Consider the following 143,279-nt stretch of genomic DNA (forward strand, 5'->3'; position numbering starts at 1 on the left):
TAATCATAAATTTAGTTAAAGTTATACGAGGTTGTAAAATCCTTATTATTGTAAAATAAGATTGTTTCGGGTATAGGGTTCAAGATCTCTACAAGATACTTCTTTACATTTTTCTCCAAGTCAGCTTATGTAACTCTCTTAACCTAAGTCATTCTTAGTTCACATCCCAAATCGTCCAAGTGGACCTGTCAAAAATACTCTGACGCTTAAGTTAGTAATTAATCTGATTAGGGATCACAATAAAATCATTAACTCACAATAAATGCAATCACCTACCTTTGTACCTTCGACATTGTTTCCAAATGAGTTTGTGATTAGTGAAATCCTAATCACAACTCATTTCCCACTAAATAATTATTACTAGTAATCTTGATTAGAAGTTCTATTGGTGGGACCCGACCGACTTATCTGTCTTCTATTTTGATGACCGTGCGATCGATTTGAGTTGATCGCCCTTTCTCGTGGTTGTATCCGGTCGGTCTCTCAACAATACGTATAACTATACAGTACGAGAATAATTAATGAATCAGTATATGAAAACAGAAAATGATTGTAGATCTTATCTATGTTCTTAACTTAATAAAAACTTATTTTATTGAATTTACAAATAACAATAACTCAATAAAAAGGTTAAAATATGACTTTTATAACTAGAGTTAATGAATATGGAAAAGAGTAAACTTTTAATTTACAAGTTTAATAGCGCAATAAAATGAAGTGTTAAGTTTAATATCAATAATATCTATTTTATATATAATTTTTTTCTCAATTCAGAAATACCAAAATTATTGTAGAAAAAATTATAATAATTAAAATGCATAATTTTTGAAAATATACAGTCTAAAAGTCTCATTTTCCTTTTTCTTTTTACTCAATGAATCTTGCCAACTTGTGAAGAATATCTGAGACTTTGCGATTAACATATTGTATGTGCATATACATTAGCTTCTGATTTGAGTCATTTACATGTAGAATAATAAGATCCGATTGCAGTACGTAAAATATAATTCACATACCTCCATATTATCCCATGCTTAAGTGGTAACGAAATGAACTACAACATCAGCAAACTATCAGAAGCTTTGGTCCTAAGAACAACTAAACATAACATCAGATATATGTCCACTTTGTGAATTGTAAAACGATTTGTATATAATTATTTGAGGTAAAATTACTGTGGCGTGAGTAAATAGAGTAGTGCAATTCCACTTCTTGGGTGCGGAAACTGGTGTGTGGTCATTTAACTGAATCATCTCAAGACACGTCTTCATGCGGCAACCAGACACTGAACATAAATCTTCAATTCGTCAAATAAGCATCACTTTCTTTGTCCCTTCTCAATTTTCTACATGCGTTAACCAAATTAATGCTAGATAAGGCGCACTTTCAAATGGGGGATGGGATTAGATCACACACTCAAATGGAGTCAATTCCTATTGTCAAATCAATATATATACACCAGAGTTTTACCTCTTAATCACCATGCAGATCAAAGGATGCATCATCAAGAAATGAAGGAAAGTCATATTACACCACATCCATGTTTGCCACCCAACAATTACATCGGAAAAACATGATTTAAACTAATATGGTTTTTGTGTTAAGAATCTAAGTGTGAGTCCAAGTTTCATATTGGATATAGAGTTGGTAAAACGGGTAACTCGACTCGACCCGGCCCGCCCATCACAGGTGGTTACTTAGTGAGTCAATCCTATCTGGCTCACTTATTAGTGAGCTAAAAAAATTCAAACCCGACCTGAGTCACCACGGGTTGGTGGACTAAACGGATTGGGTCACTAACTCACTTAATTATAAGTTTTTTTTAAATAAAAAAAATTATAATTTTTTTAATTCAAATCTGAATAAATTTCACTCTAAAATGATGTTAAACTCTAAAGACAATTCAAAATACAAAAACAATATCGTACAATCTAAGCCTAATCCAAAAACAAGCACAAAAAGACGAATAAATAAGTTTTTAATATTGATAATTTTTGTATCACTTGTCTATTTATAATATTAGAGTCTTGAATAGATAAATATATAATATTTTTCTTTCTTGAAACATTTTTTTTATCCTCATCTACAATATAATAAAAAAATGCTAACTAATAAAAAAGTTACATTTTTTTCAAACCTAACTCGACTCAAACCTGTGGTGGGTCGGATTGGCTGGCAAATTACAACCCCTTTTGACAGCACTATAGAATAGAAATGAAAAAACAAAACACTATATAAAGGTGAAAGATTCATCAATTCATTACCTTAAAATTTTTGATAAAAAGATGTGGAACTTAACCTACAATTTTGTATTAAATGAAGCAAGAAAATAAACTTCCGTTAACTTTAGACTAATAATTGCGTGGATATGTTGAGATTGATGATTGTTTTATATTTGACTGCATTTGCTGAGATTTATTGGTTGCTGATATTTTTTTTTTCTCTCTATCTCTTTGCATTACATTTTCCCTATTTCATTCATGGTTATAGAAAAAAAACATAAAGAAAAATGTAAAAACTAAAGTCTTGATTTGGCATTATGAGTTGGTACTTAAGCACTGTATAAGATAACACATTTAGAAATAAAATAGTATTAATGTCTCTTTTATTTGTTGTCCGATACGAGAAAAGACATAGGAGCAATCTAAGACGTACGTGGGACAAACTGTTCACCAGGATCTGCATTGACCACTTTCTGGGAAATCAGATAAGCCTTCTCCCTCACCCATTTCCATTAACATTTTCTTTTACAATATTCATTTTGCAGTCAATTTTACCCGTTTTTTTCTGTTATATTCGAATAAGGTCATAGTATATGCAACCTTCTCACTTTATATATGAAACGTATGGAGACATTTTTCAACCAAAAAACAAATAGAAAGTAAAATATATATATATATAGTGAATTGGGAAGTAAAATCCGAAAAGAAAGTAAAAAAATAACGGATTGGATATTTTTTATTTAAATTATAAGTTGTATTAAAAAAATAAGGAAAACCCTCAAATAAGTAGAAAAGTAATAGTTATAAATAATAAATAAAAATTAGGCTAGAGTACTCATATTATAACTCACTTAAATTTTAGTTTAATTGTATTAAACCAAAATCACTTTGACTTAGCTTATTTAAACTTAAATCAATTTATATAAGAGTTGAATATGTTTTTGGTGTTTAAATTATGATGTGAAAATGAATTTTGTTATGGTTTTAAATTTTAATACAATTTAATTCATAAATTTTAAAAATAAACAAATATAATTCTTATTATTTAATGATAAAAAAAATTATGTGATAAATGACATTTAATATAATATTTATGAGTATTTAAAAAAAATTGTTCGTGGAGATTGCTTCCGACCTTTTTTTCCTCAAATTTCTCCTCTTCAATCTGCCATCATCATCCACCTAGACAACTCCAAAAGCACTCTTTACACTTAAACACCCCTTCAACCTTTATTTCTTCCTTATTCTCTGCACTTCACACAAACCAAATTTCAATATCTCTTTCATCTCCCCTTTATTGCCTCCATCACTAACACCGGAGCTTAAATGTTAGATAGAGGGGCTATATGACCCCCAAATTTTTTCACATAAACAAAACTTAGTATGTAAATAAAAGATTTTTTTTATAATTTTATTAATTTTTGGTCCTTCAAATTTTGTATATATTTATGAAAGGAAGTCTAGACACTCTCAATATATTTGCTCAAAATCTACCACTGACTAACATAACACAACACACACTCAATTTCTCCTTCCCTATCTGTGCCTGTCTTCAAACTTTGGAGATGAGAAATTTAAGGAAATGGAAGAAGGATGGAAGCAACATGTCTAAAGAAAGATGTTTAAAGTCACGTATAAATAATATCCAACGTGATTTTTGTTATGTCAAAAATATTTTAATTTTATTATGTTTATTTATTTTTAAAATTTAAAAATTGAATTGAATTAAAATTTAAAAAATTATAAAATCTAATTTCATATCATAATTTATAATTAGAAACTTATTTAACATTTTTATAAATTATATAGGATTGCATATTGTGTTCGACTTATTTTCTTTAACAAAGTTAATGGGAATGTTAGCATAAAAGCTAATGGAGCTGTTGCAATGTTTCTCTGATGTCCATTATGTTATATTGGAGTGTTTTCTGAGCACCAAAATAACATTCTCAATTATTAAATTTTATTTTTAATGTATTGTATTGTATTGCAGACAAATCTCAAAGTTCAAAAAACTTAGGTCCCACCGAGATTTGAACTCGGGCTACTGGATTCAGAGTCCAATGTCCTAACCACTAGACTATGGGACCATTGATGTTTATATCTTCGAACTTCAAAATAAAATAGTTTCTTACCTATATAATACCACTTTAACCATTTTAGTTACAAATTAAAAATTAATTTTTATACTGTGATGTGCCAAAACATCGAATAGAGTACACATTATATCCTGTATATCATTTCCAAACTTATGACTAAAGTCCTCTTTACAAATGTTTGCATTCTAATTCCTTAAAAAACATAATCATACACGCCAGACATTGAATAATATTGCTAGAAAACAAAATTACATAACTAGGATTACAGTGAAACTTGTGTTGTATGCAATGGATACTTCGAAGCTGTTATTGCTTTATATTTCAGGACAGAGTTTATTTTTTTTGTCTTCAGTTTTTCACCGTAAAGTTAAATAATTGTATTTTTTTTTTACATTTTTTGTGAGACTTTTTTTAGTGTTACTAAGTGTAAAAACTTGTCATGTATGTTACCTTTGCTAATATTTATTAGTGATTGATTAGCCCAGTTCTATATTTTCTTCTCCAAAAAACCATAATCAAAAATTGTTTTAAACAATACAACCTAAAATGTCGCTCTTAACCTCCCTCCTTCGTAGAAAGTACCCCTTTTATCTTGTTGCCAAACCAAAAACAGGGGAAAGTTGTTTGCAGGAAAGGATTTCTTCCTTTTATTTTTGCTGTTAAGGTTATTTAGTTGGAAAAGGGATTCAGTAAGATACTGGTTGGGGAGAGGGAATGGGTTTAGCAATTACAGGCAGACGGAGAATAGGTTGGGCGGGTAGAAAAATAAGTACATTTGAGAGGAGAGAGAGAAAGGAGAGGAATGGGGAACATGGATGGAGGTTAATTTTAAAAGTATGAAGAGCTAAATAAATTATTTTCAGAAGATAAAAGAGTAAACAGATATATAAAACGCAAAAGGATAAAGGATATCTGTATAATATAGCCTAAAAATAATTAAAAAAGTAAACGACTAAACCAAATGTAAAAAGATGTTAACTATCTATCTATCTATACTATTTACAATGAGCACAACAATTTCTATGTTTCTGTCTATGCTACTAACTCTCAACAACCTATACAAATGTTAACGACTAAACCAAAATTTCAAGGTAAACAATTGAATCATCTCTCCAACTATAAAGACAATTCATATAAATTTTTCTTGTAAAGTGTCAACAGAGGCCATGTTAGAAAAATTTCAGCACCCTGTTTCTTCTGCTGCCACCAAAAACCAACCCACTGACGCCTGCTCCTATGAAAACAAATCACCAGCCCAAAAAATTAAAATTATATCTGTATGTATATATGTCTAATCACATCATGAACAAGTATTTTAGATCATCCACTGTAAGGCGACTTTGACGACCACCAGTTCCATCCTCTCCAAAGGCAGACGCAACCATTTTTCGCTTTTTTTGCTGCAAGTGTATATAGAAGAAAGCAAAGGTTTTCTAGCATGAGCAACCGTGATACAACATGTATAAATATTTCTAACATCACAATAGAACAAAAAGATGAGGAAATTTTTCCATGTTACATCTTCCAATTTTTCAACACCTTTCTAACACTTCATAAATAAAAAATAATAACATTGATTCATTCTAAATCCTTTTAAACTTTAAAATAAGAGGTGTAATTTTATTACTGTTGTCTGAATGTTAAGTAGAAAAGGGGGTGATTGTATATCATCTCCAAAAAGATAATGGAAATATCTTGAAGTACGTTATTAAAAGGTAAATACTAGTGACGCACATGCTTTTTAAAGTAACACGTATGATTATCTGTAAACAAACTATATTTTGTTCAGAAATACTGTAATTTTTTAATATATATATATATATATATATATATATATATATATATATATATATATATATAAACTTGAAAAAATTTCATTACAAAAAATGGCAAATTCCGGACCAGAACATACAACGTATATAAATGCATCCATCAATAGCATCAGCTACATAACTAATCTAGCCTTTATAACCATACCATAATGCAGCAAGTAAGATTATTGCTTTGAGTATTCTTTCTCGTATACTTTAATAATTGTATATTAACACTAAATTGTGTGCTATATAAAAAATTGTCACATTAAAAGTTCCCATCTAAAAGAATGAGTTATACACACACATGCATACTAGTGTACAATGAATATTCAGCAAACACAACCCAAAAACAAAGGGAATCAGAAAAGGGCTAAACAGAAATACTTCAAGTAGTTTAAAGAAAAAATCACCAACCCACTTATCCAACTTAATTATTAATGAAGTATAGTGATATGTGTGCAATTGTCCATCGAGAGTTCAGTAGCATTCCAAACTAATTCCAAGAATTTCTTTTTATTAAATTCTCCCTCAAAAGAATTGTTTTTAAGTTCATAAACCAACCAGACCAACATGGCAAAATTTACCCTTTTACAAAAGCGCATGTTTACAAGGCAGCCAAAAGAAAATACCTGCAGAGCTAAAATACGGTCTTCAACTGTATCTCTAACAGTTAACCGTAAGACTGTGACAGGACGGGTCTGTCCAATACGATGCGCTCTGTCTATAGCCTGATCTTCAGTTGTAGGATTCCACCAAAGATCTAGCATAAGAACATGGCAAGCAGCAACCATATTCAGACCAAGACTAGCAGCCTTCAAAGACATAATCATGACTGAAACCTGAAAAGGACAGATACATCACACTGAACATTACATTGAAGTCAGAAAAATAGTCAAATAATACATCTCACAAATAATATTAAATAAAGTAATCAAAACCATTTCCCCACTAGATGGGCTTGACTATATTACAGACCTCAGGGAGAGTGTTAAAATCTTTAACAGCTTTATCCCTTGCCGAGACAGACATTGTTCCGTCAAGTCTTCTATACTGGATTGAAGAATTCTTAAGACATGCTTCAAGTAAATCTAGCATCCTAGTCCACTGAGAAAACACTATAGCTTTCTCACCACCAACTGAATCATTAGAGCTTCTCTCTAACACATTTTGCTTCTCAGGACATTCATTTGAGGATTTCATTCGGTCAGAAGATGAGCTGCCGAGGCCACCAGTAGTATCCTCCGGAATGCTATGCACAGAATTGCTTTGGGGAGCACAGCATTGTGGTCTAGACAAAGACTGCAACACCTCAAGTGCAGCCCTAATTTTTGAAGAATTATATGGCTGACTCTCAGAATAAAACTCAGATTCATCCACTTCACAACCAGAGTAACCAGGCAAATTATCACAAGCCTGATCAGAAAAAGAACTATTCAATGTGACTTTGGAGAACACTGAAGACATGCTTAATCGAATTTTGCAGTTTGTAGCAGGGCACTGATTGTCATCACTAGTAAGATGTTCGCAAATGCACTGGTTACAAAAAACATGACCACAAACTGAAACAACAGCATCTTCAGGAGGATCCTGCATAGAAACCAAGAAAGGAGATATTAGAGCCATGTCAGAATGGGAAATAACATAATTTACTAAAAGCATGGTCAGTCGTGATATGGTAAATTGGTGTTTCTAAAAAAGTACAGTTCAACCCGTGTATATCTCAACTCCGATCAAGCAAGAGAGTTTAAGAAAATAAATCTCAATCATTCTTTCTACCTATCATTAAATGCAACAAGTAGTGAAAGCAAGTCTCTCTTACTGTCACTGTCTTACTTTTCTCGATCACGACTCCCCTGCCCATCAACATCAACATAATATATAGAAAATAAAAAATTGGAATAAACAGAAGTACGGGATCATTTTAAGCGTTGATTTCTGAGTAATTACTAGAATAATGTGTTCTCTCATATGAATAAGAGTCGTACTAATCCATGTAACATTCATTTACAAATAAAAAGGTACAGTCAAGACATACATTACAGATACCGCAGAGGGCCAAACAAGCTTCCAAACAATTTAAAAGAGATAATCGCTTTTCCTGAGTAAGCTTCTTTGCCATCTCAACTGAAGATTTCCAGAGAGAGTTAGAATTGTAACGCTTGACAAGCAGGGGATGATCGCATGCTTGTCTAAGGCGCAAAAGCATCAATAAAATGTTAACATAATTTTGCTTCACAGTTCCAGCATCAGCATATTCCTATGACATGACAAGAGGAATTTAATAAGGTTCGCCATTAAAATATACCACCAGGAACATCCCCCTTCATTTGGGATATAGAATAAAAGCACAACAATTAAAAAAAATGTTTTCATTATTTGAATCTTGCAAGACTGTTCTAAGAATAAGAAGGCGACCTGAAACTGTGCTCGGGAATCAGCCTCTAGTCTAGAATAGAAATCACGTTCCTCCTGTGAAAATTCCACTTTTTTCAACTCTACAGATTTAGGTGGCAAGGAAATGATAGGCTCCCCATCAAGAAGTGTGCCTACAGCAAATTATGACCATAGCATGGTTATATACAAATTATACTTGAGGGATAGACAATTATTTAATACAATGAATGTATGTGTATGACAAAGTTGCTGACATTGCAACAAATATGTAATTAACTATGACTCAAATTATTTCTAACTTGATTTTTATCACACAGATGGAGAACAGAACAGTAAATTGAAAGTTAAACATAATAGGAAACAATAAGGATAATACTCTAGAATAGAAAAGACAAAAGATATCCAACAACCTCCTTAAGTGATGATGTCAATTTCTTGCATGCAAGTTTACCTTTTGTTCGACGTAACATGATTGTTTTTAAGACAGCTTGTAGCTTTCTATATCCTTTCGATGGACTTTTGCTGATTGGGATCTTAATTGTGGAACAGAATGATGTGTACACAGCATAAGGATCATATCTTAAAAATCTGAAGTAGCTATAGAGATCATCAATTGCATTCTGGATAGGAGTCCCTGATAAGCACCATCTCCGCTTTGCCCTAAGACCCCAACAAGCCCTTGCAACTTGAGTTCTGTGGTTCTTGATACTCTGGGCCTCATCCAGGACAACTCTAAACCAAGCCACTTTTGCAAGAGGACGAGCAACAGAGTCAAGCATCGCAGAGTCCAATCCCTTCTTGCTACTTTTAGAACTAGAAGGACATTTCCTTTTCTTGCTTGATACTGCAGGATCATCATAAGCTCCTTTTTCTTCATCATCTTTGTCAACTAGAGGCTGCTTAGGGACCTCCATGCTGACAATTGAATAAGTCGTCAGAACAACATCATGCTTGGCAAGCTCATAAGGATCTTTTGTTCGATTGCTACCATGGTACACTAGGACAGAAAGATTTGCTTTGCCAGTTACCTTACTGTGCAACTCTTCATCCCATTGCCGCAAGACACTAGTTGGACAAACAACAAGGGTTCCAGCAGACGGCCTTCCTTTTACATGCACTAACAAATTCATGTTTTTGTTTGGATTTATACAAGACAAATCCTGAACCACATTAGATTCATTATTCACTAGGCCAGTCTCAGGAAGCTGATCATCATCTGCATCCAGGTTCAAAGTTTCTAATTCACTTTTCTTTGCAATGTTGCATTTATTCACCAATGCAGGTCTTTCCTTTAATATTAAAGCAATGGTCGACACTGTTTTTCCAAGACCCTACAAGAGAATAAAGTGTAAATTTCTTGCAAGGAATTCATATAATTTATTGATAGTCAACTTATCATCTTAGATTACGAGTGCAAATTACGAGTGCAATGCACTGACCTGATCATCTGCAAGAATTCCTCCAGAACAGTACAAACTAGAAGTTTCCTTCTGAATCATCCATGATAAAGCAATTCTCTGAAAAAAACAACCATTTTAGTTGGGTGACTCAAACAGACAGAGTACACAAGTTATCAGGGCATCAAAACAAAAATTGGGTTGAAGCTAATAAACGCAAAGGATCATAAAAGACTCGGAATAACCAAAAACGTCGAACCACTACCCAAGAGATTGTGTACAGTTAACCAACAAAAAATATATAATTGATTATTAGGCCTCATACAGTTATTTGTTTACTAAGGCCGATGAAGTGACTAAAGTTGAAAATGGGTAATTCAATTTTAAACCGCATTATACCCCATAAAACCTGCCGGGGAGGCAAAGAGAGGGAAGCTATAGTGATTCAATAAAGAATCAAGGCCTTATGGAAGATCTTAGAAATATTGAAGCACTACAATATTTTCATATTCTGCTCTTGTTTTGTGAGTGTGGAAATGAAGAATACTATACACTAATTTTAGGATTTATCCATATTTTTTGTAAAATAAATACCCAGTTTCTATCACCGATGCAAATTTGCAAAATAAATCATAAAAATAATGTTTTTTTGTTTTTTACTAGCAATTACAGATCCAGATATTCATTTTAGTTTTGAAGACGCTGGCCCAACAGACTTAAAAACACCTACATAATAGTACTTTTAAAGGAGAGACACAACACAAAAGATTCAAGAATATAACCTGATGTCGTAAAAGAGGAACTGCCAACAGTCCATCCGGTGGACTGACCTCTGATTTTGGTTGGGAAAGATCCTGTGTTATCAACAGAAGTTAGTTTACTTGAGTTTGAGAAAACCTAGACATTAAGATATTATGATAATATGTCATGCAAGCCATGGAAAAATTTGAAAATAGCAATAACCAGGGATGGTACAGGGGCAATATCACGCTGATCAAAAGCTTTCAAACCACACCCAAGAGAAAAGGTCGCAGATCCTTTACAGATGCCATAAAATAACCAATTATTTCCCAAATATAACATTCTAAATTATAGATGCATTACCATCTCCACCAAATCGCATCAATTCACATACCTCCAATAACTATCAGAAAACATGTATGATATGATTTGAAATCATGCCTGACAGAAAGGGGGTCAATTAATGTGCATGACTGCACGTGCTAAGAATACCCTCCAAACTGCCAAGGGCTACAGAGGATAAAGTGTCAACCTGCAATGCAACTCGTAATATGTACTGCTCATCACGTGCCTTAGGTCTCATAACTCCCACCATAGAAGACTGAGTATAAACACCTCTAGAAGATTGTAATGTGTTGAGGGAATTCCCAAGCTCTGCTGATCGACTTACAGGTGCAGGGTGACTGATGTCTTCAATAATGCAAACATCAGATTCATCCTCCATATTGGATCTGTCGGTACTTCCTTTTGAAAGCTGAGAATCAATACTTTTATGTTCAATTGATTTTCCCTCTCCTTCAGTCATAACACAATTATACACCTTCCCACTGGCAATTGACGTCTGGAGATTATACAAAGATTTGTCAAATGGTTTTAAATTTAAATCTCTCATAATTCCTGGAAAGTAATTGACAGCTCCACCAATAGCGTCTTGATAATATTTGGCTTTCCCAGTCGTTGTGAATGTAACACTATCCTCACACTTCAGTAAATCATTACCCTGAGATCCAACAGCAGGAAAAGTTCCAGGTTGTTGTTTCATCTCTTGAACTACATTGAACTCAACACCATCACTGTGAGCAGGATTTTGGTAAGGTATAATCAGTCCATCTCTATCAGTTTTGACATTAAGTGATTGACCTGTACTTGAAATATATGAAGCACAAGTTGAGTGTTGCACTGGTGCACTGTCTTCAAAGAGAACATTACCAGGAAAACACGATGCATATTTACTATCTTGGAACGTATATTGATTATCTTGAAAAGATATCCCTCCACTGAGAATGGAGCGCATTCCATCACTTGTATCAGTAAATAACTCCATCTTATTAACCTTCGTGTTTGGCGTCATTTTTTCATTTTCCCACACATGAGGATAAGCACCATTAAACAAACAATCAGAAGCGTTGGCAACAGTAGGTCTATCATCCATACCTTGGTAAATATTAAAAGAAGGATAATAGTTACTAAAATCATTGGGAACATTGGAACCTTGACAAATAGAGGAATCAGTTGAAGTTGCAACATAAGACGATCTATCGGCATCAACAAACGATCTTTCAAACGATGTACATGAGTCATTTTCCTGTTTACCAGAGGGTCCAGTGATCTCTTGCGTATAGGTTTCATAATCATCAAATTTTACATCAATATTCTCAATGATAGAGCCATGTGAAGCAGCTGCATGCATAAAATTTAATCAGCCACTGCCCAAGCATTAAAAATTTAAGTATAACAATTAACAAGTTGCCAATGTCTTAGACTAATCATAAACTAGTGAAGATTATACATACGTTCAGAGTCTGCACCATATCCTACATGCTTGATTGGGTTATCATTTTCACACTTCCACATATTCAGTTTCAAACTATCTCCACATACAGCTACATTGGTTGAATTCACCTCAGGATCAGGGAACCTTGTGCCTATGTAAGCGGGCATCTCACAATTGGAAACTCCTGTCCTTTCCGTGAAGTCAAAATCATCACCTTCATGGTCCATGTAACCGCCAGCAAGAGCATTTGGGGAAGAGAAAGTCTGTGGTGAAGGTCCCTGGTTTTCATGTTCACATTCAAGCACAGAATTCCCTGCAGAATCACAAACTGGTTAAGCCCTTGGTCTAAAAATCTAACCCATCTGATCAGAACTGAGAAAAACCTGTAACTGAAACCACTAAAGTCAAATCTAAGAAATGGGGCCACTTGAGACACTAGTGAGTAGGCAAGGGAAACAGTCTAGAGTCAAATGTAAAATGTTAGCAAATACACTACATATAAAATCCAATATCAGAGTTAAAGAATGTCCTTCTAAAGTTCAACCGACTAATTACAATCAATAAGAAGCGGAAATAACTAAAAAAGGCCACACAAGTCGACATACCGTTTTGAAGTAGAAAATTATCATGGATGCCAGATTCACCAGGTGATATATTTTTCAATGAAAAATCCTCGGGACTACTCTGCAGCATGATATCCAGAAGATTAGAATAGATGATAATATCACATATGAATGCTAGGTATTCAATAGAGGCATAAAGGATTTGGTTTGAATGTAAGCAATCATTTTAATGATGTTCTCGAACATAGCTAATTGAAAAGACCAAGAGGAAAATGTAGTAACAGAAGTTATGACTTCTCGATATCCTTGTAATTATTAAGTAGCACCTCCTTTTGGAATGATAATCAAGACTAAACTCATTAAGCATCACGTAAATTTAATTAAAAACAAATGAGTGAAACAGCACAAACTAGTCATAAAATATCATTCGTCCTTCAACCTAACAAGAAAGAATTGAAAATGAAACGCGCAGAAAAACAGCATGACAATATTCTTTTTTCATAAACGGCGTAAAAACAGATTTGCAAACCATACATGATCCGACAGAGATCTTCTGAATGAAAAAGTCACTGGCAACGAAAGATCATTCTAGGAATGAGATATTCAACACGTCATTCTCATTTTTCAATGAACATAACTTTTAAAAGACATAAGTACACAAGAAAATTACACAGATTAACTAAAGATTACTTTAAAGAAAGTGGGATTTATGTTCTCCTAAAAACACTACTTCAAAGCTGCGTGCTCAGTATACATACACATTGGTGTCAACTAATAATGCTACTGAAATCTTCACACGCTGCACTACAGACGAAATTTTACAAAACCAACAGGGAACCTAAGCGACATTGGAGAAAAATACTGCATTCATCGAAAATTGACAGTGCAAGAAGTTCCACATCTTATATAATCAAACAAGAAAACTATACAAAAGGCGTTGAAGCATGAATATAAAACAGTTGGTAAAGTGGAACACTTGAATTCCAGTTTTTCACACTATCCGATCGGAATTCACAATAATTTTCCCTACAGCATTGAAAAATTGGGAGAAATCTTTGGGGCGCGCTCACACTCTCGTTGCAAGCACAATACTGTACCTCAGAGGGATCGGTATCCTCGTCGAGAACGCTCATAACGGTTTCCAGATCGATGCAAAACTTGTCGTCATCGGCGGCGTTACCGTCACCGTCCAAGAAGCACGCGTAGCCGAATCCCTCATCCGCCATCATCGCCGAGAACCTAACGAGATCGATCGCATCAAAACCCTAACAAGCTTTTTTAGAAGCCGCGGCCACAAAAGCAAAACCTCCGGTGGCGAATTTCGGAATCGAAGAGCGAGGATGATCTCAATCCCATTCTAAAAGGGAGAGAAAGAGAGAGAAAGGCGTGACGCGCGGGTTCGTGAAGAATCAACGGAGGTTTCTGAGAAGGTTCGTGATTCGATTTTTCTTCGTCACGTCGTGCTGTGGTGGGAGGAGAGAGAGAAAGTTAGAGAGAGAAATTACAAAGTCGTTCGCGAATCGTGGACGTAGGTTTAAATACGGTTTGGGGTGGCAAAGGGTAAGGGTGCGCAGGTTAAGAAAGCCTGCTCGCCTTATGATTGGGTTGTTATTTAAGTTACAGTGCGCGCGGACATGGAGAATCTTCACACGTCACGTCTCTTGTACGACGCCGTATTCATTTTTCCACACAATCCCTTCGGCTTCCACACACTCGTACCAGTAGTTGGAAGAAATTTGAAAAAATCGGTATTACTTTTTGTTTAGTTTTAAAATTATTGCAAACATCAATATCATCAATTATTTTGTTATTAAAGTGAAAAACAACAAATTGCAGTGTCGCGAGTTACTATATATGGGTGAGAGAAAAGATGGAGATGAGAGATACATGAATTAGATAAGTTATGAAGATAGATCAGGGTTAGGTGGATGTAATCATTTGACCCTAATAATATTAAGTGGGTTTAAATTAATTGCAAACTGAATAACATGCACATGCTCCTAGACTCTAACGAAGTATACACTTTAAAGTAGACAATACCTCAAATGAAGAGTGATTAACATGTTAGATAAACTTAAGATCGAAAACAAATATTTAAAACATAAATTGAATTAACTTGCAACCCAAATAACCTGCAAAATTTTGACTAGTTCTTTATCTATCTATGTTTAATACACTTTTACGACCGTGTTTCCTCTTACGACATTTTGATATCCAAAGCTTGGTTTCAACTCATTAATTTCTCCAACAACAATTTCAATATAAGAAATACTTGGCTTCCTGGAAATATAGCAAAATATGTATTATCTATAGTTGGACTACAATCGCACTCGAGAAACCATACCTTTGCTATTGTGAATTATTCCTCTTATGCATGTGAGCAAAAGGATAACATTCTCACAAAAACTATAATCCTTTGTTCAGTTGAATGGATTTGGGGGAGAATGATTGAGTAGATTTGAAGATAAATTTGTTTCTTGTTTATTTGAGTTAATTTGAAGGTAAGTGAGAGTGAATTTAGAAACAACGTTTGTGAGAATTAACGTAATATTTGATTGATGTGACAAATTAAAAAAATTTACTTCCAAATCTACTCTCACCTACCTCCAAATTAACTCAAATAAACAACAAAAAAATTTATTTTCAAATTTTCTCAAATCCATTCGATCACTCTCTCCAAAGTCATTCAAATGAACAGAGTATAAGGGCTTTTATTTATCGTACCAACTTTCCAAATATATCTTTTGAATGTGATAACATTTTGAAGATTTTGAATGTTAAATATGATTGTATTATTCACTTACGATTTCTCTCGTGGTTGACGCAATGTCATCGAAGGCCTCTATTATCTATAAAATCTTCCTTATTGTGGTTATTTATTGATGGAAAGGTGTTTGGAAATTTTCGATAAATATAAATTACAAACAATATTAAAAATGGGTTGACGTTAGATTATTAAATTATATAATTATATACGGTGAAAACTAAACAAAGTGATCAGATAATATAATTGTCACATTATCACTTAATAATATCACATAATCATTTAATTAATATAAAATCCTAAGAGTAAAAATTTAATTGAACAATTTTAAATTTTTTAAGATTGAGTAAATGATAAGTATAATTACTTATTTTTCATATTTATTATAATATATTTTATGTATTATTGTAAAAATATATAGGATTTTGATATATTTTTTAAAATATATATAATTCATTTTTTGTTTGATCAGTAGAAAATTGAAAATTTGGAAAATAATAAGAATTGGTTTTAGGACACTCTCGCCTAATCACTATTAGATTCGCCCAGCAAGTATGCCAAACGCCACAATGATAAATATTACACTTTTAAAAAAATAAAATAAAATTCTAAATAAATAAACATATCTTTTATTCATTTCTTTATATACACACCGACAAATTGATATCCTCTAAATTTTAGGATATATTAATCTTGATTTTGTGTTTTTTACTTTCAGTATTACAAAAGAATACGATTTTACTTAGACAAATAGAGATAAAAAAATTAAAATTAAAATTAAAATAACAATAATTCATCATGAACATAATTGATTTCAATATCTTTTACAAAATATATGCGAGTAATTCTAAAAAATCATATAACAATTCATTATTATTGATAAATATAACTTTATTTTTCAGCTAAAAATGGTTCGTTATGAATTTAATGATACAATTAAACTTTCATCTTATAAAAATGTAAAAGTTAAAATAATAATTACAAAAATTGAAAAACTAAATAGTATATACGAAGTTATTAATTGGGCCTTCCTATGAGACCGGTTATAAAAAGAACCGGATCCGAACCCAAAAGCAAATATCTGTATATGACGTTGAAAGACAAGTCTAGAACCCTGCATTACGATTCAGCTTCAAAGAAAGGGATCGCCGGCGGCACCTTCCGAATGCGGAGATACACCTTCCTCAACCACTTTCTCGGGGAATAAAGTCCGAGCACAATTCATTGGAAAATTAATTTTTCGGTGAATTCACTTCCTGCTCTTAATTTTTCCACCCCTCGCTTGTGGATATTGTTTACCCTTCCGTCTATAGGGTTTTGATGACTTAGTTTTGTTTTTAAAGTCATTGATTGGTAGGGTGTGGAAACTAGAAATGTGACTGTTTTCGATATTTGAATTGTTGGTGCTGATCTACGACCTGCAGTTTCGGTGCCTTTGTTCGGATTTTCAGGTGACGGAGCTCGCGTGTCGTTTGGGGTTAAAAATGGGGTTTAACTTGGTGCACTGATGTCATTGTTCTGGCTTGTGATTCGTCAACTAGCAGAAATCGAGGCAATGGTATTTGACTTTCTTTCTCTCTCTCTCTCCCTCGCCTTTTCTCTCTGCGAATAGTGGATACATATTTAATTAGTTTAATTTTAATGTCAGTGGTGCAAAGGATCTAAATTTGTGCTCATTTAAGAATTTTAGAACCCATTGATGCTTTATTCTGCTTTCCATTTCCATGTGACTATAAAGAGTCTCAGAACTATTGTTCATATTTATTCTCTTTTTTTGGATTAGTATATCCTACATTTTTGCAAGTACTTCATATAAACAGAAGTAGTGCTTCGTGTTATACTGAACTACCAAGGGTCTATTGGATTATTAGTTTCTTGAAATGCTGTGGAAGGAGATTCATTTAGCAAGCAAGTTCGGTGTTTTCTCATATATTCCTGCGTTACACAGCAAACAAGTAGAGGGAAATGTATTAATGGAGACAATTTTAGTCTTATTTCGGGAATTATTTCTTTTTATGGACAATTGTGCATGGTGCATGGAAGTGAACTAACTCAAATATATGTCATGATGATAATTGATTTTTATCACTGGAAACTATTTTGTGAAGGCTGCGAATAAGAAAGTCATAACAAGAGAAGAATGGGAGAAAAAGCTTAATGATGTGAAGATTAGAAAGGAAGACATGAATAAATTGGTAATGAATTTCCTCGTTACAGAAGGCTACGTTGAAGCTGCTGAGAAATTTCGAATGGAGTCTGGAACTGAACGTATCCTCTTTTGATTTATTTATTTGTTTCTTTTTGCGTCCGTGAGTTGAAGAGATCGTGTTCTTTATGAAGATATGTCTGTCCTTATTGATCTACAGCAGATATAGATCTTGCAACAATAACGGATCGCATGGCTGTTAAGAAGGCAGTACAAAGTGGTAACGTCGAGGATGCAATTGAGAAAGTGAATGATTTAAATCCAGAGGTAGGTTTTCCTTCATTTATTTATTTTATAATAACTTTCAATTCCTATGCATCATAGGCTCCCTTTATTTGTAGTGTATATATGATACACATGATGCATGCATGATTCAAATTCTTATGTGCCGAATAACTAGAAACACTCTTGCTGGACTGTATTCTCCGTGTAGCAATGACAATGGCAGATTTATTTGTCTTTGTTGAAAGTTCTTTTATGCTGCATTTTTTATTAAAATGGCTTGATGGGAGTTATGCAAATTTAAACAGGACATGATACAGCCTCTTTTAGTTGGTCTTCTTGCAATCTCATACCCAACTATGCTCACTTGCTTAAAATCAAGAATTGTAATTTGAACCAAGCTAGCAATTGTGACAAGTTGCACATGCCTTTGTATCACGAGATACATGAATGAATTGTGCAATTCAACCAATTCCGTATCATGAGTACCAATCACACGATTTAGTGTTACTTTCCCCCATCTTCAATATTTTTTACCACCAGTTCTCATCAAAGAAATCCAAAAGTAAAGTTAGCTTAAATCCTTAAATGAAAGGTTTAAAGTATTCTGTTGCACTTATTGGACTCTTTCCTTATTCAGTTTTCATTTGTCTAATAATGGGGATTCACACTTCACACATTCAATTGATTTATGAGTTGAATTTGTTTCCTGACACTTACTGTCAGGATGTTTTTGTCAAAAATGGCCATGAACCTGACCTATCTTCAAAACCTAAAATATGAGTTTAGCCCTTTACTCGATATATGCCAATAGAAACCTTTTAAGGGTCTACCGTCTACCTTGGCATTTTCTAATTGTCTGAGCTAGACTGAAAACTCATTTAAAAGCCAACTCCATAGTTAAGTTTTCGAAAGATGTAAAGAAACTCCACTAAATAGTTTTTTGGGTCCCAATGTATACCTGGCTTAGAAAGTTTTTTTTTTAATGATAGGTTAGTAAGTTTAAACAGAGAAACAATGTAATATCAAAACGTGGTAGTTGAAATGTAGTATCATACCGACACTATTCTTGTTGTTCTGTAGTAACTTAAGTACAGTGACTTGTTTGGCCTAAATGGCTTTTTGACTGACTGAAATCATTTTATTTTTTTACTTAAATGAGGCATTTAAAAGAGCACCGGTATGACTTGACCTAAGCATAACATAACATGTATAGGTCATAGGTTCCTAACGATTAACTTGGCCTCTTCCACTCCTAAGGATTATGCATAATTTATATGTCATATTTAAGTTAATTTTCAGTGTTTTGAATCTTACAATTTGACACATGATAAGAAGAATACGCTTTTCATCTTATGATTAAGAACACTATCTGATAATCTGAACAAAGATGATGTTATTTGCATAAAAATGGTGTTATTACGTTCAATTTATATATCCTTTACTCCTAAGTTTTTATTTTAGTTTCATCACGCATCTATATTTTTTATTTTTGCTTATTCCTTGCGTTGTTTCTACTTTTTTTTTTTTTCAGTTTTTTTAGTTTTGAAGACCAGTTTGGTAATCCTTAAGATTTTTTTTTTATGAAAAAATTACTTAGGAGAATGTTATTACTATTATTCTGACCTCAAATAAAATACACAAACAATTTTGTACACCTAAGAGCTATCTTTTGTTAATGCCTTTTCCATTTTGTAAATCCTGTCTGCAGATACTGGACACAAATCCCCAATTATTTTTCCATCTTCAACAGCAGCGATTGATAGAACTGATTCGGAATGGAAAAGTAGAAGAGGCACTAGAGTTTGCTCAAGAGGAGCTTGCACCAAGGGGAGAGGAAAATGTAAATCTCATGGAATAAGTTTTTGTATCTCTATTTTTCACATGAAATCTTGAAGAATAAGTAAATTGGTATCCTGATATTTGCGTCTTATGCAATTTGGTCTCTGAAAAAAATGTATGACTCATTCCCACGCCACTTTTAAAACTTGAGCAAATAGTCTTTGATAGCAACAATTTGCGACCAATAAAATCTTTATTATGAAGAATTTATGGCCTTTTCATTAATGGTTATTTGTTTGTGTTGGGAATTTGCTTTAGTTGCTTATAGTTGAGGAAAATACAAAAAATGGGAAACTAAATTGTTATTGTGCAAAATTTGATGTAACTGGATTCAGAGACTTGGTGCTAACACTTGCCTGTTGGATTTCAGCAAAGCTTTTTGGAAGAGTTGGAGAGGACTGTTGCACTGTTGGCATTTGAAGATGTTTCTAACTGTCCTGTTGGGGACTTGCTTGACATATCACAGCGTTTAAAGACAGCAAGTGAGGTCAATGCAGCCATACTTACTAGTCAAAGTCACGAAAAAGGTTTGTGTTTGCTGCAAAAGTCTGTCTTTTTGTGTTTATAACTTTGGTTTGCAAGTCTGGTTCTAAATCTAGTTTGCACACAATTTTCTCGTGGATGTGTTACTTTCGTACATGTCGTACAAGTTTTTCGTTATTGTGATTGGGATATAGGGTTTGTTGAATCAGCAATTGTGAAATTTGGGAGCATAATAGAAGCTTCTTTTTGCCATATTGGAACCACTGTTCCGTGAGAGTGCGTAAACTAAATTCTGATGACTTTCTTTATGCTTGAACGATGGATTCAAACTTCTGGAGTTTGGAAGTGAGTATCCAAAATATTCATATGCTTTGACAAATCTAAATCCAAAAGATTATTGGGAGGACTTTCTCTGTTCATCTACCTGTACCAATTATTTGCTAGCTTGTTTCTTTGCTTTACCTGCCATTGGCGATGTCAAAATTATGTTTGAATATGCTCTATTGCTTCCCTCTATGCACTTCCTGGAAAGCTATAATTTACAGAGAATTATTATGGAGTTCAACTTCTGCATTTAAATTGTGATTGGAATCCACTGAATGTGAAGGCAGGAGGATATTTTCTTATTGTGATTATTATTGCTGTCATTTATTTTTTTAACATTTCAAAATATCAATTTAATTGAAAATTATAAAAACCGTTTCGTTTATGCTTAACATATGGATAATATAGTGCGCGATGACAATGATTTCCCCCCGGCTATAGTGTTTGCTAGCTGGCTCTCTTCTGCACTTATTTATATTGCTATCATGTTCCAGTTTTCTATTAAGATGCTTCAACTTTACTCTTTCGTTATCTGAATTTCTCAAATAATGCTATGCCCTGTAATTTGGTTACATTGATCGATTTTTTTATGGCAGACCCAAAACTTCCGAGCTTGCTGAAGATGCTGCAATGGGCCCAAAACCAACTGGATGAGAAAGCTGCATATCCACGTATAAATGATTTATCCACCGCCATATTAGAAGATTCTGCTGTTTGAATACTTGTAACATTTCAATTTCAAATTGGGGATTTAGGGTCTAGATGAAGATATTGCGGCCATTGGCATTAAAAATTGTGTATGTACTTTAATCGAAAGATATTTGTTGAATTCGATATCCATTTCCTCATAGATAGTTCTTCCGGTGATTTTATACTCTCCTGTACAAAAAGATTGTCAATACAGTCAACAATTCTTTTCTTAAATGACAGATTGTTAAGGTTTTGTTGTTGCATTATAAGTTTGATGATGGTATACAAGTTAGCCCTACTCTGAGCCTATCATATTATTCTCGGTTAACGCAAACCGTTACAGCAATATTCACATTGCTGCTCTGTTTCATTAATGAGGAAAACAATTCTCTGCCAAAAGGTGAAAGCGCGTGACTGTTTTCTCCCCATAGCAACTTAAAGTGGTTTCAGAATAGTATGCTATTTATTCAGATTCAGGACTTGCTGGTGCGGTGGTAAATTTTTTAATGTAGATATAGATTTTAAAAGTAAAATGTGTGATTAAAATTGATTTATATGATTTTTAATTCAATTTCAAACTAATTTTTAATGTAGTAATTGTAATGCAAAAGATTACGTAAATGTAATGCAGTAATTGTGACATTAATTATTAATGCTCACTATTTGCCTCTGCTATAACCCCTACATAGTAACAAACGCCGACTTCATTGTCACTACGATCACCTAGACCATCATAATTGCCGCTACCGTTGTGCTCCTTGTTAAACCACCATAAATTCCATTTCCGCAGCTCCCACTGCGGCTGCACCAACTTTTCGATCTCAGCACCACCAGAAACTTGAATTGAGAAACTGGAAGAACTAAAAAGTGATACTTAAGTAGGTGTAATTGAATATTTAGTTTTAAATTTAATGATTGAATTAAAAATGATTCAGCCGACAGATACTGTTTACTATCGTGTTGTAGTTTTTTTTTATTTGGTGCCAACGGGTCGTGTTCTAGAAGATCAAAACATTGGTGAATAATTTAGACGAACGAGTATTGTAGCTAACGACAGAGGTCAAGAATATAAAGTACACCAAACAAAGGGAAGAGAAGAAGTTCCTTCAAAATTTAATCCTACAATACTGTCCTCTTATCTACGAAAGAAACCATGAACATTAAAAGAAGAGAACCATAAATATGAGACAGAAAGAAAATGAAGAGGAGAAAAATGAAGAAGATGGGCCGGGTTCAGTTGGTTTTGACCCAAAGCACATAAACCAGGGTGGTGGTGTTGTTGTTGATGTCGGTGAGCTCCATGAGTCGTGCATCTCCAATGAATTTCTTGGCAGCGCAAAAGCCATCATCAAAGTTGAGCGCATAACTGGAAGGATCATATTGGAACTTGAGGCGCTGCTTGCCCCCATTCTTGAGAGCCTTCTTGAGCGCAGCCCGCAGCCTCCAAAACAAGCTCCTGCAACGCTTCTTGCTATAAGCATTCACCCATTCGAAGCGCTCCAACAAACCCATCTCCTCAAGATACAAGCTTTAGGCAATTCAGTTCAGTTGGTCCGAGACAAGAAGATGGGTGGATGTCTAGAATAAAAATGGGAGAGAGTGGAGAGAGAGGGGGGCTATCACGGTCTTTTCAAAAGCTTCTGAGAAGAGCAGCAATGTATTTGTGGTGTGTATGTATGTATGTGTTTATCGTGTACTGTAGGGGCTGAGGGGGAATTGGTGAAAAAGGGTAAGAGGGCGATAGAGTGATGGGGTTGGAGAAGAGGAAACACGGAAATGGAAAGAGGGTAAATGTTTTTGGTGTTCCAAAGAAGGTGTGCAGTTATGTATAGTTGTTTAGGTTAGGGTGTGGCGTTGGGATGCGAAAATTCCATCTTGCACAATGGTGGGGTTGCAACTTGCAGTGGGCAGAGAGCCTCAAAGTCTAACAAGCTCATTTCTCTATCACAATTCAGAATGTTGTTGCCACTGCCACACTTTAACGAATTTTACTTCTATAATTTATTCAATGCTCTCTCTTTCTCTTTCTCTTTCTCTCTCTCTCTCTCCTCCCATTCTTTCTTAACCAAACCACCATCCATCCTCTTCCATTCTCACATTCTCATTCTCATTGTGTTTCCATCATCAACTTTCAAATTCTGGATCAGTTGAGATTGAACATTTATTAACCAACTTTTACAGAAATATTCGTATTTGAAATAGTTATAAGATTGTAAGAGTTATAAAATTATACCACTAAAAAGTAAGAACAAAAATCACAATGAATTAGAGTGTAAGAAAATTAAAATTTCTGCTCCAAAAGGTACAATAAATTGCATTACTGTCCCTAGCAGTGAGGTCCAGCCAAATAATGGAAGTTAGCTTAGTGGCACATCTAGGTTGTGATGTAATGGTGGGTAAGGTATTGTTTTATGATCTTTACTTTTATTTGCATTTGTAACATTGATTTTATTTTTGCACATCCCTGGATCATTTGTCGATTTTCCGTAACAACAGCAGTCAAAGCAGGTTCCACTGGACTGAGGGGTTTCTTCTTCTCTAGTTGCGAAGTAGAGAAATAACGGACCAAGAAATAGAAAAGAAAGGGACATGGCAAGAAAGAGTAAAATTATCAAGTGTGCAAAGAAGGTCCATGGTGATCAATCAAATCAAAGTTGCCTTTTTGCTCCTAACTGCTTTGTCTCCCGCACAAGCCAAACCACAAACCATGTGGCTTTCTCTGTTTACCTTCTGCCACCAATCTGATTCTCTCACTTTTTGTCTTCTTCTCTAAAGTCTTTTTTGACTTTTGCTTTATATGAACCACACCACATATCCTGATTAAATTCTCTCTTGTCTCATTCTGCAGCTCTTATCCTCCTGTCCCTGCTTCTTCTCACTGCCTACTGCCCCCCCTTTTGATGACTTGTCATTCTACCCAACTCACCACCATCTCTTCCATTCCAACCCTATGCAAACTCCTTATCCATTCTCATCTTCTTTATTACACACATATTCACCTACATCTTAATTTGCTCACAAATCATACCCTCATTTTTTCAGTTTCATTCTACCTAGGTCATGCTGTAAAATACACATGTTATGTTATCTATTCAATTGAATTAATTAACCATTTGTCATGCCATGCTCCTGCACATGTGTGTCCCCACCTTTTTGTACTCTTTTGTCTAACATCACAGGCTGCAAAGAGAGAAGATGTGTAAATGTTCACATTGAATCCACAGGCAGGACCAATTACTTACGTTCATAAAATAGGGAAACACTCGCAACTGTCACAACCCTTCCTATTCATTAACCTTCCCATCCCTATCAATCTTAGCTGGACTTCTACGTTAGGTGTGATTTGATTTCCCATTTGCCTCTTGGTGATCATGTGCCCACTCAATACCCTTCAAGCTAAAAATCAAACCCACAAAACAATCGGTTTATTTTCTTATGCGTGCCCTTCCAAAATGTTATAGTTATGTTCATGACTATTGGTTTTGCAATCTTTAAATGGGAAATAAAGTGTTTTTTTTTCTGTCACTATGTCTTTGTCACCCTTGTTGCTTTGAACGATTCTCGATTCTTGACTGTGTTCTGTTCAGAACAAGCAATCAGTCGTCATCGTGCGTACTGGGAGCAAGTTCCCAAAAATTGAGCAAACGAGGGGTTTCCACCGTATGATATCAACCATACAATGCAGGTATTGTTGCTTTCCTTGTTACCTCTTTTGGTCAAATACTTATTTCAGACTGCAGCTGCATATAGTTACTTACAATCACCGATTGATACGGATCAATAATGGGCCATGGGCTTGGAAGTGGAGCAGAAGAGGAACCCATTATTAAGCCAGCCACCATGAATGCCCAAATTAACAGAACCGATAAATGTGAATCACACAACATGTTATGCTTCGAGTAGCAAAAAAGTAAAAAAGAAATCAACTTTGTCGTGCACATTGCTCGGATATAAATGTCAAGGGGCAATCTTTTTTCACTCTCGAAGTTGCATGCATGCTCTGTTTTGTTTTGTTTATTAGTTTACTAATCACATGCCATGACTTTTTGTTGGCTGTGTTGACATTAAAAAAATCTAAATAATGTCACACCAAATCTTCAAAGGTGAAAAGCAGATAAAGCAGCGAGATTGCAAAAGCACGCAGCAGTATTAAACCAAAGCACTAGTATATCATAGAAAAAACCAAAGTAAGATTTTTTTGATTAGCACACCTATGCCTATAGCCGAACTAGTGTTTGCTTAGTGAGAAAAAAGTGTCACTGATCCCACATTTCATGTATCATGCAGTGATACACTGGTATCTCATTTGGATTTGCTTTCAAGCTACAATCTTTTTAGATGCTTTCCCAGCGTGTTCCCCTTGGATTTACCTCTCTCTCTTGTCTCTTTGTGTTTGTCACGTTGCCCACTACTATGTACTGTTATTTCTTTTTTATTTCTCTACCCCCTCTTTCTCCCTTTTGATTGAACCAAGACGCAATTATTTCAGTACAACATTACTTTTTTCCCCTCAATAAATGGCAACTTTAGACTTCAAAAGCGACTCTACTCTTACCCTATAAGTCATTCCTAAATTATAGTACAACTAAACCATAAAATTATCTTATGCCTAAACATCTCATCTAATCATGGCTATCATCATTTCAATTCACATTTATCGTAAGAGAGAGACCCCAGCAGCAGCACTGTTGGAAAATAAACACAGTTGCTTCGAATTGAAATCATACAGCACTGTTTAGCTACATTTCTCCGTGTCTCTTTCTCTCATTCCTTAACTCTTATTGCCGTGCTGCTGCTTCCAAAATAGAGAACACATCCCATCCAAAGAAGCTCTAACCTAAATATCCACGCCAGAAAGAGATTAATTTAACAATATTTTTGTTCAAACCATTTTTAAAACCAAGAAACCTTGGAAAGTCCGGAAAATAGCAATCCTTGTCCCATTCGCTAAACAGAAAAGACATGACCATGTACAATAACCACGAAATGTTTCATCTGTTATCACAAGAAAATTCATTGATTTCAGCACCACGTGTTCTTCCCAATCGATGATCACAAGCCAACTCTATCGTTTTCTCCGCCACCTTCCTCTATATCTCTGCCTCACCTTTATATTATTACATTTCCCACTTGCCATCTACACCCAAAAACTTTGGAAAATATCACCAGTAACAACACAATCTCCCCAAAAACTCCAATGGGTTCACTCCCTTCCCCACCAAGACCAACAGCCCTACCATCCCCAGAAAATCTTCTCTCCAATCATGTTGTGGTTGCTGTGTTTTGCCCTAGAGAACCAACCCCTGGTGTGAGCCTCCCTAATTCAATCGAGCTCTATTACCCCTCGATGAACACATGGACATGTGTCGGCCCTATTCCTGGCCTAATTGACGACCAAATATTAAAGGGGTTCGCCATAGTCTCCTTAGGGGACTCTATCTACATAATCGGTGGCCAAATCTGTCACAAAGAAATGGTTCATGTATCTGATGACTGTGCTGACTACGTTGACGATGGCATCAAAGTAGTGCCAAATGTTCTCCGTTACAACATCAAAACCAACCAATGGTTCATTTGTGCACCACTGGGAGTGGCAAGATATGATTTTGCGTGCACGGTTTGTGACAACAAAATCTACGTGGCAGGGGGGAAGTCCACGGTGGGATGTGCACGGGGGATCTCATCGGCCGAGGTGTACGACCCGGATGGTGACACGTGGAGCCCTCTGCCAAATTTGCATATTTTAAGGAACAAGTGCATTGGCGTGACGTGGCAGGGGAAGGTTTACATAGTGGGGGGTTTTGCCGAGAGGGAGGACTCGGACAAGACAATGCCTAGCATAGTGGAAAGAAGTTCAGCTGAGGTGTATGACACGGAAGCAGGGAGGTGGGAGCTGATAGCGGGGATGTGGCAATTGGATGTGCCACCTAATCAGATTGTGGCAGTGAATGGTACCCTTTTCAGTTCAGGGGATTGTTTGAATTCATGGAAGGGACACATTGAAGCCTATGATGGAAAACTATGGAATGAGGTTGATGGATCACACAAGAGAAACCTCTGCACATTACAGGACAATTACGACAATTTCCCTTCTAATGATCAAAGATTGTACCTAACTATGGCACCCATCGGAAGTTGTTTGTTCTTTTTGACAGGTTACAGAACAGGTGGCGAAGTACCAAGAACCATGTCTCTTGTGCACATCTTTGACACTTCAGCTCACAGCCATGCTTGGAGGAGCTTTGAACCCATGGAATTGGAGGGCCAGAAAGAGCTCTGTGGCCATTGCTGTGTTGTGCAACTCTCTTGATTATTCAGACTTCAAAAGAAAAAAAAAAAAAAAATATATATATATATATATATATATATATATATATATATATATATATATATATATATATATACCTATAGAATTATTTATGTTTCATTCATAACTATGTATATGTAGAATATATGTTCTAATCATTGCATAACATTCTGGCTGATTCACTGTGCATCGAAGAACAGTGTTTTAGATTAAGTATACTGGTATGTTAGCTTCATAAAAAAAAAAAAAAAAAAAATCTGCATGTATTAATTTTATTCGAAGGAGGTAGTGACTTGATAAAAGCAAAAAGGGAAAGCTAGTTATCATTTATAATAAATATTCACTCCACTCCACGAGTTGGATCTGCTGAAGTTCCCTTTTGAACTGCGCCAGGTGAATTTTGAAGCAATGGTCTTTCCTAACAGAGCATGATTATTGATAACTTGTATAAAATAAAGTTAATATTTTAAAATCCAAGAAACCTGAATTCATGCACTATGTATCTGCTCTGCGGAAAGTTTTGGGAACAATGATTGTTTTGTTTCGCCCAAATTAGCAATAAAAAGGTGTTCCTAAGAACTGATTATCATTCCCTAGGCTTGTTCAAATTATACACGCTTCCTACAAATTTAATTATTTTCATTATAAAATTAGGGTTGAAGATATTTTTCAATTAATTAACTTCATAAATGTGAATCATGTTTGTGGATAACTAAACTACTCCTGAAGTCCATTTAGAGGCCAGGCCAGGCCCAAACTTATAGAAAGCCCAATCTCAATTAAAACGAAAGGATTTTGCTCTCCTTTTGCAAGTGGTCAACGAGAGCACTCAAAAGCTTTGACCAGCATGAAAAGAAGAGAAAGGGTGCATCATTCACGTGACCATTGCATGAGCCACCCACGCTCTCTTCCTTGACCCTGACCCTTCTGATTCTCTCTGACCACACACTGTGCGTTACGCAAACACATTCGCACGTGTCAGCTGCACCGTGCACGCGTGAGGGTTCACATCACGGTACACTCCTTTTCTTTTTTTGGTACAGCAATCTCTGCTTTCACCAACAGGATTTGGTTGTGAAGCCATCTGAGCCGTTGATCCTGGCGACAATCAGAGGGCCACATGTTGGGTTTGGGCCTGAAAGGTCGACATACATGATAGTTCAGATTCTCGAGTATCACACGAAAAATAAAGGCTATGAATTTATCCTATGATAAATATTATTTAATTTTATTTGTAGAGTAAGGTCAATTTTTGAAAAAATCTAAAAAAAATATGGTGAGTGGTATTGTGGTAGCATATGTTGAGGGAGACAGAATGCATATATTAATATTGTGTTGCATGTGCTTTTGATTTTGTTTTGTTCATTTGTTAAACTAAACCCTATTCCTATGTGTGTACATTTGCATGTTGTAGCTCTACCTGAAGGCTTAATTGTGCACGTACACCTACACTGATCTTTTCAGTTATCATGGATATCCTATCATCTTTTTTAGATATTGTTTACTTGAAAGAATTTAAAAAAAAATAATTAAAAAAATTTGAAAGAATTTGAAAATAATTTTTGTTGTTGTTTATTTAAATGAATTTGGAAGTAAGTTATTTAGAAGTAAATTTTTATTTAAAAAGTATTATATTTAAAAAGTATTTTCTAAAACAAAAATATTATTTACTCTCTTATTCATATTTCTCCTCTACACGGATAAGTATTCCTGTACACTTACTCAATAGATTTACATGTTGAGATATATTATTTTCTCTTCCAAATTTTCAAAAACATATTCTAAAAAAACATGATGAAACTTTATACTTCAAAATAAATAATATTTAAATATGGTAATTGAATTTAATGATGCTATCTGACTTCTCTTAACAACGTACTGTTTGTATTTAATTATTTAAAATGATTGATTTACACTATTAGAAGTTAGCATATGTTGTGATTAGGATAATTTCGAATTGAACTTACAATAAAAAATAACCTATTCGTTATTTATGGATATTTATTTAAAAATTATTTATTTCAGATATTTAAAAAAATATTTTATAAATTTTTAAAATAGAATTTAAATAAAATTTAATATATATAATATAATTAAATATAAATTTAATTTAATTTTAATTAAATTAACATAATAAAATATAAATTAATTTTAATTAAATTAAATTTGATAAAATATAAATTAAGTTTTTATTTTTAAATTTTAATGAGTAATCAATATAAAGATAATATGATACTCTCTCTCGATGGGTTTATAAGTGAATATTAAATATTCACTATTCATTATCCATAAATAAAAAATATCAACTATTTATCATAAATTGAATACAAAAGGTATTTTTTTCATGGAGAATTTAAAGCGAACTTGTCTTGGAAACTTGTGAAATTAACAAGATGAGTTTGTTATGTTTTTTTGTTTCTGATTGTTCCAACACACAAAAAAGAAAAATCTTCTAAAATTTGCTGCTGAGGTCATCCTGTCCCTTTTCTAACTAAACATAATAAATGACAACTCGTCAACTTATTATTGCGTGACTATTAACTTCTTTGGTTATATCACAAAAGGTTTAGAGAATTTTTTTATATAAATGAAAAATAAAAAAATAAATTGTTTATTAATTATACACAATTTTGATCAATTAACTTAAATATAAATTAATTTGAGTTCATTACAAAATTCTTTATCTTCTACTTTTCTTACTTTTGAAAAAAATTGTATAAATGTACTCTATGTATGCAATTTGTATTTTAATTTAAATCTCCACTTAAAACGAAATACTCACCGTAAGTATTTATTTTATGTGATTATAATTTGTATGCAGTTCTAAGAAGTAAAATATATTAAAAAGTGTAATTCATAAATACTATTCAACACATACAATATTTTAAATTTATAATAAATAATGTATATTATATAAAGTAATACTGATTTAAGTATTTTTGAATATTAAAATTAAATAATAAATTAAGATACGAAAAAAATCACTACACTGAAAGACGATAGATGCTACTGTAATTTTTGATATCATGCTACTCGAATAGATATACCACACATGCATACGCTTTAATATTGGATTATTTACCTCCTAATTTTACTCCTTTTGAAACCCATTCACCATAAGTTGCTGTCGTTTTAGCTGTAAAAACACCAAATAGTAAATTCAATCCATACTCAAATGCAAAAACGCTAAACAAACAAGGATAAAAACTATACTAAGGAAAGAAATTACTTTTCACCGTGAATTTGTAAAAATGGATTGTAATAAAAATGGTGTTCTGTAAACTGTAGAGGAAATAAAAGCGAGTAAAAGCGTGATTGCTAATAATTAGGGATATTAAGTAATCTTTAATTTTTACCAATTAATATTTTTTTATCTCTAATATCAATACATTAATTCTTAGAAATTTTACATCCAAATTCACTCAAATAAACAACCAAAAATGTACTCTCAAATTCATTCAATCACTCTCCCTCAAATCATTTCCCCCAAATCATCTTAAGTGAACAAAGCATAAACCCAATATTGATGTGCGTTTTAAATTAGGCATTGTTGAGTCTATTAAGAAGGAGGTTCACCGGAAATCTTGGGGTTTAAATATTACTTCAAAAATCTTCAATTTAAAAAAAAAAGGAGCAACATATTTTTTTTCTCTGAAAAATTATACAAAGTTAAATCCTGCTGAAAAACTTTTTGATCAAAAAATAGTTTGACTAATTTCAATCATTTTTTTGAACCTTATGGAAAGAATAAGAACCATTATACTCGTTTGAGTCGGTCACCAAGACAAACCATCAGTTCTCATACTATTGTTGAGTTTATCAAGAAAGAGGTTCACCGGAGATACACAAACACCAATGAGATATGAGTTCAACCACATAAGGAATTAACATCACTCTTACCCAAAACCTTAAGAAATTGAGTTAATGTATCTTTCACCTTATATAATGTTATATTTTCTCATTTCTATCATGACTCTTAGACTCACAACAAGCATTATCCAATATTTTTTTTATTCATGGATGACCTTATTTTTCAGAAGAAAAAAAAGCAAAATGGGTAAAACGAATGCAAAACTAAAATGAAAAAAAAAATAGAATTTAAAATAATGTTATTCAAAGAATTGAAACAATATAAGATAATTTATTAATTGGTTTTCGATTGAACCTTATTAGAAGCAAAAAAAATCAAGTGTGTGGGTACAAAAGGAAATATAAAAAACTGACTACCAAATCAAACACACTTTGTCAAATCATTAAACATTCTTATCATCGCCATAAGAGGATTTTTTTTTTCTTATGGACAAATATGTTAATGTTTCTTGTTTAGACTGGAATAATATTTTAGGGATAAATCAAAATTGTTTAATTTTAAAAATTAATTAATTAATTTTAAAAATTCTGTAAGAATTGAACTTAGAGGCTCACAACAGTGTATGAAAAGTGAAAAAAACAAGTGAAAAAGCTAAAACGAATCTGAAAGGGTAAAAATATTTATATTACGATTTTATCCAGACAGAAAAACAAAAGACAGGGTCCTAAATCCAAATTCCAAAGTTTCTCCTTTTTTGCAAGGGGCAGCCACCCCACATGTTTGCTCCTTTCTCTCTCTTGAATGCTCAAATTAAGAACAGTGCTGAGTTGAGAGCTACTATAAAGCCAAACCTTAACCTGTAGTAGTCACCATATTCTTCCCTGCCTGCACTGCACCACTTCTTCATCTCTCTTTACTATCTCGTCTTCTTCTTCAACTTTACAGTCACTAATGCCTGAAATTCAAACGTGAACAGAAGCCAACTTGTCCAGAATGGTAAAACAGAGTTAAGAAAAGCAAAGGAAGAATGGTGAGAGAGCACAATAGCATTAGCAGTGGATGGCCACCAATAGGGGCACCACTGAACATGCAGAGAGAAGAATATGATCAGCATTGGAGCAGCAGCTTCGACAGTTCAGTAAATGCTGTTTCTTTTGGCTTTGTTGCCACTGCCATTCTCATTTCTATGTTCTTAGTCATGGCCATCTTTGAAAGGTTTCTCAAACCCACCTCGCCGCCCCTGTTGCCGTCAGCCGACTGGAACCGTCGCCGGAGCTCTCAGATGGCCTTCAATGGGAAGATTGGCCACCCTTCACCGAAAGTGAGTGCTAAAAAACTCATTTTTTTCATGGGTTGTGCTGCGTGAGTGTTCACTGCTCATTACAGTTTCATGACAATGTGAAAGCCTTTAACTTTTTTGCTTTTTGGCCTCGGCTCTTGCGTTTTCCTATTGTTAATGGTGGACACACAGTGCCTTCCTTGTTGAATGTTACTGTTTTTTGGTTCTCTTTTTTCTTTCCTTTCAAGTTTTCCCTCAACTAAACAGAAAGAGGAAAAAAATGAAGGATTTTCTCTTTGTTCTTCCACTTTAGGAAGCTTTTAATTTCGGTAGTTATTTTGGATTTTGGAAGAGTGATGATTACTTATCTGACATAAAGCTCTTTTTACCTAATTTCTTTGGTTGTTTTTAGGTTGCTTTTTACTCGCTTCTCTTTCTGGTTGAATATTATCCCTCCCATAAATTTCATTTTGTTTTCCACACTATATTAGAATAATGGTTTCTTAATGAGGATTATCTTTTTTCTACTGAATTCCTCTGCCTGCCCATTTGACTAATTCAAGATGTTTTTTTATGTTCCTCGTCATTTCTGACACTGTTATCCTTCAGTATTACACATTCTTGATCTCTTTTTTAGACCTTCTCTGCATTTTCTTGTTCCACTGGCCCTAACATTCTCATCCAACTCTATGGTCTTGCTTTACAGATTTCCTTGTTGGCCTCAGACTAGAGGTTGTTCTTCTTTCATCCTTAAATAGACCCAACCGTGATTATGCTTTTCTTCACTTTGGAGAAGCGCTACTCTATTAGTTTACCGTGTTTTAGCCTTATAGCCTCTTCCCCATTTACCCTTAAATTTATCTTTTGTAAAAAGGGGAAATCTTGCAAAATCTGAATTTTTATCTGAAAACATTATTGTCTCCCTTTCTTTTTTTTGGTTATTTGAACTAAAGAACTCTAGCATAACTCCTAACCAAAGTTTTTCATTCCATTCTCCTTGTATTTACTCGTTCAGTCAAATACCTTAATTATGAGTAGACTTCGTTGTCCTCTGCTTTTTATGAGGGCCTGGTCCTCCGTAAAAGTTTTCTGTTAGCATTGGTCCCTAGCCGCTAGTATTGTGGACTTATTAATCCATGTCTGAGTCGGAGTTGAGACCCACATTGTTGTTTTTGACACTCAACTGCACCATCACCTCCAATCTTCAATCATACCGTACATGTTTGTGGTCTGCGACAGATTGTCGACCAAAGTTAAACTTATTATGGTCTTCTTATTCTTGTCATTAATTCTCTATCCTAGTAGCTACTAATTCAGAAGGTAATCACACATCCTATCGTAGCCATTGGTCAATAACTTTTTCCTTTAACATTTTAGGCTTAGCTTTCATATGATGAGCTAGAACCAAGAAACAATTGTGTTGCCTACTCTATGCCGTTACTTTGGAGGAACACTCCAGGCCCACCTACTTATCCAACCTCGCTGTTCTGTTGGAGGGCACCAGTTTGATTAGGACATTGCCTGTAGAGTTGTTTCTCTCAACTTTAACAAAATCATTAATGTGATTCCTCCAGCATTAGCCAATGAAGTTTTGATTGCAAAAGGTCCACAAATAATATAAAATTAAATGCATCATTTGTTTGGCATTTGGATTACATTTGGAATTTCGTTGTGGTGTTAATGGAACATAGAATATGGGATTCTAGAGAACATGCTTTTGCAATTAAGCAGATGTCATAGATTCTTTTTATTGTTTATGGTAATGATGCCACTCGGTCAGCCTTAGACCACGTGAAGATGATTTTTCTTATTAATGAAATAATATGATATAAAAGTCACCTCAGCATCACAGCAACAGACTATACTCTGGAAAACATATTGAATTACTGATTTCGATTCTTGAATAGCTAATTGTAAATCCAAAATCTTCCTGGGACGTGGAGTGTTCAATTCTTAAGTGTCCAAGGTGTAAAGATTTTAGTTATGGATGTGCAAAAATATAATCCAAAGCCAACCGTCTTGGTTTTACTATTATATTTTTTGGATCCATAATCTGTGTTAATATCTATCTAGGTGGACACATTTAATCTCCTTTATTTTATATTGTGTTATAAGTCAAATGCATGATACGATGTTGGATGATGTTGGTGCCTTATACAACAAATGTGTCCAGATAGGGAGAAAAGGGAAATAGCAATGTTGGGTTCGATGAATGTGTTGTCTCTGTTGCTTATTTTATTTCATTTTTTACGTTAGTGAGGTCAAGATTCCGAGTACATTGAAAATCTTGTATTTTCGAAACTTTAATTTCTTTGATGTTTGATGGGATGCATATCACTAGTCTGGCCTTGGTTTGTAAGTTTAGCATGAGATGCAAATAATTTAGCACCACAATTCTGTTTAATCATTGTTTCTTTTAATGACAGTTTAGGTGGCCCATTAGTGTTTTAGCTTTACAATTTTAAAAAGTAAGATATCAATATCGTTAGTTATTGCTGCAAATGAAGCAATTTGATTTGTTATTCTACTTGTGTGGTTGGTTGTCTTACACTGTTTGAAATGTTCTTATCCTTGGTGTTCTTCTCCTTTTCCTATCCATTATAACACTGTCTGAATAAGTCTTGCTGATAATCTGTAATAGGCAATTAGTTAATTTCTCCTTGCAGACATTTTACTGTTTTTCTTTTTAGCAGTCGGTTTCTCTTAAAAAGTTGTACTGTTTGCTTATTGTTTTGAAAATAAACTGGGAATAGTGATGCAGCTGTTGCTTTACAACATTGATGATTGCAGGCATTAAATTGCTTGACCTTAAAAAGAAGTCTTGTGATTTTCAACAAGACATTTAATGTTATTGCCTTCAATTTGAGATGTGATGTTGAGAGCAATGAGTTTAATAATAATAAAAAAAAGTATATGTTGCTTTTCTCCCAAGTTTGCAGTGGACAATGATTTGTCAAGCCCTTTCTAGTTTGATTTATGGTCCACTCGTGGTGTAAAATAACTCCTTTATTCCAACTATGCTGGACATCACAACTCAATTCACCTATTGTAGAAGATAAAAGTTTTTATATTTTAAACGTCAAAACCAATGATGTTATGTTCTAATTTCACTCTCTGCTTGATATTTCATCAATTGTGTGAAATTCACCAGCTTCTCTAATTTGTACAGATGAGTTTGTATGCAAGCTGGGTTTCGGTTTTAATGCCTGGAGATGAGACTCCTTCTTTCATCGCTCATCCTGCACCTGCACCATGTTGCCCTGAACGGATATCATGGCCTCCCCATCAACATAGCTCAGTACCTTATTCCACTTACACCACCATGCATAACATCAACCAAGTATAATAAGAATTCAGTGTGACAAGTTTATGCAATGTGTGCATGTTACATTAAGGAGTTAAATGCCTTTCAAATGAAGAAAGTAGACTTGTTATGTAGAAGATTTCTTTATAGTTTATAGAATACCATGTACATAGAATTTAGTTTAGTGGAAATTGGTTTGGGAATGAGGTCCATCTCTTCACTGTCCAATTCCTCCCTGACAGAAGCTTTGGGGTTTCCCAGAGTGTAAATCAGTGGTTGTAAATGCATAGAATGTTGTGCACCAAACAATGGAAACCTCTTTATCTTGCACACAAACAAAGACCATACTTAGTATAGCATGATCAAAACGCACGCGTAAAATCAAATAATATTGTCACTCTGATAATGACACGTGAGTAGCTTTTACCATAATTGTCAGTTTGGTCGTTGGAATCCTCGGGTGTGCGCTAATGATTATGTTGCCGAAATTCTTGGATTTAAGATAATGGATTTCATGTACAAGGCCATCAATGCTGCGAAATCTCACTATATCATGCAACTTATTGTACACGCTCGAAATTTCACTTTCTTTAACAATGTCATAATAGAATTCATCCTTAGGTCTTTGTCAATGCCAATATATGTTGAAGATTTTGCTCTCTTAAGCAAGTCTTAATGTCTTTAATCTATGATAATGAAGGAAAATGATTTCATTTTTGTTATTCTATAATCTAATGTTCCTAATTGGATCAATCACCAATCAATTTCAAATATGATTGCACTTTTTGTTTTTTGTTTTTTTTTGAAAAAAATATTGCACTTTGTCAGTCAGTGTTCACAAGTCACTGTGACAACAACCTAGAGTTATTATTGTATTAGACAATATAGGTTCAATACAAAAACCTAGTATTGAACTTCCATTTAGATTCGAGCAATTGTTTCCTGCGCCCCATCAATTTCTTCCTGCATCCCCTCAGTTTTTGAAATTCCAAATTTATCCTTGCTAGTTTTATTTGAAACTGGTCTTCCTCATGGAGACTGTGGTTTGTGGGGGCTGCTGTGACGTGGTTTTCGTAGGTTTGTTGAGTTGTTGTTTTGGCTGTTTCACTCTGCACCTTCAATAATTTCATCCTGCACCTCAAAGTTTCGGTTTCTGTGCATCAATAAATCCAACACATAAGCGATATTTAGTAATACGAAAAATAAACCGAAAAAAAATAAAAAGAAAGATACTGCAGTTGTTGCGTGATGTGTAATTGTTGAAGCTGGAAAAGAAATTTAAAACTAAGGATTCAGTATAATTAGGCTGTATAAAGCCGAAGAAAGTTGTGTTTATGTGATAAACCTACATGTGAATCGTTCAATGAAGCAAGGTCAAAAGAAAAAAAAAAAGAATCCCTATTAAGAACACATGGTATCCCCAACCTCATGCATGATATTAACAATGCTATGCCTTCCTTATACAGCCTGTATCTCCAAATCAGTATGACCGTTGTTGTTGGGTGAAGATGTTTCAGCAGTTTCCTTCTCATCTGTAGATTTCATCTCTTGAATGGGAGGAGGGTTTACAACGGTCATTTCTGAAAACATGTTGTCTGAGAGCCTTCCTTTCATCTCCCTGTGTTCTTGACACAAGGCACACCAGTGCAAGCAGCAATGCAAACAACATGCATTACACGGTGAATTCTGCAATCATAAAACATGTAAAATTAAAAATCAAAGGAAAAACCACAGGAAAGAATTAACTAAATCATGTATGCGCCAGTATTGAGTTTCTAAGTAACACTCCACTGTGTCAATCACAGCCATTAGGCTTTTGATCTTGTGGTGCTTGCCTAATGTCGAGGTTCTTACCCCACGTTAGCATGGCCATGTTCTGATAAATGACGCAAAATGTCTAAATACACTATCCCGAATGACAAACACCACCATTGAAAAACAAGGAAGAGCAATTCTACCAGTTGCATCAGATAGGGAAGAGAATACATGTCTGGCATTGGAGTATTAGGAAAACAGAAGGTAACAGTACAAGTTTTTCAGGATTTCATGGTTAGCTAATTATACTGGAGATAGTAGGTCTATATAGGTCCCCTTCCAATGGTGTAGTTCAAAAGATGCATCCACTTCCATAAAAATTGCCTTGTCACAATATTGTTCAAAAAGAAATTAAAAGCAGGTTTTCAAACAGAATAAACTCCTGGCTAAAGGACATGATTGTTACTCGCCTAGAATAAAATCTAATAACTAGTAGAGGGATATATCTCATATAGACCATTCCATATTTAACTCGACCATTTGTCCTAATGAAAAAATATTTTCAAGATATATATATATACCTTCAAGTGATATTTCTTCTGTAAGGATTGCCGCATTTGACCAGTGTGAATGTCATACATCCACCATGTAAAAAATAAACGCACGAAGGCGGTCACTCCAAAAACCTCAGTTGACTAATCAAGAATTATCATAGTACAATTTGGGAGCTGGGGCTGGGGTTGGGCTGGAGTTGGGGCTGTGGTGGGGCTGGGGCTGGGCTGGCGCTGGGGGCAGGGGCTGGGGTTGGGGTTGTGGTTTGGGTTGTGGTGGGGCTGGGGTTGGGCTGGGGATGGGCTGGGGCTGAGGCTGGGGTTAGGGTTGTGATGGGGCTGGGGATGGGGCTGTGGTAAATTTTAAATTTGATATTAGATATTTATATTCAATTAAGGAAAAAATTCTCCATAAAATAGAAATAAATTCACATAGTATATCCAAAATATATATATTTTTTAACTGTTAAATCCAATGTAATATTCTGAAAAGAATTTATCTACAATTAAAAGTCTTATCTTAAATATATACATGTAGATAGATAGATACATTTCATGAGAAAAACAATCTATACCACTAATCTTACCTATAAAATATTAAAAAAAATACTTATAAAAGTAAATAACTTTTACAGTTTTACTATAAATAATTTTTTTATTATATAAATAGTTTATTATTATGAGTAATTATTTAAATGTAAAAAATTACTAAAATATAAAATTAAAAAGGAAATTGTGTATTAAAACAACCTTGTTAATAATATAAATAATTAAAAAATATTTTATAATTTAATAAAAATTTTGTTTTAATAAGAAAAAAAAAGTGAATATAAATACGCAATAAACAAATGTCGAGGTTTTTCAAAGAGAGTTTACGCGAGTAATTTTGTTAGTACATTGTATTTACTCCCATTTTTTTTTTCGTTTTTTAATTCTTGCAATTATTTACTTTATAGATTTCAAGGACGTTAGATCAGTAAATCAAACTAATATTTTAAAATGTTCAGGAAAAAATAAACAGAAACAAATAAACTATAAACAAAAACAGTTATATATTATCACATACGAAAATCACATTGAATAATAGTTGTTGAATTATAACAAAAATATTTTCTTGAATATCTTAAATGATTGTTAATAATTATAAATCAAAGATTAGTTTCCTTCACCGACATTTACAAATAATATAGTAACAATTATCATGTTCTTTAATATTTTTTAGGTTTTGTTTATTTGTTATTTATTTGAGTGGATTTAAAAGTAATTGAGAGTGAGAGTGAATTTGTGAGAGTGAATTTGAAAGTAAAGTTTGTGAGAATTAGTATAAGATTTGATTGATCACATTAAAAAAATTACTTCCAAATTCACTCTCACTTACTTTCAAATACACTCAAATCAACTAACAAAAAAATTTATCTTCAAATCTTCTCGATCACTCTCTCCCAAAATTCAAGTGAATAAAATATTAGTTCCCAGAATAAAAACTAACCTTTTGAAGTATTGAGATGTATTTAAGTCATTTATCTCTTTTAGCATCTGCTATTCCAGCCGTTTAACTCAAAAGTTATACTTTTTAGCATTCTTTTAATTTAAATTTATGTAAGATATTTTTGTTGGAAGTTGACATTTTATACTTTTGAGAAAAGAAAATTAGGATTCATAATAATAGTAATAATAATAATAAATTCAACTTAATGAATCGAGTCGACTGAAACTCTGAAGTCTCACATATTCGTGTAACCGTGTTTATGGTTGAATATATATGAAATAAGTAAATAAATAATTCATATACATTTATTTCTATATTAGATATCCATAAAATCCCGTTATATGAAGTGTTTAATATATTAGATACTATTGATCTGTTTTTATGTTTTTGAAATGAAATATTTAATTAAAAAGTAAATGACAGGTTAGTTGTTTGTGGACTTTTACTTAAATTTTCTAAAATAAAACATTATTCTCAAATTTAAACTATAAAAAAATATTATTTTTTTTATTTCACATATCTCCTTATTTTTTACCAGTCCCTCCTTGTTTACAGGGAGTGTAGCAGTTAACCATTACTTTCACTATCATCGTTAGTATGCCTCCCTTCACTATTGCAATAAATGAGCTAATTTATTGTTCAATCATATAAAAACAATTATAATTTTAAAGAGTATTAAGTGAGTATAAAAATAATTAATCGCAATAATGTCAAATTTTAACCATGCATCCAAATTAAGGGTAAGGTAAGCCGTGTTGTGTTGCGAAATATTCGGCCAAGGAAATTGCAAGTTTTATAAGATTTCACAAATAAATTTCTTAAAATTAAATCAGGCTTTTTATTTTTTATTTCAAAATTTGTTATAGCAAGTGGACTAGTTCTTCGCAGCTGACACAATTGTCTCTATTGAATACAAAAATACAAAGTCAAATATATTGGTTAACACGTGAATGTATCATGCATTACGCGTTTTTTTAGTTACGGTTGAATACCATAGATTACGGATAACCATTGTTGAATATCGTTCTGTGCATAAAGAAGATTAATATAAAGAGGGTATAGTAGCATGTATAAAGAAGAATAATATTCAATTAAAAATATAACAATCATATTAACTGTATAACAAAAATGAAAAGAAACAGAATGAATTAAAAATATATAAAAAATACTTAATAAGTAATTTTTTTAATAAATGCTCAATTAAAAACATTCAAAATTTATCAAAAAGCTTAAAAATTAATTAAGTTTTGATTATAATTATGGTGACATCATTTCCTTTGTAAGTATTATCACTTGAAAGTTAAACGATTGGCGAACCAAGAGATCCACTTCATGCTACCATGGACCATGTTAAAGAACTAAGTTGAAATGTTATAAATTTAGAAGATGAAATTAAAAAGTAACAATTAGGACAGAACCTAAATTCTATTCAACTTCAATTTTTACAACAACAATAATAAATTAGAACCTCCTACAAAATTGTAATGTTGAAGTTTGACGGCTTTTAGTTTTAACTACTGTCCCAACAAATAAACACAAGACTTTTCTACCTATTTTTGTTCCAGTAACTAACCATGTCTAGAATTATAAAGTGTTTGATTACCATAAAAATAAATATAATAATAACGAAATAAGGAAAATAAAAAAATGCTTAAGATAGGGAAATAATTATTAAAATGTTAATATTATAATTATTATGAAAATTTAAGGTTAAGAACTTTTGCATCAAATAAATAAAAAAATAAGGTTGATAGCGAATCCAAAAATAAGTTTTTTCTTAAACAAAGTAGAAACATAAGTCTTACATGATTGTTCTTTCCAAAAAACAGGTTAAGAAGAATATGGAAAACCTCATAGATATGTATTTTCTCGTGTAGAGAGAAGTAGACATTAGACAAAAAAAAAGAGTTTGGTACTTTTAAAAGTACTTTTATTATATCTAAATTTTCCAACCTTACTAAATAAGAAAGACTACTCAAACAAGTTAATTCTTGATTTCGTCTATCTATCATTTTATAATTAGTTTAAGTTTACATAATTTTTCTTGGTAAATTTTAGATGTAATTTACATTCATCTCGTTTCTTTAATTATTTTTTTCTATTAAACACTATTTCAATAATTTAATAGTTCCATATTAATCAAAAAATAACCACATTAATTAAAAGTTAAGTTAAAAAACTAATTTATAATTTTTTTAATCTTTTAAGATGTTTTTTAAATTAAAATTTTAAATTTTAAAATAAACAATAATTCGGATAAGATACAGAGAGTCTCACATTATATATTGTCTGTTTTAAAATCTGAAATTTCTTTCGATAATATTTTAGTTTATACAAATTTATTATTATAAAATATAGAAAACATGTGCATGTTATGTTTTAATTCTAAAAGTGTATATTGATATTGTTAACTTTATATAATTATTTTACATTTCTATTAAATACAAATTAAAAGTATTTAAGGTTGCTAGTTTAAATAAACAAAATTTATAATGTGTATTTGTTTATAATGAAAATCGATTTTCAAAATATATTTTTTAGTACGATATTATTTAGGTTTAATGTCTCAATAGGTCTTTATTTTTGTCCAGAATTTCAAATAGGTCTTTTTCTTTTTCGACGTCTCAATTGAGTCCTTATTTTTGTAAAATTGAATCAAATAGGGTATTTCCGTCAAATTGAGATGACGTCGTTAAGAAGGGTATGCTGACAGTGTAATTTTTTATTACGTGACATTGAAAACTTGACTGAATTGTATTTTTTTTAAATTTTTAAATTAAAAAATGAAATATATAGAGTAAAAACCGATGTTTAAGTAAGGACAAAGTTGGAAATTAAACATAAAATTAAGTCTTGAAAGCCTCATTCTCATTTACATTGAAATTCAACAATGAGGTTACAGCAACACATCCCTGAACATAAAATTGAAAAAGAAAAAACATTTTAGGGAGAAAAAACATTTCGGCCAATGACATGTTGTCACATCACCACCTTGAGATGTCATCATCATCTTCTTCAACAATCTGAAACGCTAATTCCCAAACCAAACCTTAAGGCGCTGTCAGCCACTGTCGCACCACCAGCAACCACCTTGTCGGCGCACCATCGCATCAGACCAACACCCATCTTCCACGCGCAAGCATCTTGATCGTCTTCATCATGCCATCAACGACGGTGTTTCCATTCGAAGCCACCACGCACATGCCAACGCAAGGCCACCAACTATCAAAGCATCTTCTCCCTCAAGCGTCATCTATGTCACGCCACAACCATCAATCCCATGTGCCACCACGAAAGACCATCATCGCACCGCCGCCTTCTCCTTCGTCCTCACCATCTTCCTCGCGTTGCTGCAGTTCGCACCATCACGAAGCCTCACGCTGTGATTAATGTCGTCATCGCAAATCGCGTTTCTTCCACAGAACAATCCCAAATCGCCGTTGAACCTCCACCGCAAGCCTCTTTGCCAAAGCGTCGCTGCCTTCATTCTCATCCAAACCCCATGGACGTTGCACCTCCGTTATCAATCTTGCACAACCATGGAAGCTTGCTCCTTCACACAACCTGCAAACAGAAAACCCAGAATCGCACCACCCAGGAAAACCCCTAAATCAGGCTACAACAGAAAAATCTTTGTCATCCCTGCAGCCCACACCACAAACAGGAATTGTAAGCTTAACTTCGTTTGCCATGGATATCAGAGAAATCTTCCGGCAAATTTATTTAAAATCCTCTGCTCAATCATGTTTCATCGACCAACCACCACTGGAAAGAGTTAAAATCATGTTTCATCGACCAACCACCAGATAAAATTTGTTTTCCCCCGCGAACCCTAAACCTCAACTTCCCCTAGTTTCATTTAGATTTGGATTTCGCAGTTACAGAGAAGATCAACATTTAATTTTATTTTATTTTCCAACTTTGTCCCTACTTAAAATGGTCTTTCCACTCTGTATATTTCATTTTTAATTTAAAAATTTAAAAATTTAAAAAATATAATTCAGTGAGATTTTTAATGTCACGTAATAAAAAACTACACAGTCAGCATACCATTCTTAATAGCATAAAAAACTACACTGTCAGCATACCCTTCTTAACGGCGTCATCTCAATTTGACGGAAAGACTCTATTTGATTCAATTTTACAAAAATAAAAACTCGAGATGCCGAAAAAGAAGGAGACCTATTTAAGATTCTAGACGAAAATAAAGACTTATTGATAGATTAAACCTATTATTTATAAGAGTGACTTGTTTATATTTCATCCTTTCCATCAAGAATTGCCTTGTAGAAGATGTTAGATACATTTAAAAAAAAAAACGTATATTTTTTTAATAACACTTATCGCCCTTTCAATTATATTAAAGCGAATCCATTAACTTTCTAACTTTTTCTTATTGAAGTCGACTTCTCAAAAACGTCCATCTTTACAATTTACACGTATGAAAACTTTCATGGCTTTAATGTGATAAAATCAGTATAATTTCCATTGAAAATCTTCTTTCACTGGCAAGAAATTTTTTTATGCGATCCTCGTAAATTATTTTCCTATTTAATTTGTATAATTTCCCTCCTTTTCTAAATATATACTTTTCTAAAGAGGGTGTAGTAGTGTGACAGAAAGAAGTATCTTTACTACATTTTACAGTATTAATTTATCTACAGGATGGCATATGATATTGACATGGACTTGATATTTAAAACTTGTTTATAGCTGTCTTTTTCAATAAATATAAACTTGGAACAGTAGGATCAAAAATTAAGGTAGGAGAGAAAAATAAAGGCCATGCAGTGTCTTTTTAGAGGAATGTCCAGCACCCTCAGTAAGTACCATAAATTAGCTATTCACCTACAGAGTTTTCATAAAATCAGCTCTTTGAACTTTTTTATGTAAAATATTCTAAGTAAAAAACAAAAAAACAAGAGATGTTGTAGCTATAACAAAATGGTGAATAAGTTTCAAGTAGTTCACCGTAGCGTTTCACTTTCAGAAAAGCTAAGGTGAATATTTGGTACAGACTGAATCGTATATGGCAGAGACGCAATCTTTCCAAACCTGCCAATAGCGGAAGCAGAAGAAAAATTGTACTGGCAGGGGTAGAAAAAAAAGAAGAAAACAGCACTGCAATTAAAGAAAGATAGGTCAATTTTTGTTTTCCTTTTTAGTTTTCACCATTTACGTATTCAACTTATCCAACGAAACCACCCTTTCCTTTCCCTCCAATAATAACTCACTGTCCTACAATTGACAAATGACTTCATCTATTTACACCTTCCTACACTCAATTAAATTGCTCACCAAATCACTTCAGACACTGATCAAACAAAGTACTACACAATTAATACTAGTATGAGTTAACCATCACTACTAATAATCACTAACAATAATATCAACTATGTCTTCACCACTAATTTCACCAACTCCATGCTGTCATCGCCGCCACAATTCGCTTGCCTACAGAAATATGAAGCACTCCAACGACACAAGTGGGTTTTCTAGTGATTCGTTAGCCGAAGAAGGCCACTTACCCTCCATATTCGAATTCTCCAATTTCCGGCCAGCGCTCTCCGCCGCCGCCGCTCTCACCCGTGCGGGTGATTGATTTGTTCTCCTTGCCGACGGACTACGACCCACGATGGATCTAGCTGCCCCGCTGTCGATGCGGGTAGCCGGCGACCTGGATCGACGGCCGGAATTCTCGCCGGCGTCTCGTCGGCGAGGCTGGTTCCCACTTACTCCATTGCCCATTTGAACAACTCTCACCGACCCAGCATTTCTTCTTCCCGGCGACTGCTCCGCCCTTCTTGCAGGGGACTTCCCCGCCGTTCTTTCCCTTCGGGCCCCTAGCTCGCCGGAAAAGGAGCGCGCTTTACGAACCTTTGTTGGAGATCCGTTGACCCTCTGACGCGACTCTTCGTCGGCGAGCGTGGACACGCTCTCGCTCACACTGCAAACTTCAGAAACCTCAGAGATCTCTTCGGGCTTGATGAATAACTTCTCCTTCTCGTTCTTAACTTCGGTCTCTGTGGGCTTCTCCGCATCGAATTTGGGCTTCCATTTGGGTGTTTCTGACAACACTTCCTTCACCGTCTCTTCCTCCGGTGGCGGTGCTCTGTTTTCTGAACCTTTAGTAGTAGATCTTAGTGGTGGCTCACGAGGCTTGCTTGAGGATGAAGAATAAGATCTGTCGGTACTGACACAGCAACCCATTTTAGAAATGTTAAGCAGAGTGGTGGTGGCAGGTTGCTTGGTTCCAACAAAGACAGGAACATGGGAAGTTGCTAGTGAAAGAGTAAGGTGTTACAAAAGAGAACGAGAAAGTGGAAGGGTTGCTCCATTAGATATTGCAGTATTGTAGTGAAAAGTAGCAGTAGCAATAGTTGAAGAGGGAGAGGACAGGAGAGAAGAAACAGAAAATGATGAAAGGAAGAGTGAAGATTTGCAGGTCAATGGGAAGACATTTATTGAAAGATATCTTCACTGATCTTGAAAGCAATTTGACGGGCGAGCAGTTAAAATTAATTTCATACTATATATATATATATATATATATATATATATATATATATATATATGTTAATTATAACAAAATTAAATATTTTAAGGACACTACACAATCACCTACGTAGTTTATATGTCAAATAGATTCATTGCATGTTTTAAAAATAAAAAAAAGTAAATAATTGGTTTAATATAAAAAATTTGATTCTATTATTTTCTTTTAAACTCTTTTACTGTTTAATAATTAAAATAAATAAATATAAGTTTAATTTATAATAATTTTTATATATGTTTATTAAGTAAAAATTAATAATAATATAATTATTTTTGAGAGTTCTCTCCTCTTTGTGTTTTTTGATAAATTTATAATTCTCAGTAGTTATTTTAATTACATATTAACGTAATTTTTTATTTAAAAAGTATGTATGTAAAAATATTAAAAATTAAATATGTGTTTAGTTATATTAATAATTAACAAAAAATCAAATAAAATTAAAATTATCATCTTAAAAGCGTAATTTTTTATCATATTATAAATGAGATATTTAATGTTTATTTCAATCAGTTAAATTTATATATGTATAAAATATATGATAAAAAAAGTCATATATTCAAACTAAAATATTGATTTAATGTGACACCAGTGATAAAAAATATTTGTTGAAAAATATAAATGCTTAAATGGGATTAAAGAGAGTAAAATAATAAATTATACATGTTATTTTGATGAAAACAAATTTGAAAGAAAAAATGATTGTTTATTAAAAGTATTAGAATGTAATTTTCTCTAGACACGTGGAGCAAGCTGGGATAAGATGTTAGAAGAGAAGACATGGTTGCGTATATGAAAAACATAATGATAAATAATAGTAAAATGTTATCAAAAAATGTTCTCAATATCATTATCAAAGAAAAAAAAAAAAGTAAAAGTAGAAATAGTAACTTGATTTTGCTTGTACATGGTATTGAGTAGAAGGATCCAGAGAAAAGTTACAAAAAAAATAGAATGCGCAGCAGAGAGGCAAGGCTTGGGGATGGGGCTCTTGATCTGTGCAGCACATGCCATGCTCGAGCATCTTTAAAAATAGTATTTTGTAATGGTTAAATATATTTTAATTATCTAAATTTGGATTAGAATTAAAATTTTGTTTATATTTAAAATTTTGATTTCTAAATTTTATAAATGAGTCAGACTGTTTCTTCTAATTTTATTTTATTTATTTGGTAAATAATGTTTTATGTTGATATATAAAATTTAAACGTTATTTTAAACTGTGTTTGAGTTGCCAAAATAATTTAAGATAATTGATAATTGGATTAAGAAAAATATATTTATTTACTTTTAAAATTTAGAGAGAAGAATATATAAAAAATTTAATTTTATTTTTGTGTCAACCTTCATTTTTATTTTTATTTGGTCTTATAGACAAATATAAAAAGATTATATGTATCAAAATATATTTTTTTATACTAAATAGCATAATAAACTAAGATCTATTAACCTCTTTATTATACCAGCCCAAATTTATGTCCTGTTTAGATAATGTTTACATAATTTTTACAATTTGATATTATAATTATTTTTTTTATTAATTATAATGTTATTATTGGTTTGAGGTAAATATTATTTTAATAAAAATATAGATTTTTAGGATAGTATTTTTTGAAAAAGAATTATTTTATAATTATTTATACTCGTTAATATTATAAATATTTTTTTCTGAAATGGAGGATTTAAAAACTTATTTAACATGTAATTTTTTTAGAAAATATTAGGTTAAAATAATAATCTTATAAATAAGAAAAAATTGATAAAAGATGATGTTATGTTGTAAGATGAAGGTGAGAACCGTCCCACGTGAGTTAGCAATTAATGGATGGGAGATTGAATAAGAATGGAAGAGAAAGAGTGATGATTGGTTTGAAGAGGGACTTTATAGGACCCATAATCTTCCAGTCAAATTTTCTCGACAATCATCATTTTCTTCAATTAATTGCATTCCCACGTTTACAACTATTGCTGTTCAAATCTAACTTCTCAAATCCTTTATTATCAACAAAAAATAAAAAAAATAAAATTCTATACACTCTTACATCTTCTTTGGATAATTTGCTTTGAATTTTTAAGATTTTTAAATATATTAAATTTAAACACATGTTATCTTTCATTGTTTTTGTTTTCTAAATATATTTTTATATCATAATTTAAATTTAATAAATTATATATACACGTATATTATTGTTTTTAGTAGATCTGTTGCAAAAAAAAATTTTGTTTCGACTTGTATTTATTTTTTGAAAATAATCTTATTGAAAATTTTAAAATTACTAAACAGAAATAAAATGTCCAAAAACTACTAAAGAAATAAGATAAACTAGTGAGTATTTCTTAAGCATATACAAATTTATTCAAGTTTAATATAATAACATTTTGTTATATTTAAATGATCAAATTACTTTTTTTCCTTTCCTATTTTATTTCTTTCTGTTCTAAATTTAAATAAAGATTAAGCTATCATTGTTCAATTTCTTATTCTTAATAATATGTAAAAAGGATCTTTGAGATATGTTCACTTCAAAAGAATTGCTATTTACGTAAATTTGTAACAAAATAAATTGTAACTAAAAATCATGTTCGTTTCGTCGATTTTCGAAAAATTAAAAAGAAGTAAAAGTGAGATTGTTGTTTTATTCTGTTCTCTCATAAGAGGTGTGATTTGTCAGAGATGATGAGAAATTTTCATATATACTCATATCACAATTCATAATTCCATGTTACCACAATTTATAATTTTGTGAAATAAAGTATTGATTTAGTGTTTTTTATCTTTTATAATAATTAGGAATATTTTGGTAATTTTCAATTTATACCAATTAAACAATTTTTTTATGTGTCACATCAATAAAATCGTACACTAATTCTCACGCACTTTACTTTTAAATTCACGATTGTTTATCTCTAAATCCACTCAAATAAATAACAATTAATTCACTTTCAAATCTTCTCAAATTCATCCACTTATTCTTCTTCAAATATATTTCTTCTCGAATAAACACAGCTGAATGTGTGAAATGTGACAAATATAATTTACATCAACAATAAAAACTGCACCAATATTAATACTTCTTCCGTTCCATTTTATACTGTTATTAGAAAAAACAAGTACTATTATTTTACAAAACCGACTATATATTAAATATTTCTTTTTAAGATTGTACGTAATGAATAAATATGATGGGTATTTTTTTTTCAAAAGTATTTTTAGCGAGGCAATCTCATATGGTGAGTTTTAATATGTTTGAATAAATTTATTCAGAATAACATAAATATAAAGAAAGCGTTTTCTGCCTTCTTACGAAAAATATCCACGTTTTTTTTAATAATAAAAAAGATGGTGGAAAGGAGAAATTCCTCTTAAACAAAAGCACGAAAATGCATTCATTATTTTTGTTAGACAAATTTCTCTTTAAATTTTCAGAATCTCACTATATTCTTTTTAACCACTCATTCCATTTTTTAACCGTATCTTTTGTTTTTAATTGAATCAATATACAATGCCAATAATAATGTTATTATAAAATTAAGATGTGATAGTAAAAGGCATTATTCAATGATATAGAGAGGTCTTGAAGGCTACTTAAACAGTGCCTGAAAGGCTATATCTCTTATTTCTGAATCTTTACATATCTTACCAAAATATTTTACTCTGGTTGACTCAAACTATTATTAGTTTACCATTCATCACAAGGATTAAATTTGGAAATTATGTTCAAATCTTCTTGGCAGGTTGAAGACATCAGTTGAGAACTGATAGATGCAGCTTCTTGTTTTAGTGAAAGACCAGATAAGCGTAAAAAATAATTTATTATTAAATTTTAACAAAATAATATATAGTGAAAATAAAATTTCTATTTTAAAATATATTTATAAATATTAAAATATAAATTGAATTAAATATGGATAAAAAATTTTAAGCTTTCATTTAAATTAAATTCTAATAATCCATTTTAATCAATTTTATAATTTATCCAATCTAATCTCTATTTAATTTAGATTTTTTTCAAATTTGTTATCAGTCCTAACATTATACACGACAATTGTTACCAGGTTTATTATTGTAAGGTCGCCAAAATTGGACCACGACTTGTAAGAAGATCCACACGAAGGAACAAAATAATCAGTGTTATCCGTGATATTGGATGGTGAAAAAGTTGGAAGTTTGATAAACATTGTTAAAAAGAGAAAAAAAAATGAAAAGTAACATATGTTTTAAAAAAAATGGACAGATCAGAAACAAAATGAAAAATAGTTTTAGTGTTGTTTTTAGCAATAAAAAGCAATTGTTACTGTGGAAACATTGGTCAAAGAAAGTGTCAACACCAAATTTATAATTCCTTTTTCTTAAATATGTTTTACTTTTGTTAATTTTAAATAAAAATTAGAAGTAGTTTCTTTTCAAAATTTTAATTTATTTTGATTTCTTAATTTAAAAAATACATGAATTTAATTATTTTAACCCAATTTTATTAAATTTATTTCATTTTTAAACAATATCATTTAAATTAAAATAAACTTAATCGGATTAAAAAGTTAAATCCATGTTTTCTAAAATTATAAAATTAAATTGAACAAAAATTTCAAAAAAAGTCTCATTCTAATTTTCTTAAAGAAAAAAACATATTTAATCATTCAAAATATAAAAAATTTGATACTTTTAAAAAAAATTAATATATTTTAGAGGAAGAAAAGAGGAATATTAATTTTATAACCGGCAATGGTAGTTATGATTTGAATAAATTCATATAAAATTCAATGTATTTTTTTAATTTATTATTGGTAAGTTATTTTCTTATTATATTTACGAAAATGTTAAAGAAAAGTATTATTTCTTTGAAAAGTTAAATGACATACTTAGGCTATTATATTTATGTCTTCTTGCAGAAGTAATAGATAAAGTCTTCAATGTGTTTTTTTTTTTCTTTTTTCTCCGAGAAGGTCATACATGGAAACTAATTTATCCAAAACGTTATCCGTTTTTATTTTTATTTTTTCCATTTTCGCCAAAATAAAGCTTTTTTTTTCTCAAAAACTTTCCTTGCACTTTCATTCTCAAAATTAGACTCTCAAAACATCTTTAAAATAGTGTTTCGTGTTGATAGATATATGCAGTTAGAATGATTTAAAAAATTTGAAAGTTCAAATATACAAAAGACAGCAAAAAAGAAAAAAAAACATTAATATATATATATATATATATATATATATATATATATATATATATATATATATATTTATCTAGACAAAGAAGTTATTATCGTCATAAGTCGAAATAGTAAATAAGGCCATGAATGACTATATGTGAGACCCTAGATAATTAACACTGCAACTTAAGTCAAATCAAATTTAAAAGCATTAAAACCTACCTGCAGTGCAGTCCACGTGACTACTCAGGCAATTAAAACCCACTTACATACTCTCTGCATGCACTGCAAAACGCACACACACTGCCACACGTCTGCCATGTGTCAAATTAGAACCTTCTAAATCAGTAGTGGAAGACAGGTGTCCGCGTGTGAGTGAACATCCGTTTGACTTGGAAAAGAGAATTTAATTTTCTGAGACACTCCTTCCCATTCTCTGCATACACTCACCTTCTTTCTCAAAACTGATTTCTCCATTTTTCTCCACCTTCTCTCTAGAACTCCCAACTTCTCTCTACTGTAAATCTCACGCCTCTCCTTCGATCACGTTTCAGATACCGTAGCAACGTTCCCTGAGACTTGAGCATTTTCTGGTCCGAACAGAACGGGGATCTGGGCTGGTGAGTTCTTGTCTCTGAACGTTCGTCCATTTAGTTCATGCGAACCAAGTTCTGGTTGCATGCAGGGGTTATAGGTCTGACCTGTTTATGATTTTGGTATGATAGATTAAGTGAAAGTTGTTGAGTAACTCTTTGGATAGAAAGCTGTGAGAAGACGAGCGAAACCCTTGCATTTGGAAGTTCACTACTAGACCAGGTAAGGGAAGCTTATATGTTTAATTTATACTTGTATGTTGTATGATTTGATTTGGATATATGAAAAGTATGCTGTTTGAGTTGTTATGAACGATCGCTGATATTGTGTATGTTTTCTGTTGGTTGAAATGTATGTTGATTTGGATACGTATGAAAGGTGTATGACTATAGTATGGATGGATGTATTAAAATGATGAGATCTGTATAGTATGAAAATTAAGCATGGATATGAAGTTACTAGATATGAATCATATGAAAAATGTTAAAGTTAAGAAAGTTGAAAAATCTGGATATGATAATTCTCCCTATGATAAATTACGCTCGTCACCGTACGGTCTTATACCGTTCGTGTTCCCTGGAAATAACTTAGAGTAGAATTCTTTCATTTGGGAAGAATTCGATTTGAGAACGAGCGTCCTTATTTTGAATTACTATGTTTGAGCGTTCGGCTCAGCATAGAGTTGTCGTACGCCTTAAATGGTACTGAATTAAGTAACGTTCGGTCTTACACTGAGCGTTCGTCCTAAATAGCGCTCGGTCTTTATACCGAACGTTCGTTCTAAATAGCGCTCGGTCTTATACCAAGCGTTCGTCCTAAAGAGCGCTCGGTCTTGAACCAAGCGTTCGTCCTAAAGAGCGCTCGGTCTTGAACCAAGCGTTCGTCATGATTGGTTTTCGGTCATCTACCTAGCGTGCGTCTTAACGTAATGTTCGGTCTTAAATCGAACGCTCGTCCTTATCTTTGATTCCTTAACGAACGTAAATAGCGTTCGTCCTAATAATTAGTAAATGTATATAGGCGCGTTCGGTCATTGACTGGCAGTCGACCCTTTTTAAACAAAAGATTCTCAATGTAGTTAAGTATTTTTCTTGATGTATCTTCATCCAAGTTGAGTCAACCTGACCTCTTGGTACTTAAATTATTATGAAAATGGTCTTATTACTCTGGAGTCTTCCTGATTGTGACTGAGTTCTTCTAAATCTGGCTTTTTACGTTCGTCCTCTTCCTTCAGAAAGTTGAACGTTCGTCCTTTTAAGAAAGTGGAACATATAATGAAAATGTTATGAATATGAAATATTAAGACGTGTGAACACTATATTACATGATTATACGATTATGGAATTTGAACGAGCGTTCCAGGGAGGAACGTCTCATATATGTTGAATATTGGATTGGTAAAGTATGACTGTGGGCATGCTAATGCTGGCTTGGTCCATCCTGATATTCCGTGACACTCATCTTCACGTAGAGGAGAGTAGTTCATGTGTGGGAATGGCAGGAGGTCCTTAGTCCATAAGTTAACATGGGCGACGTAAGAACGAACTAACCTCGAGTGGCAGCTGATTAGGTATATCCCGGCTACTACACCACTCGGGTGCAAGGACGCCTGTAGCTACACGGTTCATACAGTCCGGACGGTCAGTCTTATATATATATATATATATATATATATATATATATATATTTCTATGTTACATTGTGTTAAATTGTATGTTGTATGTGTGAGTTGGAATGTTGAACGTATATGTTGAATGTATGAATTAAATATTATAAGCTTACCCTTTCGTTTTCCTTGTGTTGTCTAATTGTCTATGTACGTTCGTCCTGTCCTTGCAATGATCATCCATGTGGATGTGAGCAGATGGAGGTGCGTCACTTGAAGAAATGCTGGAAGAAGAAAATTTGGATGACGCTAAGCTTAGTTGAAGTGGAAGTTACAGCAGAGTCGTAGAGCGTCCGTTCTTATTATTAGAAATCTTAGATGCTAGCTTTAAATTCTGACGTTCGGTTATTAATTTTGTAAAATATTATTCTGGTCTTAGTGTGTTGAATTCTATAGCTAAAGCGTTTTGACTTTTGAACTTTAATCTTAGAGTAAAGGCTGCATTGTTTACTCTTAAATGTAATTAATTCTGATTTATGGTGTATTCATAAAATATTTGAATATCATTTTTTAATAATTTAAAAAGAGATAATTAATTTTTAATTAAACATAAATGTTTACTTGTTTATTTATTAAAGTAGTCTAAATGAAACTTATTTGTTTTAAAAGAAAAATAAATATAACAGGATTGAATATGAAATTAAGTATATATCTTTATAGATTTACTTATTATGAAAGTAAATTGATATGAAATTTAGATAGTTATAAAAGTAGAGTGAAAAAAAAAAAGAACTAACTGAGTGACCCACCATCTGTTAATCCAACGATTTCGTTTGGCCGATGCTTCCAACTTTAAACATCTAATTACAAACCGATCATCACTCACCAACATCCACCAAACATATACAAATCATGACGCAATTTATACCCTCTAAATTTATTTAATTTCAGTATATAATGTTTTAATAACAATAATAATAAGAATATTATTATTATTATTATTATTATTATTATTATTATTATTATTATGTTTGTGATACTCCACGTTAAGGATGTGACTTAAATAGTTATGACATCCACGAATTTGAAAAAAAATTGTTATTTCAATAGATATCTTTTAGAATAATGGTAATTTGATACTATAATTTCTTTTAGACCCATTTGACGGTGGCTCTCACTATCTTTCACTATTTTTTTTTTAAATAAAAAAGTTATCTTTTGTTAAAGCAATTTTACCCTTATAAAGATTATCAAACGATTAATGATATCAATTTTTTTCCCTACTTTTATGATCACCCTGATCAGAATTTTTACTTATACACTCCATCATCTTCAATTGATGTTACGATCATATCATAAAAAAAATTGTCATTTATTTGTTTACCGTTAAATTAGTTGTTTTTTGAACTATTTGAAATTAAACAATGTTTGAAAATTTCTGATCAGATTTTCTCATTATTATTGGAATGGTTAAGCACACGAGTGAGATAGCTCCAGGTTAGTGATATAGTATAAGATGTGATGGCTCTTTATTATCACACTAAACAAACCGGTGGCTATTGATTGAATCTGTGAGTCGGATTTTAATTCCTAGTAAAAGTTCAACACAATTGTTCATCTAATATTAGCAAGAAGCATGCGATGTTGCAGATGAAACTTGCATATTATTTTATAAGATACACAAGCAAAATCCTAGTTTACTTTTTCCTCTTTGCAATCATGTTAATATACTAGTGAGGGTGAGTGTATAACATCTCCAAGAGTCTTATTCAATAACTAAACCCAGATAATTGAATTTTTTAAACGCAAATTGACCATTGAAAAAGAATTCAATACACATAAATAATAATTCAATAAAAAGAGTCAATAAGTTTTAAAGCACATGAAGCAAATGAAAGGATAGTTGAGATCGCTTACTGGTTTTTTTTTTTTTTCATGCTAGCGTATAATGTGTAGTGTCCATTGTTGATGATTAAAAAACGTTATGATGTTAAATACATAAATAATCCTTAATTATGCATGATTGCAGCTATAAATGCAGTTGTAAGTACCAGTGAGATTTAAATTGGCATACGAAAATTCAGACTGTGAATTTAACTAAGCTTGTATATATTTATGTTCGTGCAAACAAATTTTCTCTCTCCTCATTTCACCGTTATAAGAAGTCGAATCTAACGTTGGAAATGTCTTAAATCCTTGTGTGTACGCGAGGATGGTGGACCCCTTATTATTACAAATCAAACATGTAAAACAATTTTTGAATGATGTCTCAAAAAGCGCTCTGGTTGTCTCTGCTTTTGAGAAGAAAGACAGAAAAAGAAACAGATAAAGAGTGTCACACAGTGCCTGTATATCCTTACACTACACTGTACAGTACTAGTGTGTGCTTTGGACGACACTCTTTAGGGTTTCTCAACTCTTGCGTACCCTGCATTGCTCACTTTTTGTTTTTCATTTTCCTCTTCTTTTAAGTCTCCTTCTTTCTCATTTTCTTTCTCCATGTCGCACTGAAGCCTTTTTTATTTTGGTCACTTTCCCCCACCATTTTCATTTTCCTTTATTTTTGTCTCTGTTCTGAAAAGGGTTTGATTCCCTTTTAAGAACGACCTCGGATTCTCGTGGAAGTTTTTGTCTTGTTCTTTAGTGTGTTTTCAGTTTTGAAGTTTTGAGCTTCCCCAACTTCGGTGTATAGCTTCTGTGGCTTCAATCTTGGAAGTTAACTCCATTGTGAAAATGACAAGCACCAAATTGGAGTTGCATGTTGGGATTTTTGTCACCTGCGTCGTGATTCTCGCAGGGACTTTCTGTGTTGGAGATACTGATATGGTTGATGGTATTGCAAATAGTCTTCTCATCTCTTAGTTTTATTTCCATATTAGAAATATAATGCTTCATTTACTTCTTAGGGAAGGTACATTAAAACCGAAGAAAAATAGCAAGAAAATAAGTAAACGAAGTTCTTTTTATTTATTTGTTGTTTAACTTATAAAGTGCACAGGTTATGGAAACTAATCTGTTTCAAGGTGTGTCATGGTTACAGTTGGTGCAATCAATAGTCTATATGTTTCTCTGGGGTCGCCACCACTTCAAGGGTGGAAATCCGTGGGAGGAGATCCATGTTTAGAACTGTGGCAAGGTGTCGCTTGTGTCTTCTCCAACATAACTGCTATGTATGTCTATCCTCCCTTTCTTAAGGTGGTATTGATTTCAATTTTGTTATTGTTTTCATATTCTAGGTAATTGGTTTGCATTGCATAAGTTATTTGATTAATAGTGCTGAATGTGAACACCTGGGATAAGGCTCAGTGGAATTTATATTTGACAGACACCTTGGAAGCATGAATTTGGGTGGACAGCTGGGCAGCAATTTGAATTTCCCATCCATTTTAGAATTGTAAGTAGTGCCTTTTGAGATAATTGTACCCGTGCTGATTGATCATGCAAACATTTGTTGCTTTTCAGAGTTACTCGATTCAGCAGTATTTATATCATATAAATACGTGTGTCCACTGTGAATACTGCCCAGTGCTCATATATACTGAAATATGCACATATATAATGGTTACTACATCAAAATTATGTACACTAGGCTCATATTTGCCCAAAGTCACTGGTTATAGAGGAGTCAGTTTTGTTTAGATTAATTGGGAAAATTTGGCCCTTGACAAGTAATTATGTAATTATTAGTATTCGCACTAGAAAACCTCATGAAGCTTTCTTGTTTCACCATTCCACAGGGATCTTAGTAACAACCACATTGAAGGGCCTATTCCATTTACTCTGCCCCCTACTCTGCGGAGCTTGTATGTTATCATTTTTATCTTGAAATTCATGATTTTACAGCAGTATTTACTGAATGATCTGTTGATAAATGCATATCTACCAGAATACCTAACCACTTTATGTTTTGATTGAATATTTAGGTCTCTCATGGGAAATCGATTAAATGGAAGCATTCCGGATGCCTTGTCCTTATTAACTCAGCTGTCAAACTTGTGAGTTCTTAAAATGTTTGTCCATTTTGGAAGATAAATGGTGTCCATTGATAATTAAGCAACCTTTTCAATGGTTAAATCCTACATGTATTTCATCATCGTACTGGTTCAATTAATACGTTGGAAAATGATGTTAAATTGCACTGGCATTTCTCTTTCTTTATTCCATTTCCATGCACAATTCATGGAAACCCTATGCCATGTTTCAGGGATTTGTCAAATAATAACTTGAGTGGTCAGCTGCCTTCCTCAACAGGGAGTTTATCATCTCTTATAACATTGTGAGTAAAATTTCTTCCTATGAATATATTCTATTTTGCTACATGTAATGAGGTGTTATTTATTATTGATTCATTTTGCACTTTCAGGCACTTGCAAAATAATCAACTTTCGGGGACCCTTTACGTGTTGCAAGACCTGCCACTTCAAGACCTGTACAATTCTAACTATGAAATTACATTTTGAGATATATCCTGCAATTGCATCAATGGCTAGAACTAGATATATTTTACTTGTGATTTTATTATTATGCAGGGATATAGAGAACAATTTATTCTCTGGGCCAATTCCTCCAAAATTGTTGTCTATCCCTAATTTCAGGTGAGACATGTTTTGTTTTGTACTATTATTTATTTTCCATGCTCCCATTTTTCAAGCTTTGGTTCTGGTGTGTGTGACAGTATGAGAAATAACAATAGATCTTGAACTCTGCACTATGAATATTTTATTCTAGATGTTTTAAGTATGTTCTTATAAGATAAATCGGTTCATTACCTTATTCCAGATCTTTTATTCTAGTTAACATAGTAGCATGTCCTGTGCAGTAAAAATGGGAATCCGTTTAATACTACCATCATTCCATCACCTCCTCTTGCAGCCCCTGCACCAGTAGCTATGGTTCCATCCCCCCAAGAATCGCCTTGGAAAGTGGCATATGGTCCTTCTGCCCTGACAGCACGAGTGCCTGCAAGTGCTAGGAGGTCTTTTATGGCTAAGAGCATCATCTGGATTGCTGGTGCAGGTCTTTTTGTATTCATTGTATTGGGAGTTTGTCTTCTAATGTTGTGTTGCATTAAGAGGAGGCCGGAGAAGAAAAATTCTAAGAAACTTGATGATGTGGGCGTGTTTGGGGGACCTTTGAATAAATCTGCATGCAATGATTCAGTTTTTGGAGCAACTAACCAAGAGGAGAAGGGTAAATGTGAAATACCACATAGAAGCACAAATTCGATTCCTAAGGTTCAAGATGAAGGAGACATACATGTGAAAGTAGTATCTGCAACTTCAGAATGCAATAATGGTCATCAATCAATGAACACTGGAGGGGGTTCCAAACTTTCACCCCTGCAGCCACCACCAAAACACTCTTTCCCAACCATTTCTGGTGAGAAGATCACTATCAATCCCGCTACAACTACCAAAGAAACTGAAAAACAAGTTATGACAAATTCCATCGAAATTTATACTATTGCATTGCTTCAACAATATACAAATAACTTTTCCCAAGAAAACTGCATTGGGGAAGGCACACTAGGGCCGGTTTATCTGGCTGAACTCCCTGATGGAAAGGTAATGTTCTAGCTTCTATGTCTCTATACATAAAAGGATTCTCCTAGTTTTATAACATGTCTATTTCGGCATTCTTTTGTATTCATTCTCTCAAATGTCTCCTCATTAATGAATTTCTTGTTTCTATTTAAACCTGTTATTTTAGAGATTGGAACACTTATGTTTTTTCCCCTTTGGGTTTTATGAAATAGCAAGAACCTGCTTGTGTTTGTTGAGATTTTGTCTGTCAGTGCTTATGTTATGATCATATCGAATAATATCCAAGGCCAATTGATATATTCTGTTACTATTTGAACCCAACTAATGCTCTCAGAAACTACTCTTCAACCTATCTAAGAACAAGTTCTGATTGGGTGGTTTGGTCCACAAGACCATTGTGGTCCAGCCAGCTTTATCTGCAGATATAGAATTCATAAACACTGATTTAATCAATGATATTTTTGAAACAGAGTTTATATTGGTTTTGGAGAATTTTTAATGAAACAATTTCTCTGACTTAGTAGTCAGCCAGTCACTCCTGGCTATCTATTTTAGATAGTTCTAATCAAACAGTTAATATTGAGTGTTGCATTGATGACCATTGGCTTTGCCCCAGTTCATACTTTGTTAGGATAAATATATTGGTTTGTGATTTTTTATGCTCTGCACAGCCTTTTAATTGTCCTTTCTTGAGATTATCTGTTGTCTAATTTTCCTGGCTTGACTACTGTTTACTGGTGCCTCACGTACTTATATCTTTGAAATGTTCTTTTTAGCTATTGGCAGTGAGGAAACTGGATGCTACTGCTTCCATGGGGCAGAGTCATGAGCAATTTCTTCAATTGGTATCCAGCATCTCCAATATTCAGCATGCAAATATTGCAAGACTTGTAGGCTACTGTGTTGAACACAGCCAACGACTACTTGTATATGAGTATTGCAGTAATGGGACCCTACATAATGTATTGCATGGGGATGATGATCAGCGAATCAAACTTCCATGGAATGCACGCATTCGAGTGGCACTCGGAGCTGCCAGAGCTTTAGAGTGAGTTTAGTGACCAACCCGATTCCAATTTTTTAGTTACATAAACTCAATATTAGTCACTAAGTAATACCTTTTGGAGGTGGGAAGCATTGCTTTTATATTTAAGTCGCTGTTATCCTATAATATGTTAACTGAAACACAGCTATTGGTACAATTGTGGAAGGTCTTGTAGCATAACATAAATTTGATGCTAGTATAAACCAGTTATGTTCAAGACTATTAGCAATAGGCCATGGCATTGATTTTTCTTTTCATGGCCTTATCTCTGATATTCCTTGTCTTTCTTGTACAAGGTACCTGCATGAGAACTTTAGGCCACCTATTGTGCATCGAAATTTTAGGTCTAATAATGTTCTTCTGAATGACAATTTGGAAGTGTGCATCTCTGATTGTGGATTAGGGCCATTGTTATCTTCTGGCTCTACGGGTCAGGTAACTCTTTTAATTTCTTAATCTGTGAATTCTCAACTGATATTTATTGAATGCTTTTTAGGCTTCTTAACTATGTAGCAGACATTCTTGTAGTTCTGTTGAATGTCATGGAATAAATGGCGCAAAAGAATTATATTCATATGTAAAAAGTAAGTGCAAAAGCGTATGATCAGATATTTTATCAGACCTTAGCCTTGCGTTTGGATAGAAAAGTTTTAGAGGGTAATTCATTTTACAAAGAATTTGATATATTTTATGGCAATAAAGATGAAGGTATGGAATGGAATTTCATATTGTATGAAAGGAGATACAGTTTATGCCACTATGCAGCAAAACCATGATGGTTGCGTGGAAAATCTTAATATAGAAATTGTGTGGTACTAAGAACCGAAATAGATTATTGGTTTGGTTCATAAACTCTGTTTTATATATAACTAAAATGACTTAAATTCTAGTTCTCCTGATATTCTTAATTTCAGAAAATTGCATTCTATATTTTCGGAGTCTAGTTTGTAGGGTCGCAAAAAGTACTGCTACAGACCCAAGATTTAAGTTTATTTCCTCTGTTTTTGTTACATTCCTGTCTAACAATGACGCATCTAATCTCAGTTATCAGGACGCCTCCTTACTGCTTATGGTTACAGTGCTCCAGAATTTGAGTCTGGAAGTTACACACAGCAAAGTGATGTCTTCAGTTTTGGTGTTGTAATGTTAGAACTCCTTACTGGACGAAAATCTCATGACAAGTGAGTAATCCCATTAGCAATTATGATAGTTGTGTTCATATCTTTTCCAGCTTAACAGAAACAATGCTTAAAATTTCGAACTTGGCTAAAGCATCACAAATGTTTAGGTCCCGGCCTCGTGCAGAGCAATTTTTGGTGAGATGGGCTGTCCCTCAACTCCATGACATTGATACATTGTCAAAAATGGTTGACCCCTGCTTGAACGGAGCCTATCCTATGAAGTCCTTGTCGCGTTTTGCAGATATTGTTTCTTCATGTCTACAGGTAATCTAATAATTTTGTGTGAATGTGCCTTCAAGATTTTCATTACAGTCAAGATTTTCACTATTTCTGACCCCAAGGCTTTTGAAAAGCTCCATAAAATATATCAAGTTAGAAAAAACATATAAAATGGAAAGGAATGAAGTTTTTGTTTTTGCATAGACTGCCCTTTTTACCTACACATTGAGTATTGGATGCTGGAACATTTAGAAGTACAATCATCGCATGGTAGTTGGACTTTGTGTGCTACTCTATTCAATGCCAAAGCCTAAAGAAGGAGAAAGTGAAAACGCTTTTAGAAAAAGTGGATTTAGTTGTATATTGTCTTCTGGTTGCATTGAACTAACGTAACTTTAATGGTCAAATATCAAAGTATGCATTGCTTTGTTGCTAGAAAATATGGTCGCTGAATTCTTGTGGTGTTGATGGAAATGTGCAACTATGACATGAATAGCCACAATTAACTTTTAAGGAACATTGTCGTACTGCTAAACAAGTAGCCAATCCATACTAAGTAACTTCATGGTTAAAGATATGTCACAATGTTAATCAATTTTAAGGGCAGAAAAATGTAAAGAAAAAAATATGCATTATAAATTTCTAAATTTTTGATAGTCTATCATCTATTATTTTTGTAAACATTATTTATTTTATTTTTTCCAGCGTGAACCTGAATTCCGACCTGCAATGTCGGAAATTGTTCAAGATCTCTTACGAATGATGTAAAGAAAACGTATCTATCTGTGAAAAGATGAATTCCAGTAGCCGGGAAGTGTTGCTGATGACAAGTCTATTTTTCTTTATTAATTTTGTGAGCCAAATATTTTTACCTTATGTGTGTTGAAAATCTGCTTAGTAATGTAATTATGCAATAGTTTATACTTCGTTGTTTAGTTTTTTAGTTACTAAGATGAATTATGTTAATAGTCTAATATGTTATATGGGCTCAGATTCACCAATGTGATCCATCATTGTCCATGGTGTTGTAGACACTATGATTTTCGGCTTATGTATATCATACATAAAGCATTAACTTACTAAAATGTCACCCTTTTAGAGATGCTGCATTCATGTATTATTTTTTTTTTCATTTGGTTTGTAGAGAATTTATATCTATATTTGAGGTTTGCTCAAGTTTGGTTACTTAGGAGCAATATCATTGCGGCTTGGACCAACTTTTCAAAGAAGAAAAAGCAAGTTTAGCCACTAAATTTACAAAACAAAAAAAAAAAAAACTTTTTTCAATGTTGCATTAAAAAGTTTATACGTGATGGTAGAAATTTGGTTTGATGTTTAGCTAGAATAGTTATTATAATTTGTCATGTTCTATGTTCTATAATTTGTGGTTACATGATTTTTTATTATTGACAATGTATTTAAGTTGGATAAAGTTCACATACTTTCTTTAGGAAATCCAAACCCACCTAAATTTTACATCAATGCGTTACGGCGTTAAATGAGGTTGAATTGTTTGACTTTTAATGTGATTCTATGATTTGGAAGTGTCTTTGAAGAAATTATGTTTTAGCTTTGAAGAAACTTATTTAGAAAGCTTCTTAAAGGTTTCTTTTAACTCATCTAGTTATAAAAGTTTTTGAACAATTATTTTTCGTAAGAAACACAATAAGCAGGCTTAACAGTTTGTGTAGTGAAAAGGGATCTTTGAATATTTTACCTTTTTAAATATTTTGTAAAAAAATGGATTATATTTATTTATCTTTAATAAATGAATGTATTTTTTATTTATTACTCCTTAAGTAGTAGGCCCAAACCTTTTGTGTAGCCCAGGCCTAATGGGCCAAACATTGGTCCACGATGTAGTTCTAAGGTGCACATGGTCACGCGTCGTTGTCATGTTCTAACACTTTGGGCACATTATTTTCCTTGTCGTTTTGTGTTGGCTCGTTAAAAAGAAAAGAGAAAAAAAGGTAAAAGCCTAATAGAATGGACTATGGAGGTGAAAGTTGCTGACATCGAAAATGACTGCATCAAAATTTTAAAAAGAAGGAAACGACAACATGACAGTGTCACGGGTTGTACACAGTTTTTTTCCGTTTCTCAGTCAAACACTTCCGTTATTTAATTTCGTCAATTTAAAATATAAAAATAATTAAGAAGAAAAAATAAATAAAACATGGACACACACTCCGATTTTAAGTTCACCACTTCCGAGGAATCTGTGTCTTCCTGTCTGCCTAGAGGGCCACACTCTTTCATTCCATAAAAAAATACCAAATAGTTTGTAACAATAGTACGTAGGTGACATGTACATAAGAGAGAAAATAATAGTGAAAAAAAAAGTTCAAAGTACTATATCTATCATTGTTACAAAAACTTGTTTTTTCCTATCCAACAATTCATGGATTGAAATTTTTTCCCTTTTTTTATGGATTTAAAAAGAGGAATAGGGCATTACATTAAATATAATGTGTTTGGTTAAAATAATGTTTGGTGTAGTGGAACAAACATGAGGCTGTGGTGCCAACCCTTGGTGAATGATTCCCCTTTTCTTTACTAACATTATTTTGATGATGCAGGGGACAGTCATGTTTCAGTGAATGTGGTGTTTGTGAAAACATTCTCTTGCTGTCTTGCACATGAAAAACATTTCACCAATTGAACGTTGAAGTGTTGAACCCCACATCATATGAGAAATCCGGCATGCTAACCTTTTCTTTGGAGTCTTTACTTTTATAATTAAGTCAGAAACTTCATGTAGTACTAATTTTGAGCAGCTTCAAAAGACAATAATAGAGGAAGATCAAGAAAAACAAGACCGTTTGCTTGTGAGAGATATTTTGTATGCTCAATTTAACGTTTAAAATATAGGATTTTTCAAGGTAAAAAAATTATTAAAATAGCTTGAGTTTTAATATTCATGCCCATTATTATGAATCATGAATATATGTTTAACTCCAACTTAGAATTAAAATTAGTAACTGATTAATTTTGTTTCCAAAATCAGGAGTATTATAACTACACTTTTGTCTTGATTTGAAAAAAAAAAATTGTCTCTGCTAACAAAGTGGATCTCAAGAATTATTGGATTTTTTTCTTGGAATTTTATAGATTATGAATTAATTGGATTATGTAAGTATAAATACTTCAGAATTTGTGGTACATGGTGTATTTGGAAATATGGTAAACTCCAAAATGATGAAAATTTCTATTTCTTCATGCCTGAATCTGAAAACAAGTGAGTGTCAGATTTAAGTTGAAGGTGAGTTAAATTGAATCCAATTTATATTCTAAATAAATATGGAAAAAGCTGTTTATATAAGTTTAGTTATAAATATTTTTAGGGAAAAAATGTGTACAATCATGATTGAGATTTTGATATCACTAAATTCAACTACTCACATGCAATTAAACTTTAGCCTGAAAAATTGGCCCACTACACTGGCTCTAAGAAATGTTGATTTGCTGGCAAAGTTTTCGAATTCATTGAAAGAAACATTTCATCTGAATAAACTCACTGTTAGTCAATGGAAACACAAACACTGCAATGGAATTGCAGTGCATATTGATGAAAAATTAGTCAACCAAAAATTGCTTATTTTTTAAATGAGTCAGATTAATTTAAAATATTTACATTAGAAAATAAAATAAATTTATGGAAAATCACAAATATTTATTACATTAACTTTTTGTGCAACAGTTACATTTATTCTTAGACTTCGGTTTAGTTTTTAAAATTAATTATCAACACAGTAAGCATTTATGAATTTTTGAATATATATTGAGTTTTATATAAAGATTATAGACTATGGATATTTTAATGAATAGAGTTCATAGTTTAAGTACGTGTTGTTAATGCAGTTGTTATATGGCTATCATATTATTGAATGACAATGAAACATGATATGTTGTTCTAAGTTTTCCCCTGCATAATGAAAAATTATACACCAAGAAAGGAAGATTATCTTATAAGGAATCTTCCCTTGTGCAATACAAGTCATTTTCGTGCCTTTTATCTCTTCAAATTGCTTCTTCTTCAATTGTTAGTTAAATTATTCAAGAAATTAGGTAGCCATATAATAAAAGGAAAAGTATTAGTAAATATCTTTGAGTTTTATTAGCCCAATCTTATAATAAATAAATATTATAAATTTATTTTTGTAGCCACAAACGTGCAAGACACAATAAAATAGAATACAATCACATTCACCGAACAATTCTTAATTCCACATAAAAAAACAAATACATTATTAAAAACTAAAAAACTAATCTATGGATGCCTCAAATATTATATAGCTTAAAAAATAAATTAAAAACCGTGTCAAAAGTGATGACACGTCAGCGACAAAAGAAGGGCTTTTTAGGTAATTTTGTAAGTATAACAGCAAGATGTGGAGGGCATTTAAGTCCGACAAGGGAAAGTAGCCATGAAAAAAAAAGGTATAGTTTGTTGAAATTTTATGAATGTATTTAATATTTATATCTATAGTATTTATCTATTTACAAACCACATAACTTTTTTTATTCCAACAGAAAGCTAATTATTTTTGGAACTTAACAATAACTAAAACTGTAGTTTATTAAATTTATATTATAAATGAACATAATAAAAAATTAAATTTAACTGAAGATCTGTCAAAAGATACTCTTAAATCAATTATTTTTTTTCTAACTGCAATCCAAAACAGACTAGTCTTTGCTGGTTGCTCCACACATAATTAATGAAGGTTACAAAATAAACAGATAAATAAAATAAATAAATATTTCAAAAAGCAAGGGGAAAGGAAAGTATTTATTACCAAGAAAAAGAAATTCCTGGTCATTATTTTCATTCCCCTTCTCATTTCTCACTGTTGAATCTGAATTCTTCTTCTTTTATTATTATTGTTTTGAGACCATTTCTCATCTGACACATCCATTACCTTAGCTTCGCATTTTCATTTCCACCCGCTGAAGCATCTCTTCTTGTTGCCGTGAATCGTTGCAGCAGCAGGGAGAGTCTTTGGAGTAGACCCAAGTTCTGGATTGTTTCCTTACTTCAAGAAAGGAAACTCATTTCAGCTTCAGAAGCTGGTTTCTGAGGTGCCCAACAAAAAATGGCAAAGCGTGGATATAAAATACGTATCCTTTTTTGTAGACAATAAATGATTGAATGTGTTCTGCTAGAGAAAATGGTTATCTGGAATTGTTTCTGTTTTTTTTTTTAAAAAAAATGGTTACTGGTGGCTGGGTTTGTATTGAAATCTGGATTAAATGGTTCTTTGCAGCTTCAAAGGGTTCTGTTTATTTATTCAGTTTTTTTTTTTCTTTTTGGGTTTTATGTTATAGGAGAGGGCAAGGTGGAATTTTGTGTGTTTGTTTTCTGGGGATAAATAAGTGATACTAATTTTGGTAGTTATGTTGGAAACTTTTAAGCTCTTTACATTTTTGTTCCATTTGGTTGCCCTGAAACTGTTGCAGAAGTTCATGGGAACTTTCAATTTCAAGGTTTTCTCTTACTTCTTATCCGTACTTTTTTCCCTTCAATTATTTAAAATATTCCTCATTTTTTCCTCTCTCTGATCTTTTGGAAATCAGATGTTGAAAGATATGAATATTCTAGGTTTAAGAATTTTGATTTGTAGAGTCTTGATTTATTTATTTACTTTTTCAATCTGGTTCTCTGTGTGTTGACTGTGTTGGTGTATTTGATAATGTGAATTCCTGAGCCAATAAACTTTAGAGGAATTTGTGGCTCATTCGGCAAGCGTCAATTGTTTAAATATCGGAAAGAAAGCATGCCGTCTTTTCATTACTGGAGGTGATGATCACAAGGTCAATCTTTGGACAATTGGGAAGCCAACTTCACTAATGGTCAGTGCCATTGCTTGCTATGTTTTTTGTAGCATTCTAATTGGGATATTGCTACCGCGAGATCATTGGCTCGGCCACTTTAACAGAGTGGCCTATTTCTAATGCGTCCTACTTTCTTTTACAATTTTTAGTGGTTTCCTTACTTATCTGTTTAAAATTTTTGGCACTGCCGTCATAGGGAGGATACTGCGAAACTGGGATTTACTACCATAGTCAGATCATAATAATATATCATCTGTAATAGTTTTCCTGATTGGATTCCTCATTATGAATTGTATGTGACTTTGTTTTGATGGAAGTAGTGCCAGGTGGCATCTGTGACCGACCTAACAATACTTGACTTACTGCAACATGCAGAGCCTATCTGGTCATACTAGTCCAGTTGAATCTGTCGCATTTGACTCAGCAGAAGTTTTAGTACTTGGTGGAGCATCAACTGGTGTGATAAAGCTTTGGGATTTGGAAGAAGCTAAGAGTAAGTCAATTAGTCCACTAAACCATGATGAAGTTAGGATAATATTACAATCTAGAATGGTGTTTATTGTTGGATCATCTGAGTGTAAACTAGAGAAATGAATGGTGTTTATTACATGACTAAAGAATTATGAATTTGGCAGTTTGGCTATCTACCTTCCTTGAACAATTTTATAATGGAATCCACAAGTACTGCTACTACTTCTGATTTTGAAATCTTACAGCATTTTTCATATTTTGGTCACCATATGTGATCCTACCTTTGATAATTCAGTAACACTTCTAATATATTGTTATTGTTCTTGAAGTATAGTGGTTCGCACAGTTGCTGGACACAGATCCAATTGTACTGCTGTTGAGTTTCACCCCTTCGGTGAATTTTTTGCATCTGGCTCCATGGACACTAATCTAAAGATTTGGGACATAAGAAAAAAAGGATGTATTCATACGTACAAGGGTCATAGCCAGGGCATCAGTACTATCAAATTTACTCCAGATGGCCGTTGGGTTGTTTCTGGTGGATTAGATAATGTTGTGAAGGTAACAATATGGACATTCTTAGACCAGTGATGCTCTAACATGCAATAGATTTTAACTTACACAATTTTTATACCAATATGTGCAGGTGTGGGATCTAACAGCTGGGAAGCTCTTGCACGACTTCAAGTTCCATGAAGGACCCATTAGATCAATAGATTTCCATCCGCTTGAATTTCTTCTGGCTACAGGTGATTTTTTTGAACAGTTGAAGCATTTAATAGTGGTAGATGCTTACGTATGGGGAATATAAAAATATTATTTGTTTCATAATAATCGCTGCTTTTATTGAATAGATACATATATATAATCTTTTAGATACTGTTAATATAAATCCTTCTTAGACTACTCTTCTTATTCATATACAATCCCTCTTGATGCTCATTGTTAGGAAACATAGAAAGTATTATTCTTTCCTTCTTTTAGTATTTTAATTTCAGTGAGTTAAGTCTTGTCATTGTAGGAGATTCAAACTATGAAACTTCCACATCTATGTTGTAGATATCTAATTAGATCTTACCAAATTCTGTAATAATCAATTAATAATTAAAGCCTATTAAATAAAAGCCTATTTTATACTTAAATAAAAGAATATGAAATATTTGGATATTATCAGACGGTGGTCTTAGGGATGTGAAATGTGTTGTTTCGTTTTGCTTAGTGTCAATTATAACATGTTCCATACTTGATCTTCTCTACCTCCAAAACTTCTACAAACTTATTGTTTGTATAAACATGATATTAGGATGTCCCACACTGGGTAGGAATATGGCTAAAGTTAATCATTATAAGGCTTGTGTAATCCTCCCCTCTTGATCTAACTTCTGGGGTTAAGTTACGCCTGGTTTATTACTAATATATGCAAGTTAATTGAAATTCACAAACTGTTTTGCAGGTTCTGCTGATAGAACAGTGAAATTCTGGGATTTAGAAACCTTTGAAATGATTGGATCTGCCAGGCGTGAGGTATCTAAACTTTTTGAAAGGAAACAATTATATTCATTTCTGCCAAACACATGTACTTGTGCGGCACAATAAAATTTATATTCTTTGATAAGTGTAAATTATTGCGTTTTCTTTAATTACTATAAATAATATCACTTTTTATTGTATTAGATATCTAAAATATATCATATTATTTTTATAAGGCTTCTGGGGTACGCTCAATAGCTTTTCATCCTGATGGAAGGACCCTATTTACTGGACATGAAGATAGTTTGAAGGTAAAAAATTGCAATTTTTAGATTATATATAAATTCATAATACAGCATTTGCAACTGATTAAAGATGTCATTTGCTATACCGATATATTGTAGGTGTATTCATGGGAACCTGTGATATGTCATGATACTGTTGATATGGGATGGACAACACTTGGTGATCTTTGTATTCACGATGGGAAACTTTTGGGGTGCTCATTCTACCGGAATTCTGTTGGAATCTGGGTAGCAGATATATCGGTAGGATCCACTATGTTATTAATTTAGATTGCTTCTTCTACATCTTAGTTTAGAGACATGTCGTGCCTGTTATATTCATATATTTACCTCTATTATAATTGTGAAGGTGTACTTGTAAAGTTGTGTGATGCCATCACTTCAGCCCTGCTTATGCAATACTGAAATTAGGGAAATATTTAATAGCCTGGAAAACAGAATTCCAGCACATTTAATGATGTATGTGTATAGTGCAATAACACTCCAGGTTTGCTTGAGAATAAAGAAAATTTCTTCCTTTGCTCATTATTATTATTGGTTAATAGTATTAGTAATCAGTTTTATATGCTTATTTCTTGATATATTTCTCGATAGTCTAAATGAACTATATTTTGAGATGGAATTTTTCTCTTTATTTTCTTTGGCCATATTCTGACTGGTAGCTTCAACATTTCAGCTTATTGAGCCATATGGTGCTGGCTTGGATCCCAAAAAAAATGAAGTCACAGAACAAAAACATGATCTTCAAAATAGTAAACTAGAGAAGGTTGAAGTTAATGAAAGACCAACCTCTGGGTTGCGCAGCATGTCTCCTGATGAATCAAAGGAGATAAAGAATATATATATTGACTGTAAGCTTATGTTTTCTTCTTTTTTCTTTTCCTTAGTTACTCTTTGGAAATTGAAGTTCTGTATCATAAGTTGCACTGTTTTGGCCTCATTTGATGGAATTTTGCTGCATTTTAATGCTCTGCCAACACAGATATTCCTTATTGGCGTTGGTTAACTTGCTAAAACCAAACCATACTGAATTACTGCTCTTTATCAGCTTTATCTTGCCATTCTTGATAATGTTGATTTAGTTAGGTTTAGATTTGGATTTGTCAAGGTTATTAAACATTTGCCTCTGCCAGAGTCTGCGCTGTATGGTACAACCTATCAGATTATTAGACTGGATACTCCCATAAAACATCAATGTTTGTTTTAGAAAAGAGTGTGTTTGTGTTTGCAGCTATGTTGAATTGACTTAAACTGAATTTAATTTTACATGAACATCAAGTAAATTTCTTGACATGATGAATGAGGATACATGCATAATACTTGCATAGTTCCGGTGTCTATGTATTATAAATCTAATCATTTTACCAATCGTGTATCTAATAAAATGCTCATTTCTTCCTTATAAAGCTTCTGGAGGGAGACCTTTTACTTTACCGAGGTCAGGGTCTTTAAGTTCTGAAAAAGTAGATCTCCCAGAGGAATTCAAGGAAATTTGCAACTTGGGAACAATCAAGCAGAGTCCTCTGACAGGAGTTCGTGTAAAATCAAATGAACAAGCAATTAGAAAATCTTTCATTGCACCGAACATTGTACCTCGGGATGTTCCTGAGGGTAAAGTCTCAGCAAAATCTGAAAAAGAGACCATCACCTTTTCAAAGACTAAGCCTGGAATGTTACTCAAACCAGCTCATGTACGGAGAGCATCCACTGGCAGATTTGATGTTGATAGGTTTTCAGAAGATATGAAGTCTGGAACCTTTTGTGATCCTGCAATTAAATTAGACAGCACAAAAGAGCCCAAGTTCCAAACAAATCTGGGACCTCCGAATGAAGTCAAAGAATCGTGTGAAGACAAACATCCTATCAAGAGTGTTACAGACAAGTTTGACAAGATTTTGTCTCCGAGTAGATTTTCCGACCAAAAGAAATGTAAGTTTTCTTATTAACCACTGAGCATATCAAATGCAACTTATTGCCGATTTTGTAGTTCCCTATCCCTATCATATTTTCTTAATCTCTTTTATTTGGTTTACTGTTCCATTGCTATAAACAAATTCTCTTTGACTCAGCTATACCTTCCGTAGATTGTTAACTTCATTAGCCTCAAGTATTTAAGCTCTCAATTATTGAATTGTTGTTTTTTCTCCTTTGATCCCAATCTATATTTTTACTTAATGCCACTTGCTACCTTAACCCTCTCAAGAAAGGCTAATTTCTTATCATACTTTGTTCGGAAATATTTACATTTGCCCCTTGATTTTAAATATATCGAAATGTTATGAAATTCTCTGTAGCAAAGTTTGCCTTTGACTTCCAACTTATATTTCCTTTGAAAAATAGTGAATAAACTATTGGCTAAGACTCTGGAGAGATAAGTTCTTTTTAGGGATGTGAACAAGCAGGTATTCTGGCAAGTAGCTTGTTGAGATTTGGTTCTGCTTTAGTAAAAGAGCCGAATTTCCATGTATGAGGTCATTCAAACAGAGATGTTATGCATACTTTGGCTTATTGTTTATGATTAAAGTTGAGTCTTTCGAGTTTAAACAAGTGACATTCTTATTATATTTCAGGTGATAAATCCTCACCTCACAAGGAAGAAAGTAGTCCAGTTAAATACGTCAATGGAGGTCTGCAATCTCTTATATATGCAATTTTAATCTCTTATATATACACTGTAAAAGCTACTGAAAATTGAATATTTTTATGTCTATTCATGCAGTTGCTGTTGTACGAGGAAGGACCCGGTCATTGGTTGAGAGGTTTGAGAGACGGGAAAAGATTCAAATTGACGAAGATCAAACTAATGTATTCCTCCCCACAATAAATGAAACGACAGAAAAAGTTCACCATGAAGATCAAATAAAAGCATCTCCCACAGTCACCATAGTATGTGAGAGGAGAGAAAAAACTCCCTTAATTGAAGATCAAAACAATCTGCCCTCTGTTCCCAAGACGACAATATTGGAAACTGATAAATCTCCTGACACACTGGTAAATTTTTCTCCACTTTACGAGTGTTATGATACTAGCATATTCTTTGTAGCTTCCAGTTTTTTTATGGTGAAAGTTATGTTTGTATATGAAGGTCCATAGGTTCCAGTTTTTATACTTTTAAGCCAGAAGCTAACCTATTGAAATTTTGATAGGGTTGATAATTTGGTATGGGTATTTGTGACTTTGTTTGTATCAATACGTACACTAGAGAAACACATTCAATGGGGTTTCCTCCCTGGAAATACCTATAATCCATCCATTCATACCATTGTTTCACTTTACAAACCAAATACATCCTTAGGCTAACAATTAATTTCATAAAAACAGGAAAAACAACCAATTGCAGATTTCTTATATATTTCCAACATTCTCAACAAAGAAATTGATGACTCATGCATAATACATTCACACACGACATACATGTACAATTTCAATTGGGTCTATACATTCTCACACAAGCATTCGAAAACACTTTAGAAATCATACAGCATATTTCTCCTTTGGAAATAACTAGTTCCCATCCTTTTATAAAATATAACTTTTTCAAGTATATTACACATCAACTTAACTGCACATTTCTCTAAAATTCACTGTCCATCTTCTTTTATAGTGTACGAAGTAAAAAAAAAGGATTTCATATATATATATATGCCTTGAAAGAATGTGAAAGATCAAATTTAATCATGAACTCATTTTCACAAATTGTTACTTTTTGGTAATTCAACTAAATAGTGTTTATGTTTATCAATATTGCAGAAAGTTGAGCCTCAAATCTCTATACGGCATTCAAACTCTGCAAATGAGGAAGAAATCATTGAAGGTCTGATGCAAACTCATGATGTAACATTGAGTAATCTTCGCTCACGCTTGACAAAGTTACAGGTAAGTTTTGCTAGTTGTTAATACTCAATGTTTCAGTCTGTATTATTCTTAGATGTGGAACTCATAACAATGTTGGCCTTATGCTGTAACGCTGATGTACAATTTTATGATTGTCTGCTAAACAGGGCTACAGAAAGAAAATGATAAAAACTAGAACCACTTTGTAATTAACTTACTGACTCGTCATGGTAATGCTGTTTACTTTTGTAGGTTGTGCGGCACTTTTGGGAGCGCAATGACATTACAGGCGCTACCAGTGCTTTGAGAAAGCTGCCAGATCAATCTGTGCGTATTTTATGAGTAGTGCTACGGCACTTGTAGGCTTATTTTTGTGGTGTTTTTGTACTTTAACTAGAAAGTCATGGTTTTATTGTTGAATATACAGTCCTGAAAATAGTTTCGTTTTGATGCAGGTTCAAGCAGATGTTATCAGTGTCCTTGTGGAGAAGATGGAGATTTTCACCATGGATTTATTTTCTTGCTTACTTCCTGTGCTCACAGGCTTGCTTGATAGCAAGATAGAAAGGTAATCGTTTATTAATATATTGGTTTTGGAAACACATGGTGATACCCCTGCCTACTTCTGTTGATGAACACGGGACTTGTTACTTTCTCATATTTACTCTGTTCTCACTGTACAGACATGTCAAGGTGTCACTGGATATGCTGTTAAAGCTTGTAGCAGTTTTTGGTCCAACAATACGTGCAACTGTTTCAGCACCTCCCTGTGTTGGTGTTGATCTACATCAAGAGGAAAGGTGACCTCCATTTTCACATATTATTCTTTTCCCTTTCTCATGTATTTTATGTGAATGAACCTAACTTCTATAAAATCTTGAGGACAGACGGGAATGCTGCAACCAGTGCTTTATGGAACTGCAAAAGATCCAAATGATCCTTCCAATACTGATACGGTAATCATGCAGTTTTTATTGGTGTTGACAAATATGTAAATTGAAAACAGTTTTTGTTAATCTATTTCAAAAATTTTAACATTTGTTTGACATTGAAAATATCAATCTTATGGTGGGAAAAGGCAAGTGGGGTATGCAACTAAAAATTCAAGTAGTAAAAGGAATGTTACAGAATTGCATTTTTTTTCCTTTTTGGCATACTATTCATGTTTCTGTTTTGATGAAGCATAAATCTATCAGTTTTCCTAAATAAGTAGTATTAACTTATTACCAGTTTATTTACATCTCATCAAGAAAATAAATCACATCACAGCTTCATTTTCTTTTTTGCTGCAGGAGGGGTGGATTATTGGCCAGGTCTGCCCTAGAGTTAAATCTTGTTCTTCAGCAGTCCTAACTGAAAATGTTGTATGAACTTTATGCTAAATTGTGAGGGAGTGACGTGGCTCAATATGCTTTGAGGCAGGACTGTACTCAAAACTTAGAGGTTTCATGTTGGGTTACTGTGATCGCAGCCTACAATTTTGTCTTGATGATTTGCTCTATTAGCTGTCATCATCGGCTTTGTTGATGGAAGAGCATTATATCTAATGATATTTGGAAGAAAGTTGTTTTAGCTCATGTTAAGACACTTAAAGCTAGAACATCCATCTCAGGATCTTGGTCTTCCAACAGTTGTTTGTGAAGGCTTGTGTCCATAACTTCACTGATCTTGGCTATATTGCTTGTACCTATTTTTTTTTTCTTCAATTGTTGTCTGGTTACTACCGTTAATACTCACCCGAACTGAGGTTTGGTGCGTATAATAGTGACTATAAGCATATGTATCAGTCAGATGTATGTAGTAGTAGTAGTAGTAGTCATGCATATTTCTTATGTATATCTCATGTTCTAATTTCAATGAAATGGAGCTTCATTTTTTTGTTCAAACTGCTCCAGCTTCTTTTATTTATATATGCTGCCTACCATGTCCTCTAGGATTATCATGTTATAATCAAACCCACTATGCTTAATTTATTGTCCACCATAAACAATCTGTTATTATATTATTGATTTAAAAATTACTAATTTTTTCATAAAAAATATAAAATATTTAAAAAATTCGGTTTAATTATAGAAAATGTGCAGAAAAATTGCACTCAAGAAAACTAAATGACTGAAGTATAACCTATATAAACAATTTCCATTTTTACGTGCTTATATATGTGGCATTTGTTCTATGCAAGTTTGTTGGTTTGCCAACAATTCCCATGTGAAAACAAAAGCATGAGAAAACAAAATATCATCATGATAAACCAAAACATAGCAATAAACAATTAAACCAAAGCATAAGGCATACGAAAATGGACAACTTGTTAAACAGCACTTTCTAAAATTAGGCTTTCATCCTCTAAAGAAACTTGCAATATATGAAAAAAAAAGTTAGCAAATTCATTAATTGAAGAATGCAGAGAAAGTTGTGGAGAGAGAAAAAAAACAGTGGTAGAGAGAGAAAGAGAAGAGCCATAATTAGAAACGTACAACTGTCAATTTTTCAACATCCACAATTTTGTTTCTATATTTTATGATGTTACTGTAATTGTTTTTTAAGATATTCCAACTTCAAATTCGAAACCTTTCTGTGAGCAACAATTAGAATCTCTCAGCCCCTCATTTCACGCATACCCTGTCAACTAAATTTACATTCTTTCGCCCAAACAAAACATGTCAGAAAACCACATCGAACTAACAAAAACCACCGTTTCCCCAAAATTTTCCAGAAAATAGCTCTCGTTGCCTTGTCCCTCCACACTCCCAAGTCATTTTTGTTCAAGCTTTCCTGACCAAAAAACATGGTGGTTTTTTTTCTATAACAAAGGCAACATTTTTCTGGCTGCATAGGATATTATTAAAGAAGGGTTATTAGATGTGAAAGGTGATGGGAGCAGAGACGTTGAAGGGGTGGGGCACCTGGGAGGAGCTCCTCCTTGGTGGGGCCATTCTCCGTCATGGAACCAAAGATTGGAACGTCGTTGCCACCGAGCTTCGAGCCCGAACAGGTTTTCCTTACACCATTACTCCTCAGGTAAAAAGAACAATTAATAATTCATTAAACAACTTTTATTTTTCTTTCCTTAATTTTCGATTTTAAAAGTAAATAAAAATAAAATTCACTTGCATTATTTCTTTTATACTTTATTTGAATTTCGTTTCTTATTTATTATTTTCTTTTTAATGGATTATATTATCATAAAGTCATACTATTTTTAAATATATTGAAAACTTCAATAATAAAAAATTACTAGAAGCATTGATGTGAAAGATTTTGAATTTTTACGTCTTTAAAATTTCATTGTTTACTTTTTTGCAAGCAATTGATTTCAGCATTATAACAAATATTTTACTATGTTTGTTGAATTTCTTTAATAACCTGTAAATTTTATTGTATGAGTTAAGTTGCCTTACATGAGAGTGAAACCTTCTAGGCAATTTTTTCTGCTAAAGTAAATGTTTTAATCTTCTTGTCCATAAAATAATCTGTGCACGAATATATTTATTATGGAGGTATAATTGAAAACCTAAAATAATTGTGGAAAGTAAGAACAAAGCGTAAAAATAAAAGCAAAAAGAAAATCATATTCGAGCAATTTTCTTTTTGCTTTTGAATTTACTGGTACAGCCATTGCACAGTGATGACGTCTGATCCACATTTGTTGACTCTTTAAATTGATTTCGTAGTCTATGAATTATAATTAACTCATATCAACTAAATAATGGGTTATTTGTTAATGTAATTAAGATGGATTATAGTCAACATATGTTTATTTTGTTTTATAACATTGTTTTGAAATGAAAGATTGTTTCAAAGATACATCATGTGTTGACCCCTTGCCAAGCGAGGAAATTTATTTATTAAACATATATTCTTTAGTTAAGGATGATAATAGGTTTGGTGAAACACGAATAATATTTATTTAGTAAAAATTTGTTTGTTATCTATTGAATGTTTATATAAAAAATATTAATGAATATTTTAAAATTTGTGAATATTTTCAAATATATGCGAATATTTAAAAAAGATATTTTATAAATTTTTAAAATAAAATTACAAATATATATATAATATAAATTAAATTAAATAAAATATAAACTAATTTTAATTTTAATTAAATTAAACAAAATATAAATTAAAATTTAATTTTAATTTTTTGAGTAATAAATATTCACACATACAAATGATATAATATTTTATTTATTTATAAATAGATATTAAAATATTTATTATATATAGATATTAAAGTTTTACAGCTGATTTATTGGTATCATCAAATAGATAGAAATGAGTAATATATATATATATATATATATATATATATATATATATATATATATATATATATATATATATATATATATATATATATTAAAATTTGTATTATTTGATTAATTTAATAAAAAAATAGTAAGATTAATACAAAACACGCATGAAATTATAAACATTTTACATCATAACTTCCAAATAGCTATTGGAATGACACATTGCTTATTATTTGAAATGATAAATGATAGTCGAATTATGTGTTTCATAATTATAATAATCAATATAATCATATGTAATTAGGAATACGTGGAGTCAAGGAGGAACATGTATTAATTATATTTTATCGGTCTAAAATATTTCTCTCCTGTCCATTTCATACCTACTTAAAAATACCCACTCAATTTTAAGGAATAAATATGTTTGTAATTTTAAATTTAGATATAAAATTAAAATTCATCTTAATAATTTTCTTTTTTATACATTTTATTATTTAAATTTAAAAAATAAATAAATATAGAATATAATTCTTTTAATTATATAGCATTAACTTTTTTATTTTAAACGTTTCATATATTCGAGTCAATATATGTGAAATTATATAAACAGTTTAAATATTAGTTTAAAATTCCGTTTAACATAAAAAAATGTAATGTATTTGGGTTAAAAAATTATATTTATTTAATTTTTAAATTTAAAGATTAAATTATATCAAATTTAGAATAAGGAAAAATTTTAATTTTGTATGAAAGTTTAAAGACTAAATATTTAATCTTAATTTTATCTAAAATCAATTCTTTAAAACATAAATTCATATAGAAAACGTAAATATAATTATATAGTAAAATATTAATACTAAAAAAATTATTTAAAAAAATAAAAATAGGCTGCGCCACAAAGTATAAATTTTGATAAAATTATATCTGCAAACACCATCTGTCTAAAAATATATAAATTTATAAAATCAATCTCTAAATGATTATTTAATTGTTAAGGTTTTAATCATCAATAATATTACTTTATTAACTTTTTTTAAAATAAATATTCAAATAAAAACTACTAACTATGAGTAATAAGTATTTTGCAATTTAAATATTAGAGTATTCATACTTTTCTCATTATGAACATTAATTAAAATATTCATATTTATTATTTCTGGATATCCATTAATACTATATTCAGATAAGTTAATTTAAGAGAATTATTTATTTCACTTGATAAATTTAAAATTTTCTAGAGTATAACAAAAAATTAAAAGAAATTTAAAATTTAAAATTTTTTAAAAAGTACTTCAAATATTTGAAATTTACTTCAAGAAATTATAATTTCACAACTAGTCACTTATTAAAAAAATTGAATATTTAAATTTAACTACTATTTTTTTTTAAATTTATATTTTAAAATAAAATTTTATCTTAAAATAAAAATACAATTACTTTATTAAATTAGAAAATTGAAATGCAAGACATTATAATTATTCTATATAAATAAAATATCTAAAAAGTAAAAATAATAATAGTAAGTAATTCAAATATTACAAATTTCAATCCTTCAAAATTGCATCTAGTATCCAAACACAATATAAAGTCAGTCATTCGATACCTATTTGAATGTTATCAAGAATACAGGGAGATAAATTTTATAGATTACCTTATGCATAAATTAATTTTAGCCTCTAAACAATTTATTTCATTCTTTTTTTAAAAGTATTTATAGTTAAATTGAGTAAACTAATTTATCAATGGCTAAACCATATATTCATATACCAAATTATCAATAATACCATTCATAGGAGTTAAAATATCATGAGTGAATCTTCATTTGAGTCCATGAGATGCCAAAAGTCGTCTCTTTAGTCTGTAGTCTTTGATTGCAGTAGGCGTGTAACTTTTGCAGGTATGTAAAGCCAAATATGAAGATCTGCTGCAACGATATTCTGGAAACAAGTAAGTATAATACATTTCTTAAAAGAAAATTCAACTTGTAGATTTTAAGAAATACACTTTGAAGATTCCAAAGACATCCTTTGCCTTTTCTCATTGTAATATGGTAAAAATGACATTTTTGTTCTCAAGTTCAAAGGAATGACATTCTCAGGGCTTGGTATGAGGAGCTTAGGAAGACTAGAGTGGCAGAGTTGAAGAGATCTCTAGAGATATCTGAAGATTCAATTGGGTTAGTTGCAATTTTTTCGCTTCAAGCTGGGTTTTTGGTAGAAGAGACAACATAGTATTTATTGTCAGATACAACAAGTCTCAATTTGTTTGAGGTTTTCATTTTTGTTTTCCATAAATGAAATGTTCATGTTCAGTGGAATGAAGGCACATGAGAGAAAAAATTCAGAGTCCTTGACTGGGGATAAATGTTGGAAAACCGGTATGCTTTTTTGGGTGTAGTTTACAAAATATATATCTTTGTTTCAGGTCTCTTGAATCAAAGCTTGAAAGACTGAAGGGTGGTAAGAATGAGAAAAGAGATGGTTGTGATGTTGATAATGGATCAGGTCGTCCAAAGTTGCATGTAGCTTCACATAAATTAGAAAGAGTCGAATCTTCCACCAAAGACACATCAAAGGATGGACTATCTGCTGGGAGTTTCACACATGAAACTCTTCCATCTGTTCCTGTTGAACATTTCGAGACCAAGCCTGACAAACTTTTGAATGTAGATAAGTTAGCATATACTGTATACCAAGGAGAAGGGGGAACTTTTAAGAAACGAAGAGGGAAGAGGAAAAGGAAGTATTGTGGCAAAAATACCAAGGAACCAAGTATGGCAGAGAGTGTTTTGTTAGATTCAGTTGATGTTATGTCATGGTGTAAAGAAAATTCTACCAGTTACTACAGTGAAGTTGCCAAATCAAGCGATGTAAATTATCAGAATAGGAACTTGAAAAAGAGTAGGGTGGAAGACATGGTGAAGATTTTGGATTCTATTTTTGAAACTAAATGTGCTTCTGCATTTCGTCGTAGACTTGATAGTCAGGTATGTGTAATTAAACAGTCTCATCTTTCAAACAGTTCTGTTGATGTAGATGCCGTGAATGGATAAATGGAGTTTGATCTTTACCCTGTGGTTTTAGTTTTGTGGTAATCTGTTTGTTGTTCTACTATTTAACAACAGAAGAGAGGAAGGTACAAGAAAATGATCCGACAACACATGGACTTTGACACCATAAGGTCAAGAATTAGCAACCAAACAATTAGATCATGTGTAGAACTTTTTCGAGACTTGCTTCTACTCACTAACAATGCTTTGGTTTTCTACTCCAAGAACACTCGTGAATACAAATCTGCTGTACTATTAAGAGACATTGTGACAAAAAAGATAAAGGAAAGTTTGAAGGACTCGAGTAACAAAGTCACCAACACCCAGGTTACTAATGCGCCTATGAATAATCCTCATGTGAAACCAAAAAACATACGATGTGGAACTAGAAAAACAGTAGCAAAAACAGGTGGAGGAAATATTTCTGTGTCTGGAGTTTCACATGGTACAAAGAAACATAGTAAAGTCGATTCTCCATCTTCTGTGGAATCCCTCAGCGTGAAGAAGAGAGGTTTTGGTCGACCAAAAAAGGTTGGACGAGGATCTGCAAGTCAAAAGCCTGCAGTGCCAATGAAGGGAAAGAAAAAAGTTAGAAGCAAGTAATAACACATTAACCTTGTACAAAATTTTTTACTTTTTGTTGGTTAGATATTTTTTTGTCTTCTCTAGTGAAGGACCAAGTTTCTTTAAGTTTCAAGCTACCACCAAAAGAAACTTTATTACAAGTTGCAAGGGGAAGTTAACCACAAATATATGAAACAGCTCCAAAGTATACAGTAACTGTAGTGTATAAAAGTTTTCCATGAAAATATTCATTTTTTTTTCTTACAACATTTAGATTTCTTGTAAACTGTTTGACTGTAACAAAAGTGTATTAAAGAATGATCATGACTGTTAGTTGGAGTTAACTTGATTTATGGGTAACCTTTTATAAACGAGCATACCAGTGGTTATATTTTATAAAGTAGGAGAAGAACAACCAGTCCTTTCATAAAAAGAACAAACAGTCAACATAAAAATACACAATAACTTGTCGCCAAGAGTTCATATTTGCGATTTAAATGAGATGAGTTTAACTTTATTTAATTTTTTGAAGAATAATTAAATTCTGTATTTTTATTTGTTGTGAAAAGTGCATAGCCCTTTCCCGGTTAAGTTTTGATATCATATATAATTAAACTAACCAAAATAAATATGGTATCAAAACTTAACAATTCTTTGTATAATTAATGTATATAGACTTCAACGTAATCTTTTGGCCACATTAAATTATAGATCGAACATATAATTACATGTAACCTGTACAGATATTTTGTCACCCTCCCACAGTACTTAACTTCAGTAAGATACAAATTAATTATTAACCTCTTGATTATCTAACCAATAAAATATTATTATACAAGGCTACTACTGTGTCAACAAAATGAATATATGATTTGATATAGTTGACAATAATCAGTAAATTATAGGCTTAGACATTTTAAACTTGCTGTTAATTAATTAATAAATGTTGTACCGGTAAAATATTTAATGACTTTTATTATCTTTTATTGATTTTATTTTTTTCTAGCTCTACAAATAGAGAGTTTTTCCCCATTCCAAAAACACACCAAAAGCAATCTTCTCTCCTTCTCTTTTCTTCTATTCCTCTTCTAAAATTATTCTGGATTTATTTTATACTCTTTTTAGAGAGTCTCAGAAAATACTGCTCGTGATTTTGTCACCTTTTATACCACAATCTTAAGGCTCAATCCCGAAGGATCAAAACTTTGTTTTCAGAACTCGGTATTTGCGAGACCCATAACTTCCTGAGGCTGCCAAGGTGCTTGCAGCAACGATGACTTCTGATTGCATTTGTAAGGACCGCGGATAAGGACGAAGAAGATGAGGTACTTGAGTAAATTTTCATATATTTTACCTACAAAGAGAAAAGCACAACCAGGTATTGTCTCGTTTACCAATAAAAAAATTGTGGGGGTGTAGGTAATTTTACTTAATTACTCGAAAAATAAATTTTGGTTTTTCACCTAATGATATTGATAGTATTCTAAACCTAATGATATTGATAGTATTCTAAATTTGAAAATGGTGATTGTATCATTATATGTTTGTATGTGGATGACATGTTAAATTTTGGTACACGCAATGAGATTGTCGTTAGAACTAAATCGTTTCTAGGATCAAAATTTGAAATGAAAGACATGGGTGAAGCCAATGTGATTTTAGGTATTAGAATCATAAGGAAGGGAGATATTATATTATTACCCCAAGAACAATATATTGAGAAACTTCTTAAGAAGTTTAGGTTTTATAACCTCAAACCAGTGAGTATCCCTTATGATGCTAATTCTAAATTAATGAAAAATAAAAGGAGAATCATTATCTGAGCCTTAGTAACTGCACTTGATGAGTTTTTCTAGACCCGATATTGCACATGATGAGTTTTTCTAGACCTGATATTACTTATGCAATAGGTAGATTGATTGAGTAAGCTGATATTACTTATAAACCAAATGTTCAGCCCAGTGTGTCCGGCACAAGAAAATGTGAGTGTCCGTTTAGGTTGAGGGGTAAACCTAAAGGAGAGGGTTGGGTCTTAACTGTTATGTGCGGCTATCACAACCATGAATTAGCACAGAGTTTGGTTGGTCATCCTTTCGCTGGGAGGTTAAATGATGATGAACACTCAATTCTTGTTGACATGACCAAAAGTCAAGTCAAACACTCAAATATTCTTTTGACTCTGAAAGAACATAATGATGATAAATAAAATCAATAATTAATAAAATCAATAAAATATATAAATAAAATTAGAAATTAAAATTTAAATAACAAGCAAACAATTTTTTTTTAAAAAAGTTTAAATAATTAATTAATGAACAATACGTAAATAAATTTAAAGTAAGACACAAATTACAAATTCAAAATAATAATTTAATAAAAAAAACAATTACATAATATATAATATTTAATTAAATAATAAATACAATAAAACATTACACATTAAAAAATATATAAACAAATCAATAACTAAAAAAATACAGAAAACAATAACATAAAAAATTAATACTTAATTAAATAAAATATATAAAATATATTACAAATTAATATTTAATTAAGAAACAAATAAAATACTTTTAAAAACTTTAAATAATTACATAATAAATAACACGTAAATAAATAACAAATATAAAACATATTACAAATTCAAAATTAAAAAGTTCATAAAATAATTACATAATATATAATATTTAAATACACACAAATAAATATATAACAAATTATTCATTTCAAACACATTATAAATAAAAAGTTAAATCATTACTTAATAAATAATTAATAAAATCAACAAAAGCAATAAAACCATTAATTGATAAAATCAATAAAATATATAAATAACAAACAAGCAAAAAAGTTTTAACAACTTTAAATAAATCAATAATAAACAATACGTTAATTAATTTTAAATATTACACAAATTACAAATTCAAAATAACGAATTTAACAAAACTAAAATAATTACATAATATAATATTTAAATAAATACAAACAAATATATATCAATTTATTTATTTCAAACATATTTTAAAATTAATACCTAATAAAACTTAAAAACAAAACAATTTAAAATCCAAATCAATATTAAAATAACAAAAACAGGAAAATACATGTGTATCTCAAACTGCGGCATAGGGTTATGCGGAGTTGGAAATTCGGTGATGCAGTAACCGGCGTTCGAACGCCGACGCCTTAACCGTAATTCAAATTTCGGTTAAGGTTTTCGAGCTTCGATTCACGCCATTCAACGACAAATCCAACCATCTTTAATCTATTCCAACAATCTTTAATCCTATATATTTCTAAGTTCAGTCATATAGTTCAATCTAATTTCTACTGCAATCTATATATACATACAACAACATTGCAAACGATAATGGATAGGAGGAGAGAATCAAAGACTAACTTGCACAAATCAAAGCTGCGGAGAGGAAGTCCAATACCACCGCACACACCATCGAAGAAGAAGACGACGACAAAGGGTGTTCGAACGACATAGTAAGGTTCTTTTTGAAGGCGCGAGAGGAGTTTTTAAAGGAGTGTAGGGTTTTCATTTTAAAATACCAAACATATTCAAAGATTCTCTGAAGTGTACATGCAGATTTTCATAAGGTTATTAAAGTAAATTTGAGGGTGCAGATGAGATTATGGAGGTGCATGGGGAGAGCTCTTATCTATTTTGTGTCTGCTTTCACTGCAAATCAGGGGTCAGGGTTTAATAATGTGAAACGCAGATGGCTTTTCAAATAATAATAATAATAATAATAAAAAAGAAGAAGTTGTTTTTGACATAAACTTTGGTTAGATTCACATAACATTTTTTTTTTCATCAAGAGGCCGTCTTTTTGCATTTTCTAAAAGATGTTTACTAGAGATGAATGTAGATTTGATTGTTTTTTAGAATAAAAGAAATACTTTTATCTTTATTTTTAGAATAAAATTAAAGATGAAATAAAAATTAATATAAGTTTGTTAAACTATTTAATAAATTAAAAATGTTTCAATGAATTAAAATAAGAAACAAGTGCGAGTACAAAGATAAATATTAAAATGACAATATATTTATTTTTATCCTTATACTTTTTTTTTATAATAATTAAGTATTACTTACGACTTTCATATATACTTGTACTTTGTAATTTTTACTTTATGAATTTAATCACGTTTTTTTATTATACTTAAAAGATATGTTAGATATGTTTTTCCCTTTTAAATTATTTTAAAATTTTGTATTTCGTCATTAAATCAAACTATATACCTGTATTTTACAAAATTCATGGTAAAATACTAAAATGCACCTGGATTATTTCATATGTGATGAACACTGTTCTATAACTTGCACTTGTTTGTTTTCACAAAGTACAAAAACAACACATGTATGTATTTAATTTAGAAATAAAATATCATTTTTAAAAATTAAAAATATATTTAACCTTAAAATATTTACAGAATCTTTAATCAACTTAAAAAAATCAATAGAATATGCTATCTACATCAATCAATGGTTTTACACTAATACAAAAAATTATAAAATATTTCGTAAAAATTTGCCTGAAAATGGTAATCTGTGAATCAAGTTAACCAAATCTTAAAAAATTATTCTACTTAAACAATAATATTAACATGTGATTAAGAACTATAATAAAGATAGATGATTAAATTAATTAAAAACATAGTTTTATATTTTAAGGATGGAAAAATATGTTAATGTGGTGGAGACCAAAACAACCAAAAGGATGCTTTCCGTGACAACATTTACTTGTTCTTTTTGGAATTTTGAAATCTTAAGCGGGTGCACGTGGGATCATAAACTCCATCACGTGACTATCACTGTGAGTCTTTTGAAAAATAATTAACTACACTTTTGATGAACTGCCATAAAAAGAGTGAATTAAATTTCAGTAACTATTTAATGAACAAGAAATGTAAATGTGTTAGAAAAAACATTTTCCGCTTCTACCTATTAATCTATAAATAATTATTTTCTAAGATTAATATATATACATAATTTGGGTGAATGTGTATGGTATAAAAGCATTAAGAAGGTAGAGTGTTAGGTTAGGTTGGTCCCCTGCCATAACACCTACTAACTTGCCAGCTAGCAAGCTAATTAAACCTACAAAATTCACAGATTAACAAACCAAATCTGTAAATTATGTATAATTATATAATTTAAAAAAAATAAAAATGATTAAGGGTAAGATTTGTAACCTTAATGTCTGGGATGAGCTACAGAATAAGGGACATTTTAGTGATGCAGGTCCAAAGCTTCATCCACATAATTAATCATTTTGTAACTTACCTTTAGCTTCCCCATCATTACTAAGTATGAGTTTTTAGTAAAGCTATATTACATGACATATGGATAAAAAAACATTCTAAAATTGTAAAAGAAAAGACACTATTTTTTTTCTTTCAAGATATTGAATGTATACCTTTTTTTTATTGAATATTTGTTTATCAAATATTAAAATATGATTGATTTTTTTGTAAACACTAAACACAGTTGACTATGAAATATAGAAAGAGTAGGTTTATGTCACTGTTGGAAATCGATACAAGGATGCTTGACGAGATTAATTAGTAGACCTGGAAAAAGGAAAATCCAACACTGCTTTGGTAATTGCAGTGCAGATGCACATTGACAATTAAGTTTTTTTTGTCTCAAACTCTACAATATTGAAAAATAATATTTTATACAATTTTCTTGCATTTTTTTTAAAAGGAAACTTTTATTTTGTGCCTAGATTATATAACATGAAAAAGTAATTATTTTGTACCTAGATTATATAATTTATTTTACCCTTTTGATTTTGCCAGCTGTTGAAATGTATTTATTTGGTACATATTCACGGGAAAGAATTGTTAATAGTTTCAAATCAAGATGTTGAAAAGGTAGGATGTTGGTGACCTAAAAAATGCTATGCAACTAGGATTTGTCAAAACTATGTAGTAGTGTTATTATAATATTACTACACGACCATGTCTTCTGTCAGAAAACTAGGATTAGCATAACATTTTTTTTTAATTTCTTCTGTCAGAAAAAAATTCAATTTCTCAACCACATCTGGTTGATTAAGACTGTTTCACTATTCTACAAACACGTTGGCATGTAGTATATGTGCATTTACAATACTTGCCAATTTATTATCCATAAACAAATTTTATCAATTTAAATTCAAACAAATGTTATTAAAATATATATTTTTTAATGCTATTGATAATTGTTGCAGTAGTGTGACAAAAAAACCAACATAAAAATTAGGATAATGTTATATTACTATAATTATGATTACTAATATTTATTTTTTTATTAGTCTAGATAACTTAGGTATGTAGAAAACCAATACATTGATAAATGCTAAACATAAATTTTGTTATAACACTACATTGTGTTTTTATTTGAAGTTACCTAATCAAAGTTTTACTCCACAATCAACTAAAGAAAATTTTCAATAGCTCCATTTACTGTAGAAAAAATGTTGTGGGACCTTAAAAAGGTAATGAAATGCAGTTTCTATGCCCAACAACCATTCCTCTTATGGGGGGAGATGTTAGTGCTCTTTAATGATGTCGTGTAGCTCCTTGAGGTGATAATTAAAGGACACGTTGCCCTTAAACCCAATATTAACAGAAGTTGGTTGTCATTTTTTAATACCCCTTGTCCACATTATTGCAATAACACGTAAATAACTAACTATTGTAAACATTTAATAACAGATAATGAATACTTTCACATATTCATCATATTACATTAAGATCATTAACTAATGCAAGCATTTAAATATTTCATACTGGAAATTGGAGATTAAGTCCATAATAGTTTCATAATCAATTTAAAAACGCGAGTTATGGTACATGTATATCTAGAAATTTTATTAGAGTTATGGTCCATGTATCTTCTTTGTTATAATTTGTAATAAAACAAGACAAATGTACGTTTTTTTATTCACCTTTTAAGGAAGATGACTTAAGAAAAATAAAACAGACAGAGAATGGTAATTTTCTTATAAATGGTGGGAGGAAGAAGAAAGATAAGGTACATCTTGAAGGGTGACAAAAACAATAACAGTATAACAAAATACTAAGGATAGTTATTTTTAGCTGAGAAAATCTAAGTGTGCATGGAGTTACAAAGGTAGAGGGAGAGAGGAAATAAAATAAAGAAGAAGAAAGAGGGAAATGTGACTGTGGCGAGACGTGAGAAAGGGTTGAGAGAGACAGAGGCGAAAGTGGCGGTGCAATTAGCAAGTACTGTAGTAAAGAGAAAAGACAGTCGTGGGTGGTATTTGGAGGTGGGACTAATAAAGCTACCACTCTGGTTTTGTTGATTTGGGTTTGGTTTTGAATGAGAAGCGAAGAGGAGCAATTAACGAGATTCAGTCAGTGCCAACAAAAGAGTGTAGTTGTCATCACACTCTTCGTCTCTTCATCATCAGTCATCGGTCAATAGACACGCATGCATTCAGGTTCCCTCTTTAACCTCTTTCTTTGTTGCTTTCTGCATCGATACTCTTCAACCTCTGACACTATTAATTCGTGGCAATTCATTTCTTTCACTTCTTTATTTATTTTCATCTGGGTTTCGCCGCTTCAGCTCGGTATGTCATGTGATCTTCAAAGTTTTCTGCTTTTCGCTTTTTCAAGCGACCCCTTTAAGTTTCTCAGGGTCTTTCCTTGCTTTCTCTCTCTTCCCTCTTTAGTTTTATTGCCTTTCACTGTTCTGGTTCTGTAGAGGACGATCCGGGTCTGAGAAGATGATAGAAAATCTTCTATCTTTGTGCTTTTGAAAATTTGGATTGAAAGTGAAGCTTTACTCTTCTTTAAATGACAAGTAAGAATGTGTGGAGAGGGTTAGATCTGACTGAAACGGTCAGAGAGTACTGAGTTGTTGTTTACTCTGTTGTTATCTGTCGGAGTAACTTTTAGTCCTTTTTTCTTTATTATAATTCTGTTTAATTTTCCCGGAGAAGAAAAATAATGTGCTTTGTTGTGAAGGAAGGACTTTTGGTTGCAGTCTGGTTCAATGTTCTGGACAACTGTTTGTTCTTGCAATTTTTTCACGCGATCTTTGTAGTTGGGGGAAATCCAATCTTTGCATTTTTGTTTCCGTGTTCCTGGATGCTTATGTTGTTTCGGAGATTTCTCGGGTTGCTTTTATTGAGTGTCGTTTTTGGTATATTTTATGTGCAAGTTTGGTTGGTGTGTGGATTCAGCAAGCCGGGGGCGTGCTTTTTCCCTCATTACTAATATTCTAAGCATGTGTTTCGCTTTTAAGTTTCAATTCATCCCTCTCTTTTTTCCAATTCACAAATATTAGCTCTTTATTTCTTTAATGTTAGTTATCACAGTGCACATGCTTAATATCCTTTTGCGCACAATATAGTTGTTGTAGTCTTGTTTTAAATTGTATGAAAGAAAATCATATAGTTTGTACTGGTGTTTGTTTCTCTGTTGTGTACATGTGGTAGTGTTCATCAATTTAGCTCTAAGTCATTTAGTATATTTTTTATGGGATGGTCATTTTCCTTGCGTTTATGTTTTATGTTGTGCTTTAGAACTTAGAATATGGTAACTTCAATTTTTTGTTGTTTTGACCAGTTGGTTATTTTATTTATGCCAAAATTTGCAATGTTGTTGAGAAGTAGACATATTAAGCACTGGCTTGAAATGGCTTCTGTTGCTTAATGTTACAGCGACCATTTTTTGATGAGGACTGAATAAAAGATCCAATTTTCTATGACGTCGATCAAATCATTGAGATGGCTCATGAGAAAAAAGAGTGGCTTGTCTGATGGGGTCTGTCCTCTTTTCTTCTATTCTCGTTACTTTGGATTTTGTTAGGAGTTTCCTGTAAAATATTCTTTAGCTCTGTTGATTCATGTGTAAGATCACTGTTTTAACAATAGTTTTTTTGGGGCAGGGCAAGTCAAGTTTCAAGATCAGACAACTGCCTTTTATGGCAGTTTTGTGTACAGTTATGTTGTTCATTGTGTATAGAACTACAAAGTATCAGTATCACCAAGAAGAGGTCAGTTGAATTTTTGAGATACCATTGCATGTACGTCCTAAAAAAAGGTCAAAGTGTTTATTAAATGTCTGATTAATTCTTACTTAGCAATTTAGCATCTTATTAAGGATAAAAATGTGCTACTTTTCCAGAGAACAATAATGCATTGTCATATGACACATTGTTATGTTGAGTGTTCTAACTCGAATTTCCCCCCTTTCTATGTTTATTATCTGCTGCTATCAGATTGACAAAAGATGGAGTTTCTGGGGACAACCAAAGGTAAAAACTATGATGTTAGATTACTAGTCCAATTAGCTTTCTGATTCTCTTTTTTCATATTTGATCTTCTATGCATTAAAAACACCCTGCTGGTTATTGTAAATTGATTGTTTTCAAAATTTGTGATGATCTTGTCTGTTTTCACAATTGTTGCCTGATACTTCGAAAATATTTTGTGTTGGTGCAGGTGTATCCTGCAACTTCTGAGAAGTTGAAAGGCTTGCCAAGAGGTATAATACATGCTGATTCAGATTTGGAGTTAAGACCACTTTGGTCGAGAAGTGGTTTAAGGTCAAAGGTCAGAATTTTTGCATCATTCTTGTATTTCGGAAGATAGATTTGATTTGGGGTTTTGTACTACCTGTGTTAACAGTGTAATGATTGGGCTTGTTTATGATATTGCAGGCTAATGTTTACTCTAATCGTAACTTGCTGGCAGTACCAGTTGGTATTAAACAAAAGCAGAATGTTGATGTTATGGTGCAAAAGGTATTTTTTATGTTGCTCTTAGATTGTTCAAATTAATTAAATCATCATTCTTTGTCTAATTTCATTTATTTCAGTTTCTTCGAGAAAACTTCACAATTATTTTATTCCATTATGACGGCACTGTGGATGGATGGTGGAATCTTGGTTGGAGTAGTAAGGCCATACACATTGTTGCTCAGAATCAAACAAAGTGGTAAGTGCAAGACTTTTATTGAAGGGACAATGCTTGATTCTCTAGAGGAGAGGAAACTACAAAATAAATGAAGCATGCTATACCTTCAATAAGTAAATCATTTTTTTAAAGTAAAAATTTCTTCAACTCAGGATGAGCTGGTTAGCCAGTTAGGCTAAAAAGGGCTTGAAATTTTTGGTAAACATTACATAACTTAGAAATAAAACTACAAATCTTGGAAAACCATCACAAGAGAACCGGCAGTCTGATATACTGAGTTACTACATGCTGGATACAGATACCATTAAAAGGGCATATTAAGGGAAGGGAGCTCAGGCCAAGCAATGATTGATTGTCCTATAGTCTATAGATTTGAACATCCCCAATCCCATAGCCTTACCCAGGCATTGACAAGATGTAGTTATCTGAATACATTTTCAATTTCGTTGTTCCCAGCAAATAAAGGAGAAAAAAAATATATTTTGATTTAATACGTAATTGATGGATTACATATTTCATGAATTCTTTGACAGGTGGTTTGCAAAAAGATTTCTACATCCGGACATAGTGTCTATATATGATTATATCTTTCTCTGGGATGAGGATCTAGGGGTGGAGCATTTTTCACCTTCAAGGTATGAATGGTGTATCTTTGCTTCTCTGGTGCTACTGTTCTTTTGATATTTGTGTGCAATCTGCCTTGGATGTAAATGATTATCATTTTCTAGGCTAGCAGGTACCTGCAATACTGGTTTAAATGTTATGATAAAGAATCCAATGTTATTTTATCACATGATATGCTATTTTTTTGCCCTTTTGAAATTTGATAGCTGAATGGAAATCGACTCTGCATTCTCTGCTATACAATATAAGATGTGTATAATCCTTATAAGGCTTCTGAAAATTACATTAGGTTTATAAATCTTTGCTCTTCGGGGGGTGGTAGTTGACAAATGAGGTTATTTATTGGTTTTATATTCTTAAACCTTTTCTAATTTTAAGGCTAGTAAATAACCTTTCTACAGGCTTTTATCTCATGTGATAAAAAAAATAATTAATGTAGGTTTCTTTTTGCAGATATGTTAAAATTATAAAGCAAGAAGGTTTGGAGATATCTCAACCAGCTCTTGACCCAAATTCGACAGAGATACATCACAGAATTACAATTAGAGCTAGAACCAAGAAATTTCATAGGTGATTTTTTGTTTGACTATCCATATGCACTTGCTAAACAATGCTTTTGTACTTACATTTGAAGTTTCCATTGGAGCAGAAGAGTCTATGAACGCAGAGGCAGTACAAGATGTTCAGATTCAAGTGAGGGACCACCATGCACTGGGTAACTGTTACTTTCTTTAATCCTGGCAGAGCTGTTTAATATTTCAAGATGTTTGCACGGGACCTTGTTGATGCATTTTATCACTCCATCTACCATCAAGATGGCTGGACATGTTTAAAGTTTGTCTGAAGTTCATTCAAGCCTGCATTTGTGCTCTAATTAGGAAAAAATAGCTTATAGCCAACTCAGAAGCTGATTTAATAGCAAAATCAAAGCAAATCACTTTTGAACTGTGAGGTCTACTAAATTATATCACAGACAAGTATGTCTACCTGTTAGATGACTAATGTTTTAGAAATTCTTCTTAGGTGAAAAGGACTCGTGTACTGTCTTAATATTACATTTTGTGTCAGCCATTATTGATGGACGCTATAATTGATTTTAGTTTAGTGATGTTTGTCTTTTTTATTGTTTTGTGCTTCTAGGATGATATTGCAGAATAGGTTGATGAGGGATTCATAGAAATATATGGAATGACCTGCAACATATTACTAGGTCTTTCTACTAGATGGTTTTTTGAGAATGTTATCTTTGAATTCCTTTGGGTGCACTCATTTTGAATTTGAAATGATGCACTGAAGTCGTCTCTTTTAGATTGTCAGAACATGAACAATGCTGATGATTTTCTGGACTTTTAAAAGCGTCATTAGAAATGTGATAAAGAAAATTTCTTGTGATTATTTATGATAAATCTTGGCATGCATAGAGCCTTGTTAATGACACAAGACTTTAATACAACTTGTGTAGGTTTGTGGAAGGTATGGCTCCAGTTTTCTCTCGAGCTGCCTGGTACTGTACTTGGCATCTTATACAGGTAATGTTGTTTGCAGAGCTCATACGAATATTAACTAAGTTCTGACCAAAGACATGTTGCAAAATCCTTTCAAAATCATCCTAAACTTTTGTTTCTTCTAGTTGTACTATTGAGTTATATATCATGAACAATTTAAATTTTTGTCCATCCGAAAATTATTATGGTTTTCTGTTGTCTTTTTTTAAAGTTACAAAAATGCTTGCCTATAGGTTTTATGAAATCAGGTTTACCTTCATCTACCAACTGAAAAGAAAACATGTTTTGATTTACATGCAATTCATTTTGATGGGCTTCCTGATGAGTTTTAACTAAATCCACTATATTGTCGTTCAATGTTGGCTCATCATTGTCATCTGTATCTTCTTCAGAACGACCTTGTCCATGGTTGGGGAGTGGATATGAAACTAGGATATTGTGCACAGGTGAGAAATATCCATTTTTTGGACACTTTTGGTGGTTGTAAATTTTCCCCCCTCTTTATTTCCTTTTTCTATGATGGCACTTGTCTTTGTGTACAATTCTCATTGTGATGCATTTTTGGTTCTTGGTAGTGATAAATATAACTAATTGTGTGTACGCTGTTCACCAATGCTGCAGAAATCCTCCTTGTGCTCAGCTAAAAACCTTTTGCTCTAACTTCTACCATCTACGTATATGATATTGGCCCATTACTATTTAATACTGCATTTGACAAGAGATAGAGTTATGGAATATAAGTTTACACATTCTCATGCCACGCCATAAGCATGTCAATTTGGAATGCATCATGGGTTGATTAATTCAATTTATATGTAATCAATTGATCGTTGGTTTACTATATAGGCTGTTTTGCTCTTTCTTTTTCTTGCCACCATTTCTTTATGACAAGTGTCGTTAATTAGATGAATGTCATTTTTTTCAGGGAGATCGAACTAAAAATGTGGGAGTTGTTGATAGTGAATATGTATTTCACAAAGGAATACAAACTCTGGGTGGGAGTGGTCACAGAATGTCGAAGGTATTTGCCTCCTCCTTCCCTAATGTTGTAATTCAGTGTATCCGTTAGGTTCCTAGATTTGCACTGCTGTTCTTGCAAACCAAAATATATTGTATATGCTCCAACTTCATATTATTATTCCTTATCCAGTAATTGTAAATACTTTACAGAATAAAACTTATGACTTACTGTCAAGAACAAACATTGTTTGTTCGTTTTTGATCATGCAGTTATTTACATAAAGAATAAATAATAGTATTTTTTTTTCATTCTACCTTCATTCATCACAATCATCATGTATGTCAAATATGTTAGTTTTTAAAATTGGATAACAGTGTAAAAGTTTTACGTTACATATGCCTATGGAACTCTAAAGCAATTGTTCCTTCTGTGCTGTAATATTTTGTACAGACAGTATTTGTTGGTCTGAACTATAGCGATATGAAAACATGTGTCATTTGCTAGTTTTACCAAATTCTGATTAGATATTATCTATTTCATCTGACTTTCCAAAATTTTCCATATTTTGTCAGTTTTATCGACATTAGTCCTCTGAAGTTTAGACTTTTGTTTGAATCACGTCACAAGAATTTTTGTTTCTTTTTCTGCAGGTTTCAAACCTACAAAGGACAACCAAGGTACTGTTTTAATGGCATTATGTGATTCTTGGTTGTAATCTCATTTCGTTACCTATCCTTAATATTCACATTCTTTGTTGATTTTGAATCATTTCCTAATAAGCAGAGGCAAAGTGGAACAGGAATTGATGTGCGAACCGAGGTGAGTCATTTAAGCTTACTTTGAAAAGCAAGTGTTTGTGCTATTAAATTACCGTTAACATTGTTTATATCGGGCAGATACGAAGGCAATCGACATGGGAATTTGAAATCTTCAAAGAACGTTGGAATGAAGCTATTTCCCAAGACAAAAGTTGGGTTGACCAAAGACGAATAAGAAAAATGCACGACACTAAGCATGTTACCATTTAACTCTCTTGGATATCTCAAAGTTTCAATCACATTAACTTCATTTTATTACTATTATAGGCATAATTAGCTTGTGTAGATGCGTAAATTCATTCAATTTTGAAAAGAAAAAAGGGCTTGATTTTGGTTTCACTCTTTTCCTTTCCCTCTCCTACCCTTAGTATGCTCCCATTATATTTTTATTAATTGGAGTTGGTGGTGGCTCTAGCAATATGGATTAGGTTTTTATTAGCTGTTGGCTCTTGTAAACACTTGTTTGTTACTTCCGTTTGGTTTTATGTGTTGCTTAGGTGTTATTTATCCTAAAGCAATATTATTAGTATTTTAAGATGTAATTAATTAGTGGCAGGTATTGCTGAATTAGAAGTCAGCCACACCAAGAACTTGGGTCATAATATATTAAGATCTTGTTCTTTTGAGTGGATTTGAGGGAGGGAGGAAGTGAATTGAGGGGATTTGAGAGGATTTGAAGAAAAAATTTTTTGTCATTTATTTGAGTGAATTTGGAGGTAAATGAGAGTGAATTTGGAAATAAATTTTTTTAATTTGTCACGTCAATACAATTCTATACTAATTTTCACAAATTTTTTTTCCAAATTCATTCTCATTTACTTTCAAATTCACTCAAATAAACGACAAAACAACGCATAAATGAAACATTATTTTGTTCGTCCTTTGTGGAAATTGAATGGAACACAGGTTGAAGCCTGTAGAAGGTCACGAGGAGCGTAAAAGTCACGATTCTGTGGTCGAGCGTCAATGGTTGTGGTCATTCATCCATCTTTTATCAATTGTTTTGATTTTAAAGTTTCAACCGAAGACTTACAACTTTACAACTTCGGCGAAGTGAACAGGCAACAACAACTTTTAATGTTATATATATATATATATATATATATATATATATATATATATATATATATATATATATATATATATATATATATATATATATATATATTAAGATAAAATACTAATATTTTATTATTAGTATATATGATGCAAACATACAGTTTAAAAACATTTTTCAGACTAAGTTATAAGAATCTCAACAAAAGATACTGTAGAACCTAAATACAATAAGACAGAAAAAAATAGTGGTTGAACTGTAACATTATCTGAAGCATGTCTCTGAGGATTTGGCACAGATACCTGATACTCTTCAACTATTATTTCTTTAGATTAGTTACTTATTTAGAATTTACAATAGACATGTAGAATTCATTTTCTTATGAAAACAGCACAAGGAAATAATATTTAATTTAAGAAAGAAAAGAGTTCCTTAAGCATTTCTAAGAGTTGCAATTGTAATAACAAGACATGCAACGAGGTCAACCAATCCGGTTTCAACGATTTCCACCATTTAGATAAAGAATATTTATTAAGTAGTATTTTGAACCAAGGGAAGATTATAAGACACATTTTTTCAGTTCATTAATCAATTTCAAATAAACTCTCCAAATATTTATTTATTTGAGCATTAGAGCGTGATTATGGTTAGTTTAACTTTAACCGACATTTATATTTTTAATGGGTTATTTGAAGTAGATATGATTAGATCATAGTCTATTAATAACTAATCTAACTCCGTTTACGTATAATACATAATTTTAAATATTATCAATGTAGTACATAACTAATTAAATTAAATTAATGATTTTAAAAATGGTATTTTTTATTTGATTAATAATACAAAAATGGTGAACTCTTTTGTTTTATTTTAAGTAATTAATCATGGGTAATTAAATAATTATATCTACTAACATCAAGCTCACACACAAAAAATTAGTCCTAAATTCGAAAGTCTAAAGCCAAACTTGTAAGCACAAAGAATACAAAATAAACATGTAGTAAACGATAATCAACAACTAATTAATCTTTCAATTCTTTGCAATATATTTTTTTCCAAATCATTTTTATGATAGCAACGTTGAAGATGGAGTCTCTCTCTCTTTGAAGCTGACCAAAGACCATTCTCTTGTCTAAACTGCTGGTATTATTGCCTTTTTGTTGTTTTTCCAGCCATTTTCTTCCCTTGCATAGCAAGTTTCAATACTTTTTTATCTCAACATTTCAAAAACTTTTCTTTTATCCCTTTGGTACCTTGTTCTGTGAATAGTTCCAGATCTTTGCAGTCCTCTGGTTACAATTCCGAGGCTACTTTCTTGTTAGCACCGTTAACGTCCTCGCATGGCTCATCGCTATGATAGTAATCCCTTCGATGAAGAAGAAGTCAATCCCTTCTCTGTAAGTCCTTTTCTCTCTTCCTCATGAGTGTTACTTTCAGAAAGTTAAGTTTTTGTGAACTGGGTGTGCGCTTTTTTTTCTCAATTTGATCTTGTTCAGTGGTATTTGAGCTTTGAATAATGGATATATTAGTGTTTTTTTTGTTTTTTTTTGGGTTGGGAACTATTGTGATTGTTTGTCGGTGGACTTGTTTCTTACTATATTTGAACTTTATCACCGAAGAACCGGGATTTTGGGTTGTCTATGACTTTATTTTCCATGTTGGAAGAATCTTATGTCTCTGCTATTTTTTTCTTTGCCTTTAATAAGGTGCCTTTTGAATTGAGTACAGAAAACACCTCTTTCTGAACTTGCAATAAATAAACAATAGAATTGCATGCAAATATTTTCGTTGAGTATCCAGGGTAATATTTTTTTTTCGGTGCTTGTGTATACTCTCTCTATAGAATACGTTAGGGGTAAAATGTCAGGAATTCTTAAGTTATGGGATAAGATCAACTGCATGCAGCTGATAGAATACACAGTTACTCTGTCATGGAAAACTTTTCATGGATCCTAGTCAAGAAAGCTGCTGGAACAAATTAATGGAAGAAGCTGCAAATAATATATAACCATCATCAACAAAAGCGGATAACAGCCTAAGCCTATAGCCGTTTTCTAAAACTGGCATGTTCATTCAACAAATAAACGGTGATTTACCTCTTGTGTTTGACGGTGGTTGAATTATAGATGCATACTTTTAATATTATATAATATGTATTCGCATTATATGCCCTGCAAGATAAAAACCAAATAATAAGAGTCTGAATAATAATCATGAAGCATATATAGCATGGATAATGTCAAGAAAGGATATCAATTATATTGTTTTGTGCTTCAATGTCTCTTATTGGTCAGTGAATGAAACATTCAATCATACAGCATATATAAATGCTAAAAGAAGGCTATGGTTGCAAGTTCCACAGAGGATAGTGAATGCAACATATCTAAAAGCTAAGGTGGTAAATTAACTGGTCTTCCTCATAAATAAACGTCATGTCACATGTTATGTTATATATTTTGGCTTCGTAGCTTGGCAACAGTCTTCAATTCTTTTTCCAAAGATGAAAATTAAGGGTCTGTTTGGTTTTAGAAATGGTTTTTGTCCTTCCTTTTCTGTTTTCACTTTCATTTACATAAATAATGTCTTGTTCTTAGTTTGTTGCCTGTATCCAAAATTAAGAGGTTTTTACAGGAAAAGCATTTTGACTGTTTCCTATACCAAAGATGAAAATTAAGGGTCTGTTTGGTTTTAGAAATGGTTTTTGTCCTTCCTTTTCTGTTTTCACTTTCATTTACATAAATAATGTCTTGTTCTTAGTTTGTTGCCTGTATCCAAAATTAAGAGGTTTTTACAGGAAAAGCATTTTGACTGTTTCCTATGCCAAGGTTTTGAAAATAAAAATTTAAACGAAAATTAATATTTTTGTTCTACATTGCGGATGAAAACGAAAATGATTTTCTCAAACTAAACAGACTCTAACTGATGTCTTGTCTAATGTTTATACTCTATGTGTAACATCCCAAAAATACAGTCTAAAACTATATGATAGAATAATCACATTGAATAATATTACAGATCAGTCTTACATTAAAGAGAAGTATGCTTGTGGCCGAACCGCCTTACAGGAAAACTAGAAAATTAAAACCGAACAACATAAGCAAATCCCGACCGAACGGTTTACAAAATACTATACCGAACGGTCCTACCAAAAGAAAAGGGGAAAAGATGGTCGAACGATCATCTTAAAACTAAGCAATTCTGACCGAACCGTTTACAAAAGCCCATACCGAACGATCATACAAAAACAAAGGGAAAAGGTGATCGAGCGATCACCTTACTATCAGACTATACTACTGACCGAACGGTTCTACTGTTCGGTCTTAACTTCTACTTCTACTAAGTTTTCTTCCTTCAGCGCCTCTTCCAGTAGCTCGTCTCCTTCTGCTCACATCTACATGGATGATCATTGCAACAGAAGGACAACCGAACGTACAAAACAGACAAGACAGGAAACATAGGGTAAGCTTATGTAATTTAATTCATGTATAAACATATATTTCACACAATCAACCAAACAAGATAATTCATCATTCGTTCATGCAAAGCCTAATACTAGACTGACTGTCCGGACTGTATGAATTCTGTGTAGCTACGACGTTCGTGCACCCCATTCTGTGTAGCTACGACGTTTGTGCACCCCGGTGATGTAGTAACTGGGATACCCTCAACAGCTGCCACCCGAGGTTAGTCCTATCTGTCCAAATTAACCATAAGGACTAGGACCTCCTGCCGTTCCCCCACATGACTTACCCTCCTCTACGTTAGGACGAGTAATCACGGGACATCAGGATGAACCGCCAGCTTAGCATGCCCACATTCATACTTTACCAAATTCCAATATCCATTCATCAGATATTCCTCCCCGGAATACTCGTTCATAATCATACTCATTTCATCTACATCATATTCCATCATCTTTTATTTTCAAACTTCAATTTTTTAACGAAGATCCCTTAGGATACCAAATACCGAACGTTCAACCCTAACTCAGAACGAGACCGAACACTTGGAGCGAGACCGAGAGGTCTCCAGTTCCAGATCAGATTAAGACCGAGAGGGTTACTATCGGGTTGAGAAAGAAACCGAGTACAATTAGATATCACAAGAACGAATGGAACGAATGTTATTTACAAAGTGAGCCAATTAAATGAACTGACTCTTGAGAGCTCAAACCGAACACCGAAAAGCCCATGCCAAGTACTAAGACTCTAGGCCGAAACCAATGGATACACCAAAGAATAATACTTAGAAGAATCACATGAAGAAACCGAACGCTTGTAAATACTTAGCTTATTTGAGTTTAGCATCGAGAAAACTGAATGCCAGTCAATGACCGAGCATGGTAGAGAGAGAACTCTATTGAATTTGGACGAACGTTATTTTCATCAAGATAGATTATAGAAAAGAGAATGAGCACTTGGTGTAAGACCCAGCACTAAATAGTACAAACGCTTGGTGAAAGACCTAACTCTAAATCGTACGAGCGCTTGGTGAAAGACCTAGCATTAAATAATACGAGCCCTTGGTGAAAGACCTAGCACAGAATAGTAGGAGCGCTTGGTAAATATAAGATATCATTTGACTAATGTTCAAGAACGAACGGACATACTACTACACAGATATAATTTATATTAAAATACCAAGGAAAGGATATCCTTGGTGGAACGCCTGTACACAAATTGTACTAGACGAAGACGCTCGTCCTCAACATAAATTCCTTCCAAATGAAAGAATCCAGTTCTAAACGAGTTCCCGAGAAAAACCGAACGGTCAACGACCATTCAGTAACGAACGTACATTATCATAGGGAATTTCATACTTAGAATTATTTATCTCAACTCGTTTCTCAACATTTATTTTCATAATTTCATACATTCATATCATAGTAAATTTCCATACTTCATACAATCAAAACATAGCAACAATCATATTTCATATTAATTCAGTGAATTCAACGAACGTACATGCAATCCAAACAAACATACAAATCAAATTATATAAGTTTCCCTTACCTCTGAGCGTGACCGGACGTTCACAGAGGCAGAATACAGTTCACACCACTATAAGTTCTTCTACCCTCAACGCTCGATAATTTCCCAACTAAACCAATTAAAACCAAAACACTATTAGAACCTCTCATTTTAGAGGAGCGATCAACACATGAAACCATAACTTGGTTTGCATGTAAAAGAAAACGCACGACTAAGTGAAAAGAAGAACTTACCAGCTCAGCTTCACAAACCGAACGGTTTAACTGGAAGCTCTTGACGCCGGAAGTGCTTCTGCGGTGCCTGAGTGGTGATCGGAGAAGAGAAAGGGTGAGATTTTGTAGAGAGAAGGAAGAGCTTTTAGAGAGAAGGAAGAGATTTCAGAAGGTTGAAGATGGCTGGTGCATGCAGAGAAGTGGCACGAAACTTAGAAAAATTTCAGTTTTACTCTACCGTTAACAACGTTCGTCCAATCCGCGACACACACCTGTTTTCCACTTTCTGAATCTCAGACTTCCTTTGCTTGACATCTGGCGTCCGTTCAGAGGGTTTTGGATACGTTTTAAATGGGTTCTGACACCATGCTATAGAAAGAACACTGAATGAATAGTAATTGACTTGATTACCAAGAAGCTAGGGACGACCCGAAGAAGTAGCACCAAACCAATGTTGGATTTATTACTAAGTAAGTTTGGTACTAACCTACATCATAATAGTAAGTACATCCTTGCACCACACCATATACTTGTTTAAGTTAGAATATATTAGAGACAAAATCTTCCATGGACCACTTACAGATTTTAGGATATATGGTTCTTGACATGGTATTAGAGCCTTTCTAATCAAGTGTAAATTCAATCCTTGTTGTTCTATCCTTTAGATTAAATTACATTTTAGCATAAAATAAAATGGGCTTGTATATTGACAATAAAAAAACTTAAGCTTTAAGGAAAGTTGCCCTTTCAACACAATAGTAAGTGTATATCTGTTTTTGTGAGCATATATGTTTGTCTGAATAAGATGATATTTATAGTAAGTGTATTAATGTATGATTTATATACAATTTGAAAATTAGTTATTGTACTTGAGGATTTCATAGATTTCGTTGTTTGAGCCCTCTGATGTCAAATCCCCACTTAGAATAGTTTTATACTTGTTTCTTAAGGTTGAATTTTTCTGTGCAGGTAAACTGTGTGTTTTTATTTGCAATGCTTCCTCTTGCCTGACCCTTCAAATCTTTTTTACACTTACAGGAACCAGCTGTGAGGGGAAAAAAATCAAGCCAATCAAGTTACAGTGGGGGTGCATTTTACACTACAGTGAGTTTGTTGATTAAGCACTAGTAAATCATATTATATTGTGTGCATAATTTTATTAATGATTTTAAAGCCATAAGTGAATTGGTGAGCAATCTTGTTTGTTTAACTTAAATGAGCTAAGTGGTGATGTTGTTTGCGAAGTATGAGTCATAAACTACGTTCCCCTTTTCATCTTTATGATTGCTGAACTATCCGGATCCTGACGAACTTTCTTTTTCATATAGTGCAATCCATGTCAATTGACTTTGTCACACTTCTCAGAATAATCAGCCACACAAGAAAATTTTTTTGACAGAAAATATTGCCCAATGTATTTTATTTTGTTTTCTCCCCTTCTCTGTATTGTCTTTGTTTAACTTTCGTACAACTGAAACACATAGTAAGGGAATGAGAATAGTTTACATTGTGTTCCAAAGGAAACCATTTACTCATATGTTTCACCTGGGTTAAAACCCTATTAATTGTTCACAACTGCTTGACTACACCTTATGCATCTCGATGTTCTAAAATTTTCAGAATCCTGGAAGTGTTGTCCCTGCCACAAATTCAAGGCTATCACCACTTAATCCTGAACCTGCTGATTACAACTATGGTTTTGGCGCGACAGTTGATATACCTCTTGATCCATCAACGGTATGTAATAAAAATTGAGGTTATTGAAATCCCAAAAGTCTCTCTTTTATTTTTTTTTTCCTTTTTTTGTTCTATTCAAAAATAAAAATTGTTGTGAAAATTGATTGTTTGGTTTCCAAATATGACCTGTTTTACCATTAGGATTTGAAAAAGAAGGAAAAGGAACTCCAAGCCAAGGAGGCTGAATTGAGAAGAAGGGAACAGGTATGCAATGTGATTCAGGACCTCTATATGCACACTTTATTGTTGGGATTTTCCGTAGTTGATTCCTAACAGACTACAGAGGTTGGGACCTGGAACAATCATGTTCTTTGTTTTCTTTTTCTCTTTTCTGCTCTTACCCCTCTTTTGTCTGTGGTATAATCTTGATACCCGTACACAAAAACTAGTTTTGACAGTGGAATATATATAATTTGACTGATTTACTATTTATAAATTACCGGAAAATAACATGTCTAGACTAACAACAAATAACTAGGCAAGTGGTAAATGTGTAAACCATATATTGACTTAACCGGCCATTTGGTTAATTGTTCCAAATTATCATCATCATCATCATCAACTGTAATTCTAAACTTCTTTTGACGAATAATTGATCATTTATCGTCACCATCTTATATTTTAAAGTATGGATGTTAGGAGGTTATCTGAAATTGTTGTGATTAAATGATGTGCTGATGCCTGAAGTATGCATCTTCTTAAATGTCATCATCTACAAGTTATGCTGTTTCCTGATCTATTTTTAGAATGTCTACTGGTTTTTGTGAAGCTTTCTCTACTGATTCCTTATTATCAACACATGCCTGGGAGGTTTCCTGTGTTTTAATATCTATCCATTTATTAAATTATAGGAAGTCAGACGGAAAGAAGAAGCTGCTGCACGAGGTAAATTCATTTCAGTTATATTTGTACTTGATGATAGTTAGTTAGGGCTTTTGTAATTCCAAGAATCTAGATAGGCTATAAGAATAGAGAAGAATGGACAGTATTGAGTTGCTCCTTTGCAACTGAGTTCTATGACTCTGCTCTCACAATATTATCTGTCCAACTACTTTATAATTGATATCTCTTATTCAACCACCCAATTATCTGACGGCATGACTATTGATTGAGCATCTAACTTCCTTAATCATCTTAACTGCTTTCATTCCTTCTACTGTTCACTTTGCAGCTTACGTAGTGGAATAAGGCCTTTTCTATTGTTCACTTTCCACATCCTTCCCTTATTCTGAGATCTACTAATGTTTGCGATAAGTTTGCTTGTTTCCTTGGCTGCTTTTGGCATTCAACAGAATGGTGGAAGAGCACTACTGCTAGAGAATTCTATAGATTTTACATTGCGTGTAGCTCTCCATCCATTCTACATGAGTGAACTCATTTCTTAAAAAAATGTTTACTCGTGCTTAATGCTTGGACTATAAATATCTTTGGTTCTGCTTTTACTCTTCAAGTGCATAATTACACTATTTTACAGCTGGAATTGTTCTTGAGGAGAAGAATTGGCCACCATTTTTCCCAATTATCCATCATGATATCGCCAATGAAATTCCAGTTCATCTTCAAAGACTGCAATATGTTGCTTTTACTTCATTGTTAGGCAAGTTATCCCATCTTTTCTTCCATTGCAATATGGTTTGCGTCAATGCATTGTTTTTAAGCCAACAATTATTGATGGTATCTCATGCACATTGATATCTTTTTTTAGTTGATTCTGTATGAAGGCTCTCCTTTGTATGTTTTCTATGGTTTTTTGTTGTTCTTTATGTGTGTTTAATCTCTAAACAATGGTTGGATTGATATGGTATATTTTCAAAACTAAAACGGTGCAATCAAGTATCAATTAAATTTTAAATTGTATGAAATTTTGTAGATGTGAGTTTATGAGTACTTTAAACCTAATGGTTGGATTTATATAGTTATTTTTTATTTTTTGTAAAAAAAGTTATCCAAAGGTGTCTTATTATAATATTTGCATATTGCAGTATTCTTTTAATTGATGCTACTTACTAAAACTTTACATCGTCTCCTAGCAATTAGCCAAGGAAAAATCTTGTGAGAGAATACTATTTGTCATAAATTTAGCGGTTTTTCTGTTATAGATATCACTGTCTGCATTAGTTGGCCAGCTGACATAATTGGAGTTGTTCTTTGATCTTGATATACTGACTGTACCGGAAAAAAGGCATCTGTCTCATCCATTCCTCAAATTAAATACAGAATCATTTTTTTCATTGTCTGCGTTTCAATTCTTTTCTATTACTATTTTTGTGCTATCCTTATAAAATACATAAATTGAAGGCCTGTGAGAAAGCTGAAGAGTTGATAGACGGTGAAATGTATGAGAATAAACAATTAAATATTGGTGAACCGGTTTTTTTTTAAATGATTTAAACCACTGACGTAGCTGGTTGGCACTAACCTGTTCTATTGTCTGCTTATCACTTTCTCTGTTGACTTCTTCTTGGCTTGGTGAAGATGATGTTTTAATTTGATTATGGTAATAATATCTTATTTATCTATAATGTATGAAAATTGATATCATGCAGGATTGGCTTTGTGCCTCACATGGAATATTATAGCTGTCACTGCAGCTTGGATCAAGGGAGAAGGTAAGTTTAGATACGAAGCAAGGATTTTTGTGGTTTATTGAACGGCTCAAAATCCAAAGATGTCAACAAATTCAATGCTTATGTAATGTTTCCTTCTTTGTAGGTGTGAAAATATGGTTTCTTGCTATTATATACTTCATAGCCGGAATTCCTGGAGCATATGTCTTGTGGTATCGCCCATTATACCGTGCTTTTAGGTAATTATTTCACATACTTATAGTCATTTGACTGTTTAATTTTTTACCAACAGCTATACAATAGCAAGCATTCCTATTTACATTGCACCACTTGTGTAAGATGAAAATAAATTCTTGAGAAACTGCATTTTTTGATCTTGCTCATTTGAACAAAATATGAATGGATATTTTGATCATTCTAATTTGGTTACACTCTTGATTTGAAATTTGTTCTATTTTTACTTTTGCAGGACTGATAGTTCTTTGAACTTTGGATGGTTTTTCTTGTTTTACTTGGTAAATTGACTGTTTTACTGCTATGCACTTAAGCTTTGATTCACATTTCAAACATAATTCACTTATTATCATTTCCCTTTGTGCTTGCAGCTTCACCTAGGATTCTGTATCTTAGCTGCAGTTGCTCCTCCCATAGTTTTCAAAGGAAAATCCTTCACGTAAGTTAGCTTTATATATGTACACTTCACTACTTATTCCTTATTGTTTACATATTATATGATGACATGACCTTTACCTGTGTAATATGAACATTCAGAATTTTAAATGGCCTTGTTTGGTTCATATAGCCAATCGCATTTTGTTGGAAAAGGACTTAGTTTTTAACCTTTTTTTAAAATAAAAGTGAAAGAAATATATATGAAAAGAGTTACATGGAATTTGACATGAGTTGAATCTAGAACATGTGCATAATTACTATACCACGTATAAATTACAAGAGTTGATATATAAGTGGTCCTAGAATGACTAAGAAAGTCAAACTGATAGCCAGGTTCTTCAGGATAATAAATTTTGGGATATGATAAATACTATCTAGAAGCTGGTGTTATTGTCATTTTTTTTTGCCTAATTCTTGGTGCCGTGACTCATTTTGATACAGAGGCATTCTGGCAGCCATAGATGTGGTGGGTAACCATGCAGTGATTGGAGTAAGTACGCCTGTAATGAAGTTTTAGTATTCCTGCATGCTGTTAATTGTCCTTTCACAAAGCTACGTTACACTTTTATCAAAACCTTGTACAACAAAAATTTCCCTGCTTATAAACGATTTGTAAAGTTTTTTTCTTGGCATTTACCTGTAGATTTTGTACTTTGTCGGATTTGGGTTGTTCTGCATTGAGACTTTGATCAGCATCTGGGTTATACAGGTTCGGATGTACTTCTAAATTATTTTTATAAGTGGATGCACTTAGCTCTTGGACTGAACATATTAACTTTTTGTTTTTTGCTTTTTGTTTCATACAGCAAGTATACATGTACTTCCGTGGCAGTGGTAAGGCTGCTGAGATGAAGCGGGAGGCTGCAAGAGGAGCATTGAGGGCTGCATTATGATAAATTTTCATATGGAGGTAGTAGTTTTGAAGTTTGAATTGCTGTTGTAAATTATTAGCCACAGATAATTGCGGATAAAAGTATTTTTTCTGAGTTTTTGTTTGTCTTGTCTAAAGCATGCTACCTGTTCGAGTGGCTTGTTAATTACTATATTTGTTGATGTATATTATAAACAAAAAAGCATAGACATACAGTGGTTGACAGAAAAGTGCTAAAATTTATTGACTTGATCCTGTATGCAGAAAAGTACTAGACTTTTATATTTATCCATAGAACTGATTTTTATGAGTTAAGACATAGAAAAACAATGACATAAATGCCTTCTTGCTTATGATGCTTATTTCTCTTTATCAACATTCTTTTTCCTTTTTCCTTTTGTTTGGATTGACACAATTCTTTAACGAACATCAATCATTGTAATGCAATTACCTGAGACAGCTAACACAGTTTTCTTAAAAGAAATTGCATGAATTTAAAGGGTATATGTATAATTTGAAGAGGATATTGGTTTCAAAAGCTTGAAAAGTAGCGGCTGAGGCTGAAGCAATGTGAAAAGCCAACATCTTGCTTTGATTTGGCGCATAATAAGAGTTGTCTGCTGACAATGAAGTTTTTGTTGGTTACATTTTGTGGAACATCCAACGGACGCACCATAGTTGTATGATTAGAACTGGCTGTAAATAAATAACAAGTATTCATTGTATTATACGAGATTATATATATGTTAAATAGAGACATTAATTTAAAAATCTTTTAAGAAAAAAATCATTTTATTGATAACTATGTTAAGATATAAAAACTAGAGAGATACAGTCTTGTACACTTTTTTATGACAAAAGTTTTAATGAACTTTAAATTTAATTCAATTTTTAAAAATAATACTTTATTTATGTATTATATATATGTTTTATGAATTGATGATATTTTTTTGTTTTATTTAGTTTGTCCTTTTTTTTTCTTTCTTAGTGTTGGTTCACTAACTAGTTTTTTTTTTCTCAAATTATATTAGGATAAAGTAAAAGCTTTGCGAGATTGTTTAATATACCAATTAAAATATCTAAGAAGGGGTAGTTTTCAGTCTAGATTAATTAAAAAATAAAAAGGAGACTGTATGTTTGTATCCTGAAACTGAGACAAATCGAATTTATAATTTATTAGATTATAAATGAATCACAACCACTTCAAAATGGAATTAAAGGCTTGTCTGTAAGCTTATAAAAATAAATCCTTGGCGCATGGTCAACAAAATAAGACCATTCAACGTATTTTGAGAATCACGCATGTTTAAACTCAACCGTATTTATCTTAACCATAAACACATTCAACGATATGCAATAAGATACTTTTATAATTTTTTCTCCTAGTAAACCTCTTAATTATTAAATTATCTTATCTATCTTCATGCATTCAATAATTATATTTTTTTTATCCAATATTAGGATGAAGTTTTAAGGTATCTTTATGTTAATCATTCCATCCGAAGTTGAATATAAAAAAAAATGTGATTCATTTCTAAAGTGAATTCCATCTGATAGTTTTTTTTGGAGATTATATCATAACCCGTACAAATATGGGTAGCCTAATAATTTATTAATATAAAAACACGCCACTTGCAATGTTAGCTTGAATTAAAATTTATTAAAATAGGAACCCTTTTCTTTTCTTTTTTTTCAAAAGGCTGGTATGTATGCCAACCACTTTTCCAATAATAACTATGAACTCGTGGGAAAAGAAAAAATAATACATTGGTATATTAAAAACGACTCATGTGTTGTTTAACTTGAGGGAGGATAAAATTAATATTTTACATTTGTCAGTTTGGATATGCAATATCAGATTTAATATTAATTTAAGCACAAAAATAGTTCATCACTTTTACACGTTGCTGGAGAAAATACATCGAATATGAACAGAAATGGTCTCACCTTCGTTAATCTTCCATAGTCAAATTTCAAATTTTATTGAAGAATATTTCAAATTTCAAATTCCATCAACACATTACAAACAGTATTATATATATGAGAAATCATATTTAAAATTTTCTCTTGATAATACGTTATGTATTTAATAAAATATAGATTACCAAAATTAAATTTTAAACTTGAGTGGCGCCCTGATTACTTTACGACTAGATAACTCTCATTTTGTATGTACTTGTATCACAAATCTATTGAATTATGTTAATTATTGAAAGAAAAATTTGAAGCATTTTATAAATTTGAGGTTGTATATATTTTTGGCAAAGACACTACTAATAGAACGTTTCTTACAGTTATTGTTGGGTGATGGATGCGAAACCGAAGGTTCATATCACATCTATGACCTAATCATTGTTTCTCATTACATCCCATGATACAAATCTCATATGCTGCATATCACATCTATTATGAAATGTGAAGAAGATTAAGTTCAGAAGCAACATCATTACTTCAAATGGAACAACAGCAGCGGCTTAATTAACATAATTAACATAATACCCTATCTTCATACATTATATAATAAGCAAAAATTACAGAGTTAATTTAATATAAGTAGTTTCATAGTTTCATCCACCAAGCACTGTCTCGTAATATATTTTCCATCCATACATAATAATCAAAACCAACTTCAACCACCACCTACATAGATATGTATCAACTTCTCATTTATTTATATCATCTTAAATGATGATCAACATCACCATTTACTAAAACAATTTCACATTACCATCCAATCACAAGTTCATTTCCATGCTTCAAATCTATATTAAAATATGATTTGTGATTGATCGAGTAGTGTAAAATCGTTGCACACCGGTTCTACGTCACTATTAAACTCTAAGTTTGATTGCATATATTGCGATAACATAGTAGTAGAAGCGATAATAAGTGTTACCTACGTATTATTGTGCTTAATTAATGGGCTTAGCAATAAGCGATGCATTTCTTTTTGCAGTCCATGGTACAGCCACCGCCGCCTCCGCCGCCGCCGTAGCCCTTGCCGGAGCGGCTGAAGGAGGAGAAGCACTTGGCCGGACACGTGACCTTCTTCTGGAAACAAGGGCCCCGGTCTTTGCACACAACGGATGGTCTTATGATACCACCTTTAGAGGAGCCTCCATTCGGACCTCCATACCCGGATCCGTACCCTCCTCCCATGCCGTTACCAAAGCCGCTTCCGAATCCGGGTATGCTGAAGCCCCCACCGGGGCCAAAGAAGCCACCTGGACCAGCTGCACCACCGAAAGCACCACCTTGGTTGTTGTTGTTGGTGTCTTTGGAGTACTTGACTTGATTAGGGCTGGATGCGGGTCGGGTTGCGAAGGAGGGTGAAGGTATGAGAAGAAGGGTGAAGAAGAAGAGAAAGGTGATTGTGGGGTTCATTTTGAAATGAGATCTTTGTGAAAGTGGAGTTTTTAGGATTTGGGTGTGTGATGATGATGAACGTTGAGAAATATATATATAGATATATATATAGAGAGAGAGATATGAATGAATGTGAGTGGAAGGAAAAAGCATTAATTGGGAGGGTGTGGAAGACAGATGGGGTGATTTATGATGTTGTATAGTAGGTTGTCTGCATTTATTATTATATTTACTTCCCACTCTCTCTTTCTGCCGTTTCCACTTTAATCAACACTTCATACTACTATTATTCTTCTGCAATTTTACACTACCCACCATCTCAATGCATTTTTACTTATATAGCTCCTACACATGGTCAACTTTTAAAAACAAAAGAAAAACTGTACTATTTAGCAAAAGTATATATATGCATAAGATAACATTTCACTCTCTAAAATCTAATTCTAATATTAGTAGATGTGCACATGCAAACATATCATTGTAAACTTCATATATTGCATTACGAAATCGCTTTCTTTCTTTAATTAAGGGTGAAAGAAGGACCGTTTGAGAAATTTCATAACTGCCGAGTGGTCCTGTTGAAGGTTATTTATGGGATGAGATTTGAGAATCTGGTATCACGTAAATTTATCTCATTATCTGTCAGTTATTGCTCATTCATCCCTCGACAAGTGCGGTTTCGCAATCGGATCCTTATTGCTTTCTGATACACCGTTTGTTTATATAATACGTTTCCGTCTTGTATTCGAAGTCTCCTCAATTCATAAATCTTATCCAAAAATATTAAAAACTAACCAAATTAAACAAAAAAAAAAACTTTTTCTAATCAGTTCAAATCGATCTTTTTTATTCTTTATTCATTTAAAATGTATATTTTACGACTTACATTAAAATATGCGTGTATTTATATTGGGTTTATATTTTAGGACTTACATTTATAATTTATATAGGTTTTTATCTTTGAAAATTAATTAATGTACCGATAGGTTAGAAAAGAAAGTACATGTTCATCAATATTTGAATTAAAGTTAAGTAATACCAGAAATCCTCAATTATACATCGCAACAACCCGTTTAAATACATACATTTCATGGCTTGGTTCGAAATCCATCTTAATAATTCATTCATATTGATAGCCAAGTATCTTTAATTTTGCCTCCTATTTCGTGGACACATACATTTTGTGCTTAAAAACTTCAAACTTTCATATTGCTTTCCTCTTCCAAAGATGCAACATACCAACGCAAAAAACATTTACCCTCTACACCTTTAAAATCATGTTAAATATTAAGAAATATTAATACATGCTCTCAATATTTAATTAATATTGTCATATCAATTAAAATTATATATATTTGTATATAAATCTTATCTTGTAAATACAATTTATAAAATTAAGTTAGATTTAAAATTTAAATGAAAATTAACTTTATGAGAATGAATTACATTTAATAAATATAAACAAAAATTTGGAAACTGAGTTATAAAAAGAATATATTTTCTTAGTATTAAACACATCTTTCTACGGAAAATAGTTTTATCATTACTTTGAAAAACAAGCTCTTTGTTTCGAATATGTTGCATACTTTAGACTTAAACCCATAGCACATTCACTAAACCAAAACAAACTCATTTATTTACATGTTTGTTAGACATGAGAACTAATATGTTGCTAGAGGTATAGAGAAAATTATGATCTTCATTATTTTTGTATAATTATCGAGCATAAATTAATGTAGTTATTTCCAACTGTTTCCTATGAAAGAATGTGATTGTATTGAAATTTTATAAAGATGTTCTTGCAACTGAAATTATTTTAACCAACTTAAATACTAGAGTCTGAAATAAAATAAGTTCGTCTTTGAATGAGTGTCTAAGGTAAGAAATGTGTATCCATTGGATGTTTTTTCAACAAAAATAATCCAAAAAATTAAAAGAAAAAATCATGACAGTTCTTTCTCATTCTGCTGGGACCCCAGTGGCCAGACACAGAAGAATTCATGCACGTTTGAAAGAATAATAATTACACATATTTTGAAAGGTTTTCGAGTGAGTTTCCACTTTCGTTCTAGCCATCGCAGGAGTACAAGTTTGATTCTTCCAATTCATAGTTACAAACTATATATGATTATTTTCTGTCCATCCTTTTGAAGACATTCAGTTATGGGACGAGTTGCTATCCACATACTTTATACATAATCCATTTTCAGTGTTATACTTCTAACTAAAACCACCATTTTATTGACGACTTCACTTCAAAACTAAAATTAAGAAAACTTTGTTCAGCTTTTACACTGATTAATTTAACCTTTTTATTAATAGTATTTTTTTTAACTAATTAAATGTAATAATTGTTGGACCTACCAAGAAGAATGTTGTTTAGGCCCATTTCCAAGATAAATTATCGACTCTAACTCTAGAGTTGGGTTTAACAAGAAGGAGGTTCATCAGAGAAACACATTACCAACAAGATATGAGTTCAACTACGGATTGACACCACTTCCTACCCAAAACCTTAAAGCAATGGGTTAATGAGTCTTTCATCTTTATATAATACTCTATTTTTTTTTATATTTAACGTGTGACTTAGATTCAGACTTGAATTCCTAACCATAATAACTTATCCTATAAAATATGTGTCATGCAAAAGGGTGAAGAAGAGAAAAAAAAAATGGTTCCTTTCAAGAATTGAGTGGTTGTCTCATCCCTACATAGTTGCATGATGGAGCCAAGCACTTGCCACAATGGACGGTGTGATTGTTGAAATAAACTTGGCTTATCCCACTTAACAAGTTGAACATTATGTGGAGCCCATATTCAACAAGGTCGGGCGTATCAAAGATTCTTTTTATGACTTTAAACTTCGATCAAATTAAACATGTTCGGAGAATTATACTAAATTGTATATTTTTCTCAGTTCGATTCTAGTAACGGTATGTTCATTTGTCCATGTGTTTTTCACAGATCAAGAGGAGGCTGGTTTCCTCAGATAAGATCTAAGGAAGTCGGAAATTGTGGTACCAAAATGAAATTCAATGTAATAAATGAAGTTTCTGACTTCTGAAACCAATTTGTGAAGAAGAAAAGTCGTAAGAAAGTGGTTTCATTAACTACACGAGTTGATCTTACAAACATCTCAATGTGAACAATACGCGTTTCTTCTGCAGCGTATCTGTCACCACTGCCAATAAATTAATACGGCAAGGTCTGTTTGGATAATACTGACATATCTAACCAGACATATACTCGTTATTGTTTCTTTAACATCGATTGATAGAAGAAATTTGACGCAATCTTTAACTTCAAATAAAATATTAACTTATTTCTTTTATGTGAGGTTTGAAATTTTTGACACTGCATTCTTATGGAAATCTTATAATTTTGAGCAATTGACGGCAAACTTCTAATGAGAAATTACCATGTTTGCAGTTTTCCCGCGAGGATTTAGACGAAGAAGTTTTAGTAACATTCCTTATCCCATTTCACAATCATCGTCGTGTTTTTAAGAATTTTTTTTTATACCACATTTAATAGTTTTACATTACTTAAACAAAGATAAGACAGTTAAATATTATTTTTTTTCTTCTATTCTTTTATACGATTTTATAAAAACAAAATCGTGGAGTCTAGTTAGAGAATATCTTGAATTTATTAAGTTGTACTTACATCATCTTATGTTTCTCTTTTTGCAATACTCGTTAAAATACTATGAAACGAACACTTTTATATAAGTTTAGTATCAATCATGGTCTGATACTCTTTAAATTGCTTAATAGTCTCAGTCTTACTTTTTAAAATATAAATTCACGTTCTCTTTAAGTTTACTTTTTTCCTCTTCTTGACTTTCTTCCTCCTTACCACAGATGATACAAATTGTTAAGTTTTTTGAGAAGACATATTAGAAAGAGTCCATATGTAATCGAAGAAATTTGAATCCAATATTAATTAATGCATGTTAGTTATCTGTTACCATCTACAACTCAAAACCTTAATAATTTTATAAGTTTCTCACATTGTATACTGTTCATGTCCAGTTAATGAGATTTTCAATTTTACAGTAAAATTTCTCATATAAAATGGGCTAAACACGATGCTTTTTACTGATGAAGTTTTAGACTCAAATTTTATGTAACTTATTAAAAGTCGATTTTAATAACACTAGCTTGAGCAATGTTATTTGTTTTAAGTCAGAAGTAAATTTTGGTAATTACATATCCAAAATCAAGTTTGATTCCAAGTTTTCGACAACATTGTGTTGAAATCAATTTTCTAATGTGTAATACATAAACAAAAATCAATTTATTTAGAATCAATCCACGTAGATTCAAAACGAATTTTACAAACACAAATCCAAACACCCACGATATCAAATTGATATCAGAGCACTATTCACATTGATGAGATTGTGAAGTCGTACTAGATCGTGTACCTGTGGAAAATAGAATGAAATTAACCGTAAAATGAATTCTATTTCTGGTTAATAAGTTACCATTCGGTGAATGCCTTTGATAGAAATGTCAAAGTGGCAGTTCCAAATATATGTATTCAAAATTAATCGAATCACCGAGCAGACCAGTTTAATGTGTTCATGTGCTCCTGCACTCTTGCTGGGGGACAAAGTGACATATACAACCAAGATAAGTAAATCATCTCCTAAATTTATTTTCTGTTTGATATTTATAATGTCAAATAACATGGATGCTACCAGAAGTTAAATGATTGTATAGCATATAAGTCCATGAACCCTTCTCAAGAAGAATCACTTTCAGTACATGGCATTCAGGATGATGAAATATTATGACAATTTAGCGTTATTACAATGCCAAACAATAGAATTGTGAGCTAAGAAATTCGTAAGTTGTTAGCAATACATAAAAAATAACTGGTGAAGCATGGGGATATGTAAGATGTAATGTAGAACAGAAAAAGAAAAGATGGATCATTATTAACATTATTTTCAGTGTATACGTATATAAGTTAATTGAAGCAGCCTCAGAGGCCAGAAGAGCCCCAGCTAGCATCAACTGCATCAATGATCTTTGCATGTAGTGTGGCTCCAGAACAAGCAACTATGCCACGATCAAGGCCTTCTAAATATAAGCCTTTTGAGAAGTCTAGGGGAAGTCCTCCTGCATCTGTTACCATCCCACCAGCTTCCTGTATGATGATAACACCTGCAGCATGATCCCATATTTTCTCCTTGTAACCAGCCCTTGCAAATTTCATGAAAACCTCAGCATCCCCACGAGCTATTGCTGCATACTTTACCATGCTGTATACCCTCAACGGTTGTTTCCTGCACACATGACAGAAAAGTGATATCTTATAAGTTAGAACCATGGTAATAAATTTATGTTATCTCTGTGCCTTCTTCCTGAAGGTATTTTAAAATTTCCTTTTCATAGAGATAATTGTTAATGTAACTAGTTCTTTAAGTAAGGGATATGTAACCACTCATCACAATTTCTGCTTTCCATCAAAGTTAATAAAAGCCTACAATAACAGGTAGATTGGACCTTAGTCAAGAATCTTAAGTTTTAATATGCATCCAGTACTGATTTAACTAGGATACTTGAAAAATAACAAAAGAAGATAGCATAGTTCCATGTCAATATATCTCTGTGCCGGGATGGTAACAATAGTAATAAAAAACAGTTTTCTTCAGTTTAGTATTTAGAAGTCCTTAGATAACAGTGGGGAACTTGGACTTGTCTCCCTTTATATACAAACTATCTTGTAACAATTCATTCTTTCTGTAAATCTATTATGGTATACCAAGAGAGTGTAAATAGGAGATGGAATGAAAAATAAATGCACCTGAGACCAATAGTGTGAGCCAGCCCTGCAGTAAAAGAATGGCTTGAATTGGCCTTCTCAACTGGTTCACAGAAGGTGGCAAGTGCAGGATTGTCAATGGGAGAGACAGAAACTTGTTTTGCATGGTTTGGCCACACAAACATCTTATTGACATGGATCAGCGGTTGCATCCAAGCCTTCCCACTACCCCTTTTAGCATATAGTACACAACCTTTGTTCCAAGTTTCAGCTGTTGGAGGAGTCAACTTGGATATAATCCTATGATAGCGGTGATGATAACTTAACCATTCCTTCCTCATTGGGTAGTTAGGACATCCAAGAACACCAAGCTTCACTTCTCCATCCTCTATGAGTGCTAGAGCTACAGCATATTGATCTCCACGTACAAAACCCAATGTGCCATCAACAGGATCCAGTACCCAAAATCTTCCGGTGGGACCCCCCGTTGAGCTACAGCGACCAATGATTTCAAGAACATCTGAAGTTGAAAGAGCACATTTTGGCTCCTGAACTCCAAATCGAGGTGCTTCAGCTAGACATTGGTTCACAGTTTCAACCACAGCTTCTAACAGTTCAGATGAATTAGCTTTGGACAGACTTTGAACATCTTCTTCAGCAACAATCGAGACATTTTGACTCCCTAAACATTCTGACAACATCCAGCTGACAATTGCTTGAACACTCCAATCTGTTTAAGGGTACAATAGAAACGTGATTGTTGGTACGAATGTATCAATCAAACTTGAAAAGCTATATTTACTAAAAAAACTCAACAAAAGAAGCTTCAACCATAGCTATACAAAAGTTACAGAGAAATATAATGAAAAGACACACATGAATTGATATAGATCTTTACTTTTGCCAATGTGACTATGATATGACATCGGATCTTTACAGAGAGAAAAAAGAACATGTAATGTGATGACCTTTAATATGAAAATAATGAATTCGTGACTAATTAAATATATTTCCCATTTGGAAATGTGAAATGAACAAAGAGAAAGGTCTAGCCAGTAAATTGAAAACTTCTCTCAATTTTTCCAATAGAGAACAAATTATCAACACTTTAAAAAGTAACCAAACAAGGTGTTTATTGGAGCAAGACTTACAGCCTCTACATGCTGATTCAGTATATCCACATTTCAAAAATCTCCTTGACTTCTAAAGGGATTACAGAGGTCTATTCTGCTAAAAACTTCAAACTGTCCTATCCTCATCCTTTTTTGTATTCACTATTTTGTTCTAATAGAATTTTGTTAACAAAAGGAAAAAGAGTATGTTTTAGATAGGATGAAGGGGAGAAGTAAGAAACATAAGGAAAACCAAATATCCCATGAATCTGAACTGATTCGACCAATATTGAGGAAAAATAATATATTGATATGTATCAGGTGTACAATACAGTTCAGTCAAAAAGTGGTTTACTTGTAGAACAAGATGAGGTTACAGAAATCACCATGTAAATATTGCAGAATATAAGCCAAAATTGAATCATACGGCATTCGACCTGGAAATTACATCAAATATGGAAAAAATTGTGATCGTAAAAGATTATTGAACTAGGCATATATCTCCTGGAAAAGATAAATCCTATGGAAGTTCAACCAGCTGATAAAGCCAAGATATGAACTTTCACTTATGCCCTCTGTCTCCTTCTTATTGGAAACCACTTTCTGTAATAAAGAGTACTACTGAGGTTCTATCCAATCTTATACCCTTTTGTTAGCATTATTATATTTCATAGTTTGAAAGGCACCTTGTTTTCCCCAACCATACTGTTTCCCTACATTAGAAACGTGAATCTTTGAAAATCCATAAATCTTCCTAATTCAAATGTCACTTTCCACACCAATGACTTTGTCTTGACTTAAAATCAGTTTTGAAAATAAGTATTGATCTGGTTATGTTCTCGCTTATCAGACAACTGAGACAAGGTTTTTGCATTGCTCCCTTTTGGCGTTTAAGAACCAAAGAACAAGCCACTTGTCATAATTTGAATGGATTTGCACACAACTTGGCAAAGCCGCAATGTGAAGTCTCCTAGCTATTCAACAGACATAAGCTATATTTCAAACATATATATTGACTAAAGTTAGTATCTTACATTTACCTGCCCGCTAGTATGCTACTACTTTCTAAAACCACTAATATTTTAGTCTCTCTTTATTGTTTTTTTAATTCAAAACTATTGGTGATTTTCAATTTTCTTTAATTAATATTTCACAGACAAAACCACACATTTACATCTTACATTTCTTAAATGCTTCTTAATTCGTATAATAACCTTAGAAGTACCATAATTACCTCAAAGTTATTGCCAGATAGCATGGCATCCAATGCAGAAAACCAGGTGGCAAAATGAGTTAAACCAAATTTGCTTAGAAAACATCTTGATTTGGGAAAACAGGCATACTTAAAAACTAGCCCCAGCAACAGAAGCAAAAAGCTTTACCAAAATACTGAGTTGAATAAACTGCATTCACCTGCTACTGTAACCGGAGAATTATCATCCTTGGACTGCACCTGACGATGATTGGTGACAGACCCAGTGTCGGAAATTATACTGTCCTGCACTCTCTGGCAGAGGGAACACGCCATCTGCACTGCTCTAACAGCCACCTCCAATTCCTTGGAATAATCCTCTGATAACTCAGGCAAAACATCCAACCTTTTCTGCTGCTCCTCCTCCATCACGGGAAATTTTGACACAAAACCAATGTGCTGCTTTGAGAGGTTGTTGGGCACTTTATAGTTGGAGCATGAAACTGGTTGCTTCACTGCATGCTTGGTCTTGGTCACTGTGAAGACATCATCGTACCCTTTCCCCATACGTGGGATTTTTGTACCAAAGCTTGAAAAATATGAAGACATATCTATCAAGCGTCCAACAATTTCTCTTATCAACGTGAAAAAATGATTTTTTTTTATAATGTTGAAAGAGAGAGAAGCAAAAACAAAGTTGGATATTTATTGGTATTTGAAAGATAAATAATAGAAGCAGTGATGATAATGAATGAATGACCAACCCTATCAATGTCCAGATTTGACACTATTATGTTAGGGCTGCTTTTTGTTTTGATTTTTAGTTTTTGGGGTATCAATTAAAGTGGTTTTAAATGCTCTTTTTTAATATTCGATACTGACTCCTTTGTTGTTTATTGGATAAAGAGGTAAAGATAGATTTGAGTTGAGGTCTTTATCGTCATAAAATTAATTAACTCCAACACAGCCAAAGAAAACAGCCTTCTCATCATATCAATAAATAAAATAAAACAGAATTGCATAGTGGCATTAGTGGCAGTTGGGAGATACATTTAGTGACAAAGATCCTTTATCATTCAACTAACCCTTAATAATGGAGTTTTCTGAAATGGCAAAACCTATTTGGTGATGTCATCCAATTATACTACACTTTTTCAAAATCTTCAACTTTATTTGAATAATGCTTTATACCTACGCGCTTCTGAATATATCTTTTCTTCAACATGTGAAAACTCGACCAGAAAAATATTTCTTTTCAGCAACACAGACGTCAAAAACCAAATAATAAACTAAAACAAACTTATATGATTTAATACAAAAACCAAATACATAATCAAATAAATAATTAATTTAATTATGTTAGGTTGAATTTGATCCGATACTTAAAATACTCAAAGTATTTGGGTTGAGTTAGATCACTTTTAAATTCATATACCTATATAAATGTATGTAAATGATATTTTTCTTTTAAAGTTTAACATGATTTGAATATATTAATATAGAAAAATATACTTTATAATGGTTTTCATGGAAGTAGAAGCAATGTTCCCATGCTTCGTGCTCATTACAATTGTTTCTCAATTGAAATTTGATCTAGTAGCCCAACATTGGGGGAGCTTCTTAAAGCTCTAACCCAATACAAAGAAAAATTAATATATAAATAAAGGATTTTTTTTTAATTTTATGTATTTTAAAATTAATTTAATATTTTCTTGTATTGATATATCTTATCACAGTAAATTCTACTATTTGGAATTATTGGCTAAGTACATTATTTATATTAATTTTGAAACTCCATTTCTATCATGAAAGCCCAAATAAACACGAATTTAATTTGTTGGGTGTTGCTCTCTCCACCACCACACCTTTCTTCCTCCAACTCCCCTTTACTATTTTGCCCTTAAATAAAATTTTATTTTTAGGGTTAATTTTTTTAATTTTATCCATTCACAACCTATTCCACTAATAACCTATTTTAGTTCCTCCTACATGAGTAAAATATTTTTTTTTTATTTTAACATTATTTTTCTTCATCTCTTTCTTTTGTCGCGGTGAGATACTACAAGTTGTAAATGTTGGTGGTAGTGGAAAGAATTATCAAGTAGTCTCCCTCTCGTGGTGCAGTGTCGCTCTCCTGATGCAGTGTCGCTCTCGTGGTGCAGTGTGTGGAGTGATGCAGTGCGTGTGTTGCTTCCTTAAGGTGTGTTTTCGAATAAACCTTCAAATAAAACCCTAAAATAAAAAACGTAACTTTTAAACGGTGACATCCTTCAACGGATGTCAACATCCGTTTAAGGAAAGAACGGATGTCAACATCCGTTTAAGGAAAAAAACGAATGTCAACATCCATTTAAGGAAAAAACGGATGTCGACATCCGTTATTTCCTTAAACGGATGTTGACATCCGTTTTTTTCCTTAAACGGATGTTGACATCCGTTCTTTCCTTAAACGGATGTTGACATCCGTTCTTTCCATAAACGGATGTTGACATCCGTTCTTTCCTTAAACGGACTCCGAGTTACGTTTTTAATTTTAGGATTTATTTTATTAGTTTATTCTTTATTTTGGAAATATTTTAATAATTTAATTTAAATGTTTTGATTTATTATTTTTTAATATATTTTTAATGTATTTTAATAATGTAAGGAAAATGAAGAAGAAAGAATCGTATGAGGAGAAGTGAAACGGAGAAGACAAATAGAGTTGTAAAGTAAAACAGAAGACAAATTGTTAAACGAAATTGAGAGATGGAAAGATTGAGTGCAGGGAGTAAAATAGGAAAACTAGGTTTGGAATAAATTAAAATAATAAAAATAAAAAATTTTAATTTAAGGATATAATTGGAATTAAAAAAAATTGGAGAGGTGAAGGGAGAAAGGTGTGGTGGTGGAGGGAGCAACACCCTAATTTGTTTTACTCAGTTTTTTTCTTATGCTTTGAAGTCTCCTAACATAAAGAAGAAGCTTAATCATTTAATAACTTATTCAATTCCTTACCTTTTTTAAATAGAAACAATTAGATAAACATTTGTGGTGGCACATGGTCTTTCATATTCGTTAATGATAAAAAAAATTTAATCTTAAATTTATTTTTTAATATATATATATATATATATATATATATATATATATATATATATATATATTATTGATGAAGAATAAAAAAAATATATTAATTTTTAAAAAGGTATAAGACAAAAGTTATCTGTGATAAGAATAAGATAAATTTAACTTCTTTGCATATTTTTAAACATGATACTAATAATTCAATTGTTACATTATATAGGATTTTTTTTTAAATGGGGATAATGTTAAATATAACTTCAAAACTATTTTTTTCTTAAGGAAAAACATATTTTAATACTAAAATATGTATTTTTATTATAACAGTGACAATTATTAAATATATAAATTTTGAATATATTAACTTGATCATTCCAAAACTTTTGATTAAGATATGCCATTGCATTAAATCAATATAAATTTAACACATTTGAATGTTTCAATGTGATTTTAACCACTAATCTAAACATATATTTAATAATAAAATTTAAAATATTTAATCTCTAGTTTAAAATTCTTTACTCTCTTTTTGAAACTTTTTGAAAAAGGAACAAAAGGTGTAACAAATACATATTATTAGATTATAAAATTTTGAATATAAATATATTTTTAATTATATAATCTAAAATATATAATTTGGTATTTTGAATTGTATGTTCAAGATAAAAATAATATTTTAAATTATACATTCTGAAATATAAAATAAAATTTATATTTTAGATTATACATTTCAAATTTTAAAATTTACATTTTAGATTACTCAATCTCGAATTCAATAATTTATAGATTTGCATATTGAAATTATATGTTGGAGTGTGTGAAAGGAAGAAAACACAAATAAGCCGCAACTGTAAGATTAGACCTCTCTCTGGTTATGCTGCTAATGTTGAAAAAATATATCATAATTTCAAGATTATAGTCATAGTGTCGTCTTGTTAGGTTAGAAAGATAAGGATGTTAAGTTTTGTAATTTTTGGGGCAATATGATGTTAAAGTTCTTCACATTTCTGAAATAAGCTATTATTTCATGACGTGGAGCATTTAGAAATTTCATGACGTGGAACATTTGGAAGCATGATCTCATCTATTTCTTTGCATGTAAAATGGATGCTACTCGATAATGATGTATTTATATACAAGCGTGATGTATTTATATACACGCACGCTTACGAGTTGATGTATTATACAAATTTAGGAGATGGGAGCATATGTCCCTAGATTTTCTGGAAATTTCATAGTTGATGTTGTTTCTATGTCGTATTTCTAAAAGTACTATTAGACCCGTCAATTTGGTCTCTCTTACATGGTTTGATCCTAATACATGTGGATTGAGGTCAGAAAAATTCACAGGGTCAAAAAGTCCCTCGTCGAAAAAGTCCACAGGGTCAAAATATCTTCAAAAGCTCTGTAGGTCAGGCACAAAAAAAATATAACTAACTCCTAATTTGTTACAAAAATAGTTATTATAAAAAATAAATTGAAATTTTTATAGAGGAGTGTTCTAGAATCAAGAAGCAAAAACAAAATGACAATATTTATTGAGTTAGATTCTCTAAGTATATAATTAAATGATCATTTTATAAATTTGAAATTTAAATATTTAATTTCGCTTTTTCTTAGGTTATAAGTCATAAATTAATTTTCTATCTAAAATTATCCTAATTGAAATTTAAAAGAGAAGATTTTCTCTAATTGAAGCTCTTAATTTAAAAAAAAATGAGGCTTCTTTATTTTCTTAGAAAGCTATTGAAAAAGAAATTAAATATAAATGATTTTCTTTTTCATTTTATACTCAACAAACCATGCTCATAACATAAATAATAAGTAAAAAGAAAAAACTCATAAACCTTCTGCAGGGTGTAATTGTATTCGCCCATAGGATTCAATCTCGTTTACTACTGACTCAAAATGTTTACATTTTAAATGTCATAAACATAAACATAAACATATATTTATGTTATGTGTTCTAATTGAAAGTTAAAAATAAATTATTTAATGTGTTAGTTAAAGAATTGAAACACTATAACATTTGTCATTCTTTGGTACTTTAGGTCTATTTAAAATTTTCATTTTTTTTATAAATTTTTAAGAAATTAACTTTTTTTTATAATATATCTTATGGTGACTTTGAGAAAATATTATAAGAGAAAAAAACAAAATAAAACATAAGTTTAATTTACACATAAAATATTAATACTATTTTTGATCCAAAAATTTTAGATAATAAATTTTTGAATTATTTTTAATTTTAAATAATAAAAAACAGATTGAGGGATATTTTAGAAGTCGAGGAAACAAAACAATGATTATTTTTAAGAACTGTAAAAGCAGTGCAAATATTAAATCAATTTAATATGTTATTATCTCTCTTTGGGGTTATTTTGATATTACTAATTATATATAATTTTCTAATAATTGGTGTCTGTAATATAAGACATGATTGTATTAAAATTGACAACAAAATAAAGCATTTTTATAATATTTTAGTAAAATAAATTTGTAATACTATTTAGTTGTATAAAATTAAGTGTGTGGTTTGTAATTGTTTTTAATTATTTAAAAAAGTGGTTGTTTTGAATATTAAATATTCTATTATACTATAATTAATTAGTTTTATTTAATAATTTGAAATAAGAAATCAATTACATGAATATAAAATTTAGCACTTTTAATAGTTATTAGGAGAATGTTGAAGTTTAGTTTAAAAAAAAAATTTAGTGGAGTAAACCCACCTTAACCCTGAACCTAACCCCCTTGAGAGAGGACTTTGGGGTTGGGACTTCTTAAGAGGAAGCTTTTTCAAGAGTGAGTTAGGACTAGTCCCGGGATCATGGGTCAAATTGACAGTTCTAAAGTTCTAAGTATTATATTGATTTTTATATTTTAAAATAGCAATTAATACATTTTAAAAGAATCTGGATTTGATATTTTATGAAATTAATTTTAATGTTATATATTCTTTTGTAATTAATGGTTATTTGTTTTATTAATCAAATATAATATTTTTAGTTTTTGTTTTTTCAGCGCTGCAGAGGCATGACTAGTCCACTAGTTCTTACAAAACCATCCATGCTCATCTATGGTCAGGGAAATGGCTGGGCTTCCCGTTTGGGCCTTGACCCACAAAAAGAGATCCAAAAGCTCATTCCGGTTTCGAACATTTATCATTTGCATCTCTATTTTCCGGCAGTTACTCCCTCCACTGCCACCGAATGCTCCTTACACCACCTTAACCCTGAACCTAACCCCCTTGAGAGAGGACTTTGGGGTTGGGACTTCTTAAGAGGAAGCTTTTTCAAGAGTGAGTTAGGACTAGTCCCGGGATCATGGGTCAAATTGACAGTTCTAAAGTTCTAAGTATTATATTGATTTTTATATTTTAAAATAGCAATTAATACATTTTAAAAGAATCTGGATTTGATATTTTATGAAATTAATTTTAATGTTATATATTCTTTTGTAATTAATGGTTATTTGTTTTATTAATCAAATATAATATTTTTAGTTTTTGTTTTTTCAGCGCTGCAGAGGCATGACTAGTCCACTAGTTCTTACAAAACCATCCATGCTCATCTATGGTCAGGGAAATGGCTGGGCTTCCCGTTTGGGCCTTGACCCACAAAAAGAGATCCAAAAGCTCATTCCGGTTTCGAACATTTATCATTTGCATCTCTATTTTCCGGCAGTTACTCCCTCCACTGCCACCGAATGCTCCTTACACCACCCCATATCAATTTTACCCTTCTCTAAAATGGATGTCAACATCCGTTTCACCTTCAACGGATGTTGACATCCGTCTATTCACATATTTTATATTTTAATTTATTATTTTTATTTAAAAAATAATAATAATCTTCAATGGATGTGGCGAGATCCGTTAACGGATTGCCACATCCCTTTCAATAAAAAACTTTAAAAGTATTTTGATTATTATTTAAATAATAATATATAAATTAAATTAATAATTATAATTTTATTAAATAAAATAAAATTAATTCATAAAAAATTAAGTAATAATTTTAAATTAATTAAATAATATTTATATATTAATTTAAAAACTTAAAAAAACTAAAAACTTAAAAAAAAAAAATCTTCAAGTGACGAGATCCGTTAACGGATTACCACATCCGTTTCAATAAAAAATTTTAAAAGTATTTTGATTATTATTTAAATAATAATATATAAATTAAATTAATAATAATTATTTTATTAAATAAAATAAAATTAATTTATAAATAATTAAGTAATAATTTTAAATTAATTAAATAATATTTATATATTAATTTAAAATATAATAAATTAAAAACTAAAAATTTAAAAAAAAAAACTTCATGCCCACATCCATTTTAATAAATTTTTAAAAAATATTTTATTATTTAAATAATAATACATAAATTAAATTAATAATAATTATTTTATTAAATAAAATAAAATAAATTTATAATTAATTAAATAATAATTTTAAAAAAATTAAATAATATTTATATATTAATTTAAAATATAATATAATAAAAAACTAAAAAATTTAAAAAGAAAAAAATTTTACGGATGTGTAACATCCGTATCCATTTTAATAAAATTTTAAAAGTATTTTAATTATTATTTAAAATAATAATATATAAATTAAATTATAATAATTATTTTATTAAATAAAATAAAATTAATTTATAAATAGTTAAGTAATAATTTTTAAAAAAATTAAATAATATTTATATATTAATTTAAAAACTTAAAAAATCTAAAAATTTAAAAAAAAAAAACTAAACGGATGTGCGGATGTCCCACATCCGTTGAAGAATTTTTTCTTCAACGGATGTCGACGTCCATTCAAGGAAAAAGGAGGGGTGTAGGAGATTTTAAGATATAAAGGATAATTTTGGAATTTAAAAAAAGTGTGGTGGTACAAGAAGCAATGTGTGGTGGTGTAGGGAGTAACACCCCTATTTTCCTAATTACATCTGCTCCGTCCTCCCACGTGGTACAATGAGTTTGTTTGAATATATTTTGTTTGTTGAACCAAAATACAATATCTAAATGTTAAAACGCTTTCATGCAATGGTGATAAATTTCCATATTACTATTACGTTATATTTTTAAGTTTATTGTTTTAGAAATTAACAAAAAAAAAAAGAGTTGAACGAAATTTGGCCTAATTATCACATATTTGTGATAAAATAGCAGAATATGAAATTGACCTAAACATGTTATATTAACATCACAGTAATACATTCAGATCAAAAACAGCGGAAACAAAAATGAAAGAATAATATGCGTACCTCCTGCCATTGCAATTTTGTAAATCTAAATATACACAGCTTTGTTTTCTAAACCTTAACTCACTCAAACTCGATGGTGTGTTTTTCTGAATAGAGGAGTAGGCTTAGTGATCAAAAACTGAGAGTAACTCATTCCCTTATATAAAGTCTGGCCATCACAGGTTTCAAAATAAATGGGATTTACGTTTAAAAATTAATAACTGCTTCATAACCTCTATGCAGTTAAAAGGATAAAAATAATGGCTTAATGGACCACTTTATGTTCCTTAAAAATAGGAACCAAAAATGCTATAATATTTATTTTATATTTAAAATAATGCTAACATTCTCCCACTTGGTCCATTTATCCAATTATTAACCACAACAAGTGACAGAATATATACGAGTCATGGCGATAGGTCCTCTGATAGTGAGTGTTATCTTCCATGTACCACAATATATATTTCTCTCAACATTAGCTCTCAACTTAATGCATAAACCATATGTTTATGCTAGATCAAAGCTAAATGATATCTTCTCAAAATAAATGTGCACAAAAATATATGAGAAAAACATCAAACTGAATAAGAGTTTCAATGAAAATAATAAATGTACTCGTAATGAAATTACATCGTGGAACCAAGTCCCATTTGCACTACATGATCCTTAAAATTCTTTGGTGGCATGCCTTTAGTTAAAGGATCAGCAATCATCAACTAAGTGCTTATGTGTTCAATGACCACTTTCTTTTCCTTAACACGTTCTCTGATGGCTAAGTATTTAATGTCAATGTGCTTACTTCGACATCCACTTTTATTGTTCTTAGCCATAAACACTGCAGCAGAGTTGTCACAGTACAATTTTAATGGCCTAGAAATAGAGTCCACAACTCTAAGCCCAGAAATGAAACTCTTTAACCATACACCATGCGAGGTAGCCTCAAAATAAGAAACGAACTCAGCTTCCATAGTAGAAGTGGCAGTTAACGTCTGCTTGACACTTCTCCAAGATACAGCTCCACCAGTTAACATAAAAATATAACCAGATGTTGATTTTCGTGAATCAACGCAGCCAGCATAGTCTAAATCGGAGTAGCCAATCACTTCCAAACATTCAGTTCGTCTATATATAAGCATGTAATCTTTTGTCCCTTGAAGATATCTCATTACCTTCTTTGCAGCTTTCCAGTGGTCAACACCTGGATTACTCTGATATCTTCCCAAAACTCCAATAACATATGCAATGTCAGGTCTAGTGCAAACCTGAGCATACATAAGGCTTCCAATAGCTGAAGCATATGGAATATTCTTCATGTGTTCCCGCTCAAAATCATTTTTCGGACATTGATTCAAATTGAGTTTATCACCCTTCACGATGGGAGCTACACTTGGTGAACAATTCTTCATGTTAAACCTCTCTAAAACTTTGTTGATATAGGTCTCTTGAGACAAACCCAAAATGCCTCGAGATCTTTCCCTATGGATCTTAATGCCAATGACATAAGATGCCTCTCCCATAATTCATATCAAAGTTCTTTGAGAGAAATTGTTTCACTTCATATAGCAAACCCTTATCGTTGGTTGCAAGCAAAATATCATCCACATATAATACAAGGAAACAAATCTTACTCCCACTGACCTTTTGGTATATACATTGATCCATGACATTTTCTTCAAAACCGAATGAAGTGATAACATCATGAAATTTTAGATACCATTGGCGAGAGGCTTGTTTTAATCCATAGATGGATTTATTAAGCTTGCAAACTAAGTGCTCATTGTCTTTAGAAGAGAATCCTTCAGGTTGTTTCATGTAAACCTCTTCTTCCAGATGACCATTAAGGAATGCTGTTTTCACATCCATTTGATGTAACTCAAAATCAAAATGAGCTACTAATGCCATAATTACTCGGAAGGAATCTTTCTTAGATACAGGAGAAAAAGTCTCCGTGTAGTCAATTCCTTCTCTCTGAGTGAACCCCTTGGCAACAAGTCTTGTCTTATGTCTCTCAATGTTGCCTTTTGAGTCTTTCTTGGTTTTAAAGACCCATCTACATCCAATGGATTTTACACCATTAGGCAACTGAACGAGATCCCAAACTTTGTTGGATGCCATAGAATCCATCTCATCTTTCATGGTGTCATACCATAGGTCTGATTCTTTAGAAATCATGGCTTGTGAAAACGTTTCAGGATCATTTGCAGCTCCAATATTGTAGTCAACTTCTTGCAAATACACTACATAATCACTAGGAATTGCTGGCCTTTTAACTCTAGTAGATCTTGTTAATGTTGCCTCATCATTTTCTTGAGAAAATTGTTGCTGAATTAACTGTTCAGTAGGTTGTTCAACACCATCTTATTGTTCCTCATTAGCAACTTGATCTGTAAGGTCATTTTCAGCAGGTTGTGAAGCTTCAATTATTGTTTGTCTAACACCCAGTTGTGTTTGAGGGGTGTGAATGACAACCAATCTATCACTTGAGCTAGAGGGTTGAGCTTCATAGTGATCCCTTTCATTCCCAATGTTTGGAAAATGATCACTCCCACTAATCAAGTCATTCTCAAGAAATTTTGCATTTCTTGACTCCATAATCCTAGTGTTATGCGATGGACAATAGAATCTATATCCCTTAGACTTTTCAGCATATCCAATGAAATACCCACTAATAGTCCTTGGGTCTAGTTTCTTCTCTTGTGGATTATAAATTCTCACTTCAGACGGACATCCCCAAACGCGTATATGTCGCAAACTTGGTTTCCAACCTTTGAATAACTCAAATGGTGTCTTTAAGACGGCCTTGGTTGGAACTCGATTTAATATATACACAACCGTTTTCAGTGCTTCAGTCCACAAGAATTGAGGAAGTTTTGAAGTACTCCTCATACTTCTCACCATGTCCATTAAAGTTATGTTCCTTCTTTCTGCCACACCATTCTGATCTAGAGAACCAGGCATAGTGTATTGGGCAACAATTCCATGTTCTTGAAGAAACTTCGCAAACGGACCAGGTGCTTGTCCATTCTCCGTGTATCTACCGTAGTACTCTCCACCTCTATCTGATCTCACAATCTTAATTTTCTTTCCACATTGTAACTCTACTTCAACCTTAAAAACTTTAAAGGCATCTAAGGCTTCATCCTTAGAACGAAGTAAGTACAGATACATGTATCGTGAGTAATCATCTATAAATGTGATAAAGTATTTTGGACTACTTGCGTCCATATCCGGACAACAAATATCTGTATGAATAATTTCTAGTAAATTTGAACTCCTCTTAGCACCTCTTTTGGACTTGTTAGTTTGCTTACCCTTAATGCAATCCACGCAAGTCTCAAAATCAGTAAAATCCAAAGTACTAAGTACTCCTTCATTTACTAATCGCTTAATTCTCTCAATGGAGATATGTCCCAATCTACGTGCCATAAAACAGAAGAATCCTCATTCATAACACATCTTTTTAACCCAGCAGTAACGTGCATAGAATCATAAGCGACATTGTTTTGCAAAATAATGGAATAAAGACCATCACACAATTCACCAAAACCAACAACTTTAGATTTATTCATTAAGGTAAAACCAGAATTTGAAAAATTAAAAGAAAAACCCAAAGGTATAAGTCTTGAAACAGAAATCAAATTCTTAGAAAAACAAGGAACATAAAATGTCTTTTCCAAATGCAAAACAAAATCACTACTTAAAACTAAGCTGCACGTTCCAATGGCCTCCACATGTGAGCTCATCTTACTACCTGAGTAGATATATTGCTCACTTCCCACTAGCCTCCTTAGGTTTTGCATACCCTTTAAGGTATTAGAAACATGGATTGTAGAACCAGAATCAATCCACCATGTGTTATGATTAAAACTAGTCAAATTAGATTCATAACAGACAAAAGCAAATGGAGATTTATCAGATGTCGTATACTGCTCATCAATAGCCCTTAGTAAATCTTTGACATTCTCATATTGGTCAACTGAACCCCGGATCCCAGCGGAAATGTTGGTTTTTATGAACGTTACGGAGAGACGATTTGACCTGTCCCATTTTTCATAAAGATCAATGGCATCTGGAGCGCTAGTATCCGTGATACCCGGTGGTTCTGGTTTTCTAATAGCATAGTCAATGTCCATCCAACCTAAATGAAGAAGAACTCTTTCCTTCCAAATCTTATAATTATCTCCTTTCAATTCGGGAATACCACACTTGATATCAGAAAAATTCACAGATTGAGAAACTACAAATTCAAAGTTACATGCTTATTATATAATTTGAGACTAAAATAAATGTCATGTTTACCAATGCAAACATGTCTTTTCCAATGAGTTTATTAACATAAAACTTGCCTGTGGGCTAAAGTCTTACTCAATTAGACTCATTATCTTAATGATAAAACTATCAAATTATGTTCCTTTTTCTTAATTCCTGTGCGTAAATTAAAAAATATAATTTAATATTTTATCCTAATTAATCATATAAATATGAAAAAAATCCTGTGAGTAAATTTTATCATATTTAATATAATTATTTACAACTAATGTTTCTCATGTAACAAAACTTTATATACAATTTTAATTGATTAAAGATGCTGTGACTACTCTTTAATTTATTAAAATTATATTACTACTAAAACATTAATAATATATAAATATTTACATAAAATTCTTAATATGCAAATATATAATAATAATGCATATTTTATTTGTACATATAACATCAAATATATACATACAAATAATATCCATAAAATATACATAATTATTAGTCTAAAAACATTTTAACATATATATATAAAATATGATATGTCTGCGGATCATAAACACGTATTATTATAAAACGTGTTTTATATTATATGCTAAATAAAAATAATAATAATATTATTATTATTTAAACATAAAAGCATGCATTAGCATTTAATGTATGCGTGCGAAATAAAGCTGCAGAGCATTCATCAGGTCATTAAAATGACCTATAAAAATAAAATAAAAAATTGTGGCAGAGGATTAACCCTCACTTTCATTATAATATTGCAACGCACAACAATCAAGAAAAAGAATAGGGTTTATAGACTACAGAAACCCTTTTAAACAATATGATCATGTACGCATCCCAATCAAAATAATTGCCTTTTACTGCAATTCTGTAGAGGGGAAAGCTGAGAAAATTTCTAAGCCCAGCAATTAAATTGGAGACACGCAGTATGAAAAATTACAATGCTGTAACAGGTCATGAAATGACCCAAAAACTGAAACGCAGAAACAGGGTTCCTCTTTATATTAAAGAAATGAAGTCCTGAAACGGGAGAGAAAGAAAAAACGAACAGACAGAAACTGTTCATCGGCTTTAGACGAATCCTCTTCATCCGGTTTCAGTTTTATTTTTAGCTTTTACCGTTTAAGATTACAAAAATTGTAATCAGGTTGAACGTTAATTTGGGAATTTTGTTTGGATTAAATGAATCAAAATAATAAAACCCATAAATAAATAAAAAATCTAAATCAACGAAAATATGCAAGGCAGAAGAATAAACAAAGCTCTGATACCAAATGATAAAATAGTATGAAATTGACCTAAACATGTTATATTAACATCACAGTAATACAATCAGATCAAAAACATCAGAAGCAAAAATGAAAGAATAATATGCGTACCTCCTGCTATTGCAATTTTATAAATCTAAATATAGACAGTTTTGTTTTCTAAACCTTAACTCACTCAAACTCTCGATGGTGTTTTTCTGAATAGAGGAGTAGGCTTAGTGATCAAAAACTGAAAGTAACTCATTCCCTTATATAAAGTCTGGCCATCACAGGTTTCAAAATAAATGGAATTTACGTTTAAAAATTAATAACTGCTCCATAACCTCTATGCAGTTAAAAGGATAAAAATAATGGTTTAATGAACCACTTTATGTTCCTTAAAAATAGGAACCAAAAATGTTATAATATTTATTTTATATTTAAAATAATGCTAACATTTGCTCAAAAGTTAAGTGTATAGGTAGAAGTTAGTCACTTGAGTAAAAACAAGCTCATTGTAAAAGTAAATAATTTAAACCATTTCACATTTCAAGTTTCAAGTGTAGTGACTTTGACGAACTCGCAGTTAACAAAGATCTTTAAAAGTTAAACAAAAAGGTCTTTTAGATGTTCAACTCTGTCCTCACTCAATATGTTCATTCTCAATAAACAATCAATATCTTTATTGTTTGATAAGTTACAATTCAGATGATCAATTATAATTCGAATGATCAACTAATGAACCCGGTTAGTTGTGTATCAACACAGGACACAAACCAGTGAACTCAGTTGAAATGGTAAACAGACTGGCTGATCATACAACAGTCTATCCCACAACTCGAAGTCCATGTCTCACAACTCAAAACCTACTACAACAAGATTTTAGGGATGGAATTAGATGTATTAATTACTTATTAGATATTGTTTGATACTAAAACACTTGTTAAATATTTAAGAAATCCATATTTAATAAATACTTTTAGTTTTTTTTTCACAAAAGTATTATAAAATAAGATTAGAATCATGTTACAAAAATATTGAACGAATTTATAAATAATTAAAATTAAGTTATTTTTAATCTAATGCATATTACTACATTTTATTTGCTCTATATATTCCTATTTCTACAATATCTATAAGCACTAAAAAAATATACAGTATTCGATAGAAAATTCAATTGATATAAATTAACCAATAATTTATATAAATCTTCGTACATATTTTTAAAAAATATAACAGAACCTTAATCCACTTTCTAACTAAAAAATGTATTCACCCATTTTCCATCACAAGTATACGTTCTAAAAAAATCATGATAGATAATCTCCAGTGTAATAATATAATAGTAAATTTAGTGAAATTATTTAATATTAATTACTTTAATTAGCATTATGATACCTAGGACTGTTCCTCCTACACATGCATATGCTGAACATGTCTGAATGCAATGTATCTGATATCAGAGAACGCATTATTGTGTGCAACTTCTCCACTCTTTTGGTTTGCTTGCTGCTTATAGAAATATATTATGTAGTTGTTGTACAATATGGATCGAGAACTGTGATTCTACCCTCTTTTTTGTTCATAAACACTTTAAAAAGAACCCAATAATTTAGCCATTAACTGGGATAAGATTTAAAGATGGTGGGGAACGCGCAAGCTTGTGGACATAATTGCTCAACCATGTCATACAACAATAGTAAAAAAATAATATATATATATATATATATATATATATATATATATATATATATATATATATATATATATATATATCATCTGTTTAAAGTGTTTGGATATGCTTCAAACTTAAAACCCCACGAAACTTTGCCACCATCATTACCATTACATCACCTTCTCTACGTAATCAATGTCAGAAAAATTACTCCTAAATCAGTTTCCGAATTAGCAAGCATGGTTTATTAATAATATAAAATCAACTACACATCAATAATGAAGCGTGATTGCTAATAGTTTTAAAAGCGTTTATAAATAACATCATTATTGAAAACAAAAGCAGAAAGACTACTGATTTTGATTGTGTTTGTTTAGAAAGTGTAATAGATTATGAAATATACATATAATATAAATTCAAATTTAATAGCATTTTAACCTAATATGGCTAAATTCAACTTATTAAGACACTAAACTCTTATTTATAGTTAGTTGAGCTGTTTTAGTATCCTCGTATTTATGTTTTATAGACGATGTTCTCATTTGTTTCTGTCAAGCAGTGAGCGTGTGAAAAGACTTGATCATTCAAATTGAGATCTAATAATAATATAAATATTTACCTTTTCGTGTTCACACGCTTTGGCTTTACGGGCTATATTATTGCTTGCCACACTTTATGGTTCTGGGTGTCAAAAGAGAATCCACATAAAGAAACAAACGAGTGAATGGTGTACCTACCAGAAATAAAAGAATGTGGGGTCTCTTTTAGCTGTAGCAAGAATTTGAGAAGAGGCTTTTCCAAAGTGCAATTATGAAAAACTGGGTTTGTATATGAATAGAAAAATGTGAAAAGGAATGAATTTCAGAGAAAGAAAAGAAAGACTGAGAAAGTCATGTTCACATAGTTATACTATTATTATAGCCAACGTCCTCGAATGAAAGACTATAACTATCACCGTCCTTGGTAGCATTTTCCCAGTAATCTCAGACAGAATCAGAGATATGGGCATTGGGTGGCCAACTCTACTACAAAGACCAAATTTTTATAACTATTTTTGTGACATTAAGCTAAATTGTACACTCAAATCCTAAAAATGATGTCAGAACAAAATTTGAAAATGTCTTATTATAAATGCTTTGCTTTGGTCCACAATTGAGTGTTGCTCCCTTTTCTGATTAGCCAAAAGGTGGTAAAAGGAGCAATTTTTGAAGATATTTCCTTCATGTGTGCAACGTGTTTTACTTGAAAATATTTGTTGACTGGTTGTATCAATTACTGTGTTTTGTATCTGTGTGGCCTCGAAAGTCTAAGTTCTTGAGAACTTTTGTATGGAGTGCGTCTACCCAATTCAACTTGGTTGTGATTCCCATTAACATGAGAAGGACCCTTTTTTTGAAATCATAGGATTGGTTTTTATCAGATTTGAATGGTCTCATATAATTTAAAAGTTAAAATTTAAGATAGCTTAAATGTTTATTATTTTTTCTAATTTTTAAAATATTTTTTAAGTTTTATCTTTCAAAATAAATAATATTTTTAATGTATAATAATTAAATATTGTTGAAATATATAATTATTGATCTTAATAATATTATTTAACGAAGTTATAATCAAAAGAGTATAATTCAGACACTTTTCTTAACAACCCCCTCTTTCCAACATGGAATATGCCTATGTTCATAGTAGAATTTAGACCACAACATTTCGTTCAATAGATCTCCTTTTTGTAAATATGGCTGGTTAAACACACCTTTTTGCTCATGGTTTTACTGTCTTATCTTATCAGTTGTCATATGGATATATATATTTTTCTTTTTAAAATTGATTAGATTTAGCTATAGCCTTCATTTTAGTTTATCTCTCTACTTTTATATATTTTTATTTTGTTTTTGGATTTTAATTTTTAATTTTAATATTTACATAATTAATGAAGTTACATGCTAAAATTACATATATGATTTATTATATATATATATATATATATATATATATATATATATATATATAATATGCATGAATGATTTTATTAATTTTTTTTATATTGTTACATAATTTGGTTAGTTAGTTTTTTAGTGGATTCTTCTTTTTAATTGTTTTTTTGTATTACATACTTAAATTTGAGATTTTATTTAAGGAAATTAAAATTAATATTATTTAAATAAATCAATATCTGATATTTATACTACCTTCACTTTTAAAATAATCAAACTTTAACTTATTCTAATAAAATTCAAATTCAAAATTTTGATTTCTCCAAAACTAGAATTCTAATTTTTCTTCTCATAGTTATACACCGATCACTTCTTAAACATTTCTTATTTGTATATTATTACTTTCATCACTTTCATCATATCATATTGTATTTATCTAATTATTAAATAAAAGAGTTAATATATTTTGTTAACAGAGAGATTTATTATTAATAAAGTTCTTATACAAAAATTTATACATAATTTTTACTATAAATAAGCCAATTAAAAACCAGATCAATTTATTGTATATAAACATAAACAGGTAGAAACTTCATTTTATAAATAAATTTTGAAAGATAGAGTCAGTCTTGTACCATGTCTATGATGAAATCTCATATCAATTAAATATATAATAAATTTATAATCCATGTAAATCTTATTTTATAAATCCATTTTGTAAAATTGAACTAAATTTATTTATTTTTTATATGTTATATTAACATAAATATTAACATTTTATTATAAATTCTTTATATATATCACTTAAGTTTTTTTTTTAATACAAAACTTTTAATTCACTTAAATTTCTAACAGATTTCTTAAAATTAAATTAAACTTAAACATTTTATTTAACATCACATCATTTAGATCGCTTAAAGATAGATACTTAACTCAAATATCAAGTTTATAACACAAACTCAAATCATATTATTAGATTCACTGAATTCACATAAAGTTTAAACAATGCCGAAATTAATAAAATGAATGTGAAGAAAATTGAAGAAGACATATCCGAGAAAGACAATCAAAGTAAGATAAAAAAAAACACTAATTAAAGTTATACATAATTTGAAATTTACGAGAATTAAAATTTTATTTTTTCAAAAGATGAAAAATATTCCTAAAATGACACATGCAGTGATCCATATAATCGTTATATTATGAAACAAACAGTCCAAAAGGTTGAAGTAAACTCATCCAATCAGTCACGTTGGCATGTTAGGTTTTCCTGTTCCAACTATAAAATTCTTGAATTTGGAGTTCGCATTATGAGAATATATTTAATCGAAGTCATGCGTGGCAGTACAGTGATGACCATAGAAAGTCATGGATGGTCAAAAAGAGTCCAAAAAACCAGTGGCAAGACCTTTTAATTATAACCCCAAAAGCAGGGCACTTCTGTAACACGGACTCTATATAATACGCAAAGGTGGTAGAAGGTCAGGAAGCAGAACACAGAAGAACAGAGAAGAACAGAGAGATTGAAATGGGAAGTGGCATGATGATGAAGGATGCAAAAAGCTTCCCAAGGAGGTTCTCCGGGCGTCCTATTCCCAAAAGGGGACAAGTTAAGGTTGCAATTGTTCTGGGTTTGGCCAATTCCGTTTCTGCTATCTTCTCCCGCACTGCATCCTGCGTTGCACCTCCTCACTTCACCCACTGAACCATCTCAACTAAATTTTGTACCTTTTCTCTGTACAGTTTTTCTTTTTCTTTTTCTCTTTTGCTGCTAGTTGCTACTTAATGACTATGTCTGCTTCTTCTTTTTCTTCTCTTCTCTTTCACCTCAATTTGCATAACTTCTTCATCGATCAAGTGAAACGTTTTGTGATCGGAATTTTATTTCACTTAATCTGAATGGTTTGAGCAAAGTTCCAACACTGTGCAGTTAATAAAATTAAGAAATTAACTAACGACGTTGAGAAGGAATGATCCTTTGTATTTTGCTTCTGCAGTTCCAGAAATATCTGTCATATGATCATTTGAAGGTTAGCTGACTTAAAATTTTCTCAGAAGAAGAAATTTACCGGTTAAAAATTAAATTTTTAAGTGCTTAAAAGAATGAAGAATTAAAATGTAATATATTAATGCTAAAATATTATAAAAGAAAGTGTGATTTCTATCATGAAAGATGAGAGGGAGAGTTATAGAATGGTGTTTTGCAGCTGCAGCGTTGGCAAGGTAGCCATTGTTCACAGACAGAACTGCAGCTGCCCGCGTTATTTTATCCCACCCATGAAATTGAATACTAATTTAATGCTTAAAAGTTATTATTATTATTATTTTTAATTCTTGGTGTGAAATATTTAATTATTTGCTCATTTTGATATTTTTATAACAATTAAATTAAGTTACTGGTCCGATAACAAAATTAATTTTTTAGTAAAAAAAATATGATGTTTACGATTATTTAATTACCTTTTAAAGATTAAATTAAATCATATTATATATTTTTTTCAATATTACCACATCAGTTATGCTGTGGTGCTAATGGCTCCTCTTTATGTACGTTTTATTTTGGGTCTTGCTCAATTTCTTTAATGAAAGTATAATGGCAAAAGTGAAAAGTTGTTTCTTTAATCTAATTATTAGTTCTTGACTTATTTAATATTTAATTTTAAAAATATTCATTTAGTTAGGTCCATTGCCAGCAACGAATTAGTATGTCGAATAGATAATTACATAAAATTTAAAAATATTTTTTTTAATTCTTTTAGTATATAAAAATAAGACTTCATAAAAATATAAAAAAATGTAATGGTTTAACGAATTAAGAATATAATAGAAGTTCCAAGGAGATGCTTTGATAAAATTTGATATTAATACGTTATGAATGAATCTGTATAAAGATTTAATATTATTTTTAATTCAAAACCTTAAAAAAAGTATAGATTTTTTTTAGAAATATTATATATAAATAATTATTTATTTATTTTTTATTTGATTGATCAATATATTTATTATCATATATAACATTTTTTCTATGGATCATAGATTTTAATTTAATATGTTATTTTATTTTCTCTCTCTCTTTATAATAAACTCCAACACTTACGAAATATATCTGAAATCAATAATAATTCTCTAATTCACATATGTTTCTATATGTCGAAATATACATCGTATCATTAAATCTTCAATAAAATGTTGTTAATACCTTATTTTCAAACTCTTATCGAAGAAGTTTATCCATAATTAACATTATGGCTAAAACAAATGTTAATTACATTTGAACTTTGAAGTACAAATAACTAACTAATAATATGCATAGGTATTTCATCCATATTTTAGGTTAGTCATTCAAATGTCTATTCTTAATGCCGAAATTTTATCGTTTGATTTTAGATATGAGTATTTATTTTCTATATTTGGATCCAGATTAAATTACATAATGAATTTGATTATTAAAAAAATATTTAACTCATTAATTATTATAAATCATCGTGTTTAAAACTAAGTCTTTTTATTAAACATTCAAGTGATTGATGTTTGGTGAAAAAACTAAAATAAAACAAGAACTTGGAAAAGAAGGGAGACAAATATCTACTGATAAATTAACTTTTTTGAAGCTACGCGTGTTACGAGAACGTTCAACTTGAAAGGGGTTGTTCTGGAAGTCTCTACAAAAATCGAATAAGAGCAAACCATTAAATATTTCTCAATATAAATAAGCTATGACAGAAACACATCAAGAGGGAGATATGAAATATTCTATAAACTTGCACATACAAGGATCATTCTCTTGGTTAATGGCTTTCCACTTACCACTATTTTTCACAAATACAACCAAAATCTTCCACAGTGTACTAAATATTAGACTATCGGGAAACGACTGAAGAACAGCATTTATGTAATTTGCTTGACTTATGAGTGAAAAATCAACTGGGTTTAAAGAATTTTAGTTTGAGTCCATCATTCACCATGCTCCAAATACCTCCAATGGAAAACGCCAAGCTAAAACAAACCCCCAGCCAGCCCAGAATCCAGTTGAAGTACCAATTGAAGCTATATTTTGGAGGCTGTTTGATGAGAACCCACATGAAGCAAGGATATGCAAAAGTGACTGGGAGAGTGAGTCCTCCTAACAAACCAGCAAGACTTGAGAGGAAGGGAAGCGCCACTCCTATGAAGAAGGAGACAAATCCAAAGAACACTCTAAAACCTGATCTCACCCATATGGAGCAGGGACGGTTTGTCCTACTCGTGTAACCAGCTTCAAAACTATCAAAAGCAGGCATTGAGTATATCTGGAAACTGCTCAAGCAGTTAAACACAACAAGAAGGAAAGTCAAGGCAAGGATTCCTCTTGAGATGTCATGACTGTGAAATGCATACAAAGCAGTCAGAATCCCTCCAGGAGGCATCTGCAATAAAATAATGGAATCAATCAACATCATTCACCAAATCCTATTACATATCTTTGTGAAAAATAGTTTTGCAGAGACGTTTCATATTAACTTAATTAATACCAAAACCAGTCATATTCTTTACCATTATGATTCTAGTTTTCGGTTTACTTACTTGGTTTCCATAGGCCCAAAAGCCACCAATAGCAATTGGGAAGAGGCACATTGCAATGAAGAAATAAGCAACCTTGGCTCCTTTCCACATTGGCACACGAGCCGGGTGCTTAAAAGTTGAAGGCATTGTGGACTGAATTTCCAGGGCCAAATTGTGGCCTCTGAAAGAAAAGGCTATAATTCCAAGTGCATTCATGGCAAGAAAAACAGAAGCAGAAGGTTGTGACAATGATAGGGGTTCGTAGGAGATTGAAGGAGGCCTTTGTTGGCTTACAGAGAGGATCCAGACCATGGTGGAGTAAGTTATAGCTGTGACTGCCCCTATGAGTGAAAGTCCTGCAATTGAATTCAGGTTTGGAAGCTGAGACAGGACAATTGATAGAGAAGTGAAAACCAAGTACCACTCCACTGTGGTTAAAGGATTTGAGGTACAAGTTGGTCCGCAAACTATTTGGAAGAACAGTTTCATCGTCTCCCCTCCGATAAGAATCAAAGCTGTTGCAGTTCCTGCTGACAAATAAACTGTCGGGAACAGAGCAAGCCAGACTCCTAGTCTTTCCCCTGCAAAACAACGTACATACTAAACAATACAGTATATACATAGGAATAGAATCTTATATCCTTTTCAAATTATGCGTCTACTAAATTTTGAATCTAGTTGAAGTAACAAGTTCAACGAGGCAAAAGAAAACGCAGGATTTAAGAACACAGACGAATCAACTACGTTACGAAGCAGTTCTACATTGTTAATTAGGTAGCTTCTTTTAACTGTGTTACAGCAACTGCCTAGAAAAAAGTAATCAAAGGCAAAGCAAACTTACCAAATGCTGCTTGTGCTAGCTCCACATATCTGTTGTATCTTTTACCTGGAACTGCTTCGTGAAGCTGAACCAAAATCCATAACGTGTAAAGTTGCCAACAATAGGCTATGGTTAAGGAAAGAATTCCCCAACTCCTGCAAAATATTTGGATAAAGCATATTCAAGAAGGCTGAAATATTACCACACGCTATTATTCTGTACAAACATTCTAATAAATTCAATTGGACAAAATCCGTATTATATACTATTAGTATTAGATGTCTATAAATGGAAACATGGTCAAAGGACAGGGAAAGTGTTTTCAGAACAGTAATAGTAAATGGAAATTATTATAAAAAGATACATTCACGAATCAATTGACCAGCATCAGGGACCCCTCTATCACCAAAAGATAGACAATGTGGACAAAATTAGAACTGTTCCCTATACAAGGGTGATTTAATTGAACTTTGGGAAAAGCAAAAATAAAGGGCCAAATGGGCAAGCATCATGATTCCGGCCCACCCTCTTTGAAATTCTTTCTATTCCACCAATGAAATCTATGATGAACTTTGATATTTGCAAAAGGCATGCCCCACAACAATTCAAAATGATCTTACTTTCATATCTAGCTAGGACCATGACAAAGAGACAAAATTTTCTTTTTTCTAGAAAATGAAAGTAAAGATTCTCCCTAGAAATAAAGGGGAAAGAAAACAAAAGAGAATTCGCATGCACAAGCATAGGATATTCCTTCATATTGGAAATAAATAAACATAAACTTTAGTTGCAAAGGCGTGTTGTCATCTTACAAAACAGCATCAAACTAATTTGACTAAAATTAAACGCTCTATAAGCCAGTCAAAGTTGTTTGAAATATGCATGATGTATCACAACAGAAATGTTGATAAGTCACTGCAGTTGAACAGATGCAGAATATAATGCAACGGGGTGAACAGCTAAAAAGAGATAGATAGATAGATAGATACCAGCCAAGATAAGCAAAAGCAACGGGCAAAACGAGGGCCTGGAATCCAACACCAGCGTTGAGGTTGTGGAATGCTGCATAGTGAGCATTTCCATTGCGAGACTCTGTGATTGGAAGCCAAGCATCTTGAGGGTTGAGCTTGGTAAGGTGTCCCACCTCCTCCAAGTAACCCTTCATGTTTACCAGCACTCTCTTCATTGGTGTACCTATTGGACTCAGAAACCTTGGTGATATGAACGAGGTTGGGGTCCATGATTTTCCTTCCTTTGAAGCCGCTCTTGGTGACCTCTGCCCCGACGGTGTCAGTATCTCCGGCGTTGACACCCTCGGTGTCGCCGGTATAGATATCAGTTCTGTTTCTGGTCTCTCCTCCATA

At 32.0% G+C, this 143,279-nt stretch overlaps 14 protein-coding genes, 1 long non-coding RNA gene and 1 other non-coding gene across 33 annotated transcripts in view; 8 read left to right on the forward strand and 8 right to left on the reverse strand.

Moving 5' to 3' along the window:
• Positions 1–4,240: 4,240 nt before the first annotated feature.
• Positions 4,241–4,312, reverse strand: TRNAQ-CUG (transfer RNA glutamine (anticodon CUG)). The gene has a single exon. It is a non-coding gene; the product is annotated as a tRNA-Gln (tRNA).
• A 911-nt stretch (positions 4,313–5,223) lies between these two features.
• On the reverse strand, positions 5,224–14,567 carry LOC108342902 (helicase-like transcription factor CHR28). 3 transcript variants are annotated; one of them, XM_017580802.2, is made up of 12 exons: positions 14,102–14,567; positions 13,047–13,125; positions 12,461–12,754; positions 11,200–12,347; positions 10,709–10,780; positions 9,969–10,046; positions 8,981–9,860; positions 8,551–8,681; positions 8,171–8,392; positions 7,111–7,722; positions 6,765–6,974; positions 5,224–5,721 (listed from the first exon to the last, which is right to left on the reverse strand). In XM_017580802.2, exons 1-12 carry the CDS (start codon positions 14,231–14,233, stop codon positions 5,617–5,619), a joined length of 3,963 nt encoding a protein of 1,320 aa, XP_017436291.1. In that variant the 5' UTR covers positions 14,234–14,567; the 3' UTR covers positions 5,224–5,616. The 3 variants fall into 3 exon arrangements, with proteins under 3 accessions (XP_017436291.1, XP_017436292.1, XP_052734833.1); XM_017580803.2 differs by having other exon boundaries at positions 13,047–13,120; positions 14,102–14,243; XM_052878873.1 differs by lacking the exon at positions 8,171–8,392.
• A 2,283-nt stretch (positions 14,568–16,850) lies between these two features.
• On the forward strand, positions 16,851–21,798 carry LOC108343465 (protein GID8 homolog). Of its 5 annotated transcripts, none has more exons than XM_017581775.2 (7): positions 16,851–17,011; positions 17,193–17,326; positions 17,877–18,036; positions 18,135–18,241; positions 19,908–20,039; positions 20,409–20,565; positions 21,442–21,798. In XM_017581775.2, exons 2-7 carry the CDS (start codon positions 17,276–17,278, stop codon positions 21,561–21,563), a joined length of 729 nt encoding a protein of 242 aa, XP_017437264.1. In that variant the 5' UTR covers positions 16,851–17,011; positions 17,193–17,275; the 3' UTR covers positions 21,564–21,798. The 5 variants fall into 5 exon arrangements, with proteins under 5 accessions (XP_017437264.1, XP_052734835.1, XP_052734834.1 ...); XM_052878875.1 differs by having other exon boundaries at positions 18,138–18,241; XM_052878874.1 differs by having other exon boundaries at positions 16,864–17,326.
• A 3,918-nt stretch (positions 21,799–25,716) lies between these two features.
• Positions 25,717–27,849, forward strand: LOC108342684 (uncharacterized). Its single transcript, XM_017580479.2, has one exon. The coding sequence runs from the start codon at positions 26,733–26,735 to the stop codon at positions 27,843–27,845; it is 1,113 nt and encodes a 370-aa protein (XP_017435968.1). The 5' UTR covers positions 25,717–26,732; the 3' UTR covers positions 27,846–27,849.
• Positions 27,850–32,407: 4,558 nt separating this feature from the next.
• On the forward strand, positions 32,408–36,443 carry LOC108342288 (uncharacterized). The gene is made up of 2 exons (XM_017580040.2): positions 32,408–32,974; positions 36,102–36,443. Exons 1-2 carry the CDS (start codon positions 32,681–32,683, stop codon positions 36,276–36,278), a joined length of 471 nt encoding a protein of 156 aa, XP_017435529.1. The 5' UTR covers positions 32,408–32,680; the 3' UTR covers positions 36,279–36,443.
• Positions 36,444–37,533: 1,090 nt separating this feature from the next.
• LOC108342729 (cell number regulator 6) lies at positions 37,534–38,760 on the reverse strand. The gene is made up of 2 exons (XM_017580521.2): positions 38,573–38,760; positions 37,534–37,922 (listed from the first exon to the last, which is right to left on the reverse strand). Exons 1-2 carry the CDS (start codon positions 38,630–38,632, stop codon positions 37,695–37,697), a joined length of 288 nt encoding a protein of 95 aa, XP_017436010.1. The 5' UTR covers positions 38,633–38,760; the 3' UTR covers positions 37,534–37,694.
• Positions 38,761–45,153: 6,393 nt separating this feature from the next.
• LOC108342265 (uncharacterized) lies at positions 45,154–46,535 on the reverse strand. The gene has a single exon (XM_017580016.2). The coding sequence runs from the start codon at positions 46,239–46,241 to the stop codon at positions 45,486–45,488; it is 756 nt and encodes a 251-aa protein (XP_017435505.1). The 5' UTR covers positions 46,242–46,535; the 3' UTR covers positions 45,154–45,485.
• Positions 46,536–56,206: 9,671 nt separating this feature from the next.
• LOC108343494 (protein STRUBBELIG-RECEPTOR FAMILY 3) lies at positions 56,207–63,022 on the forward strand. Of its 3 annotated transcripts, none has more exons than XM_017581809.2 (14): positions 56,207–56,767; positions 56,975–57,104; positions 57,260–57,328; positions 57,672–57,737; positions 57,858–57,929; positions 58,139–58,210; positions 58,298–58,363; positions 58,464–58,529; positions 58,754–59,498; positions 60,254–60,525; positions 60,819–60,957; positions 61,567–61,703; positions 61,811–61,967; positions 62,628–63,022. In XM_017581809.2, exons 1-14 carry the CDS (start codon positions 56,668–56,670, stop codon positions 62,688–62,690), a joined length of 2,154 nt encoding a protein of 717 aa, XP_017437298.2. In that variant the 5' UTR covers positions 56,207–56,667; the 3' UTR covers positions 62,691–63,022. The 3 variants fall into 3 exon arrangements, with proteins under 3 accessions (XP_017437298.2, XP_052734838.1, XP_052734839.1); XM_052878878.1 differs by having other exon boundaries at positions 56,677–56,767; positions 56,933–57,104; XM_052878879.1 differs by lacking the exon at positions 56,207–56,767 and having other exon boundaries at positions 57,042–57,129.
• A 3,723-nt stretch (positions 63,023–66,745) lies between these two features.
• LOC108343215 (katanin p80 WD40 repeat-containing subunit B1 homolog KTN80.1) lies at positions 66,746–75,723 on the forward strand. 2 transcript variants are annotated; one of them, XM_017581339.2, is made up of 18 exons: positions 66,746–67,043; positions 67,645–67,775; positions 68,133–68,250; positions 68,563–68,789; positions 68,875–68,977; positions 69,682–69,752; positions 69,935–70,009; positions 70,103–70,246; positions 70,680–70,854; positions 71,411–71,932; positions 72,574–72,630; positions 72,723–72,994; positions 73,754–73,879; positions 74,090–74,164; positions 74,293–74,405; positions 74,521–74,637; positions 74,725–74,793; positions 75,130–75,723. In XM_017581339.2, exons 1-18 carry the CDS (start codon positions 67,019–67,021, stop codon positions 75,188–75,190), a joined length of 2,481 nt encoding a protein of 826 aa, XP_017436828.1. In that variant the 5' UTR covers positions 66,746–67,018; the 3' UTR covers positions 75,191–75,723. The 2 variants fall into 2 exon arrangements, with proteins under 2 accessions (XP_017436828.1, XP_017436829.1); XM_017581340.2 differs by lacking the exons at positions 66,746–67,043; positions 67,645–67,775 and having other exon boundaries at positions 68,558–68,789.
• Positions 75,724–76,286: 563 nt separating this feature from the next.
• Positions 76,287–82,032, forward strand: LOC108341131 (uncharacterized). 4 transcript variants are annotated; one of them, XM_017578780.2, is made up of 5 exons: positions 76,287–76,858; positions 79,988–80,037; positions 80,189–80,266; positions 80,515–81,076; positions 81,215–82,032. In XM_017578780.2, exons 1-5 carry the CDS (start codon positions 76,712–76,714, stop codon positions 81,740–81,742), a joined length of 1,365 nt encoding a protein of 454 aa, XP_017434269.1. In that variant the 5' UTR covers positions 76,287–76,711; the 3' UTR covers positions 81,743–82,032. The 4 variants fall into 4 exon arrangements, with proteins under 4 accessions (XP_017434269.1, XP_017434270.1, XP_017434271.1 ...); XM_017578781.2 differs by having other exon boundaries at positions 80,167–80,266; positions 81,215–82,031; XM_017578782.2 differs by having other exon boundaries at positions 76,287–76,832; positions 81,215–82,031.
• Positions 81,373–85,387, reverse strand: LOC128197358 (uncharacterized). Its single transcript, XR_008249837.1, has 2 exons — positions 85,104–85,387; positions 81,373–81,698 (listed from the first exon to the last, which is right to left on the reverse strand). It is a non-coding gene; the product is annotated as an uncharacterized LOC128197358 (long non-coding RNA).
• Positions 85,388–88,749: 3,362 nt separating this feature from the next.
• LOC108340935 (uncharacterized) lies at positions 88,750–95,897 on the forward strand. 4 transcript variants are annotated; one of them, XM_017578508.2, is made up of 16 exons: positions 88,750–89,166; positions 90,394–90,496; positions 90,621–90,728; positions 90,954–90,989; positions 91,177–91,287; positions 91,395–91,478; positions 91,553–91,671; positions 92,184–92,285; positions 92,728–92,844; positions 92,924–92,989; positions 93,737–93,803; positions 94,172–94,225; positions 94,705–94,800; positions 95,391–95,417; positions 95,524–95,559; positions 95,637–95,897. In XM_017578508.2, exons 2-16 carry the CDS (start codon positions 90,437–90,439, stop codon positions 95,766–95,768), a joined length of 1,215 nt encoding a protein of 404 aa, XP_017433997.1. In that variant the 5' UTR covers positions 88,750–89,166; positions 90,394–90,436; the 3' UTR covers positions 95,769–95,897. The 4 variants fall into 4 exon arrangements, with proteins under 4 accessions (XP_017433997.1, XP_017433999.1, XP_052734842.1 ...); XM_017578510.2 differs by lacking the exon at positions 88,750–89,166 and adding an exon at positions 89,198–89,298; XM_052878882.1 differs by lacking the exon at positions 88,750–89,166 and adding an exon at positions 89,347–89,366.
• A 1,714-nt stretch (positions 95,898–97,611) lies between these two features.
• Positions 97,612–107,924, forward strand: LOC108341007 (secretory carrier-associated membrane protein-like). The gene is made up of 14 exons (XM_017578605.2): positions 97,612–97,758; positions 97,885–98,012; positions 102,857–102,922; positions 103,439–103,555; positions 103,697–103,759; positions 104,407–104,440; positions 105,030–105,152; positions 106,102–106,164; positions 106,268–106,361; positions 106,592–106,637; positions 106,728–106,795; positions 107,236–107,284; positions 107,438–107,503; positions 107,601–107,924. The coding sequence occupies exons 2-14, from the start codon at positions 97,956–97,958 to the stop codon at positions 107,685–107,687; spliced, it is 933 nt and encodes a 310-aa protein (XP_017434094.1). The 5' UTR covers positions 97,612–97,758; positions 97,885–97,955; the 3' UTR covers positions 107,688–107,924.
• A 2,306-nt stretch (positions 107,925–110,230) lies between these two features.
• LOC108341814 (glycine-rich protein 5) lies at positions 110,231–111,112 on the reverse strand. Its single transcript, XM_017579466.2, has one exon. It carries the CDS (start codon positions 111,047–111,049, stop codon positions 110,591–110,593), a length of 459 nt encoding a protein of 152 aa, XP_017434955.1. The 5' UTR covers positions 111,050–111,112; the 3' UTR covers positions 110,231–110,590.
• A 4,690-nt stretch (positions 111,113–115,802) lies between these two features.
• Positions 115,803–119,879, reverse strand: LOC108341022 (PAP-specific phosphatase HAL2-like). Of its 2 annotated transcripts, none has more exons than XM_017578626.2 (3): positions 119,332–119,879; positions 116,849–117,536; positions 115,803–116,327 (listed from the first exon to the last, which is right to left on the reverse strand). In XM_017578626.2, exons 1-3 carry the CDS (start codon positions 119,717–119,719, stop codon positions 116,024–116,026), a joined length of 1,380 nt encoding a protein of 459 aa, XP_017434115.1. In that variant the 5' UTR covers positions 119,720–119,879; the 3' UTR covers positions 115,803–116,023. The 2 variants fall into 2 exon arrangements, with proteins under 2 accessions (XP_017434115.1, XP_052734844.1); XM_052878884.1 differs by lacking the exon at positions 119,332–119,879 and adding an exon at positions 118,305–119,289.
• Positions 119,880–140,229: 20,350 nt separating this feature from the next.
• Positions 140,230–143,279, reverse strand: part of LOC108343427 (lysine histidine transporter-like 8) — a 4,365-nt gene continuing 1,315 nt past the window's right edge. For both annotated transcript variants that reach the window (XM_017581700.2, XM_017581702.2), the window contains exons 2-5: positions 142,905–143,279; positions 141,937–142,070; positions 141,117–141,676; positions 140,230–140,959 (exon numbers count right to left, since the gene is read on the reverse strand). The exon at positions 142,905–143,279 is cut by the window's right edge and continues 17 nt beyond it. In XM_017581700.2, coding sequence (XP_017437189.2) covers positions 140,474–140,959; positions 141,117–141,676; positions 141,937–142,070; positions 142,905–143,278 — 1,554 coding nt within the window. In that variant the 5' untranslated portion in view covers position 143,279 and the 3' untranslated portion in view covers positions 140,230–140,473. The remainder of the gene's footprint in view (positions 140,960–141,116; positions 141,677–141,936; positions 142,071–142,904) is intronic.

Source organism: Vigna angularis, chromosome 6 (assembly GCF_016808095.1).
Source record: "Vigna angularis cultivar LongXiaoDou No.4 chromosome 6, ASM1680809v1, whole genome shotgun sequence".
Taxonomy (NCBI): Eukaryota; Viridiplantae; Streptophyta; class Magnoliopsida; order Fabales; family Fabaceae; genus Vigna; species Vigna angularis.

Coding starts and splice junctions, on each gene's coding strand:
- LOC108342902 (XM_017580802.2), bottom strand. CDS start 14,233: ATGATGGCGGATGAGGGATTCGGCTACGCGTGCTTCTTGGACGGTGAC. Junction 12,348..12,460: donor ATATGGTGCAGACTCTGAAC/GTATGTATAATC, acceptor TTATGCATGCAG/CTGCTTCACATGGCTCTATC. Junction 7,723..8,170: donor CCCTCTGCGGTATCTGTAAT/GTATGTCTTGAC, acceptor GTTTCTATGCAG/GATCCTCCTGAAGATGCTGT.
- LOC108343465 (XM_017581775.2), top strand. CDS start 17,276: ATGTCATTGTTCTGGCTTGTGATTCGTCAACTAGCAGAAATCGAGGCA. Junction 20,040..20,408: donor CACCAAGGGGAGAGGAAAAT/GTAAATCTCATG, acceptor GTTGGATTTCAG/CAAAGCTTTTTGGAAGAGTT. Junction 20,566..21,441: donor TAGTCAAAGTCACGAAAAAG/GTTTGTGTTTGC, acceptor TTTTTATGGCAG/ACCCAAAACTTCCGAGCTTG.
- LOC108342684 (XM_017580479.2), top strand. CDS start 26,733: ATGGGTTCACTCCCTTCCCCACCAAGACCAACAGCCCTACCATCCCCA.
- LOC108342288 (XM_017580040.2), top strand. CDS start 32,681: ATGGTGAGAGAGCACAATAGCATTAGCAGTGGATGGCCACCAATAGGG. Junction 32,975..36,101: donor TTGGCCACCCTTCACCGAAA/GTGAGTGCTAAA, acceptor TAATTTGTACAG/ATGAGTTTGTATGCAAGCTG.
- LOC108342729 (XM_017580521.2), bottom strand. CDS start 38,632: ATGTATGACATTCACACTGGTCAAATGCGGCAATCCTTACAGAAGAAA. Junction 37,923..38,572: donor AGAAGAAATATCACTTGAAG/GTATATATATAT, acceptor TTATGATTGCAG/AATTCACCGTGTAATGCATG.
- LOC108342265 (XM_017580016.2), bottom strand. CDS start 46,241: ATGGGTTGCTGTGTCAGTACCGACAGATCTTATTCTTCATCCTCAAGC.
- LOC108343494 (XM_017581809.2), top strand. CDS start 56,668: ATGACAAGCACCAAATTGGAGTTGCATGTTGGGATTTTTGTCACCTGC. Junction 57,930..58,138: donor TTAACTCAGCTGTCAAACTT/GTGAGTTCTTAA, acceptor GCCATGTTTCAG/GGATTTGTCAAATAATAACT. Junction 61,704..61,810: donor GGACGAAAATCTCATGACAA/GTGAGTAATCCC, acceptor ACAAATGTTTAG/GTCCCGGCCTCGTGCAGAGC.
- LOC108343215 (XM_017581339.2), top strand. CDS start 67,019: ATGGCAAAGCGTGGATATAAAATAC. Junction 67,776..68,132: donor GGAAGCCAACTTCACTAATG/GTCAGTGCCATT, acceptor TGCAACATGCAG/AGCCTATCTGGTCATACTAG. Junction 68,790..68,874: donor GATTAGATAATGTTGTGAAG/GTAACAATATGG, acceptor CAATATGTGCAG/GTGTGGGATCTAACAGCTGG.
- LOC108341131 (XM_017578780.2), top strand. CDS start 76,712: ATGGGAGCAGAGACGTTGAAGGGGTGGGGCACCTGGGAGGAGCTCCTC. Junction 80,038..80,188: donor CAACGATATTCTGGAAACAA/GTAAGTATAATA, acceptor TGACATTCTCAG/GGCTTGGTATGAGGAGCTTA. Junction 81,077..81,214: donor GTCGTAGACTTGATAGTCAG/GTATGTGTAATT, acceptor ATTTAACAACAG/AAGAGAGGAAGGTACAAGAA.
- LOC108340935 (XM_017578508.2), top strand. CDS start 90,437: ATGACGTCGATCAAATCATTGAGATGGCTCATGAGAAAAAAGAGTGGC. Junction 91,672..92,183: donor GCTCAGAATCAAACAAAGTG/GTAAGTGCAAGA, acceptor ATTCTTTGACAG/GTGGTTTGCAAAAAGATTTC. Junction 95,560..95,636: donor GAATTGATGTGCGAACCGAG/GTGAGTCATTTA, acceptor TATATCGGGCAG/ATACGAAGGCAATCGACATG.
- LOC108341007 (XM_017578605.2), top strand. CDS start 97,956: ATGGCTCATCGCTATGATAGTAATCCCTTCGATGAAGAAGAAGTCAAT. Junction 104,441..105,029: donor AGAAGAAGCTGCTGCACGAG/GTAAATTCATTT, acceptor ACTATTTTACAG/CTGGAATTGTTCTTGAGGAG. Junction 106,165..106,267: donor AGCTTGGATCAAGGGAGAAG/GTAAGTTTAGAT, acceptor CCTTCTTTGTAG/GTGTGAAAATATGGTTTCTT.
- LOC108341814 (XM_017579466.2), bottom strand. CDS start 111,049: ATGAACCCCACAATCACCTTTCTCTTCTTCTTCACCCTTCTTCTCATA.
- LOC108341022 (XM_017578626.2), bottom strand. CDS start 119,719: ATGTCTTCATATTTTTCAAGCTTTGGTACAAAAATCCCACGTATGGGG. Junction 117,537..119,331: donor TTCTCCGGTTACAGTAGCAG/GTGAATGCAGTT, acceptor ACCCTTAAACAG/ATTGGAGTGTTCAAGCAATT. Junction 116,328..116,848: donor GCTCACACTATTGGTCTCAG/GTGCATTTATTT, acceptor TCATGTGTGCAG/GAAACAACCGTTGAGGGTAT.